General features: G+C 38.8%; 1 protein-coding gene across 1 annotated transcript; it reads right to left on the reverse strand.

Annotated features, from left to right (window-relative positions):
* Nucleotides 1-5794: 5794 nt before the first annotated feature.
* kitlg (KIT ligand) lies at nucleotides 5795-79078 on the reverse strand. The gene is made up of 10 exons (XM_008110890.3): nucleotides 78760-79078; nucleotides 35405-35518; nucleotides 26967-27029; nucleotides 22185-22364; nucleotides 20911-21073; nucleotides 18958-19047; nucleotides 12929-13038; nucleotides 11782-11858; nucleotides 11113-11197; nucleotides 5795-10179 (listed from the first exon to the last, which is right to left on the reverse strand). The coding sequence occupies exons 1-9, from the start codon at nucleotides 78772-78774 to the stop codon at nucleotides 11158-11160; spliced, it is 852 nt and encodes a 283-aa protein (XP_008109097.1). The 5' UTR covers nucleotides 78775-79078; the 3' UTR covers nucleotides 5795-10179; nucleotides 11113-11157.
* Between the last annotated feature and the right edge of the window lie 65101 nt (nucleotides 79079-144179).

The following is a 144179-nucleotide window of genomic DNA, read 5'->3' on the forward strand; positions in this document are numbered from 1 at the left end:
CGTCGCCATCCCCAGCTCCTTCAAGGTCAAGCCAGTCACTTCAAGGATACCATCCATTTTGCCCTTGGTCGGCCCCTCTTCCTTTTTCTTTCAATTTTCCCCAATATCATTATCTTCTCCAAGCTTTCCCGTCTTCTCATTATGTGGCCAAAGTACTTCATCTTTGACTCTAATATCCTTCCCTCTGGTGAGTGTATGTTATAATATTTTATTAATTTGTACGTGTGCTTCTCTGCACCAGCTAGCTTGCTTGTGTGTGGTTCAGGAGTTTGCAATGCACACACACAAGCCATAAAAACAGCAAGGAAAGTAGATCACAATGAACACGGTCACAGAACAAGACATGGTGGGCAGGGGAGGGGGGAGAGAATAGGCAGGCACACAACAACACACACTAAGCTCATAACAGAAGGATTTGAGAGGAAGGTAGGTAGGTAAGGGCTGGAGAGGAATTAGCTAGTTAGCTAGTAGCTATGGGAATTTGAAAAATATAAGTTTGGGGATGGGGTTTGGATAATTTCAAGAGAGGGCGATAGACATACTTCTTGAATAACAGGTGAATGGACTCTTATTGATCTGATAAGTGAGGTTTGGCAGATTTTCACAACCCCTAAACTAGAGGCTACATAAAGATTCAGAGTATACAGTTATATACTTAGGTTAATATCTTCCTGTCTTGAGAAATGTGAAATATAGTTTGAACTCTCAAGCAGGGTAATCAGATTATGAAGGCCAAAACTGAACAATAACCTATCCCTCCCACACACACCACACACATACAGCAAACAGAGAATCAAAGAAGAAGGAGGAGGAGGAGGAGGAGGAGGAGGAGGAGGAGGAGGAGGAGAAGAAGAAGAAGAAGAAGAAGAAGAAGAAGAAGAAGAAGAAGAAAGGAAATAACTATAGCCTTCCTTGTAAAATATATTTCAAATATGTACCACTTACAACAAAATTTTGTAAGATTTTGTTACATTTTTCCCCACTTACATACATGATTTAATGGCAGAGACAGAAGAAATAAATGGTTTCACCTTGGAATGATGTGGAAAAAGAGAATGAAAGTCATCAAAATATCTACACTTCTTACATTTCTATAAAGTAACATGGAAACCAGCAGTTTTTAAGTATAAACATGTAAATGTTGTTAACCACCATTCTCATCTGTATAGTTGAATTTAGTAAAATACTTAATCCAAGGAGAACTGTGAGTAAATTTGTACTATAGAATGAATGCAGTTTGACACCACTTTAACTGCCATAGTTCAATGATATGGATTCTTGAGAGTCACAGTTTTCTTAGGTTTTTAACTTTTTCTGTCAAAGAGTGTTCATGTCTCACCACCCGATAACTCTTACTAATTTATTTTATAGTATGGATGTACCCCGTGTTTGCATCTCCACTGAGAAAGCTCATGGTCTGATCCTGGGCAAATCATTTCCTCATTTTATCTGGCTAATAGGGTTGCTGTGAGAAGAAAAGGAGAAACCATGAGTCCAGGGATTCTTAAAAGAACAATATAAAATATATTTCAAAATATATTTTGTAAATAGTCCATTTCATTGATGAAATTCAGTTTTATCATTAGCAAAGGTAAAGATGATGTTTTTCTTCCTGAGTTTGAAGTCCTGGTATTTGATTGAAATAATACATGTTAAAAGTCATTGGGTGTATAGGCAAGGTTGATTAATAAAGTGATGGAATAATCAATAAGGTATGAATGAGAACAAAGACTTTCTAACATGCAGGCTGACTTCTATGTATTGTGGTGGGCATTTAAAACTGACACAAACCATACATTCTGTCTTTTGGCTTCTTTAATTGAGCCTGTTTCACTATTCAGCATTGCACAATATACTGGAAAAACAAAGAGACACTTGTAGTCTTCAAACTTTTTTTTCATTGGGTCAAAAAAATGCAGCATTTTGCCAGAAAAAAAAGACAAAAATTGCTTCTGTGTTTTGGCTTGGCTTTGGGCCCAAGGTCTCACATATGTCTGGAAAAATGTAATCTGTAGCTGTAGTTTCTATTCTCTTTCCGCATAATTTACTAGAAGATGCTGGAAGTCAAGAGAGCAATATATGCATATAGAGTTGATCCTGTGTTGTCTCCTAGTTGTCAAAGATAAACTAAACACACAATTCTAAACAGAATGGCACCTTAGAGAGGAGCTAACTTTATCAAAGATAAAACATACTTCTTATCAATCAATGCCAATATTTGTTGCACCTCGAAGGTCAACAGCATAGCAATCATACAACTTTTTTGTTTCTTCTGTGACAACCTAAGGCATACTCCAAATAGACGGCTTTCTTTCTTTGGCTTCCAAAACCATTTTATTGTTTCCTCTTCATAGTCTCAGAGACACCTATGTGTTTTGTGCAAATGCAGTGAAGAAATTGGATTCTATGTTTGGAATAATTAGAAAAAGAATCAAAAACAAAATTCCCAATATCACAATCTATATTTTTGACTACCCTTGAAATAATATTACAATTGTGATCAAGGTGGGTGCAAAAGGTCCAGAAAGTCAACCAAGATAACCAAGGGGATAAAACTGAGAAAGCAAAGAAACAAAAGGCTGCTTACAAGTGCGTAAGTGACTTCCCCCAACCCTATCTATTGCACCTTTGGATAATCTCAGGTCATGTCTGACTATACCTGTTTGTCTCTGGCACAAATGTACTAGGATTGCATGCAGATATTTCCTATGCACAGATATACACTAGTGTTGTGCTTTTGTATGGAATTGCTGTTCGTTTTGTGTAGTTTCAATCGTTTGGTCTCATTTTTGTATTTGTTCCCACTAACGAAAATGGGGTGCCTATATGAACAGAATTTTCATCTGGCTTACAAAAAACCCGAAAATGTTCAGACCATTAGCTGCAATGGGAGGGCTTCTGAGCCCCCCCCCCCCCCCCCCGCACTCAGGTTTTGGGCTAGAAGGGTGAAAATTGCCGCACACAGAGGGTATTTCGAACCCTTTTAGCCCACTAATATTTAAAACATTTGGGTCTTCCCCAGAGTGTTGTTGTTGTTGTTGTTGTTGTTGTTAGCACCCATTGGCACACATTGAATGTAATGGAGAGGCACTCCCCCCTCAGCCTCAGCTTAGGGTCCCAGGAAAACTATCGTTATTAATATTCATATTAGTATTATCATTAATATTGAGAAACAAGACAAGCTGAGTGAAGTACTGCAAGCTATAGAATAGAAGGTGAGTGGCCTGTTCCCAGCAATGGCTTCATTATCAGTGGAGTGCGTTTTGTATGGCATTCATAAACGATGGGTTTTCCTGTTATTTGCTTTCCATGGTGGTATGTAGCCTCCCATCTGCCTGCCTGATTATTTATATATTATTATGCAAGTAACTTCACACTCTTCAGTGTCACTAATTTCTTACTAATGGCACTGGAAGTGGAATTTAATTCATAAAGGCTGGTGCCATTAAAACAAATAATTGGTTAATTTTAGAGATGATGTAGGGTTTTTCTCATCTCACACCAATGGTGAAGTTTTTGAGGCAAATCATAAGATTAATAGATATGGCAAATGTTTGAACCTCCTCATTTTACTGGCTCATTCCCAAGCACACAGTACTAAATCCAGTTGTTCGTCTCAAGCAGAACAGACCCAAAACTTATATTAATCCAATAAGTCTTCTCCAATGGTGACTATAATTGCATTTAAGCTTTAAGAATTAGCCTGATCCTTTTCTAATCTTATTTCTAAAAGATGCCCAGGATTTGACAAGTGTTTATAAAATTGAATTGTATAAAGGTTTGGCCGGTACCAAAAATTATTCTGTACCTTAGGAGTGAGCAATTGAACGTATCCTTAGTACTACAGCTTCCATGATCTCTCACTATTGACTAGACCGGCAAAGACTAGTAAGTGTCAGGCCTACATCTGGAAAACCACAAGACATCCATCCCAGCTCTGATTATTTTTATAAATTTTTGCAGTGTAGATTTTTTTGAGCAAAAATAAATATTTATACAAAAATGTTATAGGGATGCAGAAAATAGTGCAAATTATTTTTTTTAACCTTAAAAGTCTGGAAATGCAAGACATCTCATGTGATTTACCTTATTGGTGTACATTGTGGATGACATAAATTGTGAACATTCTTTGCATTCCTGCCTTTAAACCACAAAGCCCTTTTGGCACAATTAAGCCATAATTGTCCAGAACTGGTAACAATTGAGACACTTGTCTCTCATTCCTAAGGATGGTTGGAAATTTAAACTCATTGTCATTTCAAATCAAAAATCGAATATACAGTAGAGTCTCACTTATCCAAGCTAAACGGGCCGGCAGAAGCTTGGATAAGCAAATATCTTGGATAATAAGGAGGGATTAAGGAAAAGCCTATTAAACATCAAATTAGGTTATGATTTTACAAATTAAGCACCAAAAAATCATGTTATACAACAAATTTGACAGAAAAAGTAGTTCAATACACAGTAATATTATGTTGTAATTACTGTATTTATGAATTTAGCACCAAAATATCATGATATATTGAAAACATTGACTACAAAAATGGCTTGGACAATCCAGAGGCTTGGATAAGTGAGACTCTACTGTATACTTAAATAATATAAACATTTTAGTATTTGAAACTTCACTGGGTGCAGTAAGAGTTCCCCCTTTTCTAAAGATCTGGAACACTTTGGAAATCTTGAAAGAATCTAAGGGTCCTTCTACACCTACCTAAAACTCTCAATTTTCAATCCCCGCACCCTCCCACAATCCCGGGCTTTCCCTCAGGGGGTGGCTAGATGCCACCCTGGTTCAACCACCTCCCTTTCCCCCCAAAAAAACTTACCAGAGGAGACTATTGGCAGCGCAGGGGGGAGGAGGGAAATCCCTCTTCCCTCTACCTCCTGATACATAATTTTCAAGCATCTGGAGGACTCTATGGTAGGGGAGGAAATGGGATCTGGGGCAGGGTAGGAGGTGGAAGAATCGGGATGGCTATGTGGATTGATCCCCAGGGATCATGGAATGTGATCCAGCACCTCAACAGTAAGGTTTCAGATTTAAGCAATATTTTAAAAGCTGATGATACACATCTGTTTTTAAGAGTACAGTACATGTAAGATTCAGGCCCTTCCTTTTCAAGAAAGGAAGGGCCCAAGGTTGTTAGGAATTATGGGAGTTGAAGTCCAAAACACCCAGAGGGCTGAAGTTTGCCAATGTCTGCTGTACAGTCTTATGTGGTTAACTGCAGTGAAGCTGCATTATACAAGTCTACACTGACCATATAATGCAGTTTAAAACTGTATTATATGATAGTGTAGATAGAGCCCAAGATTATATGTAGAGAGAGTTCTCCATTCTTCCTATTCCAGAACAATAGCCATATAATCCTCTCTCTGCCCCATAACAACATCTGTCTGCAGAGCCTATCAAGAATCAGATGTCCAAAGGAATAATGTTATTTTATTATGAAATTAGAGTTGTGCAATTTGGCCAAAAGGTATGCTGTTCTGGAGTCCATTTTCAGCTAAACTTTCATTCTGTTTATCGGGAAGTTACTCAAATTGGGGGGAGTGTTGCCATTTTAATTTGGAAAAGATTCGGCCCATTGGCTACAATAGGAAACTTTAAAGGCTCAGTACTCAGTCATCTGCATGAAACCTACCTCAGTTTTAGACCCCTTTACAATCACAATCAATTCAACATCAGTTCAATTCTAAGTGCTGTGTTGTTTTTACATTAAAATACTCTGAACCCATGAACGAGTCAGCACATGCTTCTCTGTTTAAATAAGAATGAGGAGCCCAAATGTTTGGATTTTCAAGAACTTAAATATATTTATTATTTATACATTGCTTCTTTTAAAAATACAGTTGAATGAAATGACTAGTGATGCAGGGGGAACTATGACATAAATCTCATTCCAAGTAGCTGAAATAATACAAAAGTAGCTCTTTTGATTCAACAGTTGTATAGTATATAGTTTTTAGAGTCTCAACAGATTCAGAGGGAAAATATTTAGAAATTGCATGTTTGTATTGAGCATAGATCTAAACCAAATTTGCAGTGAAATGAGTACCATTACGTTATTCAAGTAAACTCCAGTGGAAAATAGTATGTTTTTTGTCTATAGCTGCTACTTTTCTGTTTTTGAAAAGATGTTAATAACACAAAAAGCTAAAGGACTTCATTATATACAGTTCATAAATACTGCAAGGAATTAAGAAAATTGAGTTTTAATTAATGTATAAATGAAAAAAATCCTTCTGACATTGAAGACATATATTATTAACTCTTTCCAAAACATAAAACAAAGCTGAACACAGAAATATTTTATGTTTCCCAAAACGAAATTGTAGGATTCCAAAATAAATAATTTATGTCAAAAACATTTGTGGAAGATCTAGTGGAAAACGTTGCACACCAAAAAAGCAATGTAAACATGTGCCTCGAGGTGTACAAGTCATATAATAGATTGTACTGTGTCTTGTGTTAAATAGAGGCACATGGCTGGATTTCAGTTCTCTTTTCTTATGCCAGAATCTTGTCTTTTCTGGGTAACAGATTATTTTTGGATTTTGTTAAGCAATCCAAAGAACTGTGCCTAGAGGCATATCTCTTCGTTATGCTTTCATGATGACTACCTCAGATGAGCATCCTTATTCATGTTTTCAGTATGTATTGGAAGGAAGATCCAGAATGTTTAAAGGATGGGGCTGAAAAGAATATCTTTAAATATTCAAAAATGGTTGAAAAATTCTTTTCCTGCGTGTTGAGTGAATTGAACAGAATCCTGAGTGTTCAGGCTTTATTCCACACAGAAAGAATAACATTTTTCTATGCAGCAATATTGGTTTCTATGTAGAAAATGCTATTTCTTCAAGAAAAATGATGTTTCTATACACACAGCTTATAAGCAGAAAAGGTCTCTAATTGCAGTTTCCAAAGGTTGTGAGAATTAGTGATTACTTCCTTTGAGAAGAAAATCAGTGAAGGCTTACTTCCCTATTAAATTATTTTAAGTGGTATCTAATTTTATCAATCTTTTTTATGTGTCAACATTAACTTCCTTATTGAAGGCAGTTTGACCTTTCTCCATCTTGGTCACAATCTCACCCTAAATAAACATTTGGGAACTATATCACAAAGTTTAGCACAGTTGAAGATAAAGCAGATGCCTTATAAAGCTTATATAGCTCTGCCAACAAGGCTATGAAGAACTACTAACTCGGGGATAGACAATTTACAGCCTGCAGGCCAGATGTAAGCTCCCAACACCCTTCCTGCCAAATTTTGACAATGTAGAAGCAAAAAAAGTCTAATATATTATTTGCTGCAGCAAATTCCCCTCACTTAATGTATGAACAAGGAAATCAGGGAAGGTGTATCTTGATTCAAAGCATCGTGTCATCTTTCAGAAGCTTCTGGAATTGTTTTCGTTTTAGAGAAAAAATGTGTGTGTTGGGGGGTCTACATTGTCTACATATACCCATATTTCTTCGATTCTAAGATGCCATCGATTATAAGACACACACTAATTTTGATACCACAAGCAGAAAAAAAGATATCCATCCATCCATCCATCCTATGATTCTAAGATGGTACCTCATTTTCAGAAATGTTTATATGGGGTAAAAAATGTCTTAGCCCATATAATTAGCCCATTAGAATCGAGGAAACACAGTATATTTTCTGTGATAGGGAAAATATAACATAATATTGTGATATTGGGTTAGTTCCCAACCATGACTTAAGGATGCCAGCTTTATCTTTGGAGTAGGGTTAAGGACTGTTAAGAAGTTACCTTTGCTATGCTAGAATTCCAAATCTACCCATGGGTCACTTTGAACCAAAAGAAAATGGAGAATAGCTAGCTATGCAGAACCAAAATCTGGCATCAAATAACTACGCCAGAGGGACCCCGTCTCTGATGGAGAAGACTCTTTAGACATGACTGCTTTGCAAATTAGTTGATCTTACAAATGATGACTGTAAGCAGTGAAATTTCATCCTTGTGACATTTAACTGAGAAGGCTTCACTCAGTCAAATCTCTTAAGCAGAAAATGCCAAGGAAATGCAAAGAGCTGTCAGAATGATTATTCAGCTTTGCTTTTGACGGGATGCTGTTTCACTTTGTGCTAATGGATGTTATTTACATTTTAAAAATGGGAACGACGATAGTTATGCAAGCATGGTAATGCCAGTAGGATTATACTTGGAATTTTCAGTTGGCCCTGTAAGTGCCTCTTGACCTTCAATTTGTCTTATTTTAAGGGTAAAGAGAATGTGGCATTATTATAAACTTTCCAGTATAAAGTAAGCTTTGCACGACATGTACTATAAATTCCAACCAGTTTGCAATATTACCTTCAAGGTCATATTTATCTAATACCTTTGTTCTTTGTTCCTTTTTGAATAATTGTTCCAAATACGTTCCAGATATTGCACACATAATCTATAGAACACTTGCTGGAATGTAAAATGTGAATGAAGTTTATGAGGCCTTTAGCCTTTAGTGATTTATTGGGTCATGTTGACTGTTGATTGCAGCTCTGGTTTCACCTAGTCAGGACCTGTGTCGTGGCATCATTCAAGCAAGTCTTTCTATATAACTGAGATTGTACAGAGATGTCAACCTCTCTCTAAAATGACTCAGAAAGTCATAGTTTTAGGCCTCAATCCAGCTGTATTTATGAGCAACAAGTGACAAATGGGACAGGGTGGCTCTGAAATTTCTCTAGCTGAAAAGGTCAGCTTTGTGATTTGGATTGCTATGCAGCTCTTTGCCACGAACTGTGAAGATCACTAGTCTCACTTCTTCATAGTACATGTTGCATGGTACTCCTAATGCCATTAGCTTCTTCTCTAGCTAAAAACTATTAGATAGGGATTAAGTAATATCTGATTTATGCAATTTCAATCAACCCTAAATATCTTCTACAGCTTTCCATATATTATTTCTAATAGTCTGTGACAGATATGAAAAATAAATAAATCTGTGAAAATCTTTCAGTTTAAATTAAGTATTCCTTAAGCATAGATAGCTTTATCAATGCATGGTAAATGAAAATATTAAACATAGTTTAATTAAACTTATAATAGCTTTCACCTTATGATTGGATTAAGAGTTTGGAATATGGAATAACTCAACTACTTCAGAGAACACACAATCCTATTTGCTGTAGAAAAAAATTAAATACATTTTAATGTCCCTTTTAACATTTGTGAATAACAGGCGATTGGATTTTCTGTCCACAGTTTTGTTACAAGTAATATCAAGAAGCTGATAATTATGAAGAAGAGAGTTTTCCATTTTATTTCAGATGATCTAAGAATAATCATAATAATAATAATAGATGGAGAATGCTAAGTGATGGCAGGTGTATTACTGTTAAAATTCATTTGAAATAAATGACATACAGTAAAAGCTAAACTAAACCTTGGTATTTTCAAGAAGATCTTAATTTTTTTGTAAATATCAAGAAAGGAGGATATTTATAAGCATTTTAAATAGGATTCCAGATGTTGTCTGCATTTTCCATTTTCTTAAAAGGTCACTACATCCAGCAATCAATATTCCATCCTAGAATACTTGCCCTGTTTTCATGTTCCAATGTTTATATCTCCTGAAGTATATGCTGCATTTCTCTCGTATGGAGTTCAATGTCACCTATAGATGCCCAGTCTTATTTCATATGTGACCTTCCCATATTATATTTCAGTTCCACCGGTGAAAACAAGCAAGCACATTAGTCCATTGCATAACCTTATTTGCAAGTCTTATATACAGTGCTGAAGATTATTCTCATCCATTTCTCTCCTAGTCAGTCTCCATATTCACATAAAATGCAAATTTCCTTGTGACTTTGGGCTTGATTCACATCAATCCATAACAATTTGTTCATGCACTTACTGCATTGGTCAAAATCTGCTGCAAACCTCAAGATGCAAAGAAACACATTTGTCTGCATATGTTGGAAAAAAGCCCCAGTTCCTTTCGGCGCAGACTCTTCTTTGATGATATTTAATCCAACGTTGATTTCACAGTAGCACACTCTTTGTCCACAGCTCTCTATTCTCAATATGGAGTCTCGGGCAACAACAACAGATGCAGACTCAGTCTGTCACTCCAAAAGGAATACAAATATGCTTAAAGCTGCTTCATTTATGAAGCAAACATGGAACTGTTAGCTGCCTGGTAAAAGAGATAGAGGGGGAAAAGTGAATAGTTTTTACGAGCTATTATGATGAACATTTGTCAGTTTTACAAATAGGGAAAAGGCATTTTGAAATAACAGTAACTAGTAAATTTCCTCTCTTGAAGTAACACATTTTAGCACATTTTGTATTATGTTTGGCAGGTTGAATCTTTGAAAAGAGAAGCCAGAAAGAGAAACAATGCCTTGTCTATGAGAAAGGAGGAAGCAATATTGGCAAGAAAGAAAAGGAAGAACAATCCTAAGTAATCTGCTTCAGAGCTACCCTTGATAGACCTAGGAGTGCTCCAAAGTTGTTTTACAGTCCAGACGGTCCTGTTCTCTTGGAGTTGCTGCCACCACTATTTGCTCCAACCAGAAACAGTTTCTTGGCAGAGCCTTCTTGATGGCATAGCTTCTGTTGAGATCACAACAGGTGATCTCAGCTATTTGATCACCAGGACCAATGTCACCAGTGAGGTTCTGCTTGGGAGCTGCCCATGAAACAGCAATGGATCCTTTTGTCATGTGAACACCGGATCTAGCCTGTTCTGCTGGTCCACACACCATAAACACTGGGGGTCACTCTGGAGTTTAATGGAAGCTCCAGAGTAACTTGTCCTTCTTGTGAGTGATTAAAGGCTGGATGAAGTGCTTCTGTTGTGGAACAGGTAGTATGTCATGTCGCCTGAAATGCTTGCAGTAGGTTTGAGTAAGCTTCAGGTATCTAATCTAATTAGATACTATCATCTGGCTGAAATAATTATTCAAATGATCTCTTGCTATAGACCATGCATCGTCTGGACAAAGTGACCACATTAATGTCCTGTGGGCCTAAAGGTTTATAAAAGAAACAGTGACAAAGTATTTTAGCAGGCCAATTCTTAGAACATGCTAGTGGGCAGTGTCAAATGTTATTTCTCAAAACTTACCCAGATGTGAAACAGTAACAGTGTATATATATTTAAAAGCAACAGCTACACTTGTAGAAGGGATTTGTCTTTTTGCTGCAGCATACTGAAAGACAAACAAAAAAAGCACATACTGTCAGTTTATATTAATTTTTTTACATACTCAAAAGATTTCTTTTAGAAGAGAACGATAATAGGGGATGTACTGGTTTATTTTGCAGCATAACATGGAGGATTTTCTGGGCATTAGAGAGTAAAACAGGAGTGCATGTTTACAGTAAAAAAAAATAATTTTGTTGCAGTGGTAAGCATGAACAGAAACCTAAATTCAAGCTAAGCATAAACAGGATATAACAATCCTAAAGCCTAGTGTTAATCTAAACTAGAGAAAACCTATTAAATTAACTGAATTTACACAAATGTTGACTTGTCAAGCTCTTGATACAACTGGGCTATTTTACTAGGAATGAGGAAAGGTTGTAAACTCATTAGATGGGCCCACACATCCGAATACATGCCTTCATCATGGCATATGGAGCAAAACATAACATTATCTCAAAGATATTCCCTGCACATCTTTCTTGACCACAACTGTGAAGGTGTACTATTTAGATTCAAGAAACATGAGATAAGAAATCAAAAGATACAATTGGTTTACATTCATAGCAGTCTGTTAACATAATAAAATACCTTATTTCATTATCCTCTTGGCAGATGTTAGCTTGTGTAGTTGGGTTACTTTCTAGTATATGTTTCCGGGCTGTTTTCTACGAACAATAAATAGTGTTAGATACCTTATAACATTCATTCAGAAAACGTTAAAAGATAAATGATCATTTTTCATTGACCTACTTATTTCTAGCATTATCTCATTGCTTTTAAGCTTAAAATGGTTGAAATGAGATTCAGTGTGGCATCACAGTATATATTATATATATAATATGACCCCCCCTTCCCCATCTACATGGGATAAATTACAAGCTGCTTGTGGATAACTGAAATCATGGATGATAGAGAACCTTATATTTTGATTGTACTTGGAAGCATATAATAGAATTGCACTGGAAGATCTAGAGAGGCCCAGAAACACTTCTAGGAAAGACAGTAGCTTTTCCCTATCAATAGCAATGATTATGACTTTTTTTCTTGATGGCTCTGTGAACTACAGCCTTTCTCTTCTAATCACTACAGTGCTAGTGCCTCTTGCACAAGCCCAGTTACACTGGTGTAATGTGCCAACACAAGCCCAGTTGTGATATTATATATAGAGAGAATCAGAACAAAAACAATTCCAAAATGTCCTACTATAACCCTAAGACAAACCCTAACAATGAAATTTCCTCCTGAAAGGAGTCAGACTAGCTCCATCTCTTCCCACTTTCTTGCAGATAGCTAATGCCCATAAAATCATATAAATATGGGGTTGAAAGAGACCTTAGTGACAGTTCAATCTAGCCACTGCCATACAGGAAGACACTGCTGAAGCACTCCAGAAAGATGATTATCCCATTTCTTTCAAATCACTGCAAAGAAATAGACTTCACCACCCCCTGAGGAGGTCGAAATTTGTGTTATTCCTATGGGTCTTCAGTCCTTAAAATTAGGGTTGGATGCTCTGGGTGTTTTTAACTGTTTTCGTTGTTGTGGTTGTGGTACTATTTTAAAGGAAATACTTTCTTTTGTTCACTTATTTACTATTTTTAATCACTGGATTCTCTACAACTGCACACAGACCCTGATGGACTTGCCTGTCCTACATTAAAAACCGGCCTGTCCTATATTTAAAAGATAAATGCAGTGCCCTACTCAATGATAATTATTTGTGAATATTTCTCACCTTCCAGCATACAGCACCCAAAATAAAGCCAATAAAAAGAGTCACCAGTGACGTTAGCGCTATGCTCAGTCCTTGCATGCCAGGGCTACCAAGGAAACCCAATGCTGCTTCTGTAATTACAAACATTTTCAATTAGTAAAGACTTTGTTTATTTAATCTCTGGGGTAGAATTGCTAATTCAGTGCATTTCTTTTGGTAATACCTTTGTAGATTATGTACAATCCACGTTCTTTCAAGTGGTTTGTTTGTATTAAGAAGTGTTTGGCTAATATTCACAGCTTTATTTGCACATACTCAAGAAAGACAAACATCCTTGGCAACTCTGTAATTAGAGTTTTGCCATCTGCAGTGCTAGGTTAAAAAGACCCCCCTCCCTCCCCTTTTCTTTCAACTGTGGCTCTATCCCTCCCCAGTCATATCCCAAGGCAGTTTTGCAGACTAGAACAGATTACCCAGCAGGAAAATGCTTGGTTATGACAGAATTACTGCTTAGTCCTGACTTTTATGGTAGGGCTTTCCTAGATATTCATATATCTACTTGAAGAATGGCCATGTTGTCTGAAGAATTCTGGAAGTTTTTGTCCAAAACGTAACCTTTTCAAGGTCTGCTTCTGATTCATTTTACATGGCCATTTACCATGCTGGCTGGATTCAAACTCTGGTATAGTTTCATCATGGAAGCGAAAGTTCATGCAATTCTGGTTTTTGCCTGCATAATGCCTCCAAGGAGTGTGGATGGCATTTCCAGCACAATCAGGGGGTGGGGTGCACTTCTCAATATGAAACTTTTTCAAAAAAGGTTGTACTCAAATGCCCTCTAAGGAGTGAGGAAGAGGCATCCACCATGTTGCTGAGCCATTATAAGGAGAGTAGAGGACTTTATTTTAAAAAGGCAGTGAATGAGAAGTAAATTCAGTTTATGTTCCAGTTGTTAAAATGCTTCTCTTGAGCTTAAAATGGCCATCTTCTAGATGATATTTGGGCTGATTAGAGCCATCCAAATAAAGGTTTTTTTTGTGAGAGCAAGTGCAAGGTGTATTCAGCTCTCCAAAGTTTCCTGGGGGCTAATTTGATCCTTTAGCCTTCTGTAGTTGCCCAACCAAGTCCAGGTTGTACCTGTCTATTGCTGTCAAAGTTCAGGTGACACACAAAACTCTTTTAACCTCCAATTACAAGTACAGTAAAGTCTCACTTATCCAACCTTCGCTTATCCAACATTCTGTATTATCCAACACAGCTTGCCTTTTAGTAGTCAATGTTTGTGTAGTCAATTTTTCAATACGTTGCAGAGTTTTGGTGCTACATTTGTAAATACAGTAATTACTACATAGTACTTACTGTGTATTGAACTGCATTTTTTGTCCATTTGTTGTAAAGCATGGTGTTTTGGTGCTTAATTTAAAAAATCATAACGTAATTTGATGTTTTATAGGCTTTTCCTTAATCCATCCTTATTATCCAACATTTTCACTTATCCAATGTTATGCTGGCCCGTTTATGTTGGATAAGTAAGACTCTACTGTACAAGCAGCATTTGAACATACCGCTTTCAAGAAATCATACTAAAGCCACTAAGAAACAAGATAAGCAATTGCTGAGGATCAATATAATGTTCTATCAGATCGATGTAGTTACTTCTGTTCCTTATTGCAGACTTGCTATTCATTAGGAACCACTTCTGATGTCTTTGACGTTCTATTTCTTACTTTACCTCTGCCACAAATATCCTGCCTGCTCCAGTTCAAACCACCTCTCAAGCGTCACAGCATAAAGAGTCTGACAATGCATGGCTTATAAAGCTGTCATAAATTCTGAAGCTTGCTTTTTTAAAAAATCAGATTTCTAGCCAACATTTCTTGAACTCTCTTTAGACCCTACAGTTGTGCCAACTCTAGAAGGAAATCTTAGTCAAGCAGAACAGATACTTGAAGCTTGCATAACTGCATAATTGGAAGGTGGCTATTTTACACCATGCAAGTTTACCACAGTAGACAAAAGGTGAAGTACTATTCTTTTTTTAAAAGTTGCTACCTTATTAAAAATATAGGAAACTGCCTTTGTACTAAGGAAAAACTCTTGTTCATCCACTCAATTTTGGCCTACACCAGGGCTCTGTAATCTTTCTTATGCGCACCTTGTGTAAAATAACTGGAACTTGCAAAAGTTACTTTCTCGGACTACTGCTCTTATGCCAGTTGGAGATTAATGAAGCTATATTCCAAAAAGTAATGTTTGCAAGCTCTGGCTGAGGACTTGTACTTCCTCAGAACTATGGCAATGCTGGGTGATATTCAGATGTGCAGTGGATGGGTCCAGAATCTAAAACAAAGGAATACCACACAATTTTTCCCCTCTGTTTCTCCCCTTCTTTGTTTACCTCTCTCTCAATCTCCAGTGTTTCTTCACTATTTCTCTCTTTCTCTGTAGCCCTAGCACTTTCTAGTTGACACAAAAGGTTGTAAAAGGCTAGCAAATCAAGGCTTTGTAATCATAATACTTTTTCAGCAGGATTTATTTTATTGTATGTCTTGCAGACCCCACTCATCTATAAACGCACAGAATGGCTTAAGCCAGTCACTCTGTCTCATTCTGATCCAATGTTATCAGTTAGTTTCAATGATACAAGAGGAGACTGGGATTATGTACATAATCTTAAATCCATTTCTGCAATACAATTTAAATAAGGAAGGAGGAAAATCTATTTGAAAAAAATGTTTTCCTTTGTGAGAGTATGGAAAAGTTATTTTTTTAGACTACAATTCCCAGAATCTCCAGTCCACAAAAGTGGGATTTTAAAGCTCTTGAGTAGAGGAGAAATCACATGCAATTGAGCACCACATGTTGTTTTTCTTTTTTGTAGGTAAAGAAACTATCATTGTTAATGCTTCTGTCATAAAAATGATAAACTTTATGAATGTAACACATTCCCCATCTGGTACAAGGCAAGAGGGTTAGGTTAGGTACCATATATTTATCACCCAGGGAGTTGTCCCAAATCAATTAAAACAAGATTATCTATATTACTCTAGTGCATCTCTCATCAGCAGATTAACTTGGTCATGCAGTGTAAAAAACTGGCACGACAAATATGCAATACTGATTCAAAATACTGAAAAAAAAGATTTGGGGATCTTAATTTACAGTTACAGGGATTATCAAATATCTATTTGAAACCATTAGGCTGCAGAGTTCATAAGGCTGGTTTCTGAAGTGAAAAACCAATGCCAAGCAGCTGCCAAAATGTCCGAGGGTGGCAGTTCATTTTAACAATCAGTGGAACTCTTTGTGAAATGCAGTCACTGGTGTACACACAAATCAAAGACTAATACAAGAGGAAAATTTAATAGAAGTTCTCAATTAAAAAAAGCAGGCGTAGAAAAAAAATCCTCCTTTGACTGGATATTAACAAACCCCAAATGATAATCATGCTGCTCACTCATAGAGTGATGCATGTGGCTAGTGACTTGATCCTTTTGATGCACAGTTCAAACATGCAAAGCTCTTGTCTGTGTGAAGTTCATCTTGGATTGGCACTGCAGGCAGATTGCTAAACAGGTTCCTTGAATGGTATCTTTGGGTGCATCAACATTGTAGAATTTATGCACTCTGACACTAGTTCAATTGCCATGGCTCAATGCAATGGGATCCTGGGATTTGTGGTTTGATGAGGCACACGCACTTTGTCAGAGAAGGCTAAAGGCCAAAGCATTGAGCTATGACAGTTAAACTAGTGTCAAAGTGAATTAATTCTGTGGTATGGATTCACCCTTAGTTGCCCTCTTTTCTGGAACCACATTCTGGCTCTTATGTAAGACATCATACTGTAATCTCTGGAAATGATGTCTCACAAGCAGTGGTGTGTGTGTGTGTGTGTGTGTGCTGAATCCTATACCAGAGGAGTTCTGGGTTTTAGTCCCATCTTTGAAGGAGCTATCAAAGAAGCCAAACCCGGATCTGGTTCAAAGCTAAAAACCCAGAATTCTCACCGGAAGTAGCCATGCATCTTCACGACACATAGCTACTTCCAGTGGTTATATTCTGTCATTTTAGCTTTGAACTAGCATTGTCCTAATTTGTCCAAAATCAGATGTCATGTCTGAATAGTTTGCTAGAAACCTCAGAGTATCAAGCAGTTTTGAGTCATCTGGTCAGCTGGATCAAGTCCAATTTGACCTGGTTCACTGTTCATACAGAACATTGGTGCCATCACCTTTTCTCTGTGAAAAAGCAGATGGATCATGACCTTCACCCCTCCTAGTTGGCCAAAGAGTTCTGTGAGAGCTCCTGGCTGATGAATCCTGGACTCTGGTGTTAAATAAACCTTTCCTAAGATTAAAATGGCATTGGTGCCTAAAATCATGGCACAATGCCTCTAGAAAAGGACTGGGGGCATTTTTTTTGGGGGGGGGGGGGCTTTTTGCGGAAATATGTGGATATGATCTCTTGGAGGGCTAATGTAGTCCCTAGCCTCCCACAGTAGTCCACACTTGAAGTCAAATATGAAGACATTGACATTAGGTCACATTGGGTTTTCTGAGTATCAGAAAAAACTAACAATGGAAATCCTGAACTGGTGAGAATCATCACAGTTCAGGGCATATTATGTGCAAAAAAACACATTTTAGTTCATTTGCACAGAAAACAGCTATATTAGAATAGGAAATAATATTGGAAGTGGAAGTGTAAACTGGCATGCTTCCTGGAGTATTGGATAAAACCCAAAGAATTAATGCCTAGAGGCTAGGGCTTGTCACCACTTCAACTGCTGTCCTATGCCATTTTATTAATGGGAACACATCCGTGTTTTGCTATCTATGTGGGAACCTACAACCAAACCTCCTAGATACCCAGGGCCCTCTTCACTACACTATTTCATCTTTATTTCTAGTCTTAACATTCTGCCTAATACAGAGCTCTAAGTCAGCCATTGGGGACGTACCTAAAGTGGATTTGGAATAATTTAACTTGGTGAAAATATGACCACAAGGGCGTATTTTCTTTAGAAGTGTTCTAACAATCCAAAAGACTGGGTTGCTGTGAATTTTCTGGGCTGTATGGCCATGTTCCAGAAACATTCCCTCCTGACATTTCGCCCATATCTATGGCAGGCCTCCTCAGAGTTTGTGAGGTCTGTTGGAAATTAGGCAAGTGGGGTTTATAAATCTGTGGAATGTTCAGGGTGGGAAAAAGAACTCTTGTCTGCCTGAGGCAAGTGTGAATGTTGCAACTGGCCAGCTTGATTAGCGTTGAATAGCCTTTCAGCTTCAAAGCCTGGCTGCTTCCTGCCCGGGGGAATCCTTTGTTGAGAGGTGTTGGCTGGCCCTGATTGTTTCTTGTCTGGAATTTCCCTGATTTTAGAGTTTTTAAATAGTGGTAGACATATTTTGTTCATTTTCATGGTTTCCTCCTTTTCTCCTGATGTTTCACCTATCATACATGTGGGCGAAACTTCAGGGGAGATTGCCTCTGGAACATGGCCATACAGCCTGGAAAACTCACAGCAACCCAGTGATTCTGGCCATGAAAGCCTTCAACAACAAATCCAAAAACATATTCCTCCATATGACCATATAACCACAAATTAACTGCGTGATAAAAATCATTTTGGTGTCTGTTTTTTCCATAGATCATGGGTATGTAAATTAAGAAAAAGGAAGATGATTGTTGAGTCAAAAAAAGCAGTGAATCTGTATCCACAGAAAGCATTCTGTGACATTTTTCATATCCTATGATATAAAGAAACTATCATCCATAGGGTATCCTCCAAATGTTTATAATTCACACACACATCTGTAATTCCAGCTTAGAGGCTTTGAAAATTTTATAGTCTTCCATCTTCCACTGTATCCTGAACACTACTTTTAAAACACAATATTAATTATATTTCTAACTAGTAACAAACAAAATGTGCTTGCAACTCCTGTGTTAGTATTGATGCTACCAATGACAATGTATATCCAGTCTGCTGATACTGTTTGTCCCTAAGTTTTCTTTCTTGCATAAATGTTACTCTTGTCATTTATGCTTACCGTTATTGTGATTGCCACTGCTGTCATTCTTTAGATGGCTGGCAGCAAAAGGATATGACAAAAATGACTTTGTAACACTGAGCCTGGAATCTATGATAGAAGGAATAAATTTGTGAGCTGGAAATATGGCAGATAGTTTTGCTGCCATTGTGGCAGTTCAATTAAAGCATTTAAGAGGAGTTAGAAGTAACACTGAATGATTAAATCATTTATACACACATATATAATTATTTTTACATCTGATCTATCTATCACTATTAAATCATACACACATCTTTCTCTCTGTCTGTCAAACTATATGAGATTGCACATTTCAGTGGACTTGACACACACAGAGAGACATATTTTAAAACTCCAACTTTGTTCATTGTTGTTGTGTGCTTTCACATTGTTTCTGACTTTGGGCACTCCTTAGATAGACCTATCATGGGGTTTTCTTGGCAAGATTTGTCTATAAAGAGCTTGTCTATATACAGAGACAGACAGACAGAATATAATAATAATAATAATAATAATAATAATAATAATAATAATAATAATAATAATAATAATAATAATAATTGTATCCTGCCTCCATCTCCCCAAAGGGACTCGGGTGGCTCACATGGGGACAAGCCCAACAACATAAGTTAAAACACAGAACTATCAATAAGAAACATAACTACATAAAACAATAAAACACATCAACAGAATTAAAACCAGGACAATAATAATAACTAAACATTCAGAGGGTAAAATTGTGTAGAACTCTGAATACCCTAGGGGGTATAAGGGAAATAAAAAATAGGGGCGGAGGAGCAATCTCAGTAAACACTAAAACTATAAAGGGTAAGGTACAGTGATAAAGTGCAATAACTGATAATGAGTTGTAAGTGGACTGAGTATCTGGTGGGACTGCTTACTCAAAAGCGCACCAGAACCTCCACGTCTTTAGGTCTTTGAGAAAGGTCGACAGGGTAGGCACCAGTCTGATCTCCAGAGCCGAGGGGCCACCACCGAGAAGGCCCTCTCCCTCGTCCCCAGCAGTCACGCTTGAAACAAAGGCGGAAGCGAGAGAAGGGCCTCCCCGGCAGATTTTAAGGCCCACGTGGGAGGAGGTGATCGCAAAGATAAACAGGCACTGAATATATATAGATATATATTCAATCAAATCCCAAGTGTGCTAGGTTATGTCCCTGGGATATGCAATAGTTATTAAGAATTTTCTAGAGGTAGCTCCTGGATATCCAAACTAAACCCAACAACATACATACCATAAGCAATTGTGTCAACAGTTTGTGATGAATACATAGCAGGCAATGGCAAAGGATAATGAAGCTCCCCCCGCCCTCACTGCCTTTCTCAAATGGGGACCTCCTCCCTCATGTCTGCTATTTGCATGCAGAGAAAAAGTTCCCATTGGCAACATACCCCGTCACATTTATTTTGGCTCAAAGGTGACCTTAACTGCTAGTGAGGTCTATGCCTACAGTCAATGGTACATGTAATGATATGGCACAAACAGAATTGAGAAAGAATTCATTAAAATTAATTTGTTGCCTCTTACTTGTTAAACAATGTGTTATTTTTATCAACAAATGCCAACATTTTTCTGGAGGGACAATTTCATGATTCTCATTACTGTAATTTGTGAGTGGCCTTTAATTTTGAACAATATTTTTTTAATCTAACACTTTTACAAATTAATGAACAGAGCATTGTCACAAGGAGAGCTGGGTAATATATAAATAAATGATGATGACTGTCATCAGTGTTTGTGACACTTTAATACTAATACATTAAATTTCTTTAATAATGTACAGTTAGTGTATTGGTGCTAAGATCACTGTTTCCAAGCTCTGAATGCGACAGTATACATTTAAAAGATCATACAAAATTACTACAACACTATTACAGATATTTAGAAACCTCTGCAGCATTTGACAGTAGTTGTTAATAAAAAGAAACTCTTACCATTTGGAGGAGTCTCTGTTGTTGATGGCAAAACACAGTCGCTTTGTACTGGTGTTTTTGCCAATATTTTGTAACTTTCAACAGTGTTACTAAAGTGCTTAAAGAATTCTTCTGGAATAAATCTACCTTCTTCATAAAGGTGGTCATGATGTTGTCTAAAATTCTAGTAAAAGAAATTGCAAAAGCCCATCTTTAAAGGATTCACAGGGAACTAAAGGCTATCACAATATAGTATGAATAATAAGGACTAGGATATGGAATATGAAATCACAAGGGGGTTGCATTGTTAACAGCTGACATGCATTCAAGGTTAAAGCTGTAAATCACAATGGTCAGACTCTATTACAGAAAAATCCAAAATCCTTGAAACTGTAATTAGTTCCTTTCATTTTGAAAAATTGAAGCATTAATTTCAAAATGGAATCCAAATCATATTGTTTTCTTATGTTTGTTTTTTTAAAACTTCAGAGCCATTTGGAATTGATTTTTGCTTCCTTCTTTCTTCGAAGGCAAGACAGTTTAAAAACAATATAATGGAGGTCTCTGAAGCTTCATTCTTCTCTCAATTCTCCTTCTTCTGAGGCAGTTTAAAAAACCTGAAATGGAGGTCTCTGGAACTCGCCTCTTCCTTCCTCTTTTCTCCAAAGAACTCCTGGAATGCCTTGGAAGGAGGGAGGAGAGAAAAGTGGAACTTCAGAGACTTCCATTTTGTAGTTTTAAACTGCCTTGTTTTTGGAGAAAAGGACTGCTGGAGCAGCTTAATGGCGGCTCAGTTGGTTTTAAAAAACTTTTAAGGGTTGTTTTGGGGGATTTTGGAGTAGAAAGCCTGGGTTTTGGGGGTGTGAGTTGGGACTTAAAAGTGCACCGAAGAAGGTTTTTAAAACCCACTTCTGCTTGTGTTTAAGTTATATCTGGAAGCACCCTAAGATGTTGTCAGTATGTTTGCAGCACTGGATATAAGTGAACCCAGGTTTTTAAAGTAATATTTTAGACAAAAAATTATAAACTAATAGTCGAATATTTATTGTACACATGCAGAAAATTAAACTTTAAATATATAGTATATTAAACCTATAATAAGGAGAAATTAATTATATGTTTCCAAACTGTGAGCAACTTAAATATAGGGACAAGAACTACTACGAAAGGAACCTGACATGATTATAATGTCAAGAAAATGTTTGTGCAACACATTTCTTTGTGGCATATTATGTGCCCATACTTAACATTATATTCTTAAAAATAGAAAGGAAGGGCCAATATGAGATCCTTACCCTATATTTCGTAGATGACAGGCATTCCATTAGATCATTGATGATCCTTCGAAGATTATTGATAATTGAATAATTACTCAAGACATCTGGCATATCTGAAAACTCTGTAAATTTGTTGAGAAGATTACTCAGACTCTTTGACAGCTCAGGTACCATCAGATGCAACCAACAATGATTAGGCTGTCAAGGATGATAAAAAGGAGAAAAAGATAAATTACACTTTGCATACAACAACTGTTAAAGTAATTTAAAATGTGTAAAAGTAGATTAACATGTCCTCTCCAATTGGTATTAGCCTGCACTTTGTTAAATTGAAATTCAACTGCCATTAGATTGCCTGCTGTTTTCTTGCTTTCTTTTTTGGAATTCCTGACAGCCCTCCTTAACATAACTAGGTCAGCTGTGACAGTCAGTAGATCTTGCCAGTTCTGCTTTATCTGTGTCTACCAGCTTCAAAGTTGTCAAAACAAAAACACAATATCCACAGAACTGCTAGCATTTAACCTCTGTTTTACTTAAGTAAGATGGAATCTAAAATACAATCTGTCTCTTTTGTACATAATGTCTAGTAGCATAGTGCTTCTACTTTTTATCGTTGTGATCTGTTGACACTATAAAAAGATATGTATCATCACATCAATATTTCAAAAAGGCAAATTGTACAAAGCTTTCTGAGATATTGTTTCTTCCTTTATGGACTGAATGGGTTGATCTTAGTGATGCTAACATTCTAACTATAGAACCAAACTTTAATTAATGGAAAACTCTTTGATTCCGTGGTCATTTCCATCAGTAAGATGAGGACAAAGGCAGTTTCCTATTATTCTCTTTCCTTCATCTGCCCCAGATGGTAAAGAGATGCCCAAAATGGCTGGGCAGATGACAAAAGAAGGAATCCTGAAGAGAAGGAAGGAAGCAATTATTTTCTCTCCTACTCTGTTCTGCTGATAGAAGATTCCACTTTATCAAAATGCTTTCCATGAGAGGATACTCACTAAATATATATGTCTGATGGTCAGAAATCAGATCAAAACTAGATCTTTAAATCATTTCCCTGTTATGCTGTATTATTAGCAATGCAACATCTTGATCAGTTGATATTCATTAGGTTGGCCATATATGCAAGGCTTTGTGAGTTCCATCTTCATTGAATGCCTTAATAATAATTGTGATGGAACATGTTGATCTTGAAAATGAAACAAACAACAGCAAACAGTTGTCTTGATGCAGTGGAGCTATATCAGAGAATGGAAGGACGGTGTTGTGATAAGGGCAGTTGGCGACAAAATTGTATTGAGCACAAACTGAGAGCAAAATTCAAATTGCAATCATATAAAAAACTAGCAAAAATGCTGGAAACAATCAGGGCTTTACAAAAACCAATTATTAAGTATCACTTCTGGCTAAAACTGAGTAGCCAAAGTGGATGAATGAAGTAATTTGAGAGACAAAGGGAGCAGAAGGACCAACCTGAAAAGGCATGATTCTGCATTTGCCAGCTAAATGAACCCTAAATACAATTACGCCATCAACTATCTTTTTGATTGGTTCAGTGAACATTATGTGTATTTACTGGGCATTTGCATTTGAAATTCTTACACATGTACACCTGTTGTTAATGGTGTACCATTATATATTAGTCTTCTCCTTCCCTTTGAAATATCTGACTCTTTGTTGGAAGGGGAAGAAGGACAAAAAGTTTTTAAAATGGAAAGAAAAGTGGGAAAGGGGGGAAAGAACTGTTGAATTAATCCTTCACTTCAGTAAAGTGTAATGTGTCCCAGGTATAAGTGATGAAATGCCAATAATAGATGCTGAAGCTCAAATGCTAGGTTCCGGGAGGAGGTCTCTTAGCAGCAGGATCAACACCAGAGGTCATGACTGTTGGGCACCTGCTGCTTCCTGCACCCCAATCCATTGCCAGTTCTGGAACTTTCCAGACCTGTTATACCTCCTCCTGCTGCCATGTCTTGCTCAGCTACGCTCTTCTAACAAACTGAGTGGTATATAGTGCATGGAAGAAGGAACAATTCATTCTGCATATCATGTTCTTAAGGAGCCCTAATGGCGAAGTGCGTTAAAGCACTGAGCTGGAGACCGAAAGGTCCCAGGTTCAAACCCCGGGAGCGACGTGAGCGGCCACTGTTAGCTCCAGCTCCTGCCAACCTAGCAGTTCGAAAACATGCCAATGTGAGTAGATCAATAGGTACCGCTCCAGCAGGAAGGTAACGGCGCTCCATGAAGTCATGCCGGCCACATGACCTTGGAGGTGTCTACGGACAACACCGGCTCTTCGGCTTAGAAATGGAGATGAGCACCAACCCCTAGAGTCAGACATGACTGGACTTAAAGTCAGGGGAAGCCTTTACCTTTACCTATCATGTTCTTACTCTGTTTCTAATAGGAAGTATCAACTGATACCAGATGAAAAGATAGTGAGAGAGTGTCAATGGGAAGGGGTACAACCCAATGAAACATTTTGTGCAGGTTCCCCATAAAGTCTAGAACTGACAGTGCTTACAAGAATCTTTTAAACACCTACACAACTTTGGCACAATGTATCCACCCTATTCTTCTCATCACTTGCTTGTGAAAATATACCTATCTCCATTGTGCTGTCTGGCTGTTTCTGTCTCTCATTCACTCAACTAACCATTCACATACACAGAACCATTTTTATTACTCTTCCATCCAGCAAATGGATTTCATTAGGCAATTAATTAGGTTTCAAAAACATTTCCAGAGTCTGCATATATGTTTTTAATTAAAAAAACAAAACAAGAAATACTGGGTGCTCTGGCCAATAGAAATGTGTGAGATACTATACTTTATAGTTTTACTGGCTGTATATTAAAAATCTGTATTGCGACCATGTTTTTATTTTGAATATTTTTGTGATATCAAGTGTAAAAGCTATGTATTTGTTAGACTCATTGAAAGCTATGTTATTGCTCATGTTCCACTTCCCTCTTTCTAAATGTATTGATTTCCGCTAAATAGGTAGGAATTCAAGTGGAGTTTCAATGGAGAATACTGTCAGAATACTGGTAATGCAGTTTTTATTTTCTTATTCATTAAAACAAATGTAGAACTGTGCAGTCAGGTTGGTATGAAAGTGACAAGTGCATTCATGGAATTTATGAGAGACTATTTCTATTAATAGGCATTCTGACTAATGTTATTAATGGTCCAAATAAAGCAGTCTAGTCCCAACATTCTTCCTTTATGATTAATATAATATCAGTGTAAGAAAACTCTTCTGCAGGTACAAAAACACACAATTTCTTTTTTTAATTATGAAGGCATGATAATAATCAGATAATTATATGGAGAAAGGCAAAACATGATAGATTTATAGCCTCCTAAATACCTGAAGACACCAGATTCCATTTGATCTTGGAAGCTGGGTCCAGGCAGACCTGGTTAGTATTGCTTAAGAAGATCCTATGAAATTCATGGGGTCACCATAAGTTGACAGACAACAAGAAGATCTGAAAGCTCTTGAATATGAATTTAAGAATAAATCTATAAGTTATGCTGGCTGGGAAATTTTAATTTCTCTAAGACCTGTCAATAATCCAACAAACTAAATCAATTTAATCAATTAGTATTATTGAAATGATCACAAATAAATAAAGGTCAGAAAGAAAATATATGCACCTTCCAAAAGTTCTTAAAAGCAGGCAAGTTGATCCCTTAACATTGGGGTGGATGGGTGGGTGAGAGGGAATTATGGCATTTTCAAGAAGGTCTTCTCTCTCAGATGTTAGCATGGGGGCAGGGATACATCATTAGAGAGGCAATATTTGCAGCTAGACATCAAACCACATACTATAGGTCTTTAAAGTTAAAATTAGTACCTTAACAGAAGACTGGAACAAAACAACTAGCAACCATTGATGGGCTGAAATACATATCTGATTGTTCTCATTATGTGAATGTGGAACCCAAGACAGGGATAGGGCTGTCATAGATTAACACAGAAAAATATGCTTTCAATTTAATCCAAGTTTTTTGTATTATAAAGTTGGTTAGGGGATTGCTTTAATACTGGTGAGCAAAAACCTTGCAGCCAAGGTTTCTTTAAGCACACAGCTCTAAACAGGACAGGCAGAATTGCATTTTAGTCCAAAGTTGTAAACATGTATTCTTTAGAACATAAAATACAGTTCCAGAAAGAAGATGAATTGTTATCTTGCAGTTGAAGAACTACAAATATATGCAAGAAAACAATAAAGCAAGCAATATGTGTCAGAGAAATAAAATTTACTTTTGATTACTGTGTGCTTTCATTAAGGTGATAATAGTAATAATTATTGCAATTAAAACTGCTGTTCGCCTCTTTATGTCTGGCAATGTCCTACATGGAACTGATAATTATACACTTGCTTTTCCACTCCTATGCCAAAGTCATTGTATAATATGATCTAGGATAAATCATTTATACAGTAAAAATCTATATTGTTCTCTGTGTTTCTATTCTAAGCATAATTTATTGCATTTTACAATTAAAGAAAAAATATTGGGTACAATCAAACCAAAATTTATTCTGTTGAATTTTAACAAGAAAGATTTATGGTTAAATCAAATGAAAATAATAGAGAAGGTTTTAACAGTGCTCAACTCTGGTTGGTTTGTACCTTTTGTAAAGAGGTTTTGAAAGACCTCTTTTTATTAATTTTTTTTAAAAAGGAGGTTTGCATTTCATAAAATCAGTATGCAAGAATTGTTTGTGTGTCCCTTGATTAGGTTATGAAGAATAGATCAAGTAGCTGTACTTACCAACGTATCCATCTTCCGGACATATTTAAGGGCTATCATATAATCATTTGGAAGATTTCCAACCTACAGACAGCAAAGGACGTTAAAAGTTATTTTGTTATTCTCTTTTAAATAAAGCCGTAATTTAATCACATGATACGGGACAGTGTCATTCAATACTTGTCTAAAAAGAGAGCTAACAGGATTGTAATATGCCAATCTGCCATTCCGTTTGCCTTTTAATTTCTAATGTGCAAGAACATTTGGAACTGGCATTTATTTATTTATACTGTTCTATTTATTTAGATGAGATTTAATTTGATCTACTCTTTCAGACTCTCATATGATTGCCGTAAATACAATTTGCCATTTTCATATGCAAACAGTAAGGTATGTTTGTTCCAAAACAAATGCATTTGCATCCAATGCACTCTCCTTTTCAATGAAGTGAGTGAATATATATTAACACCTGTTGCATCTGACGTCTCAGTTGTGTTTTGCTTTTAAGGAAGGTCATCAATACCTCACCTTGATCTCTCTTTAAGGACCATTCTTATATAGACCATTCTTAAGAGAATGGTCTTTTTAAGGACCATTCAGTTTATCCATGCCTCATAACCTCTGAGGATGCCTGCCATAGATGTGGGCAAAACGGCAGGAGAGAATACTTCTGGAACATGGCCACACAGCCCAAAACACATACAACAACCCTGTGATCCCGGCCATGAAAGCATTCTTATATCCATTCCACTGTGTTGGAGAACCTTCAGCCCTTCAGATTTTTTGGATTTCAGTTCTCATGATCAGTGATAAGGGATCATGAGGACTGTAGTACAAAACATTGAAGATTCAAAATTTCTCCAACCCTAACATACTGAGTTCAGTGAGATCACTATACTCTAGTCTAGATTTTCAGAAACAAGATGAATATTACTACTTATGGATGTATCATTTGCAAATGGAAGCAAGATTATCAAAAATAAAAGTATCTTTACCCATATCAACATTTGGGATGGAAAGAGTGTTTCAAAATATTTATGTTTCTTGAGTGCCAAGAAACCCTGCCAAGAAAAATACTGGGCTGATGAGAATCTTACTTGGACCTTATTCTGTGCTGAATTCCCACCTGGTTGTTTTGCACAAAAAGACCATGTTTCTTTGTCCTGGAAAAGTTGTAATTGAAGACTTACTTGATACAAAATTTGAACATAATTGTTTGCACAGCAAATTGCAATTTCTGTTATGGAAACATCATTTTCTTTTTCAGAAATAATGTCTTGTGCAGAAAATGTTTCATTTTCCATATAAAATGATATTTCCCTCTGTAAAACAACCAAATGCAAGATTTGTGCAGAGTAAATTGTAAATTTCAATTATTTTTTGAAGATTTTTTTGCAGCAATAAAATGATTAATTGCTTCTTTTGAGAAGAAAATAGTAAGTAATTATATCCCTAATTTATGAACTCATTTTAAAAAGTTTTCTATTTGCCAGAGTTGGATTCAAAAACTCAGATCTCATATAGATACAAGGATCACTTTCTTTAGAAAGATAATATTTTTCTTTTTTTCAGGGTTTCAAAAGCCCTTTTCTAAGGAAGCATTTTTTTCTTGATAGATGTCCAGTTTCAGGAATACTAATCAAATTATGAGAAGCTAATTTAGACCCTCTACTGCTAACAAGATTCCTACAGACAGGTGGACAGTGGGACCTTCCAAGCTGTAAGATCCTTAATACAGTAATGGATATAAAACCCCCACTGACTTAGTTTCTTTATAGGATTAAAACATCTCTAACAAGTAAGTGGTCCATTAAGTTAAATACAGGACAAAGAGTCTAGAAAGAAATGTTCACCTATATTTGTGAAACTTCTGAGCAGCACAAGGAAAGTTTTTACAATATTTTAGAAATATGTGTTTTCTAAAATGGTCACTAAACCATGAAACTTTTATAAAATGTGTTAGCCACTTCTTAAACGTTGATTTCTAAATAAAAAATATGTGGTGATTTTAAAAGTTTTTTCTTGATTTTTATTTAAGTTTTAGAAAGAGATAGTTTTTATTTATCCATAAACAAATCTGGAATCTGCATGTAACCAATTTAAACTTAAGCAGAAGGTTGATCCCAGCTTAGTCATGCCCAGAATACATTCTCTGAAATCAATGATATAAGTTTATCTCTATTAACTCAAATTTTATTCATTTCATCATGTCTACTCTAAGCATGATTAAGTATCTAGAGCCAACCCATTACCCCAACAGCCCCATCAGGGCCGGCCGGAGAAAATTTAAAATATTAAGTGGGGGTGGGGAAAAGTGCGCCCCCCCCCCGCCGGCACCGTGGGAGGCGTGGCCATGTGTCGCGTGAGGCACATGGCCACGCCTCCCACGGTGCCGGCGGGCCCTGCCTCCCACGCCCTGGCCCCGCCTCCTGCCCAGCGTCTCCTGGCCCCGCCTCCCATGCAGCATGGGAGGCGGGGCCAGGGCACGCTGGGCGGGAGGCGGGTGTGATGCCTCATGGGCCTTGTAGTCCTGTTTCTAGTGCCATCGTGGCAGATGAAGACGAAAACATGGGGTTTTCGCCGGTTCAACAAGAGCCGGAATCTTTTCACCTGCTGGATGTTGATGTTTGTACCCAAGAACTCAGTAAAACAGACCTTGGGCATTCCTCTCCTCCGTTCCATAGGAGAGAGTCCTATGCTGCAGACAGAGGAGTGAGGGAACAAAATCGCAGGAGTTTACGAATCACTGCCAAACAACAGGCTGATTAGACCTGCTTCCCTTGGGAAATTCTAAGGAGTCTTGCATCTGGACAAAGTTGGGTTTCGCTTCCTGTTCTCTAGGGAAAGAGGTTGTTGGCGGGAAAACGAGACCCCAATATAGGTGCCTGACACGGGAGAATCTTTGCGGAGTCACCAGAGCAGCTTCAGGAGTGAGATCGTGTGTGGACTTCGCAACCCCAGTTCCTTGCTTCCCGGATCAAGTATTCAAGATTTGCCTTGCCTTGTTTTTAACCACGGATCTCGTTCCAAGAATCACTGGTTGCCTTGTTCCTAGTCACGGACCTTGTTAAAGAATCAAGATTGTATCCAGCCTTGTTGTCAAGCTACCTTGGACTCCTAAGACTCTGGCATTTCCCCACACTATTGCTTGGCAATAGTGTGTGTTTCGGTTTTGGATTAAAACTTTGAACTCTAATATCATTTATTGGACAATACATTTTTGGACTATATTTGACCTTATTTGAAAGGTCTGCCTCTGAACTATATTCTTCACTTGTTTTTATTGCTTTTATATATTTACTTAATAAAGATATTAGATAGAGATTGGCCTCCGTGTATGGTTCTTGGTGCCCCGCTGCCTCGGGTCTGACAGCGGGGCACCGCCCTGATGGTGCCCAGCCTCCCGCCCAGTGCTCCCTGGTCTAGCTGCCCTAAGTTGCTGGACGCAGGCGCAGATCGCCCAGCCGATCTGCGGCTGCATCCAGCAACTTCAGCGCTTTGCTGTTTGGCGAGGCGTGGCGGCAGTGGCAGCGCTACGGGGCGCTGTCGAGGCGTCGACAGCGCCCCCTAGCGGCGTGCGGCCGAGGCCGCAGCTTAACCGGCCTCATAGGATAAACCAGCCCTGAGCCCCATCTATACAAGCCTTATAATCCACAATGAAGTGAATTATAAGGAGGGGGTGTCAAATGACACAAGCCCATTATCAGGGCAGAACCACATTAAACAGGGAAAGCCTATGTTTAAAAAGGTCCAAAGAAAGCACAGTTTTGGTGGGGAAATGCACTGTGACGGAGCCCATTATATCCCAGGCACACGGAAACATAAGACTTTGCTAGATTTCCATGCGGTGTGCTGGTGTGGACGGCACCAGTGTATAACAGCATTTTAAAACTTAAAACATTTTTAAAATCCTTGCACTCTGCATATGTGCTGCAGTGCATCCCCACACCTATGTAGGGAAGGTGCAGTAGAAAACTTCCAGAGGATGTCCCACCAATCGGAGAGCTCTGGATTAATAAATGGGCCGAAACTCACAAAATGAAGTTCAACAGGGATAAATGCAAGATACTTTATTTCAGCAGAAAAAATGGAATGCAAAGATACAGAATGGGGGACGCCTGGCTAGACAGCAGTACATGTGAAAAAGATCTTGGAGTCTTTGTGGACAACAAGTTAAACATGAGCCAGCAATGTGATGCGGCTGCTAAGAAAGCCAATGGGATTCTGGCCTGCATCAATAGGGGTATAGCATCTAGATCCAGGGAAGTCATGCTACCCCTCTATTCTGCCTTGGTCAGACCACACCTGGAATACTGCGTCCAATTCTGGGCACCACAGTTGAAGGGAGATGTTGACAAGCTGGAATGTGTCCAGAGGAGGGCAACTAAAATGATCAAAGGTCTGGAGAACAAGCCCTATGAGGAGAGGCTTAAAGAACTGGGCATGTTTAGCCTGCAGAAGAGAAGGCTGAGAGGAGACATGATAGCCATGTACAAATATGTGAGGGGAAGTCATAGGGAGGAAGGAGCAAGCTTGTTTTCTGCTGCCCTGCAGACTAGGACGTGGAACAATGGCTTCAAACTACAGGAAAGGAGATTCCACCTGAACATCAGGAACAACATCCTCACTGTGAGGGCTGTTCGGCAGTGGAACTCTCTCCCCCGGGCTGTGGTGGAGGCTCCTTCTTTGGAAGCTTTTAAGCAGAGGCTGGATGGCCATCTGTCGGGGGTGCTTTGAATGCGATTTCCTGCTTCTTGGCAGGGGGTTGGACTGGATGGCCCATGAGGTCTCTTTCAACTCTACTATTCTATGATTCTATGATTCTAATGTGGATGCCCTGGAAGGATTGTTTTGGGGTTTTAAAACCCCTACTTACACTCTGGATTACTACGTACAAGTGCCCTATATATTTTCTTACCACAATAGAAGTCTGGAAAAGGAAAAGTGAAAGATATTGCCGACTTTCTATTGTAAGATTGAAATAAAGCCATCATGAGTTGAATAGTTGGTGTCATTTTCAAAGCTATGTTAATATATTCACAATTACTTCCTTCTGTAAATGCACTATCAGTATATTGTATTGACACACACACAGATCTCATATCTTTGTAATTCTTTGGTTGAACACACAACCTCTTTGTGAAAGTCATCAAACAAACCTCATTGATAGATTCTCATTTTGTTTACACTGAAAAAATCAAGGATTAGAGTGTTGGAACAATTTTAAAACCATGGTTTAATATTCTGGCTTACTGTGAAGCTATTTACTGTATTTTCAGGTTTGGTCAAAATGGGAAACAATAATGAAAAACATTTTGCTTTGCTAGTTTGCATGGAGGGAAGAACAAAGATATTAAGTGTGTGGCAAAAAGACTCATTCATAACTCATACTGTAAAGTGTGGCAAAAAGACTCATTCATAACTTATACTGTATAATAATCTAAATGCATTGATTTTGGAACTGAACCATGCAACAAACAAAAGTGAAGGTACTGCTTTTCATATTCTGTATGCTAGGCGGGCGTGACTTGATACTTAGCAATGTCAGCAACTGTATATTCCTTTAAGAAAGGTCACTGCAAGATTAAATTTGTTCCAGATCAAGGAGCACTACAAGAATTGGCATGCATTATGTATACAATCTACTCTACTGGCTTCAAAGCCTGTCAAGCACTTTTCACGCACAGTTAAAAAAACATAAGTGGCCAAGACTATAGATTCAAGGAGTAAGAATGTTTCAATAACTTCTGAACAGAAAACAACTCAATGTTAGACATCTTGTGCATGGTAGCCAATACTTAGTTGTCATCTACATCCATTTCATCTGAAGTCCGCCATGCTCATGTACCTACATCTTAAAGAAAAACTGTGAAGATCATAACAGACATCCCATCAGGGAGCTGTGATGTCATTGTTAAACACATATATTCGTAACTGGTTCATAGAAACATCTGCAATTGTGATAACTCTGGCATGACCAGAAGTCTCACTGAAACAATTATTAAAAGTCAATCCGCCATGCCAAGCAATGGAGCTCTGAGATGGAAGTGAGCAGGACTCTACAGAATAACATGAAAAGCCCTCTCCCACTAGTTAGAGATAGTGCAAGGAGCAGAAACAGGTACTCCTGTGGGTGTCCTATTACAACTCAACAGATGGGAGTGTGGTAGTCATATCATCCTGAGTACTCCACTTTCCAGCACTACAGAACTCCATTGCTTGGGCCAATGTTCTTACAAATATTCTTTGTAATTCAAAAAAAAAAATCACACATGGATCAATGCTTTATCATGTGTAGATCTGTCGTCCACACTATGAAGGACAACTTACTTTATAAACTTCCTAGTCTATGAATTTTCACAAGAGAAAAAAATTCAAAAGTATATAGGTTGTCAGATCAGGAGCATCCCAGCCATGACATTTCACACTGCAAATTTCACACCCAAATTTTACTGAAACATAAAGATGATGTCACAAGGCTCGGGGCTCAGAAAATGTTATTCTATTTTAAAAAGAACAAGTTTAAAGAGTGGGATAAAATAAGACAGGGAAGAGAGATCTCTGGAGTCTACAGCAGCCAGTTTGATGCAGCATGGAGCAACGGAAGCCAGGAGAACTTTGTTGTTTTTTGAAAAAAAATAATTTTCAGGGCAGTTCTTTTGCCCTAAGATTTCTCCTCTTGACTTGAGGACCTGAGAAATTAGCTCAGATCACAAGAAGATGAGATCTATTAACAAAGTGAAAGGTAAGTGCAACAATGACAATCTAGCTATCTACTTGGTGAAAACATATTTGAGTACTACACCTCTTAACAGAGTCAGATTTGAGGAAGACCGAAGTCTGATAGAAGAGCTACTCAACTGTGCACTTCCAAGGTCATTACTGTGATGGCTGGATCTAGACTTGTCAGCTCCTCAGTATTCCCTGACAGCTGACAAAGACATGAGTCCTATATCAGCTAAGATATGTGCAAGGAATAGTTAGCAGGGTCAGCCTTAGTGAACTTTTTGATGTGAGGCTGCATCATAAAAAAGTCTAGTTAATTTGGTACACAAATATAGAAAACTTTGCTCAATAAGGGCATAGGGTAACTTCTATAGCGCAGTTTGTTGACAAAATTGCATTTCCATAAGAGTGCAGAAAATATGTTTATGTGTAGTCTGTACTTTAGGCTACATGATAACTGTCTACTTCTTTCCATTCTGTCAACAAAAATACAGTTAACTCTACATATTTTGAGTTTAACTTTTGCAAATTTGATGATTTATGGACTTGTAGACTTGACTAGTATGTTTTCTCTAATAATCTCTAAGATCTCCAGGCTGAATATGTGGCCAACCTCTGTACCCACAATTCTCGGCAGCAATGCAATGCAATTCTTGGCAGCAATGCAATTTCCTCTTTTGTTATGCAACTGAGCCCTTCAACTCCCATCCCACGACATACAGCTAATTCTGGCAGGGCTCAGTCAAAAAACTAAACAAGAACTGGTGTATGCTGCCATGGTGGCAATATGGGAGGCTTCCCGTGTTACACTGGAATCTACGGGGGAAGCCGGGCAATGCGGGGCAATGGGTTTTCCACACCCGCTTCCGGGCACCACCAGATTCGCCACAATGTGTGGTGATGCTGGTGGCTCAAAATGAAGTCTTTAATCTCTACTTGAGGATATAACATGCAACTTGAGGATATTATAACATAGGGCTAGTCAACAGAAATAGCTTTCTGATATTCTGCTATTTTGTTTTGATAAGATGGATAAATTAGACATATGCACATTCCCTTGAAACTCACTGTGTATAAAAGGCAAACAGGAAAGGACACTATCCATTTTAAAGTGAAACATAGTTTTCCTTCTCTAATATGTGAAACCACAGCCAGGTTATTTTCTGATCAATAATTCCCAATATATATGCAATAAAATACATTACAGTGTATTTGCATGAGTTTCAAGAGAATGAGCTAAAGTAAAAGTCAGTTTAGTGTAATGCTTTGAGTGCTGGACTAGGGTTCTTAGAAATAAGCCATGGAAATTTGGTAGATATGGACAAGTCACACTCTCTAAGAGAAAGGCAAAGGAAACTCTTATCTAAATAAATCTTGCTAAGAGAAACCTTAGAATTGTGTCACCATATGTCAGAGTTGACAAGTCTACCATGTGTTTGAGAGCAAAGCTAAAAGTAGCACTTATGTGAATTCACAGATAAGCATAATAGCTGTCTAAAGAAAATACACCAAGGACATTTGAGATTATTTGCTGTTGAAATAAACCTTGAGCTGAACAGGAAGTACTAAAGTACTGTCCTGCATGCTGTATAACATTACAAATTTTGTGAATGCATCACCAATCTATGTAAGTCAAGAAGAACATCAGTGATTGTATTTCCCCAGAATGTCTCTTCCCCTCCATCTACCACTGTTTTGTATTTGGAGAGGAAATTAAAAGAAAAGCCACTTACCAGTTTTGCAATGTCATTCACATCATCCGTCACAGGATTCCCACAGGGACTTTGGGTCTTGACAAGAGGATGAAGCAGGAGCAGTTGAAGATAAAAGCAAGTGATAATCCAAGTCTGTAAAACAGAGAGAATATTTGTTCGATAAGGACTAAATGAGCATCATACTTCACAGTGAGGCCTTTCTGGCTACTAAAATTAAGCAAGGATGTGAGAGGCTACTCTTAGAAGATGAAAACATAAAATGGTTTTCAATCAGCAAGGAGGTCAGGCAGTATTGTATTTTATCAACCTATCTGTTTGACTTATATGCTGAATGTATTACACATAAAATATGATTAGACTCCAAAGAAAGAGGCATAAAATTGGAAGAAGGGACATCAACAATTCAAAATATGCAGATGACACCACAATACGGGCAGTAAATAGTAAAGACTTGGAATGATTACTGAGAAAGTCAAGGAAAAAGTGCAAAGGCAAGTATACAACTAAACATTAAGGAAAACAAAAATAATGATGTCTCACTAGAAAATATACTAATGCTTTGTAAGTAGATGGCAGGAGGAAAAAAAGAAGACCACACTGAGATGGATAGGTTCAATCAAAGGAACCACAGCTCTGAGGCCCCTTCTACACTGCCATATAAAATCCAGATTATCTACTTTGAACTGCATTATGTGGCAGTGTAGACTCATGTGGATTATCTGCTTTGATAATCTGGATTATATAGCAGTGTAGAAGGGGCCTATGTCTGCAAGATCTGAGCAGGGCGGTTGGTGACAGGGTGACCTGGACATCTCTCATTCATGAGGTCACCATTAATCAAAGTTGTTAAAAACAACACAATTAGATTATTTTAAAGAAGCAGTCCAAAGGTGCTTATGGAATTAAGACATGTAGGATGACATATTTTCCCTAACAATCTTTTCAAAATCAGATTTGTACTTCCAAGGCAATTATAACATGATTTGCACAGAAGCTGATACAAGGTAATGGAATGTATGGCTGCAACAACTAAAGCCAAATAAAATCAAATTTATGAATTCCTGTATTTCTAAACACTTTGTTGTCATTTTGCAAAATAAAATATTTTTAAATATAGCAAACTTTAATCACTTCTCTTGACTCTATACTCAGAAAAAGGCAAAATACAACAGAAATTTCACAACCGATATAGATCAAATCAGAACATGGGGAATTTCAGGAGCTGCAGAAGAAGAAAATGGGGGGCTGGGCTTCTACTCCATCAGGCTCCAGGAACCTGAAGAACTGGATTGTTGTGGGGACTGACCCACAGGCCCCACACCTGGAAAGATCCAGAGCTTAATTTAAGGTCAATATCTTTCCAGTTTTCTCCAGATTAATTAGCTTTTACTTGAGGCATCATTTGGTAAAAGTGAGACAGGTCCCACATTTTGGGCCTGTCTTTAAGGATCCTGGGGCTCATGGTTCTCTCATACTATGGGAACTGTGGTTTGGTGAAAACTAAGGCAGGACTTAGCATCTGTCAATAATTGTGATGCCTAATGGTTTGTTGAAACTTGCAGCTAATGGTGTCCTCATCATGACTACAAAACAGGTGAGGGAGGGAGGAAAACATAAACCCACAGCTCACCACAATTTGTTCAATTAATGAGAATTCAAGCTTCCTCAGGACACTTCATTTGACCTATCTCTCAATTTTGGCTCACTCTAGTGTTATTATCATGTTAGCTATAACTAAGTTGGTGCAGTGCTACAAAATGTGTGGAATGAGATTTGGAGATCCAGGCACATTTTCTCTGTCCCAGCCTGTCCTATCCTACATCATCACTGCAAGAATAAAGCAGAGAGAAGTTCTATATACATTCTCTAAACTCATTTAAGTAAAGTCAAAATGAAAATGTAACAATTAATAAATGAGCAATTAAATTATAACTGGTTTTAAAGCTTACAGCAAGAACTACTGAGATAAGATATGCAATTACATACTATGAATTTTCAATATATATGCCTAAGTATTATTATTATTATTATTATTATTATTATTATTATTATTATTATTATTATTATTATTTGAAACTAGAATAGCAAGAATGAACCAACAACCACTAAAACTGTTCCAGAGTAATTGATTAACTTGACATCAACTAGTTTTATTTTTAGAATTATGATTCTTGGTCTGTCTATACTTGTATGGTGAATTCTGACAGATAAGATTCTCTCTTAGTTGTGCCTGGCATATTCCTGCTAGTCTTCCATCCAAATACTAACCAGCCAACCCAACGAAGTTTCCCAAATTTGAGTAGATTTTGTATATTCAGAATAGTATGGTGATTATAGATCGTTGTATGGCTCTTTTAATCATGGCTATAGCCATAATTTACTAACCCTATTAAATAGAGGTTGCTTTCGTTAATTTTATATGTTTGGTTTTATGTAATGTGTTATTGATGTTTTTGTTTTGTGTTTGTTTTATTTTATTTTAATATTTATTTATTTATTGAAGTGTGTTATTGATTTTATATGTTGTTGCATTGCATTTTATGTGTTCTATGGCATCACTGTGTGTTACCTTGTGTGTTATTTTCGCCCTGTGTTCCTATGGGAGATGATGGAGGGGCATAAATAAAGATGACGATGATGATGACGATGACGATGATGATGATGATTATTATTATTCTACCCATCCTAATAGTTGAAGAATGCTTAGTAAGAATGATAATGCAAAAGTACAAAACTTCAATAAAAATGGTAAAACCTCAATCTTAAAACATTTAATCAAAGTACAATTTGCATCCAATAAAATTACAAGTACAACTCAAGATGTAGACTAATATTAAAATCCTACCCACAGTTTTTGTGGAATATGCCACTGTAAAATAATGGCAATTACAAATGAATAAAATGCATTGTCTGTGTATTAAGCAAGCTGATTAAGTACATAATTATTGACTGCACATCATGACAGATATTTGGGCTACTGACACCAAGCACTGGAAAGTTGTCCTACAATTTAAGCTGTAAATTTTGCCATAACATTTGTAACTTGTCAATGAAAAGTATTTTTCCATAACTCATTTCCTGTCAGAAAATACATGATAAAGTGCTAGACTATCACAGCTGGTAATAATACTCAGGAAGGGAACAAATCCCACAATTTCAGCCTTCATACAGATGGACATTCATGCAGAAGTCCTGAGCCACAGAAATATATCAGGATGATGGAGAGTGAGGGTTGGGGCAAATCTTTGCCATGTCAAATTTGGGTTGACATAAAAACTGGGACAGACTTAAGAGGATGCAAGTTTGGTTGTGAGAACATCATCACAGTCTTCCACTATGAAAGTGTAACCTTCAGAGAATGGGATAAGCAGCAGCCAGAATTCTGGAGCTACAGGATAAAGCTATACAACTGACATGATTGTAAATCAGAAGCCAGGAGGCAGAGACATGGCAGCAGTCTGAATCACAGAGCAATCGAAGAGGCAGGATCCAAAAGCAAGCTAGAAACTGGGTCTGAAGAAAATAGAGGAATATAGAAACAGGCCCAAGAAAACTTGAATTATAGTCAGACATGCCAAAGAGGTAATGATGAGGTTGTGTTAGCCCTACACAAGGAGAATAACACTGTGAAGTGGAGATCGTCAGCTATATGTGGGAAACTCTACGTGGTTCTCAATCTGTGGGTCCACAGATGTTTTGGCCTTCAACTCCCAGAAATCTTTACAGCTGGTAAACTGATTGGGATTTCTGGGAGTTGTAGGCCAAAACACCTGGGGACCCACAGGTTGAGAACCACTGTGTTAGGAAATCCTGAAAAAAAAATCAAAGCACTTGATCACTTTCAGAAGTTCCACATGAAGGAAGGATACTATGTTTGGAGTTACTGTGGATATCTAAAGACTAAGAGCAGAAAATAACAAGATGAATGGTCTTCCTCTTCAAGAAGACCCAAAAACCCAAACCTAGTGGAGTGAGTTAGAACAGGGCTCGGCGATATTAAGTAGCAAGGGCACATGTCAAAGACATATTTCTATGACCCACAAGCAGAAGCTGCACACAAACTCACAGGCTCCCAGTTTCAGCCATGACAGAACTTGACACTTGAGCTGATGGTGTTTATGCAACCAAGTAGACTATGCTATCATATGTGTGCCTATTCAAGGTGTTAAGTCCTACAAGTTTACTCCTATGTACGTGTGTCAGTGTACACACAAACAAACAAACAAAAAAGACAATGCATTTATCTGAATATCTTATATCCTTTTTCAAGCATCCTCTTGCACATGTCTTGCCTAACACTGAAAAAGTAGACCTGGCTAACATGACAAACAACTTGGACAACATAAATCATAAAATCATTTTTTCTTCAAATATTATTCATATTACTGACATATCGTTTTGATTTTCTGTTCAACACATTGCAGTTGTCTTCTTTAGTATTGCCAAGTTATTACAAAACCTCAACATTATGATGCACATCTGGCTTTAATTTCTGAATTGGAAGACTGCATTGCTGTTTTCTTTGCATTCTGGCCATTCTTTTCTTACAGGTGAAGCCAGAGCCTGAATAAAACTTTTCTGGATGCATGCATAGGCAGATTAGGGGATTCTGGAACTTGCAATCTGAAAAGGTAATGTTTCCACACTCTGCACAAAGCCCGTATTTAAGGTAAAAGTGCCTTATATTATGTACAATTAGAAGTGGACCTTTCAATACCAGTCATAACAATTTGTGTAGTTATATCATAATCAAATAAGACACACAAATTGCGAACAGAATTCTGTTGAGGAAAAGCAGTGGGTATTAAATCTATTGTGTAGCCAAAAATTCACACCTAATTGAAAGTTGTAAAGGCCCTACAATGTATTATAATGTATTTTTAATCCAAAACATTCCAAGTATTTCTGCCAATGCTAATTCAGACCAAAACTAACATTATTATTCCATTATTCCATAACTAATTACAATAATCCTTCTACAGCTCAATAATCACTCTACAGTGTTTGATATATATCAAAGGTTTAAAAGAAAAACTCTAGGAAGAATATATATATATATATATATATATATATATATATATATATGTGTGTGTGTGTGTGTGTGTGTGTGTGTGTGTGTGTGTGTGTGTGTGTGTCAGGATTTTACTGTATTTCTACATTTTAAAAAATCCTGTTAAATTCTTGACATTGTACATCTGGATGGGCCAAAGGATATTATATTTTCGAGCTAGCAAATTGCTTCAGAGGGATATCAAAATGCACTTGCGTGTAGAATAATCTGACTTTATGAATTGGTCCTTTGTATGAAACAAAAAGACCAAAGATAACCAAAGAAACAATTATTGGATGCAACTCCATAAAGCTAAATATTACAGTCATCCTGGATATGCCAGATAAAGTCTATGAGGTGGAATGCGATAGGGGAAAGAAAGAGGTACAATTACATGGTAAAACAGAAAAGAAAGCATATGAAGCCTTCCAAAGATCTACCAAACTCTGTTTGGGGCTTCTTCACTTCCACTATTATAAATGTTTCTACTAAGTTCAACACATGGCTTCAGATCATATTACATATGTAAAACCAAGAATAATATCTTGTTTTTACTCTGGTCTATATCATTCAGCTCAATAGCTGGAATGGAACACATAAATTCTAAAGCAGCAACTGTTTCATTTAATTTACCATCATCTTAATTTTGGCTGAATACACTGATATATTGAAATAGTACAGATATTGTAATCATATTTGTCAGTGACAATAAACGTTCATGAATGATATGGCCTCTCTTTTTTGGTACTACTAAATCAAGTATCCCAAAGAAAAATTGTGGTCATGGAGTTTATGAAAAGTCAGAGACTGCTCCTGGAGCATCCAAGCCATTAGAGTGAGTAAAACTGCTTTCCCACAGTAGCCAGACCATTAGTCACAAGAATGTCATTTTTCTCCAGCTCTGTATGGAGAAAAAGGTCAAAGAACATTATGCTTTATTACAATAGCACATGTGAGCAGAGCACCTCAGAATTTGTCTCAGGGTCTTTTGAAAGGATGTAATGAAAACACATTGCTAGAGATGGTTGAAGCACAACTTGTATTGCGGCCATTCATTTATATCCTTTTGATACTTTTTGAATAAGTCGATGCATTAGTAGGCAGTAGGCAAGGCATGGGCAAACTTTGAGCTTCCAAGTGTTTTGGACTTCAATTCCCACAATTCCTAACAAGCTGTTAGGAATTGTGGGAGTTGAAGTCCAAAACACCTGTAGGCCCAAAGTTTTCCCATGCCTGCTCTACGCTGTGGTGTACGTTTATGCTATACTAAAAATGTATAGGATCATAGACTGAATGTTATATTTTTATCCCACATTTCCTCCAAGATGACTTTTTCCATTCCCTATTACAGGAAGCTAATTGGAGAGGTAGTAACTAGTCCAAAGATCACTCAGTAACCGTTAGAAATGAATTTTAAGCAGCAGTGTTCATGAAGGATGGCCTTCTTTTTCATTTTGAGACTTGCCTGGTTGTGAAGAAATGTCCTACAAGACATAGCAAACTGGAGGGACAGAGGCAGCCATTTTGGTCCACCCTTAGAGCATCTCCATTATCCTAATTCAACACCCTAATCAACAAAGCCTATCTACTAGAACCATTGGGGGAAGGTGAAGTTGATAAGATTGGACTTCAGCTTACATCAGATTTAATCAGTATGACGGATGACAAGGGATAAGGAGAGATATAGTCGAACAACAGGTTTCACAGCCCTGCATTAAATGGTACTGACTCTGGACCTCAACAGATGGAGGTCCAGAAGCCAGGGACAGTAGGGGAAACAGTGGAGCAGGACCCAGCTTCAGCCCATTACCATGGTTGGTCGTGGGCTGCCATCCGGATGTTCCCGACTTCCTTCCAGGCTGTCCCCGGCTTCTTCAATGAAGATACAGGTAGTCACTCATATCCTCAGGGCTTGCACTGTCGGGATGAAGCCCTGCCGGAGGTAGCCCCGCATCACATGATGGGTTCAGCCTGACTATCTGATGAGGTCGTAAGTGAGGCATCATTAGTAGGCAACTTGTGTTGCTCTAAGTATTTCTGGATGTCAGTCTGCATCAGGCACAGGCAAACTTCAGCCCTCCAGGTGTTTTTGGATTTCAACTCCCAGAAATCCTAGCCAACTTACCGGCTGTTAGGAATTGTGGAAGCTGAAGTCCCAAACACTTGGAAGGCCAAAGTCTGCCCATGTCTACGTCATGTCCAATGAGGATAGGCATGATATAAGTTGCAAGTTAATTTGTTCTGGAATGCCCCACCATCTACATCCTTGTAATCATAAAGTTGGAAGGGGTTTCAGATGCTGTTGAACCTCCCCTTGCCCCAGTTCAGGATCTCCAGCTATAGCAGCTGTCCAGCTTCTTTTTGAAGAGGTCTAGAGTAGAATACCCCACTTTTTGAAGAGGTCTAGAGTAGAATAGACCGGTGTTTCTCAAACTGTGCTCCTCCAGATGTTTTGGGCTTCAGCTCGCACAATTCCTAACAGCTGGTAAGCTGGCTGGGATTTCTGGGAATTGAAATTCAAAACACCTTGAGAAGCAGAGTTTGAGAAACACTGCTCTGGACAATTGGTGCCATTATTGCGCCATTCTTGCTGTCAGGAAGTTCCTTCTAATTCCTAATCAAAATCTGCCCTTCCATAACTTAAAATCATCTGGTGTTAAACAGATGATGTTCAGATGTACTTTACTTACTGAAACAGAAAAGGGAAAATATAACCTGATTTACACCCAGTGGAAATTGACAAACAAGTTAGGATATGAAAGTAGATATATATCAAGATATAAATTTATAAAATTATTAAACAACTTAAAATATACAAAAATATTCTACATATAAATAAATATACCATATACAATTGGAAATACAAATCATATTCTTTAAGAGTGACAATCATACTGAAGTCCTTGAAAGGAGGAAAGACCAAACTTTAAAAGAATAAACCAATTCTCAAGAAACCAGGACTAATATCTCTCCTTTCCCAGGGCAATGTTTACTCTTTCAAGCTGTTTCATGGTTGAGGGAGACAATGGAGAACTTGGACATATACTTGCCCACTGATTAAAAATATATGTTGAAATGCATCTGGCTTTATAACAGACGAAAGACTGAAATATAACTGAAGTCATCACTTGGGTCAACTGAACAGAATGGGACTAACAAAACATTAAAAGGAAGTAGGGTTTTTTTTTGTTTTTTTTAAAGAAAGAACTCTTTGGAAGAATACCAAGTAAGAGTTGTTTTTAAAGTTTTTCCTTCTCTCCCAAACTCAGAACAGGGCTTGGTGTGAAAATCTCATCCTTTATTTATCTAGATTTATTTAGATGTAATGTAAGTTCAAAAATAAAACTGTTTGTACTTCATACGTGAAAATGAAAATGGCAAAATCTGAAGTGCAGACATCATGTTCATTTTGCAATCTGCTCTTCCAGTCTTTCTATCTTTTCTGTGCCTCGTCTCTCCATTGTTATTGTAAAAAAGCCTGATGGAAACAAACTTATTTTATTTTATTTTTGGTCTCAGGAAAATTCTTGCCCAACTTTGAATAAGAAGTCACTCTCTTCCAAGGCTCCAAGCCAGTCAGTTCAAAAGAAAAGAGAGGGAGTATTTATTTGAGGGTTCCCAAGGGAGGGGGGACTTCAGAGAGGAGTCTGTGGGAACTGCAACAAATCACTGCACCACTCTGACACAATATTATGCACTTCCTTCTGTTTATCTATGTAAGGAACATTGAGAGATGCCTTTCAGCCAACCAAGCCATTGGCCTTTCAAGGTCTAACATTGTCCACATTGACAGATTATGGCTCTCCAAAGTTTAAGGGAAGAGTTTTTCCAAGTCTTATCTGAAGATGCCAGAGACGGAACTTAGGACCAAAATCATGATCCATACTGCTGAGGAATATTTTTAAAATATTTAAATGGTTACACCAACTTGAATTTCAAACAGAAATGCTGCAGGTATCAGACACAGACCATGTTGTGAAATCATAGCTTGTAAATGTTATTTTGAGGGAGAAAACTCAATTTTTCATAATCACTTATCCAGTATGGCATATGGCCATACTGGTTGTAGGATTCTTGGAAGATTTAATTCAAAAAGTATCTGAAACTAAAGATACATCACTGAAATCAATACAGAACATCAAGCCATGTTCCCCAAATATGTCAGTAGTTCAATCAACTGAGGCCCCATCTACACTGCCATATAATCCAATTTCTGAATCCAGATTATTTCTTTGAACTGGATTATATGGCAGATTAGATCCAGCCTCAGAATGATTTGAAATTCATTCAGTATTTCATGGAGTAGTCCTAGAAATATACATCTTCATTGCTTATTCATGTATGCCACACTTGTCATAATGGTGGTTGCAAGACAAACACAGCAGGCTCAATATTCATTAACGCTTTGAAGTTCTGAGCTCTGAACCAATGTTTTACCCAAAGAATTGTTGAGGGGAAGCATAGACAGGTGACAATTATTTTGTGAAAATATGATGCACAAAATAATTGCACAATGTAAATTCAATTCCCTTGGTCCCCGATCTCTTTTACCACTCTGCAACAAATTTCACCTCACATTGCATGTCTTTTGATGATATAGTAATAATTATCTCTACCAAGACGATAAAGATAAAGGGAACATGCTTCAGGCTTCATAAGTGTTAGCTCCTTTCACCATTCACTTGCACCAAATAATAATAATAATAATAATAATAATAATACTTTATTTATACCGCGCCACCATCTCCCCAACGGGGACTTTGGCCATGCCCAAAAGAATACAATATAAACAGCATATAAAAGAACAGCACATCACAATACAATAAGCAATACAATAAATAATAATATCCATTACAAAATAAAACAAGGAGACAATGAAAAACAAGGACAAAAGCTATGGCAAAGGGTAAACTCACCCCAGGGATATGTCTGCCTTAAGAAAAAGAGGACAGGGCTCCTATGCTTTTATTAACTGACAATCAAGTTACACCTACTGACATTATCTAAACAACTATTAAAGTTACAACAGCTCCTGTTGTCTTTTTTATGTGACCACCTTAGATTACTTCCAGTGCCAACAAGCACACAGGACAAGGCAAAAGAACATCTTTCAGACAAAGGGACAACTTCAATTTCGGGTTACATTCTAATATTCCAATAGTGTCATAGATATGTAGGCAAAAAACAAAACAAAACAAAAGCCAAAACACCCAAATACTTTAACATAACTATCATATTCATTTCGCTACTTTCCTTTACCACAGAACCCAGCCTAACACAGAGAACTAAGGTCGAACTTACAGGGCATTTCCTGTTCAGTAAGGAATACTTATCTTTAGTGACACACTGATGGAAACATTGTAATCCAGAGAGACCAAAAAGCTAACTTGCCTGGAAGTGGATAAATAAGTAATTGAGACTAATCTTATTAAGCATGGGTAATCTTCCCATCTTCAACAGAATTGTGAGAGGAGTAATAAGCTCTTTATCTAAGATACCTAGAGCTGGTAATGAATTACCTAAATCCTTATGGAGTGTTAAGCATTACGAAATGTGACACAGCTACTGGAGGACCTCATGGCCAAAGTCTGGACCCCCAAAAAATCACAGAGGAGCAAGTGTTGAAAGTAGCACTGTGGGATTGATGTTACTTGCCTCTTACTTACTTTCTGTCTATTGTCCTACCTTCCTTTTTTGTTTTATTGCCTCTGATTTTTTAAAAGCGATTTTATACTCCAGGGATAGTAGGACAGACATATATATGCTTATTGATGCTCTATTTACTAGTGACACTTGAAAATATATATCATCCTTTCCTACAACAAATTGGAATTTATTCCCATGTATAAGAATATGGCAGAAGATTCCCTGAGAGCTTGCAGGGAGGGAAACCTAACTATATGTTTCCATTAAAGTTCTTGTAAATATATTTCCTTCATTTTATCTGGTTTGATGATTATTTGCAGCTTTGGCTAATATGCTCTCTCTAGGAATTATTATTCCAGGTCAAATTTTTCAATGAATGTTGTGATCATATAGTTGCCTTGAGGACTTAAGAGATTCCTCGACAGATTATTTCTCAGGTCCTCCAGTACTATGCTCAACTTCCTCTGGAGGACTCCTAGAGAGGTGTTCTCTCAAGTAAAAAAGCGATTTTTTATTTGAAGTTTTCACTTTCACTAGAGTTCTGTATCCATAACTCCTGAAAAGTGGTGAGCTTACTCTATGGTAGCGATTCTCAACCTTTGGTCTTCTAGTTGTTTGGGACTTCAATTCCCAAAATCCCATCCAGCTTACCAGCTGTTAGGAATTGTGAAAGCTGAAGTCCAAAACACCAGGAGGACCAAAGGTTGGGAACTACTGCTCAATGGCACAGAATGATGGTACAATGGAGAAAAATATCTGTTGTGTGCTTTATAATATGGCATTCTAGACCTATTTCACCAATCAAACATTTTTCATCTATGCGATTGAACTGATAATTTTTTCACGCTTCTCTTTTGATGTCACCTAAGTTTTTAAAATAAAAGCACAAAATATATGTAATCCTGGTTATTGCAAAAAGAAGGTAGCAACATGTCTGTGTTATCTTGTATAGGCTGTGCTATTTTATATTTTGAAACAGCAGTCACTCAACTGGCTAGCTGTGGAGTTCTTCCAGCAGCTTTGGCTAAAAGCAGGATATAATAATAATAATAATAATAATAATAATAATAATAATAATAATAATACATTTTATGTATTACCCATATCTCCTGATGGCTCAAGACGTGGTACAACAAACTTCATTAAACAGGATAAGGACAAAGTTCCTCTTTCCAGGACAAAGGTTTTGCCTTCTACTCAAGTGTCACCTTCCTTTTAGGAACTGACCAATCAGGAGCAAACATCTTAAAACTGGGAACATACCCAGATTTTAAAAAATCCGTGATTTCTGATTGCAGGGACATACAGACATGCGAAGATCTGTGTCTGGATGGGCCCTGAAAGTCTCTGTATACCAGGGAGCCTGGTTAGTAACATCAATATGAGAGGATGGTTAGGAGGGATTGTGTCAATAGCCCTGGTTAGATTTTGATTCTATTTATTGACCAGGGTTTCAACAGGATTGTCAGTGATACCAGCCATAGAACACTCTAAGGCCTCCTGGAATCTCAAAGGATCCATTAACCTTTGAGGGCAGGCTATTTTAGTAGGTCTTCCACTCCTGCAGGGTAGGTTGTAGTTGATACTAGGCCTGACCAGAAAGTGACCTTTGATACTAGGCCTGACCAGAAAGTGAACTCAGATGTATTGGTTCCTCATCCCACAGATCCGTATGTTCCGAGCTGAAAATCATATCGACCAATTGGAATAGGCCCATGTTTGTCATAGATACCATGAACTCCTGAGCTACACCAGACAAATGGCCTCCAGTGGTATGTTGAAGTCACCCAGAAGCAAAAGTCTGGAGAACTCCAACTACTCTGAGACCAGTTCCATGGGGCCTGCCAGGGAGTCTGTTAGGCAGTGAAATGGACAATCCCTAGTCTATCCCTGGTTTTCAGATTCAGGTACATACACTCAATATGATTCAGCTCCCTAGTAGATAATCTGGTCAGGTTTAGATTGTCTTTATAGACCATAGATACCCCCCCCCCCTCACCACCCACTTTCCCTCACTTGCTCAATGACACAGTATCCAGCTGGGAGGGCCTGGGTTCAAGTTGGAGCACTATCATTTCCCAGTCAAATTTCAGTGATGCATCTGTCAGGGATATTTTGATTGTGCTGTTACTGCATGGAACAGGGTTGGACTAGATGGCCCGTGTGGTCTCTTCCAACTCTATGATTCTATGCTAGGTCAGCTCCCTCATCTTTGATGAGATCATAGATGGTATGTGTCTTATTTTTCACTGACTGGGCATTACTTAAGAGCAAAGTGAAGTTTCATGGGTGGCTCACTCTCCAAGTTTCCCAGGCTGGCAGGATGACTAGAAGGTGAGATAGGTATTAAATGTCTTTCTCTCCCTCTTTTATGATGGCACGGGATCCTGCCATCACCATATCCCCCTCTACCCTGTATGACTTGTATTGCTGTCCCAGTTTCCATTTGCATTCTATTTATTTTAAACAAACCAAGATCAAAAACCCAAAACAAACAACCAAAATATGCATGTTACTAGACCAGACATATGCATCTAATAAACATTTACATTTGAATGATGTATTTGTGCATATCTACTGTGGGAGATCGAAGTAACAAATAATTTTCTCTTTCTTTCTTTCTTTCTTTCTTTCTTTCTTTCTTTCTTTCTTTCTTTCTTTCTTTCTTTCTTTTTTCTTTCTTTCTGGAAAGAATACTGTTTAATTGATACAGAATGCTATGCTCAAAATAGAAAGAGGAAATGGATGGGAGGAGGAGAAATCCTCTAACATGAAAAGCTACTTATAATATTATTTCATTAGAGACACATGTCACACTATCCTATATCCTCTAACATTTATTTCTCTAAAGAGAAGAGACATTTAACAGTTTTAAAATGGCTACTACTGTCCGCATTTAACGAGTTCCATACTAAAACATAATTTTGGCACACACTATCAAAAATGTATCCAAACAACTGACTTATAGTACATTTTCTAAATTGTGAGGTCCGTAATTCATCTCTCTCATCTTCATTCCTGTGACGCTAAGACAAAGACTTTGTATAGCACAGCCCTTATGAAAATGATTTTGAAATATGATAAATTCTGTGTTCCCCCACTTGCTGCTTGAGCATCTTAGGCTCTTGAAGAAGCCCCCATGCCAATCATAAATGGATAGTATCTATCAAATTTCCCCTATGAATATTCAGACCTAAATCCACCTGCAATTCCCATTTAAAATAGACCCATACACTCAAGTAATAAACGATAAGACAAAAATTGAATAAATCCTGCTAATTCATTCAGTCCACTGAAGCTGGCACAAGAAATTGGATGGATTCACCCATCCACTGAAGATTCTCTATGATTTCTCGCCATTGTCCAGACTTGAATCTCTAACAGAAGAAAAATAAATTAATCCTGAGGCAAACTGGAAAAGATTTCCTTTTTACAACACATTCACAACATCAGAATATTCTTCTTCGTTATACAAAAAACAGACATTTTAGGCCCTATTTATTACTGCCATATAATCCAGTTTCTGAATTCAGATTATATAATTCAGAACTGGATTATATGTTAGTGTAGACAAGGCAGCAACACAAGGCTGGATTTACACTGTCATATAATGATTGCATGGGCAAACTTCAGCTCTCCAAGTGCTTTGGACCTCCACTCCCACGATTCCTAACATTTGGTAAAATGGCTGGGATTTCTGGGAGTTGAAGTCCAAAATACCTGGAGGGCTGAAGTTTGTCTATGCCTGGTATAGATCCGGCCTTGGTTACTGACTTGTGGAACTGCAATTAAACTGTAGACTCATATAATATAGTTAACTGCATTGAACCACATTATATGGATTTACACTGACCATATAATGCAGTCCCTAGCTAAATCCAGCCAGATTATTTCCTTGCAACTTCCTACCTCCCTTCCATCTTCGCTTCTTGTCATGATTGACATTCCAATCATTGCACAGAATTAAATAAAGGCAGCAACGGGAAGAGAGGAAGTAACAAACCGTTAATTCTACCTTCCACATCATTCTTCAAAACTCTGTAAAAATTACATGAACATTCATTTGGAAGAAAACCACCTGATGATATGGTTTATATATACTGTATTACATAATTAAGCATAGTATTAACACACTGATCCAGTTGCTGTGAATAACACCTTTCCAAGTTTGATACATACCCTGCCATTTCCCCTTCTCTTGAAATTGTGGACCATGTGCTGGTTAACTGGTATTTCTTATGTAATTTAACAAGCATAATCATGCAATATAGAGGAGGAATAAAGTGATCAGCAATGTTTTTTCTCCCACCATGATTAAGAAGCCAACATAGCTGGGAAAGTCACAGAAAACATAGTCATGCACTGGAAAGCAACTAGCAGTCCTCTCTGGTCTGCAGGAACACAGCTGGTCATATGGAATTTAACAAACTAGTCTAACCACAGAAGAAAGGGAAGCCATTATCTCAGTAATCATATGTCCACTTAAGGGTAGAGGGAAGCATTATTCCAACAATGTGACTCAAGGCAACTAACAGCATTTTGTAAACAGGTCAAGACACAAAAGAGGTAGCAACTCTTTCCTTCAACTATTCAGAAACATCTTTTGTGATTCAAATAAATTGCATGGCAATATTTCCATATCTCTTTTTGATAATGACAAATATTAATTTGATAAAATTTGTTGTACCACCTATAGATTTCAAGAACAACTAAATGTAAGGAAACTGCTCTGTCACCAGTAATAGATTGTTACATATACTGGGAACATGGAAGAGGACCTTCTAAAGCAATGGTTTTCAACTTGTGGGTCCCCAGGTGTTTTGGCCTACAACTCCCAGAAATCGCAGCCAGTTTACCAGCTATTAGGATTTCTGGGAGTCGAAGGCCAAAACATCTGGGGACCCACAGGTTGAGAACCACTGCTCTAAAGCTGACACCCAAGCTTTAGAACTTCCTCCACAGGATGGCCAGGATAGCTTTCCCATGATTGCTCTTTCCATTGAGAAGAGAATACTTTTCTGTTTATATTTTCTGTTTAGATTTTTAGGAATTAACAGGCATAATATTTAATAGCATGCTTTTTTGGTTTTAACATTCTGTTTTAATAGGTGTGTTTTAAGATATGATTTTAATTCTATTGGTAACTTAACTGCATTTTAATAAAAAAAACATTTTACATGTATTAATTTATGATCTGTATTTGTCTTAGATTTTGAAATCTACTTTCAATCCCAGTATTGGAAAAAGCAAGATATGTAGGAATATAAATGAAAAAAAACAGTAACAACACACCATACACTGTACAGCCAGTCCCCAAGTTACAAACATCTGACTTACAAACAACTCATAGTTAAGAATAAGGTGAAACAACAGGAAGTGAGAGAAATCTACCCCCAGGAAGACTAATTCACTCCACTGAAGCTTTATCACCAATCCTTGTTTCCGCAACAAGGCAAAATTGTCAAAATCCAATGATCAAAGAGACAGAAAGTGAGATGTAATTTTCTGAACAGGGGCACAGGCAGCAAAATAAATACCACATTTGTGTTAACCCTTCACTATGTTATCTATCTATCTGGATGGCTGGAGTTATTCTTAAAAACATACCTGTTCCAACTTACAAACAAATCCAACTTACAAACAAATCTACAGAACCTATCTTGTTTTTAACATGGGGACTACCGGTATACCGAAAGGACTTTCATACTGTTTCTAGTAGGTGAAGTTCATCCTGCACTCATGACCATTAAAAGCATTTGTTTAAGCAGGCTTTAATGTACAATTGCTCATAGGGAGGTTATTTATTTAGGAGTCATTTATGTTTTAACTTTTGTCTGCCTGTTAAAATATTTTATACGATTCTAATGTGATGATTTTTAATTGTTTTTAAAATTTTATTGTTCAATTTTTAATTGATTCTTTTTGTGATTTGTCTTGGTTCTCAATCCAGAAGGAATATGACATGGTAAGTAAGTACTGTACATATTGAGATCACTCAAAATTTAGGTGTACACAACATCTCAAGATTAAGGTTTATATCAAAGATCCTATTAACATGGTTAAAACTAATTTCCAAACATAGAGATGCTAAAAGTATCTCCCTTTCTTCCTTTTTTCGTTACAATAAGTGTAAAAAGAGTTTTTTACAATATATTTTAATATGAACATACAGGCTTCATAAAATCCATCTGGAAATAATTGTTGACATTCATATGTGGTTAGAGGAAGATTTAGATGTGGTTTAAATAAAATTGGAAAACTCAACAGGCTTAGGAAAAAGGAAGAGATTAGGCAAGAAGAGTTTCTGGAGAAGGTTACAGTTCAGCCGAAGGATTTGTAAACTGAGTCTCATAACAAGCCGCCTTAATAGTCTCTGACCATAATTTTTAGGACAAATTTTAAAGGATGGCATTAGGACAGGGATAACAACTTAACACCATTCTTTAAATAACTACATGAAAAGTTATTTTCTATGGCAATTTTATTTTATAACTGCACAAAATGTCCCAAGGTCCACAGTAAAATAATGTCTGATACATTGTCGTTTTGTCAAATTCTTATTCATAACTCAACAAAATAGTGGTCTATCACATTAATAATGGAGGTGATTTATGTCTGTGAGATATCGAACAGACTCATAAAATTACTCATTTATGAAATATGATGAGATAAAAAAAAATCTATGACCAAAACTGCTCTTGTTATTTTATTTATTTATTCGATCTGTATGCCACCTTCCTCCCAGAGTGGGACCTAAACCCACTGCAACGGACAGTCAGTTGACAAACCCTGTACAACAACATGTAAAAAGAATTAAAATCAACACATGAAACAATATAAAATAACTCTAAATATTTTGAATCCTATACCATGCCACTATATACACTTTAACATGTTATAGATTCATGTTTGTATTTTGTGTGTTTCTAAGGTAACATCTTTCATTATTATAAAATAATTTGATATGCTTTTATAAAGCATGCAATGTTCCATGAAGTAGTTAATAAGACTGCCAAATTTATATCCTCTCTTCTAGGATGACAGTTTGATTACCTTGTTCTATCTTTCTGCCAGTCTCCAAGAGCCCTTTTGGATCCAAATTACTTCAGATGCCTCAAGTGTGCAGTTTCTCCATTTGTAAATCATGTTTGGAATGTGCATAGACAATGGAGGCATTCACGCAAACATTGCCCTCAGTATGAAATAATCCTCACAACAGTCCCATGTTCCCTTTACACATCCCAATGGGCCCAGCTTCCCTCTCTAGCAATAGTTCTAAGGCCACTGGTGGAATGATCATGGCACCACTGACAGGAAACCCAAGTTCAGGTCAGCAATCACAGAATAAATTGTGGGCATAATACAACAGCAGAGGAATGCTTGCAACTCAACCTTCTGTGAAAGCATACATAACACGAATGGGCTTTCTGGTTTCTTCATCATATCCCCACTATGGCTCCAAGTTTTCTTGGCTGACAAATTCACAGGAAATTAAGTGATTGTCTTTACTAGTAAAAAAAACATACCCCAAATACAGTATACCAGTCTTTCAAATAGAGAAGTACAGCAATTTCCCATAAGTATCTAGAGCATTTATCCTTTAATCTACCACCTGACTTTGCTCCACATCAAAGTTGGGAAATACTTCAGAGGCTCTGTCTACACTGCCGCATAATGCAGTTTCAATAGAAATGTGGATTGGGCCAGAGTTTACTGGAAACTCTGGAGTATTTGTGAGCTTTGCATAGTCTGGACTGTGGGGACGCATCTATTTGAATCCGATCCACTGTCCAAACACACACGAATCAGGGAATGGCATGGATCGACCCCAAATCACCATGTCATTTCTCATTGGTCACAAAGATCCCTGCAAGTACCTGGCCATCAGGGATTCAAGGACTTCATTCCTTTCAGAGGAAACTGTTATAAGCCACATGTTAAAAGTTATTAGGACTAAAGAAATGAGCAGAATCATAGTCAATGTAGACGAAAGCATTCCTGATTTTATTACTTATCTGGACCCATCACACTATAAAATTATAGCACTATGATTCCACTTTAATTTCCCTGCTTCAGGAATGGAATCCTGAATCTGACAAAAAGGAAGGGGTGATATTCAGAAATCTCATCCAATGTACTTCAAGGCATCACAACACTACAAACTTCCAAGATTTGTGAGATGGAACCGTAACAGTTAAAGTGGAATAATAGCACTATAATTATGTAAGGTGAATGGGCTTTCTGTCTCTCTACCACCATGACTCCAAGCTTAATTAGTTCTTAGGTAGATTACTGAACACGCTTGCAGTGGACTGCAATGATCACTTACACAGGGATTTTGAAGTTTAACCACGAGCGAAAGGTTGCAACCAGTGCTAAATCTATAGACTGCCCACCCTTTTAAAAAAAGAACTTACAAAATATCTTGGGGGCCTCTCACATTACATACCATAGCACTATAATTCTACTTTGCCTGTACTGGTTCTATGTTATTGGATCCTGTGATATAGGGATATTTAGAAATCTCAACTGGAGAGTTAGAATCATAGAATTATGAAATAGAATCATAGAATTGGAAGACACCACATGGGCCATCAAGTCCAACCCACTGCTATGCATGAAAAGCTCAATCAAAGGACCCCCAACATATGGCCATCCAGCCTCTGTTTATAAGCCTCCAAAGGAGCTTCTGCCAGCCCTTACAGGAGGGTCTTCCTAAAGTTCTGGTGGAATCTTCTTTCCTGACATTTTAGGTCATCAGTCTTCAGGACCACAGAAAACAAGCCTCCACTTTCTTCCTTATGACATCCTTTCAGATATTTAAACATGGCAATCACGTCTCCTCTCAACCTCATCTTCTGCAGACTAAACATACATAGGCTTTAGGCTACTCTTCATAGGGCATGGTTTCTAGACCTTTGATCGTTTTAGTCACCTTCTGGACATGTTCCAGCTTTTCAATATCCCTCTTGAATGGTGGTGCCCAGAATTAGATACAGTATTCCAGGTGAGGTCTGACAAAAAGCAAAATAGAGGTGCACCATTACTTTCCTCAATCTTGACACTATACTTCTTTTAATGCAGCCCAAAATTCCATTGGCTTTTTTTTAGCTGCTGCATCACATTGTTAGATTGTGTTCAATGTTGTCTACTAAGTTTTAGAGTTTCATCTGAGGAAAAATTCTAGGATTCCATAGAATGTACCCATGGCAGTTGAAGTGAAATCACAGTGCTATTATTACATAGTGTGAAAGGGCTCCTGATGAGGAAACAGGGTGTGCAACCTTATAATAATCCTTCATTTTCTAACCCATGCCCAAAACATCACTTTTCTGTACCACAGCTCCAAAAATGGCAAAGCTGACTGTCGGTTTCTGGGAACTATGGTCCAAAAGAATGTAGTATTTCCAGATTGCATGTCTGGGGACAGATTATCTTTGTGCAGGATGGCTAACATATCTAATATGGCTTTCAGTTTTATCTGCACTAGCTATCCTACAAAATATATAATAATCTACTCCCCATTGAAATCCTAGACTATATAATCTAGAGTGCCAAATTCTGTAAATTGAACAGGAACTGTCTAAATTGGGATAATCACACTAAATGTAGCAATGTAATGGAAACCAATTAAAGTGAAATGTAATGAAAATGGAATGGAATGAAAACAAATGTGCCAAGAGAGTGCTCTTTCGACTAGTGGCAATAAGCCAACATAGAAAAAAAATGCTGCTTGCTGAGGCTACCACATGAAAGATCTGTCTCTATCTATCACCTTGGGGAAAGAGCAACTAGCAGTGTTTCTAATACTATCACATATTGATGCTGCATGTAATTGTATGGAAAAAACTGAGATTATCTTTGTGTTACAGGTGACCTATTACTCATTCCTAGCCCCACCATTCTCATGACTCAACTGTAAATGTCTTCTTTTTAAAAGAAAGCTTCCAAAAACATGCAGTTTCCCTGGCTCCCATGAATAAGAGTAAAGTGTGTAGGAATATAAAAGGCTATTGCAACCCCACTGTGATGTGCTGAATACACAGATGTAATGAATACTTTGGCTATATGCTTTAATAATACAAAGCACTTTTTTGGCAAAATACTTAAAAAATTCTTTCTGTTAGTAAAAGGTTTTTAGTGATACATTTCTTAGCAAAATCACCTTTCTTGGGGCAAAGAGGATTAAGCACAAGAAACTACAGCTAAAGATGCCCTATGTGCCAAGTCTTGTTAACGACACAGTAGTGTAGCTGTGAAACTTCACAGTTTGACAATCACATTTAGTACCATGACTTAAGGAAATGTACTGAAGTGTAAATTGCTTACTCTCACTTGATGGTGCCACACTGGGCAAGGAGAGTTTAACTCCTGCAATCACAGAAATGAAGTGGTAAGTACAACTTGGATTAAATGTACTTGTGATCTGAAATGTTTAAAAATACATCCAATGTCTTGGAAGATTTTAGAAATATTCACAGAAAGCAATAATCGTTGCTTGCCAGTTTCGTAATTGGGATGACTATTCAAAAAACAAAACAAGGAAGAGGAACATCAAGGAACCAATAATAAATAGAGGTAGTCATAGTTCTTATAACTTTGATTCTTATTGAAATTACGCAATGGGGTTCAAAAGTACAGTGAAGATGGAGTAAAAAGGTAGAGTGAAAGCAGGTGAAAGACACAAAAAAGCAGAAGAAAGAAAGTTTCTAATTGTTCAGTGTGCTGTCTAAGGCTTTGTGATTGTTATAAGTTTTCAAGTCAATTGCAACATATGGGGATCCTGTTAAAGGGATTTCTTGCCAAGATTTCTTTAGAGAAGTTTTGGTAGTGTCTTCTCCTTAAACAGAGAGTGTGACCTATTCATGGTTATCTAATGGTTTTCTGTGGTTAAGCAGGGATTTGTTAATTGCAGTTTAAGCTATCTTAATAACCAGAGTTTTAACATGAGTATACAACAAAAACATAGCATTTGGACAAAATAGAATAACAAATAAGAGTACATAAAGCAAAAATAAAACCACCAGCAAAGAAATGTTATAACCAAAAATGTACTAGCATATAAACCCAAGTATGAATGAAACAAAGGCTAGGTATGAAAGGTACATGTGAAATAGGGTTTCAGAGTTGCTCAGGCATCTCAGGGCGTTTCCAGACAGCCCCTTTAATGCGGAACTTCCTGCAATAAAAAGTGGGCTGTCTAGATGATGTCTGTGAAAAACACAAATTAATTAGCCACAAAACAGGAAAACCCTAGTCTGTGATGAATTAATTTGATAGCGGATTTATTCCATACCTTCTTGGAAGGTGCAGGATAAATCCACTACTTCCACTGTCTGGACTGCAGTCCAGACAGCAATCCTGCGATTTTCTGGGCTAAATTAGCCCGGAAAACTGCAAGGACAACAATCCTCTCCCAAAAAAGCCCCCAAACCGCTTTTAAAAGTAAAATAACTCATGGGGCCTCCATTAGAGTGGTCCTGCAGCTCTCCTACCGTGTAGGAATGATGCACCAAGAGAGCAGGGGGAGTGACTTTCCTCCTCTCCCCCCTTGCCCTTTTTAAAGGGCTTTTGGGGGCTTTTGGGGAGGGGGTTACAGTGTCCGGGTGTTTTCCCAGAAAGTTCTGGGAAAACATCTGGACACCCACCCCAGAAAGCACGTGTCTTATGGGGTGTGTGTGGATGTGCACCTGGGAACATTCACATTTTTTAAACGCAAATGTTCCTGGGATAAATGCCTGTTTGGAAGTGCCCTAAGAATCAGAGTACAACTGATTTACAAATATGTTACAATAAAAAGTGCCATGCAAGTTATCTTTTACATTCAGTTCTAAAATATTCATGTCCTAAGTCTTACAGTCGATTTTATGTTCTCATTGTGCGCTCTCTGGATTATGGAGACCCTAAGGATCAACCTACTGTGGGGATTTCTGTGGCTAAATGTGTGAAATGCATCCAAGCATTTCCATGCTAGAGCAAAAAATTGAACCCTGGTCTGCAGAGTTATATTGCAATGCTCAAACCACTGCACTATGCTGCCTCCTGCAATTTTATAATTATACTATATACTCATATATAAGATGTCCTATGTAAAAGTCAAATGTAGGTTTTGGAGTCAAGACCAACTTTTGAGCAAACAAGTCATTCCACAGAGAGGGGGAAGCTCTAATACCACCTCAGGAGGACAGCCTCTCCTAACCACTATCACCCCACCCAAGTATTTAAAAAAATCATGTAGAGAGTAGAAGAGAACAATGCTTCTTTAGGTTCTCCTGAGATGGACTGTTCTTGCCTTTTGCCACTCTACTCAGGGATGGTTGGTTCCTATTTTAATAATGGAGAAAGTACAATACAGTGACCCATTGTTAAGTTGACCCAAGTTTTTGGAGTTTACTATTTGACCAAAATGTCTATATGTCTACATGAGTATGATATATCAGGGAATGAATATTTTGAAAACATACGTAGGGAGGTTCCAGTAAGTGAAATTCATAACAATCACCTTTTCAACTTCTATTAGCAGGTCCCAATTCTTTGAATAGGATCTCTGGCCATGTGATGAAATGATTCTTACACTTGTCATAAATTCCTCAAACACCTTCCACAGCCCCATTTCAGTGAATAACAGCAAACTGACACAGTCTAAAGGGACAATTGGCATGGATGACTGCATACAAGAAAGGTATCTGATCACAGATAGTTTGGACTTGGACAGGAGTATCTTGGCATTACAAAAATATGAGGGATGAATAGTCATAGAAGAGCACAAAAGATGTCTTTGCTCACTGAGCTGAGTTGCAAGACATTTCCAAAACAGGAGACAGTGGAATGGTCGCATCTATGCTGAAGTGCTTGGAAATAAAAGACACCATCTGAAAAAGACAGACAGACAATCATCCTGGAAACGCCAAAAGGAGAAGAAAAATCTACCTGTATATTAGCAATGTTCCAGCAGACACTCAAAGGCTGGAGATATTGAGCTTGGAAAAAATGTACTCCATGTACTTACTGAATAGTAAGGCAGAGTGTGCACGAAAATAAATTTCCATGTTGGCTGGAGAGTTGTTGTTCACCACATCTGTGGAGAAGCAGGCTGGGAAAGGTTGAGCTAGAAGCAGTCTTCTCTTTGCCATATGGACAGCACAATGTTTACAGAAATGAAGATTGAATCAGAACAAGCTGATTGTGATGGACAATTTTGTTGCCAGAAAATTCTTACAAAACAGGGAAAAAATAACTATTTAAAACAGATATCAGTTTTAAATGTTCAAAAGAGCTATTCAAGAAGAAATTCTTTGTATTAAGGAATCTTAATTTGTGCACATGCGGTTAAAAAAAATGAGAGAGAGAGGGAGAGTATGCCAAGAGGAATTATACTTCTAAATTAAGCTGGCAGTCTATTGTTCACCCTCCCACATATGACTCAAAGCAGTTTTCTCCTCAAGATTCAATTCGAATGAGATTTGACATCCAAATCTGCAACAGTTTTAAAAGGAGTTGCCATGCAGTTATCACATTAGAAATTGGCAAAACAGAATTCATTATACAAGCCCACATGGATACAGCATTGGCAGAAATCAGGCTTTATGCAAATTAAATATTGCTTCACTTTAAAGATACTGAAGCATAAGTTTTGCATACAGCAGAATGAAACAATAACATTTGGGGATTATTGTGTAGAAATGAAATCCTTTTAAGAGACTATGTAGACTGCTGTTTTGCAAGACAAAACAAAAAACGCAAAAAGCTGACAGTAATTAAGAAGCAGAAATTAAAAATGAATCCCATTTTACAGTAAATCCAGGGTATTTGCTGCTATGCTAGGTTTCTATCTGCCAGTTGTATATGTGTGTTTATTTGAGACATTTCCAACATTATTCCCATTTTATTTTATTGTTGATTTAGACCTGAAATTTTTGAGTGTGTGTGTGTGTGTTTAGGAATCATAAATCCGGCATTTCCGGCAAATATTTGGAACAATCTATTGCAAAACACTTTAATTTCTAAAGGAGGCAGCCTTTCCAACCTGAGTATTTCCAGCCAAGAGGGCTTGTGATTCAAGCATGCCTGAGACAAAACTTCTGGCTCCACAGACCTGACACCTTAATGCCATATGGCCTTGATTTAATAATGCTCTGGCCTCCAGCGTCATCCTCTGAATTCCATGCTTCGGAATTGTATAACTAAAATTCTACAACTGCTACTGAACATTTTTATCATTCCCATTTTAACAGACATCACTGAGGAAAGTTGAGAGATCTGTCATTTTTAATAACCACCAATCTTTCATTGAAGCTTCTTTGCCTTATAGTGTTTTTTGAGATCTAGATTCCGCCTGAAAACAGTTCTGTACAATTGTTTTTGTCTCCCAATTATTAAACACACACATACCTTTAGGTGTCTAACAAAAACACATAACATGATTTCTCATCATTAAAACAATGTTTAGAAAATGCCCAAATCTGATTCTGCACCAGTGTTAGTATTTTTGTCTGTGCTGGTATGGGCGAAAGATGAATTGAATGTGAATTGCTCCCTGCAAAGGATAGACACAGTATAAAGTCAGTACTGCTACAGCAGTTAAGCAACAAAACATACTTTCAGTATGCAAAAGATAAAAATGGAAAATCCTCCTGTATAAACCTGGAGAATAACTTATTATTATCAGTAAGCATAATAGGGTCGAGCTGGACTGTAAAATCTTGGGGGGGGGGGGGGGCTAAGAAATTGGATTTGGAGGCCACACAATCTCCAAACGCTGCCTTTTGGGCATCCGAGGCATCAATGACACATGTGCCACCTTCAACTATGGGTGGCTATTTTAGGAGGAACTCTTTCTATATGAAGAAACCCCAAAAACTCACAAGCCTTATGTATCCTACATGTCTTTTATTCCATATTCGAATAGACACCTGAAGTTATTTGGGAAATCTCCACTTATTCTCATAATTAATGAGCAATCCCAGCACAAGTAAAGGCTGGATAGCAAGCACCTAAGAACAGAGGAGGATTTGTTACTTGGTCTTGACCTTCACTCAAAAGATACGGAGCCCTAATGGCAGACTCCTTGATTAAGAGCTTGGAAGACATCCCACTTCTGTAAGGTATTAATGTTGTCTTATGAGGCTTCTGTTTGTCTCAAGCACAGAGACAAGTACAGGAAGCTGGCAATGCAAGAAAAGGCACATGGAAAGAACCCAGATTGTCAGATGATCCTCCTCAAATGCTCAATTCATAGGTAACGGATGTCAGATATGCATGCCAGGAGAAGCACCATAACTGAACTATCTACATTGCTCATTGTATGAGGACAAGTCATGTAATAAGCTTCACCATACCTGATCAAGTTTCACCCCCACCCCACTCACACTCAAAGTGTACTACAAATGGAAGGCATTGTTTCTACTGAGAGATTTACCCTGCTATGAAGCTATTATTTACACTAGCCTAAGCGTTCTCCTTTGTATTGACTGTGCGTGTTTCTTTACTGTATCTGCTTGAATCTAAAATACTATAAAAATCCCATGGCTGCAACACTCTGGAAAAAATCTTGCCTGTCATTTTGACATGAAATTCAGAACTTTACTAGAAAGCCACAACAATTCTCCTTAGAACTTTCAGCTCTGGCCATCTGTGTCCCATTTCTGCCAAAGAAAGAAGCCTGGATATACAGTCAAGATGCAACTGGTGGGTTTGATTAAAATGCTCTTTCTAGGAATCTCTGTATCATCCAACATAAACCTATGATCAATATTCAGCATAGAGTTACATTTAAGGACCTTGGGATTCCTAGAGAGGACACTGTTCTAGGCATTTGTAGAAGAACTAGCATGATTTTATGGTAAACCTCAGCCAGAAGTTGCATTGCAAGATCTAGACATTCCTGGAGTGATGTTTTCTTAGGTAACGAAAAAATAGTCCTTTTTATTTGCATTTTCCTCATTTTTGGGGAGTCTGTATCACTAATTCCAGTGAATGTGGAGTGTTGAGTGTAAAGTTTTTCACGACTCCTTTCTCTGGAGCATTGGGAAAATCTCCTCCACCAGATCCCAGCTTCAGGGAAGGTCCATTGGGATCTCTAGAAAATCTTTAAGTACGCTGGCCTGATTATGTGGTGGTCTTTTCTTACAGACTATCCCTTTTACCAACTTTCCTACTGCATCATTTTCAAAAATGTAGCAGTGTCAGTCTCTTGATGAATAAAAAAAGGAAGTGGGGGGGGGCAAGAAAGGTGGCAGGACCTTTTAGCTGCTATAGCAACATCCTATGGCAGTGGTTTTCAACCTGTGAGTCCCCAGGTGTTTTGGTCTACAACTCCCAGAAATCTCAGCCAGTTTACCAGCTGTTAGGATTAACTGGCTTTTATTTTCACATGGCCATTTTTCAGAGGCAGAACCTGTATAAGTTTGTAGTCATTCAAATTCTCAGTCTTCCTTTTTTTGCAATTGTGACTCAGCCCAAAGGCTAGCCATTATGTGTCATCACTGAGACTTCTGGAATTTTTCACACTAGACCATTATAACATTGCAGCTGTGTATTAACAGACATGGTGACATCCTATGGAATCCTGGCATATGTCATACAGCGAGACACTAGAGCTCTGTAGCTGATCATTCTAAATCAACTGCAAACTGCAAAGATTCCATAGGACAGTGGTTCTCAAACTGCGAGTTCCCAGATGTTTTGTTCTTTAAGTCCCATAAATCCTAACTAGTAAACTGGCTGAGATTTCTGGGAGTTGTAGACCAAAACACCTGGGGACCCACAGATTGAGAACCACTGCCATAGGATGTTAGTAGCTAAAAGTGGAGTCATACCATTATAACTGTGTAGTGAAAGGGCCCCTGAACTCTTGTCTTACTCTCATAATAATTTGTCCTACTTTCCCCCCTTGTTTCTACCAGAAGCCTTGAGAGCTAGTGTGGTGTAGTAATTGGACCATTAGACTATGACTAGGGAGACTATGGACTACAATTCCCACTCAGACATGGAAACCCATTGGCTGATCTTGGGTAAATCATTCTCTCTCAGTACCAGGGAAAGACAGAGCAACCTCCTCTGAACAAATCTTGTCAAAACACCCTTAGTGTTGCCATAGTAAATAATTTGATGGCATACAACAACAAACCAAAAGCCTTAGACCAGAGGCATGTAACATCTAGATGTCAACAATCCCCACACCTTACACAGGTTGTCAGTAAAACTGCCCATGTCACATCTCCCATACCTCCTTTTAAGCTCAATCTGGCTATTCACATGCATTCCTAAGAGGATCCAGGGATGCACCCATTTGGGGCAATTGGGTCTGGTTTTCATTTCAGAGTTAGAAAGCTTTTTCAAAAATTACTATTTCTGATACAGCCCTGGAGGCCACATATGTCCTGTGATTTGCTCATCCATATCTTAAACTATCTATTTCCTTATCCTTAATCTAGTAACTTCCCAGATGTAATACAGATCCTCTGGAAATGTTCAAGCTATGCATGCTTAGCCCAGCAAGTGGGCTACTAAAACTTGCCACGCCATATACTAGCATGGATTTCTAGTTAATTCATTTAGCATTTTTTGTCTTCCTTGTTTGATATATATAACAGATAGTTCATTACTTTTGTTCTAATTAGTGCCATTTCAGAGTCCTTATAAAGCTATCTGTAACTTCTTCAGATCAATGAAATAACATACAGTTCCTTTTAAAATTTTCCTGTGATTTCTTTTTAAAAGAAACTTGAAAAACAGAACCTGCATGCATAGAAGTTAATGGGATAAATCTGCTGCAACATGCCAAGATTAGAAGATCCCTTACACATGTTCAAGCCTGTTCTTGTGTCTCAAGAGGACAACTCACTAACCCCCCACTCAGCGAAACATCAACTGCTCACAGCAGGTCTCTTTTTGATCAGAACAAGTAGAAATTGTATCACGTCAAAACTTATTAGAACAAGAAGAAATAACACCAGGCCAAAATTTATTATCAGCATTTTCTACCCTCTCCTTCCTCTTCCAATCTTTCTTTTTGACTGATATTCCTCTGTGGCATGCTTGCAAGTGTACTCACTATCTTTATGCAAGTAAGGTTTATATTTAAATTGAAGTCTTAGAAATAAAATGACTAAAAGCAAGGCATAGAATACCAGCACCATCAAACTGTGGGAAAAAGAACTAAACCTTTCCACTTTGTTATGTTATGACAATTCTGATACAACTAACTGATTTTTAGTTAGTTTGCTAGATGATTTTTTTTGTCTGTGCTTTTACTTCAGAGGGATGCATGTGGGTGCGAAAAGATTTCCACATTAGCTTTGCTTACTAAACCCATATGGCTTTGCCTCCTGATAGTAAAAGAATCTGGCACATCTTTTGCAAGTATATGACTGTGAGAATGGGTTTAATAATACTTGCCGTACTGCTTTTTACTGAATCCAACTTTGTGGTCAAAGAACAGAAGATGAAAAGCGCAATTTTGGAATTTTAACAGCTTTCCTCTGCATAGTCCAAAAGTTATAAGACATGCTTACATATGCAGCTTGCATAACAGACACAAATCACAGGAGGACTTAAAAGCAACCAATCGCTTTGCCTTGCAGCTTCTGTTTGAGGCTGTAAGACTGTAACTTTTACACGCCAGCAAATGTATCAGTTCTTGCTCATAAATGAAGGCTGCCTGCAGTAAGTTTGCTTTACTTTCCATTTTCAAGCTGATAAAACATGTTTTGTTTCAAATCTCTGTAGCGTTTTAGCATAAAACATGGGCAAACTTGGGTGCTATGGTTAGAGCCACAGCATTCAACAAGTAATCAAACCAACGAATATTGCTGCATTTGTTAACACAAAACCTCACCATTGCAGCATCCGGTCAATGAGAAGTGAGCAAATTATTAAGGGAAACTTGACTTCCAAAAGGAGGGTTTGCAATGTATGTCTGACCAGCTCTCTACTTAGTAGTATCACTGCATTAGTTAGGGGTGCAGTATCCCTGTGAAACTGAGAACGATTTTGAAGCTAAAAATCAGAGCATTAATAGTATCCCATGGTAATTACCCCTGAGAAAACATCTATAGGCCCTCCAGCAAAATTCTATGTTCGCCTTCCACTGAATTGTTTTGGAGGATCTAAATAGAATTGTGCTGGGAGACCTAGAATGTCTAAAGAAACATTTTTCTGGTTATGTGGAGGGCAGCAGAAACAGTGACAATACAGTCATCCATAAATATCTACATAATCCACAAATGCTTAACCTGCAAAGGTGGGATGGCAAGTTACTATGTTAACACCATACATTATTAGACTATTTGTTGGGGACTCTGACTTGTTCCCCTATGGACACAGAACATATGTAGAATACTGCTTAGATTTGTGATGGTGATCATTCCAAAACTGGAGTGAAGGCCCTTCCAGACAAGCCCTATAAGCCCATGATCCGATCCCAGGTTTTCTGTTTATCCCAGATTATCTGGCAGCGCAGACTCATATAATCCAGTTCAAAGCAGAAAACCTGGGATCAGATCCTGGGATATAGGGCCTGTCTGGAAGGGCCCTGTGAAGCATAAGCACAATACAATATCCCTAGCAGCAAATCAATTAGAATCACAACCTGCAGTATTTCAGATCCAGAGATGTGGCACCAAGTAGATGCAAACCACAAAAGGCAGAGTAGCCAAAAATTAGGTCATTAAGATGAAAAACCTTTACTCCTTTCACATTCCAGACCTTCCCAAAGCAACAGTGATCACAGGATACTATGAACTCTCTCATTTTTAGTCTCAGAAATAGCTCTGTCCTACTCTTGTGACCAAAATTGGCATCCATTGATTGAGCCAGGGAAGGTAATAGCCTACTGTGTTTAAGACTGTATTATGATTTGATAAATGAGTGAAAATCACTTCAGACCATAACTATGAAAAGTATCTTTTTGGACTATAAGTCCCAAAATTCTCCAGTCAACCTGGCCACTTGGAGTGGGATGGTCAAAAGGTTCAGACACAGTCGCTCTCGATTTCAGATAGTTAAGGCCATACAATCCTAGTAATATGCTCTCTCCACAGGATTAAAAGTGAGATGAGAGTGGGATATGCTAGGGAATTCCTCTCATTCTGGGACATTACTGGGCCCATTTTTGTCCTAGCTTACTCCACTCATTAAAGAGCAAATATATCTAGTAGGAATTCTTTTGTTGTGTTGTTTCTGAAATGTTAACATGGAGGGTAGTAAGGCTGGGCATGGAAAAGTGGCAGAGAGGACAGAATTAGCATCCCATGTCTCCCACTTACCATATAAAGGGGACATAGTATAGGGCTACAAGATGGAATTTACTCAGATTTGTTTGCTTCAAGGGAGAGAACAAAAGAAAAAGAAAGCCATGATAGTTTCCACATAACAAAACTGGAATACAGTTTTGGCATGTCCAGTGAGACAACAATGCCCACAAGAATTGTTGTGAGGAGACTTGTGGTATGGGATTCAATATTCCTTCAAGGACAAATAGGATGCAAATGTAATGAACACATACAGATGACTGCAGATACGTTCCAGATGCCAGAGTGGAAAATATAAAAATCAACAGCACTTAAAGATGTCGGCTATCCTAAAGGTAAAGCAAAGCAAGCCCTCACACTTTCCTTATTTATAGCTTTAGAATTCTTTGTCTCTGATCCATTTAAAAAATGTTTTACAATTATCCTTATGTCAGCTTTATTTACCTATTGCATTTTATTTAAAGCTGTCACAATCTGTTTGATAAACGAACATCTGTTTACCAAGGCACCCTGGGTTCTCTTCCATTAAGTTTCAAAAGCAATCCTTCACACCATAAGAAATTGCTGTTTTCACACAATGTCATTCAATTTACAATTCCTAATACATTTTAGGTGCAAGCTGAAAAAGAAGGTCTAGGGATTTTTAAAAGTATAAACAAGGTCAGAAGGAACATCCCTGAGGAGATAGGATTTCGAGATGCATTAGTGTGAGTCTCCTTTGCGGGGGAAACAGCACAGCAGGTAAAAATGTGAGGAAGGGTTTGAAGAAACAAAATAGCAGTGGAGAAAACAGCCAGGCTTAGCAGGAGAGTTTACAAAAATCTGAGTTGTTTAATAGCAGTCACAAAGAGCAGCCATTCATCAGCTTAGCATTTCATTACTATTAATATTACCAATGTGGTAAATAAAACACATGATTGAAATTCGTGTGCATTTGGGGAACATTTAACTAGCTCTTTATCTACAAGAAAATATCCTTTAATCATTACCAACTGCAGATTGCTTGGACTGATTCACTATTTAATACTCTGCATTTAGGAATGACAAAGAAGAAAAGCAATTTCAAGATTACAAATCTATTACATATCTACTTAAAAGTCAGCAGGGCTTATTTGACTACATATAGAAGTTTGGAAATTTACTTTTTGAACTATAAGTCACAAAATCCTCTGGCCAGCATGTCCACTGCTCTGTTTTTCAAACTCTGGTACATATATGTAAACATGTGCAAATTTTGTACACAAATGTAGCACACAAAGACAGATGACTTACAAAACACAGAAGCGAGGCAAAGAGTAGAACTGACTGTTGAAAATGTAGAACTGACTGCTGTTAGCTTATTAGGTGATCGTTATTTTGGATTTTTGATCTGTTTTCAAACCATTTCGTTTTTATTTAACAATGCATTTATCTTCATCTTAAAATAAATATTGTGGGACAGGGGGACTCAGACGACAGTTTCTGAACAAGTAGCTCACAACTATATCACGGCTCCCATATCTCTGGAGAATATATTCCTGAATTCACCATAGAAACAAAACTGTGGATAACTATGAACCCTATTGAAATGAATGATCCTTGCCAGAAGTTACCAGAATCACCCTGAAGAACTCAGAATACTCCTAGGGAGGTATTCTCTCTAGAAATTTGCTAGATCCTCAAGCAGAAGTATGCCATAGTGTCATCTGGAGGACCTAGAAAATTTCTAGAGAGAATATATTTTATTGGATGTGGGTAAATGAAAGTGCAGTTATTAGTCCCAATGTGCCATACTGTATATAGAACCTTAAGTCTTCCACTGGCCATCCAGTAAGCATCTCTATACCAGGAATACCCATTGACATGAGATGCAGTTCTAAAACATGGGGAAATATATTCATCTTACTTGTGTTAAACCTTTCTTAGAAGGATTCTTGAATGGAAGTATTTGGGGAGGGGATCTTATTTTCACATAAACTACATGCACTTCAAAGACAATTAAGCAGAGATGGTGGATACTAGATGTGTCCAGATATACTCCTCACCTTGATTCAACCCAAAGTGAATACATTAAAAGTGTACCAGATTGTGTTCAAGGAACTATGCAGGTGATTAGGAAATCCTGAAAATGACCTGAGTATGAGTGCACATACCCACATTTCAAGATGCAATTATCAGTCAGCTTTTCCCAGAAGTTAAAGAACTGTTATAGGCTGAGAGTAATGGATGCTGACAATATAAGGTTGTTTTTCAGTTCTTTCATTCATTTACCCATTCATTCATCCAAATCTCTTTGTGTCAATATGCACAAAACAAAACACAATACAATAAATAATAATCAATCCAGGACAGTTCAAACTAAAAGTCACACTGAAACACAGGAGCGGAATGTATATATCAAAGGCAAGAGTTCTAAACCAGAACTTTAAAATATGACTAACAGGAAAACATAGATAATTAAAACATTTATTGGTTGCATTGTAAAAGATCACAAAGGCTAAAAATGTGCCACAAAGTGAGTTGTCCTCTCCTTTCAATCTTTGTCAATAAAATAGTTTGAGGCTGTAATTCACAGAACCATTGCTTCCTCTTCTAATTTAGTGGTTTCAAAGAAATACTAACTGCATCATGTGTTGTCTGTATCTCCCAGTTTAGTCAAGTCAGCGAAATATAAACCTATCCTTCCACATATCAAAAGACTACCCTGACAATAAGGTTGTTTAGAACACAGTTCATTATTTCAGAATTGCTGTCTGATGAGGCTGAAGAATAAATCCAAATATTTAATGTTTAACTACTGTCATGAATATACTATTCAGATTTGTTTAAGCTTGCCTTTGCCATCTTTTTATATATGTTTATCTAATGGCACTTTTGCACTACAGAATTCCAGCACTACAACTCTACTTTGACAGCCATGGTTCAACCACATGGGATTTTAAATTTAAGAACAAGTACTTAGAATCCCAAGCAGAGAGTTTCAGTATTCATCAAAATATACATCCCAGGATTCCATTAGATATAGCCATTGTAGTTAAAATGGAGTCATGTTGCTGTGATTGTGTGGTGTGAATAGGACCTAACATCCATCTGAAACTTGTGCTTGCATACCTCAAATCCAGCTCACGCCACTCCTAGCCTTATCCTTTGTGATAAATTTATCCATGCTGTTTTGAAATCATCTCAGTTGGTAGCCATCACCACATCTTGTGGAAGCAAACTGATAATTGCATATAGGATCAAGAAGGGGCATTGTCATCAAATAGTCATTGAGAACATTGTGTCTCATGTATTTCTCTAAACATTTATTTAAAACTCTCCCAGTGGCTCTACATCTTGTCAAACTGAATTCCATAATTTTAGTGTGCACTATATCAAAAAGTACTTCCTTTTGCATTCCCTGTAACTATCATTAGTCAGCCTCACTGGAATGACCCCAAGTTCTAGTATTCTGAGAAAGAGAAGAAAATACATCTCCATCATTTTCATGACATCACACATAATTTCATAAACCTTTGTTATGTTTCTCCAATCCATTATCTGCCTTTTCTCCCCTAAAACGCTATCGTTCTTCCATTGTCATTTGCTTCCAGTTAGTGTGGATTTGCAGTAATCCAAGTTATAACCTGTTAATCACTTTTAGATGTAAGTAGAGCAGATGATTATCTTTGGATTCTTTTATCTAGTCTCCTATTATCAGATATATTCTGATGATTTTCTTGTCCTGTATAATTTTATGATCTCCACATGCTGACTGTTTTTCATAATGCTTTAGCCTATCACCCAGACTTAAAGAGGACAAGCTAATCACCTTAATAAAAATTCAGCATGTGCATCCGAAACTGGGTTGGTGGGAGAGAGAAGCAGCCGACAGGAGTGCTGATTACATGACAAGATAACATAGAGCAAAGTGAGTTGTAATTATTGCAAAAAACCCAAAGCACAGGAGCAATTATCAAGCCAGCAGTAGTCCAGGAAATGCATTTACAGTAGAAAAAAAAAAGTAGCTATAGGAGTCAAATCACTTACAAATTACATTTTGAAACTGTAGTACTTTCCTGTCAATATTAAACTATTATTTCAGGTCATTTTATATTTACATTACATACTTTGCAGCTAATCCAAATAGCCAGGAATTCATTTTAGCCACTGTAATTTAGATTTGAAGAAACCCAGACTTCAGATCACCAACCAATTTCTTAGAAGCAGACTGGGTGACCTTGGTGGATCTATGCTAGAAAGATTAGACTGAATGTTTCAACTTGCCATTCCACGATCAATTTTTTTTCTGTCTCCCATCCTCTGACTAGTTCCAGCACTTCTGGGTTTAGATTTCAATTTTGATTATTGATTACTGAAGCAATAAACATACTCATGTTCATCTTGAACAATATTTGGACAAGACAGTCTCTGGAGCAAAATTCGATTTTAGCTCATTGTTAGATACACCCATAACATTTTATTAGCTTAATTAAAATGACACTCATTCTATAAAAATCATGGGGAGCATGAGGAAGAAAAGTGTGGGAAAGGAACACTCCTTCAATATAACCTTTGTTTAATCTTTTCTTTCCTTCCACCTATCTAGTCTGTTTGTTAATCTGGCATTTGGCAAACCCAAGAACACCCACTGGCAACATGTTCAGTACCATTAATGGAGCCTCCCAAAGCTTCTGAAAGGAAACCATGCCAAGGGAATCTATGGCCTTGCTTGAAATTGATGCCAATTTCTCACTGCAGCTCAGCAGCATATATTTATCCTATGGTGTCCAATCTCCCTAGCTGACTTAGAATGAAATACCAGTTTCCTGTATGTACACAGTGGGAAGCCGACACAAGCCATGTCAAGGAGTAAAGTAGAGGAGAGGAGACACTCTTTTATATAACATAACTACTCTCGGTAAATGAAACATTGCATAAGGCATTTTAATATTATTTCAAAAATATTATGATTGCTATGCCCATGCCCAACATAAATTACCAAGTTTGATTGGAGATACAGGTAGACCCCAAGTTGTAAATAAGACAGGTTCTGTAGGTTGTTCTTAAGTTGAATTTGTATGTAAGTTGGAACAGGTATATTTTTTAAGTGTCACTCCAGTGCATGCTTTGGATAACATAGGGAAGGGTAACACCCCTGTGATGTTTGTTTTGCTGCCTGTGCCCCTGTTTGGGAAATTTGACCTCACTTTTTGTTTCTGTGACCATTGGTTTTTGAAAAAAATGGCTTGTTGTGGAAACAAGGATTGGTGAGACAACTTCAGTAGAGACACCTTTTCCCCATGATAACACTTCCAAGAATGAATTTCCCTTCCTAGGGGTAGATTTCTTTCACTTGCTGTTGTCTCACCCTCTTTCTTAATTATGAGTAATTTGCAAATTAGATGTTTGTAACTCAGGGACTGTCTGTACATGTTCCATGCAATTCATTAGACCTTTGAAAGGTTGCCTCTTTGACTACAATTCCCAGAATCCCTGAGCCAGCATGGGCAAACTGGCTTGAAATTCTATCTATTTTACATGAAAGAAGTCATGTTTCCAGGGTCTACCGAGGTTCTGAGCAGATAAATGGTACCTCAGAAAGGAGCAGAGTCCCATCCATTCCACCATCTGCTCTGAGTCTCTTTTCTTATCCCAATGGTTAAGAAGCTCTTTTGTGATCAATCATTTCTGAGGAAACTTCAGACAATTAAAACAGGATTATTTGTGGTCGGATGGTAATACCTTACTCACTGGTGTTTCTTAATAAAATGGTTTTAATGAGGATGACTGAAGCTGAAAATTAGTAGCAGGAGTAATAGTAGTGTTTGTCTGACGATGCCCACAAGCACAAATTATCTCACTCTGGTTCATATGGGAACTGCAATCAAAACCAAAGTTTACTTCCAGTTGAGCTTCTGCAGACCTCTAATCTTTGCTGGTCCTTTAATATATTTCCCTTTTTTCCTGAACCGCATAGGACAAGCTTGATTATTGACCTGCCAGCAAATACGTCCCACAATTATATTACAAGGTATTTTTTAACAGCACATTTAAAGTTTGTACTCAGAAATATGTGTCATGAAGTTCAAAAGAGATTACTCCCATATACCTTATATAATCATATACATCTAGAAATTTAAGCCAAAAAAATCAACCCCAAAAACCTGGGTCCATGGGTCAATGGAAGTGCTATCCTTTAACTCTTATAGAATAAAAAGGAATCACCCCCTCTCTGCGTAGAACAGCAAAAAAACAAGAGCTTCGACTATCTTGGGAGAACCTAAAAGAAGCATTGATCTCCTCTACTCTCTCTGCCATGGTGCTACTTCTGGCTTTTTTGAATGTATGGGTGGAGAAATGGCGGTGGCCGCCAGGGGCGGCTGGACTCTTGGCGTGACATTGTTGTTATCTGCTCTCCATGAAATAACTCTCAACTTATTCATGGGTCATATCAAAATGCATAATTTTGGTTCCCAAACCTGTCCTTGGTGTATACACAAGGTCAACGTACACACAAATATATATGATAGGTTTGGAGAGTCTTTTAAAAGTGTTCCAGGGTTGAAGGAAAAAAAATCCTCTCCCCTTCTTGTTGAATTTCCTCAGGATTTTGTCTTGCACAATTTGTACTGCCTCCTTCTATCCCAAGACCCTTTTCCAGCAGCAAGAATGCTGTACTACCAGGACTGTCCTCAAAGAGAAGCCCTGAAGGTCATATAACTGCTGGGCATGAATGTACCCATTTAACAAAAGAAAGCTGTATTCATTCTGCCTCTAGCTCTTTTCCACTACTAAGGTCTCCTAAAGTTTGCATGTATAGCCGGCAGGTCAAATTTCTGACTGTCGTTGCCGCAGTTACCACCAAAATTGTCACAAATGGCTATATTTCAAGTTTCTGCATCTGGCACCTTTTTCAAATAAGTTTTCTTAACAGAATATGTCACATAGAATCGCTATTCATAACCAGATGCAAACCAGATTTTTCATCTGCCTTTTGAAGCTTTCATTTATAATGATTACTGTTAATTTTGTTGTCTGTTTGTTTTGAATGTCAAGATGAAAATAACATAGATAGGCTTTTCCTTCCACTATTTATTTACTATAATGCACATGATCTCATAAATCACCAGCGTAATCCTTCAATGGGATTACATCACTGTGATTACTCTGAATGAAAATGTGTCTGGGTAAATCTTAAATGGGTAATTTGAAAGGCATTACTACAGTGTTTGTTTTCCTTTCCTCAGCTTTGAAAACTGTTTACACATATTATAAATAAGTATCAGTGTTGTCCCTTGCATCAAGATTTGTGAGGCTATAAATTATATGAAATCAACACTTATCTGTTACATCAAACCCTACAACTGTAAACCATTTTCTTCACTTCTCTGTGTTTATATTTCATACAGCTAGGTCCCTCCACTGTAGTGAGAGAGTTACAGGACACGAGATATTTTACACAAACTTATTAGGGTCATATCTAGTTTATGTTCAGTAGTTATACAATTGCTTTAAAATTATTTAAGCAAAGTGGTCCCTGGTCAAAAAAAGGTTGGGAACCACTGAGTTACACCCAGGAATTTCATATCTTCTGTCAAATCTACACTGGTTTGTTCAAAGGATTTGCAACTCACTGTGAATGTTTCAGCTCTACTGAGACTTATACCCTATTTAGCAGACTTTGAGTTATGGCCTTCAATTGCAACACTAAACATGCTCACCAGGAAGTATGTGCTATGCCAGCAGGTGGACTGACTTTCAAATAAACATGGGTAGGATCAGTCTGAAAAAAACTGACTCAAATTTCGAAGGAAAACTTGGAATGCAAAAACCCTACCGTAGAATCAGATTCCTTATTGTTTTCTTTTTCCCATCACTATTCTTAAATAGGGCACAGAAGCAAAAATTACACTAGCAACAGGATATATTTGAAGCAGTATGCAAGGTGTGAGACAATGGATGATATGCTATGTTATAGTGATTGATGAGATCATACTTTGAAAGAGCCTGCAGGTCCTTTGATAATACTTACCCAGACATGAGCCTAAAGGTACAACACAATGAAATCTTATTTTTGGGTCAAAACGGCTGAGCTGATGAACTTGCTGACCGAAAGGTCAGTGGTTCGAATCTGGGGAGCGGAGTGAGCTCCCGCTGTTAGCCCCAGCTTCTGTCAATCTAGCAGTTCGAGAACATGCAAATGTGAGTAGATCAATAGGTACTGCTCTGGCAGGAAGGTAACGGCACTCCATGCAGTCATGCCAGCCACATGATCTTGGAGGTGTCTACAGACAATGCTGGCTCTTCGGCTTAGAAATGGAAATAAGCACCAACCCCAGAGTTGGACACGACTAGACTTAATGTCAGGGGAAAACATTTACCTTTACCTAAGGCTGGATCAAGAATGCCATATAATGCTGTTTGAGCCTACACTGACCAAATAATGAAGTTCAAACTGAATTATATGGCAATACAGATCCAGTCTGCATCAAAAGCAGAGTACATGCATGTAATCTGACTACCAACAGGATTACTTTCCACTTGCCTTGAGTGTATACTAATACAATTTGTACAGTAAAGTGTTGGAAGCCTTTTCCCCAGATTAGAAAATTCACTGCCACGGGGATTCAAAGTAACTTTTCCAAGCTCTCCTTTTGTTTGAATATCTCCATGCAGGTTTAGACATTGTTTTGCCTTTCTCAGTCTCTTAGGTAAGAGTAGCATCAAATACTGTCCGGTAAAATGATATTTTTCTGCATGTGTATTTTCTCCCTGTCAACCATCCAGTGAGCAAAACTACACACAGACAGGCTAACCATATGTCAGGAACTGAAATTAACTAGAAGCTTAAGCAATGAATGGTTGGTGAAATGTTTTCACACATGAAACAAAAATCCACAGAAATGTACTCTAGAATGGAGTTTTATGGTCCAGGAAAACCAATCAAGGCTGTCATCAGCCTAATAGGATGGGATCTACCATGTCAGCACCACTCATCTGGAATGTAACATTCAGTCTAAAGGAAAACTGCTAATTTCTAAAAAGACTCCAAGCCATTGAGGGTGGAATGAAATGGGTTGCAGCTTGCTTTTATGCATAGTTTGGAGTCTTTCTTTTTAAGTGCATTGCCTGCCGTCTTGCACAGAAACTAAGCTTTGGAACAGCCACAGCTCTTTTAATAGTTGGCATATTCAGACGCATCATGTTCAGATTCCCAGGAAAAATCCCAGAGCTTGAAAATGTCTTTTTTTATACTACAACTTCCTGAATGCTCACCTCGTCAACAAGGCCCCACTGGGGGATTCTGGAAGGTGTAGTACAATCGGTGACTCTTCCCAGCTGTTTTGGCACATTGTCATGCACAGTCAACCGAGGGCATGGTGGCTTCCCCATGCACACTGCATAGTTTAAAATGTAGCTAGGCAGTAATCAATCTTGGATAGATGTCTCTGCCAAAGGTTATGACATTGATCTTAATTGCTTGCTTTTAATTATTTTGACAGCTTAATTGTACAATTTGCTTTTGAATGATATGGACTTCTAGCTGTATCTTTTCACTTTATGAAAGCCACCTTCAGTGCCAGGGGTTGGGAAAATACAGTGCATTAATTAATTAATCAATTAGTAAATAAGTAATTGGTTGAGGTGGGGAACCTTTGGTACTCCCCAATATTTTGACATTCAGCTTCCAGAAGCCCACCCAGCATGATCACTGGTAAGGAATTATGGCAAGTGTAGATTAAAACATCTGGCTCAAACTTCCCCAGCCCTGCCATAGAATGTCCTGAAGAATTTGATTCCCCATTATCATGGGAAGACAATTAGAGATCAACCCAGCAGGCATTAACACGTATTAAAAGGAAAATATTGATATTGCAACATTTCAAACCAGGAGAGATATATGCCAAGTGACTTATATCCCCCAGATTCCTAGGAGTTACTATTTCACAAATGGGTGGCTTTTAAAAAAATTGAAATCACCAAAACAAATATTTTGTTTTCTGACCCCAGCCTAGATTTCTTTCTCTCCTTTCTTCCTTATATTGCAGGCTTTTTTTCTGTGTCTAAAATGATAAATGGCAAGTGCCTCAGAGAAAAGAAAAGTATAAACCTTTGAGAAAAGTCAGTGAGGGAGGGAAAGCATTGGCTCTGTCACTCAATGAGACAATTGCAGATCAAATACGTTGCAGGAGATGGGCTGGTTACAGTATCTGTATTTAATGGCCTGGCTTGTTAACTAATTAGGTAAAGGTAAAGGTTTCCCCCTGACATTAAGTCCAGTCGTGACTGACTCTGGGGTGGTGCTCATCTCCATTTCTAAGCCGAAGAGCTGGCGTTGTCCGTAGACACCTCCAAGGTCATGTGGCTGGCATGACTGCATGGAGCACCGTTACCTTCCTGCTGGTGATCTACTCACATTGGCATGTTTTCGAACTGCTAGGTTGGAAGAAGCTGGAGCTAACTGCGGGCGCTCACTCTGCTCCCGGGATTTGAACCTGTGACCTTTTGGTCTGCAAGTTCAGCAGCTCAGTGCTTTAACACACTTCACCAACAGGGCTCCTTGTTAACTAATTATATATAAATAAAAACAGAGTTTTATTTTCCAGTCCCTTTTCTTCCTGAAGATGCCTCTTGCCCAGCTCTATCCATCTATTGGAGACCCCGGTGACACAATGGGTTAAACTGTTCTGCTGGCAGTACTGCTGACTGAAAGGTAAGCAGTTTGAATCCAGGGAGCGGGGTGAGCTCTTGTCTGTCAGCTCTAGCTCCCCATGTGGGGACATGAGCGAAGCCTCCCACAGGATGGTAAAACATCAAACATCCAGGCGTCCCCCTGGGCAACGTCCTTGCAGCTGGCCAATTCTCTCACACCAGAAGTTACTTGCAGTTTCTCAAGTCACTCCTGACTTGAAAAAAAATCCATCTAATTACAGGAGTTATATCCTTTGCCACCTTGTGGGGAGGGAATGGAATCGGTGCCAATAAATCTACAGAGAGTGATGCCAAACGAGAAATACTGTAGAGTCTCGCTTATCCAACCTTCACTTATCTAATGTTCTGGATTATCCAACGCAGTCTGCCTCCCACTTGGATCCACAGCCATTTCTCTAGGAAGCAAGACTGAACTTTTTATGGATTTAACTTCCAACAGTGTTGTTACTATAAGCTCATTTTGTGCAATTCTATAGTTATTTGTAGTCAATTATTAGTGGTCAATGTTTTTGTAATCAATGTTTTTAAAACATTGTAATGTTTTGGTGCTAAATTCATAAATACAGTAATCACTACATAATGTTACTGTGTATTGCATGGCTTTTTCAATCCATTTGTTATAAAGCATTATGTTTTGGTGCTTAATTTGTAAAATCATAATGTAATTTGACGTTTAATAGGCTTTTACTTAATCCCTCCTTATTAGCCAACATTTTTGCTTACCCAATGTTCTGCCGGCCCATTTATGTTGGATAAGTGAGACTCTACTGTGCATAGAAGTGGCAAGGGCAGGGGAAGATAGCACTGAGCAATGCCCAAAGCAGGCCCATCACATGCTTTTCTGTGGCAGCATCTCCGCCTTCCAGTTCTGTTGCATGGGGCAGGTTGAAGGCGACCACAGTGCCAACCTACTTGTCCATGGATCCTGTATCTATGGATTCAGCCATCCACGATTTGAAAAAAAAAAATTGGAAGAAATCCAAAAAGCATACCTTGATTTTGCCACTTTTCTGTGTGTGTCAGGAGCAACCAGAGTTGCTTCTGGAGTGAGAGAATTGGCCGTCTGCAAGGACGTTGTCCAGGGGACTCCCGGATGTTTTGATGTTTTTACCATCCTTGTGGGAGGCTTCTCTCATGTCCCTGCATGGAGCTGGAGCTGAAAGAGGGAGCTCATCCTTGCTCTCCCTGGGTGGGATTTGAACCTGGCAGCTTTCAGGTCAGCAACCCAACCTTTAAGTCAGGAGGCTTTTATCCCCTAGGCCATCGGAGGCTCCGGTGGAGTGAAGATTTTGCCACTGTATACATGGAACACCATTGAACTACAACACCATTGTAGATAACGGGACTTGGATGTTGGTGTCCACGGGAGTCTTGGAACCAAACCCTAGTAGATACCAAGTCTGTGCATTATTCGCACCCTGCTCATAAATTAACTATTTATAGCGCCCTGGTCCTATCAGGGAGAGGCAGGAACTTCTGGAGCTCATCCTGTACAAAGGACAAGGCAGATAAGAAGCAAGGCAGAGAGGCGCCCGGGCAGCGCTTCTACCAGGAAGGCACCTTGGCATGGCCAGTGAAGACTGGGAGTGGGGAGCAAAGGGTCAGTATTCAGACCCACGGAAGAAGGCAGCCCTCAACCCACGCCAGCCTTCGGCAAACCAATGCCAGGCTGCCCTCGAGAGGCGAAGTGCGACCACCCTCCTCCTCCTCCTCCTCCCGGGCACCCGGGTTTGGATGACTTGGCTACTCACTTGTGCCGTCTTCATAAGGAAAGAGAGCGCTGCAATCCCGCCTCAGCAGTTGTGTGCAAAGTCCTGTTAGCACCGGCTCTGTCTAAGCTCCAGCATGTTGCGAAGGCGGCTAGTCCGTGCATTGGGCTCGCCCGCGGCGCCCTCGCTGCCTTTGCGACCCTCCTCGCCCCTCTTGGTGGACCCACCGCCCACGCCTTTGCCTTGCCTTGCCTTGCCTTGCCTTGCCTTGGCAAAAAAGCGAGGACTGTGCGAAGCAGCCGCCGCCGTCGGAGCCTTTCTTTTATAGCTGCAAGCTGCCTCCTTCCACGGCTCGGGCTTGAAAGCGGAGGACACGCCTTTCCTGGCGTCCTCCTTGCCAAGGAGGGAAGGGGCGGGAAGGGGGGGGGGAGAGAGAGAGAGAGCCCTGGGGAACTTCAGCGAGATGGAGCGCAGGAGGACAACCTCAGCCAGAGAGAAAAAGGCGGGTTGACAGCACTTGAATGGCCATGGGTCCACGCTGTGGGATCTTGGAAGCTGTCTCTTGGTGAGGCACCCACACTCTTTAGCCAAGGAGACTGTAAAATTCAGGTTTCCTTAGCCAGTTAAAGTGATGTCCAACTGGCTTAATACATACACCCCCAAAAGTATCTTTGCCTAGGTGCCTCCATCAAAAGCTTGGAGGAGGGGATGCATCTCTGAATGCAGTTTGACATCGTTTTTACCGACTATAGAATCTTGAGAGTTTGGCCTTTTTGGTTACTTTACTTATTTAGGTTGCTGTGAGTCTCTCTCCTGACGTTTCGCCCACAATTGTGACAGGCGTCCTCAGAGGTTGTGAGGTATACCAGTGATTCCCGTCATGAAGGCGATCCCTCATTGTCCAAGTATGATGGCCTTCCAAGTGCAAGGTCTTGGCAGTGAGTCCGTAGGTGTCTGTAGAGCCCTATTCTTGATCCGCATGTTCTACCACAGTGAGGACATCAGTTCCCAGGTGGAAGGCAGTCCTGGTCAGGGTTGGCTTGGCACGCCGTCATCTTGGCACCTTTCTCCTTTTCACTTTCCATTTGTGCCTCTTCAAATTCCACAACACTGCTGGTCACAATTGACCTCCAGCTAGAGTGCTCAAGGGCCAGGGCTTCCCAGTTCTTGGTGTCTATACCACAGTTTTTTAAGGTTAGCTTTAAGCCCATCTTTAAATTTCTTTTCCTGTCGAACAACATTCCATTTTCTGTTCTTGAGTTGGGAGTATAGTAACTGCTTTGGGAGATGGCGATTGGGCATTCGGACAATGTGACCAGTCCAGCAGAGTTGATGGCATAGAAGCATCACTTCAATGATAGCGATCTTTGCTTCTTCCAGCACGCTGACATTTGTCTGCCTCTCTTGTCAAGAGGTTTGCAGGATTTTTTGGAGGCAACGCTGATGGAATTGTTCCAGGAGTTGTGTGTGATGTCTGTAGACTGTCCACATTTCACAGGCATATAACAGGGTTGGGAGGACAATAGTTTTATAAACAAGTGCCTTGTTATCCCTATGAATGTCCCAGTCCTCAAACACTCTCTGCTTCATTCAGAAAAATGTTGCACTTGCAGAGCTCAGGCGGTGTTGTATTTCAATGTCAAATGTTGCCTTTTGTGGAGAGGTCACTGCCAAGGTAGCAGAAATTGTCAACATTTTCTAACATTACACCATTAAGCTGTAATTATATATATGCTTTTAAGTTTGATAATGGATTTTAATAGTATTATTAATTGATTTCTATATATTGTTTGATTTTAATGACTGTGTTTTGGGCATTAAATTTTGCCAATCTCTGTAAGCCACCCTGAGTCCTCTCGGGTGAGAAGGGCGGGGGATAAATGCTGTAAATAAAATAAATAAAATATTTCTGTATAAGCTGTATAGCATAGACCCATGGCAATTCAAATGCTGTCAAACTGCATTCATTCTGCAGTGGGGATGCCCTCCATGCCCTTGGGTTATAGCTTCCAGAAACCCTGGCTGAGAAATTATGGCACAAAGGGAAACTTTCCCCACTACTGGCAACCTTCCCCCAAATAAGCCCTGGCCACTCATGGATATGTTTTCAGGTGTATGGGCTTCTTTTTGCTAGGGATTTTTTTCCAAGCATCTTTCTGCATAGAAAAGTCTCTCCTTTAAAAAGTATACATTGGATTCCTGTACAGTCATTCACTAAGATTAGGTGTGCAGGAGCCTCATGAAAGTGGAAAAAATGATAAAAATGTGATTATTTTTTTTACCTGAGAGATCATCTCTCTAGGTTCTCCATCATGACCATTGTCAACTTTCAATAGAATCATTCTGGAGAAGTGAGTTCCACTCCCCCTGCCCCACCCAAGGAATTTGTAGTCCTCCAGCACAACTCTGTACTTAACTTCAAACTTTCATGGCTGAGCAATGATCCCACATTCAAACCACTATTCCATGCCTCTTTTCTTTTCTAACTCATCTGAACTACATTTTAAGATGTGAGACTTGAGATATGACTATAAAGTATGCATTGATCATAAATACAACTTGAAAGGATACTTGCAGTTTTCTTTCCCAGCCAGAATATTAGTTCCATCAGAGCAGTGTTGAGAACACTTGGGAAACCCTACGTATAGAGTCTTCTGAACTATGTATACTCTGGTGTAATGGGCTCCCTGGGCTTATCTCCTTTCTTCAGTAGAAAAGAGGACCCCCATCTACCCCGAAAGAGATCTAGCTGCCATTACCTACTAATTTAAGCAATGTGACTCAGTAACTTAGAAGTTACAGAGGGTTTCATTTGCACTTTTCCACCTTTGCCTTTGAAGAGGCTTCCCCTTTCATCCCAGGGGGAGATGAGAATCCTCTACATGTATATGTGAACACACTGAGTAAAGGCATGTGGTGAGAGCATGGATAGAAGAGATCTTTGAAGAAAAGTTTTTATTCTAAACAAGCAATGGTGACATTTCTAAAGAAAAATTTACAAGGTCTTTGGAAGCATGCTGAAGCTTCCACACTTCTCCCCAAATTAGTATCTTCACTGGGTAGTTTTCTTGCTTGTTCTCTGATGCTCCTCCTTGATGCTGCCTCCCAATAAATATATTGCAAACCAACACATGCTTAACCCTTTGTTTATCTGAGAGAAAAACTATGCCCAGATAATGTGAAAAATCAAAGTCAGATGTGAAATCAGGATCTTAATTAACATCCAAGCTTTCTCCCAGCATGGGATTCAAGATGCCTTGCAACCAGTATCATTATTAAACTATTCATATACTAGTCACAGTACAATTTGACCAGACTTCTATTTAAAATACAAGTTAAAACAATTTTAAATACACATTTAAAACATAATAAATTGGAATAACAACACACAGATACCATTTGCTTACAAACCAAATATCTCACTAAATTTACACGTCTACAGGTGGTAACAGAAAACAGCAAGGTCAGGGACAACTGAATCTTCTGAGGAAGGGATTTCTATGACTTGGAAGAAGCCACTGAAAAGATTCCCTTGTGTGTTTTCACCAAATGAGTCTATGAGGGTGGTAGGACAAAGGGAAAGCTCTCGCCTACTGATCCTAAAGCTTGGCCTGGCTGGTATTAGTTCATTTCTAGTCTTTCAGAAACTCTGGACCCAAACCATAATATTGCTCAGGCCTTGTAACCTGGTGAGCAGGAAGCAAGGATAGAGAGGCTCCAGGAACAAGGAAGGAAATGTAGAAGCTATTTCATTTCCAGAACTGTGTGTGCTAATTTTATAAATACACATGCAAACTCAAAAATTATTGTACACATGACCAAGGAAGGCAATTAACTTTCCATTGAAATCACTGCAAATAAAATATAAAGTCCAATTCATTTGTGGCTCATCCCTCTCTTGATCATCTCAAGTCAGTTGTTTTCTCCAATTATAATTAATTTGCAATAGCTATGAACTAGTATGAAAAACAGCCAACTAAGGGTGACTCATGGGGTTACCCCCAATTAATTTGCCAATTTCCAGCCAAACACATTTCAATCAGTTCTCTTTCTATTAATTTCCTCCATTCATCAAGCACCCTCACGTCTGCAATTAAATTCAAAATAAATGAAATAGAGCATAATTCCATTTGGGAAAGGAATTTTAAAGTTGGTTTGTTGGTAATAGCAAGGATGGCAGTGGTTGTGGGTAGAAGAGAAAAGTAAAAAATTAGGAAGGAGGGGAAAAAGCAGATTTTACACACAAATTTGGAAACAGAGAAAGGAAGGAGTAGGAAAAATGGAGAAAGAAAGCAAAGAGCATGGCAGAAACAGAAGTCTCCCAGAATGATAAAAAGGAAATTGAAGGTAAAGGGTGGCAAGGACATCACTCTTTTTTCTCTGCTTTGTAGTTCCTGGGATTGTCTTATATATTGGGATTTGTGTGTTTTCTCTTACTCCATAACACATATAGTAGAACCTGGAGGGGGAAAAACCTTGATTTTGTGGCAAAACTCTGGTTCTACAAACACAGACATGGATTTCTGGAAGTAGTGTTTTCAGGCTACCCCTCCCGCCCTTTCTCTTTTTTTGCACAAAAAACAGTCATCCCAGAAACCTCCGTGGATGTTTTCCTCTTCCTTTGTTTCTGTCTCATTTAGCAAAAAGCAGCAACCTTACAGAAAAAAAATACATGAATACAGTGGGCACTTTGTATCTACTGAGGTTTAGTTCCAAGAATTCTGTGCTCAGGTCCTGGAGTTGCATCTCTTACATAAATTTTTAAGATTTTTTTTTTTAAATCATTTTCAAGTTGTGGATGGTTGAATCCCTGGATGTAAAATTTGTGAATATGGAGAGCCAACAGTATATGAAAAGACTGCAGAGGGTGCAAATATGTGGGTGTTTTGCACACAAAATATCATTTCCATGCATATTTCCTTGTGTTTATTTCTGCAGACAGTAATTAACCGAAACATATGTGTGTTGTAATGTATGAATACATCATTTCTATGCTATTTTTCTCCTCCAGATTTCCCAAGTGTTCAGAAACCCAGTTTTTGCTCAGCTAATGAATAACAGCAAATATTCTTTTCATGCTCTTTCTCTCTCACACACACATACTAAAAGACTCAATCTGTCTCACATCCATCCATTCCAAAACTATGCAGTTTTGAATCTTCTGAGTTTCTAGATGGGGCCTGCCCAGAGGCTCTCTTTTTGCAGCTTTGAACTTCCAAGAAAAAATTCAGTATATAAATGTAGTAGAACAAAATCTTGATCAATCCTAACAGAAAGTTTGAGCATGCTATCAAAAATGTTGCTAGAATTCTCATAGAAGTTCAGACTGCAACCTATTCTTACATATAAGGCACAATACTTTAATAAAATGGTGTCCAGTAGTTCCATATGTACCTTTAAAAATCACATCATAATACAGTTAAGCACCTTAAAAATTCAGTCTTCTGTGTATATCTATTGAGAAGTAAGTTATTTTGCGTCTAACAGGAATTACCTCCAGAGAAGTAGAAATGACATCAGAACTCATCTTTGTGCATCTACCTAGAAATGTTATGCTAGCTCAACAGTAGAAATAAGCAAGTTAATATTCTTGCCACTTATTTTCTTACTTAAATTTCAATTTCCTTCATACATCAGACATGTAAGAGAAGACATAAAAAACCAACCATAGAGGTTTCACGTTCCAATAGAAAAGGACCCAACCCATTTATGCTGGAAGGAAAATAAATGCCTTAAGTGATAAAAATATAACGTTGCTACAATGTTTACCCAGCCATTCTGTATTTTTCAACCAATATTTGAAGGTCACATTTCTCAAATGGTCATCATTACATTGTCAGTGCTAAACCTATACAGTAGCATCGTATTCTTCTGCATACAAACGAAGTTCTTTCATGGAGAAAAACTAGAAAGATTGGGAAAGAAAAAAGGTTTTGGCAAGTACAAAAGAAAATAGTCCAAAAATTGGGGAAAACTATTTTCTGTTACTGGGCTGAACATATGGATTACGGCTAGCTTTCTTCCCTCACAAAGAAAGAAAATAACATTATTTCCCAGTGTTTTCAAAGAAGGAATTAACTGACACCACATAAAATGAACCAAGCATTCAGCCCTAACCAGCAGAGACACCATGGAAACTGGTATATTGCAACACACATCCATTGAACCAAAACCCCATTTGCACTACTGTACAGAAGAGAATTTGCATATACAGTATTTCAGAATTCAGCTGTAGAAGTTTGTGACTGAACAATTTCAGACCAAATGATATCACCATATCTGGTTGTTATGAAATGCCAAATGTCAGCACAATTATTGCATTTAAAATAACATCTTTTCTCTCTTAGATATGAACACGCACACATCACACACATACACATAGCTTTTATCCTGCAAATCTTTGTGAGGAAATTTATAGCTGAGGATTTAGCCTCTTCTCTCTCATTCCAGGATCAAAGCTAGGTTTGACAGGCAGGTTTTGGCTGCCAATGGAAAGGGAGCTCTGGTTGGTACTTTGGTATGTAGCACAGAGAGCCAAAGAATGGGCCATGGATTTCTGACAGCAGAAAAAAGGACATCAGACACTGTTCCCACAAGGTTTTCTTCCACCTTCCACCTTCCATACAAAATTTGCTTGGAGGCCCTCTTAACAATTCAGCATCCCTGGCAAGATGAGGCGTTTACTTCCCCCATCCACCCCGGACTCTACAATCTGCAAAATTTGGTGAATAGGGAAGTTTTGATATTAGGAATGTGAAATATATTTGTTACTAATTTAATCCTTAATTAGAAAACAAGATCTTAACATTTGGGACATCCTGCTAAGGAAAAGAACAGCCACAATACCTTACATTTTAGGACTGTTGGGGAATTGTTTCTCAAAAGTTCATGTTTTGCTGCACAGATGATTGGCAGAATGTCCCAACCCTGGACACACCTGGCCTTTCCTGTGTTGCATTTGTTTTTAAGGCATTTTATTCATTTGTATTTTATAGTTTTAGCTTATCAGTACACTGCTCATTTATTGTATGTCTTTAAAAAGCAATAATTAAATCAAGGATTTAAAAAAAGGGAATTAGAAATTAGAAATATAAATGCCAAAAATGATCAAAGGGAAACTATAAGTCTCCTTCCACTTCTGAAATAGAGTAGGGGTTTTTTTTGGTGTAGGGGCCCCTGATGGCACAGTGTGTTAAAGCGGTGAGCTGCTGAACTTGCGGGCCAAAAGGTCCCGGGTTCAAATCCCGGGAGCGGAATGAGCGCCCGCTGTTAGCTCCAGCTCCTGCCAACTTAGCAGTTCGAAAACATGCAAATGTCAATGGGTACCACGCCGGCGGGAAGGTAACAGCGCTCCATGCAGTCATGCCGGCCACATGACCTTGGAGGTGTCTACGGACAACGCCGGCTCTTCAGCTTAGAAATGGAGATGAGCACCAACCCCCAGAGTCGGTCATGACTGGACTTAACATCAGGGAAAAACCTTTACCTACCTTTTTTGGTATAGTGTGGATAAATGTCATACTCTTCAACTACCCTGTTTTGGCAGAGACAGTCTTGATTCTCTGCCATCCGACTTTTTCAGTGGTTTTTTAATGTTCCTCTTCTTCTCTCCTCCCATTTCCCCCCTTTATTCTCTGCTTACTTCCATTGGTGCAAAATAAGGATGCAGCCAGACTGATTGAAAAGATGAGGAAATCCCATACTTTGTTCCTATTCTGTTCTCTTTTTGGAGATCCATACAAGCAGGCATGTAGCTGGGGGGGGGGGGGCTTGAGGGTTTGCTAGGGTAGATCCTCTCTCACTCAGACTTAGCCCCCCCCCCCCCCGAATCAAAATCCCACCCCACCCCCTGCCTGCATACAAGTTTTGCTTATCCAGAATATTGTCTGGCAACTCCTGTTACAATCATAATCTTTTTATATCTACTCCCCAGCTTGGTTTATTTTGAACTAGTATATAATCAAAACAAAATCTGGGACTTATCAGTCTGGATGTGCCCCAAGTTCAAAGTACAAAAGTAAATTGCATTAGTTAACTCAGAAGGGGAGAGAGGAGAGTAGGAAGCATAGTCTTACCCTTACCAGTAGGCTCAGGCAAATGCAACTGCTGTGGTCAATCCTAGCTTGTCTGCTCTTCGTCATTAATAATATTTGCCACCTTGTCCTCACCTAACTTCCAATGGTGCAAATTGTGTTCAAAATGCAAAAGTAGTTTGTATTCAGTTAATTCAGTTGGGAGAATAGCTGAGGAGGCAGCAGGGCTGTAGCCGGGGGGGGGGGGGGGGGGATTAAGGGTTCAAACCCACCCGATAGAGTTCAACCTCCCCCCCCCTTGAAACTTGGTTTACTGGTAAACCAGTTTTTTTAACCTGACACATTTTGGGGGAGGGGTTGAACCTTTAACCCCACCCCCTGGCTACAGCCCTGGGTGATGGCAGACTCTTGTCCTTCTGAGTAAGCTAAGGTAAAAGCAAATTGCTGTAGCTTCTCATAGTCTCTGTGTTCTTCCTCACCTATATTAGCCACACTGTAATGTTGCTTGGCTACTTATGTCCTGGTTTTCATTGCTGAAATGCTGGAGGATAGGCTAATAAAGCCAATGGTCATTAATGAATGTTGGTGCCACAATTTTCATAGCCGGAGACCAAGGTGTTTTGCCCAAATTAGCAGAGGAGTAGGTCTTGGTTGGCCACTACCTCAGCTTATTCCACACCAAGTTCAGACCCTTTAGAAATGTTTTGCATCTCACAAAAAGTTAAATAGGTAACATTAATAAAAGTTGCCCATAGTTAATCCCATATTGTTGTGTTGTCTCATTACTTCGGGGGTTGGATGGCAACTCTCTATTGATGATGTGACCAGATCTTTCCCACCAGAGGACAACACTGTAAGGAGCAGAAGCATCTTAATTGCAGTTTCATCCTCTGATGGGATCAGTCTGGCCATATCTTCCTGCACACATTTCCATAACTAGTATGGCTTGCTGGCTTTTAAGATGGGCTTTAGGGCCATTTGCAGTCATTATAATAGTACCACAATCACGAATAAGAAGATGAAGCAATGATGATGTCCTTAGTCCAGCTTTGTCCAGTTTTAGGGCATTGTAACTAACAGGATACCAGCCATAATTTCTAACAATTTCTAACTATATATCACTAATAAAAAGTTTTAAAGTGTTATTAATGCAATATAGAAACAACACAGACAGATTTTCTTTGATTCTGCAACAATTGGATTTTATTGGTCTTCTGCCCACATGAAAACGTGCCTCCAACCTGGCTGCAAATAAAACAAAACCCAGAATTGACTTCTGATCACTTCCACATCATCTGGAACAATTTCATAAAGTCTGCCCCTCTTCCCACAGCATAATCACCCACTACTACAGGCTTACAGGCTTTCTTTGCATTTCCTGAGCATCTTATCTGATGAGAATATAGTTTGTTGGGTACTTGATGGCAATTTTTGATTAATCTTGTGCTAAGTCAGTATTGACTTTTCTAAGTGCTTTATTTCAAATGTTTATTTATTTATTTATTTACAGTATTTATATTCCGTCCTTCTCACCCTGAAGGGGACTCAGAGCGGATCACAATGTACATGTACATGGCAAACATTCAATGCCATATGAACATAGAGACAGAGACACAGATGCAATTTAACCTTCTCCAGCTTCCAGCTTCCTGAGGGTATGCTCGATTCCGGCCACAGGAGGAGCAACTGCTTCATCATCTACTGTGACGCCAAGTCTTTGGATACTTCCTCATTCCAAACTCTGCTGGATGATTTTTATGGTGTCGTAAATTAGTTAAATTAGCCTCCCCACATAAGTGGTACCTAAATTTCCTACTTGATAGATGCAACTATCTTTCGGGTTGCTTTCGGTTTAATTTCAGAGACAAAGTAAACTCATCTTCTGTAGATTGCGATGCTAAAACTGGGTAGTTAAACATCATACGATTTTTGTGTAGGTCTTGGCCACAATGTTTTGCTCAGGGATCAGAGAGGAAATCAAGCTAGACGTCACCCTGTTAATAGGTAAGGTCTTGTCTTCCTCACTTTGTCTGAAGTACCAACAATTTGAAACTACTTAGCATATTTCCAGAGAGTTTCTCAAAATCCAATCAGTGCTATGAACTGCTAAAGAAGACAAGCTTGACATGTCTCACTTTGTAGTTGCACAGCTTTGGTTGTGCAATTCCCTTTCATAATTGCTTGTCTTCGAAGAAAATATTGAATAACGTAGTAGCAGTGCTCATCAAAGTGAGCTGAGTTATGTCAATAACTGTAAAGGTGTACAGAAGATGAGTTTAACACTCTGTAGAATATATTTAAGATAGGAAACAAGCCTGAGCCTGTAAGAATTGCATCACTGAAACTCTATATACATTAACAGCTTAGTCGATATAATGAAGCAGGTATTCACTCTACTCCCAGAGGCATACTAATAGATTCTGAACCTCAACATTTCTAGCATTCATACTATCAGAAAATAATTTTGGTATATACTTTACTATTAGCATGTTACATTTACTGTAATGATGGTATACAACAGCTAAGCTTTCCCCCACTAAGTTATAGTAATACCATAGTAAACAATGAATTTAGGTAAATATGTTTATCTACAGCAAAACATCAGGACTAGGGTTAGTGGAATGAATGGAATGAGAGATTAACAACCCACATACTATAAACCCAATGGTGTCAATATCAGCTTCAGAGGAAGATACTGACTGGGAATGAAGGATGGAGGGAAGTTTTTAAAATATCACAGGGTTGCTATTTAAATAACAAAAAATTAAAACAAATAAGACTTTGCAAGTATATACATGTACAATTATTATCTAGTTAGGTCCTGACGCATGTGAAATTGACAGCCCCTCTGTGTGGGAATGAGTTAACTCTTTGCTTCGTGCATAATATTACATTTTCTCATTGTATTTGGCCCTTTATTCTGCTTTGCTTTTGTGTATCCAAGTATACATGCTGACCATTTCAAAATATGTCTGTTGCTCACATATTGCTCTTAACTAGCCCTCACAAAAATGATCTCCTGGGTTTTTATTAATTTCAGAATTGTGTTTACTAAGAACCAGCATGCTGTAGTGGTTTGACCATTGAACTGGGACTCTGAGAGACTATAGTCTTACCTAAAGACTGGGTGGTCTGAGATACACTCTCTCAGACTCAAGGAAGGCAAAAGCAAACCGCTTCTGAACAAACCTTGCCCAGAAACTAGGCTTGTGCATTTGCATAGAATTGCTATCAATTTCTTTTTGTTTCATTCGTAAGACCCCCATTTTGGTTTTCAAACACCTTCTGGAAATGAGCACCTTTTCAAATGAGTGTTTTCATTCCACATCTGGAAATGCGAAAATTTTGGTGCTTTTGTGGCAATGGGTGGGCTTCCCTAGGCTCCCCTTCCCCTCAGTTTTAGAGCTAGAGGGATGAAAATCTCCACACATGAACGGCACATCCACCACTCTTAACCTTGGGTCCTTGCTGCCTGGCTTGGTGTCTTCCTCTCCTTCTCCTCCTCTATCTCTCATGCAAGAAGGGTGCCTCCAGCCCCCCTCCTCTTCTATCTTAACACCTCTTACTCTAGAGCAAGAGATGCGAAGGAGGAAAAGGAGGGGAGCTGAAGGTACCTTCCTTGCATGAGCGACAGAGAGAGGAAGGCACCCAGCCAGGCAGCAGCAGCAAGAATGACCCAAGGCAGCAGCTCCAAGAGCTGAGGACGAGGGAGGACGAGGGAGCCTTGGTTGCCACACACTCTCCAAGGCATTCTAAGGAGGCTTCCCACTTCCAGATAAGGAAGAGTGATGACCTCCTGGAAGAGGAGAGTAAATGAGGGTTTACTCTTTGCTTGCTGGGGAATTAATAAAAAAGATTAAACTGTGCTCATGAAAAGCAGGCAAGGAAATGGTACCCGCTCCCACTTTCTTTCGCTTCTAGCCAATTTTAGTTCAATAGGGGGTATTCCCGTATCGTGCTCCCACCTGAAACAAAAGAACCAATAAAATGGGAGAAACGGGTACCACACACACCTCTACCAGAAACCCCATGATAAGTTCACTTCATGTATGCCATAAGTCAGAAATGACTTGAGGGTACACAATAACTACTACTTGGTTTGCCTATTTTATCTATAGCATGTTTGTTTGAAACTTTGTTGAAGAAGTATGCCTTATTTGTATGGGATGTCTTTATAACTGTATTTCAAATCAGTCAGCAGTCTTGATTTTAGCATGGCATCCTCATCTATCATGTATTTTCCATTCTGTTAATTTTTTACATTCACATTGAGACTAGTACTCAATGGACAGTATTCTTCTAAAATGTTGTCACCTTGTATTAGAAATCTTTTTTAAAAAATTCAGCAGACTCCCTTCATTTATTTTATTGGACTCTTCCAGATACCAAATCTGTGTGATTGTTTCTGGAATCCTGTAGGTTAGTCCCAACTAGAAAAGACCTGTTTAAACAATTGTTGTGTCATGAATCAAAATGTAGGTAAATCCAATGGCTCTATTTGAGTTGTGACTAACAATAGGATTTAGGTCCCCATGTTTATCTCATCCATAAATGTTCAAATGACGCATGCAGCACGGTAGAACAATGACTGGACAAACCAGGTGTATTCAGTGCACAGTATAGGCACTTTGCCATTCTACCAGTCACATTATTTTTGGTCAATGAAGTACAAAGTTCTCTCACATCAGAGGTGGAGTAGCAGTGATGCAAGCAGTGCATTAAATCTATTGAGATTAGGGCAATCACAGTTGGTTGAAACAGTCTCCTGGAACTACATGTTGTTTCACAAATAGAAATCTTTGCCCTTATGATTTCTGAGCATCTGTTTGAATCTATGCCAGCTTTAAACCAGTAACAGTGGCTTAAAAAACAACAACACATGGTTTTACTTTTGAAATGAAGCTGTTGTCATGTTAACAACGTAAAATACTTAATTCTCACAAACTCAGTGTAGCAAGATCTATGAAACATAACAATTCTTAAAAATCACATGTAAAAAACAATAAAAAGAGTTCTGGTTTTCTCATTATCTCATAAAAGCATCTCGTAGAATCCCACATAATTCAATCACAAAGTTTGAAACATTAAAAACAAATTAGTTACACCAGATCTGTTTATTAATTAGTCCACCAACCATATCAACAATAAAAGACAAAAAACAAAAATACACAGAAAAATAGACACATATTCAGGTATATTTCCATAACAGTTTATCCTGCCTAATAGTTATGGTTTTTGAAGCAACTGTTCACTTTTACATTTCTCAGAATAGAGTAAAATAGTTACCTTTAAAAATGATCTAAATACTCATGCTGTCAGCCTTTTCAATAAAACAATAAAAGAGCAGCAATGTTTAAATTAGTACCCGATTTGTGATGTAGAAATCTGGTAGTTTTGCTTCCTCTCATATCCAGATTTTTTTTAAAAAAAATCTCAACTTTTTTCTATGCTGAATAGGAAGAAATGTGCAAAATTCTGGTATTCTCCATCTGCACCTGGTAAAATCAATAAATTCTACTATCACCACAATGAAGCAAATTATAATGTAGCTGGTCATCAATTTTAGTGTCCATAATGAAGGCATTCCTAGTTTTTTTTAAAAATGAGGTGGCAAATACAAGCTGAATTAATACACAGATTCAGTGCAAAAATTTCTGTATATACTCACATATACTTCAAGAAATTATAGTAAAAAATCAACCCAAAGTCCCAGGTCAATGGATCCATATATCAGTGTAAGTACTGTGTATTAACTTACCGGAAAAAAAAATCCCTTCTCTGAATTCAGTGGTGAAAGGCAAGAGCTTAATCTGTCCCTAGAGAAGAACCTAAGAAAAGCATGGACATTGTTGCACTCCAAGGCAGCATGAGTACTCGAAAACCAGACAAGAGCTAATATAATACACTATATCTTTATTAAAGCAATTATAAATCCAAAGGAAGTTAGGTATAGAGTCTGAGTAAGGAATAGTTCTTTTTAGAAAGTCAATGATGGTTCCAAATGGGTAAAGGGAAAGGTCCGATATTATAATCCACAATGAGAACTTGATAGCTCTCCAAAGAAATCAAAGTGTCCATGAGTTGAAACAGAGGAACAAAGCTGGCAGAACAGAGTTCAATCCACTGGAAATACTTCGTAGCAATCAAGGCAGCAAGATTGTCAAGGCTGAGGCAAAACTTGAAACAGGAACAAGGAATAACAACTGAAGTAAAGTCAAGGTCTACTCAAGAGTCGCGGCATGGCACAGCCCGACTGGAACTGGAAAACTTGGCTTGGAAACAAACAGGAGCTGGAGACGGAGAAAACCTCTCTCCAAGAAAGCAACGTTGACACCACAAGAAAATCTACTAAGCAGAACACTTTTAACAGATTCCGGACTGTTCAGAATTTAGGGAGTGAAAACTCCCAAAACTTCCCCATGAGAACATTAACCATTATCCCATCTATTTGCCAGTCTCTGGCTCCAGCGAACCCCTTGTTTTGCACTTCTGTCCCTGGTTACAAAATCTCTACGATTAAAAACCCCGTTCCCAGTCGTCTCAGCAACATCTGGCTCTATCTGCAAGGGAGGAATTGAAGAATCTTCCCCAGTTAGTAAGTCTCCAGAGCCAATATCTTCGGGCACCTGCAGCTGCAAAGGCCCCTCCGTGGAGGGTGAAATGTCAGTATAATCCTCAGCATTATCTGTGTCAAAGTGCAAGTCCTGAAACACTGCAGGCCTTGGTGCCCTGGCTCTCTGGGATCTAACAGACATCTTCTACTCTCTCCGCCATGGCTCTGTTGGATGCCTGGGCAGGAGAATACTGGTGGCCGAGGCAAATGGTCCTGGAGCCTCTCCACAGAACAGATCAATGTTTTCTTAGCCCTGTCTGTGCCTGGTTGCATCCTCCTACATGTTGCACAGCCACAATTTACCATGGTTCTCCCGCCAGCCAGCCAGCCTTTACGTCAGTGGTTCTCAACCTGGGGTCCCTACAACTCCCAGAAATCTCAACCAGTTTACCAGCTGTTAGGATTTCTGGGAGTTGAAGGCCAAAAACATCTGAGAACCACTGCTTTAGGGTGAGCAGAAATGGTAATGCCTGCCAAAATTTTCGAAGTTCTTTATTATCATTTCCCTTTGCTTCTGCTTTTACATTCTTTGTGCCATGCCCTTATGTTTTGCCCTCAACTTATCCATGGATGATATCAACATCTATACTTTTGTCTCCAAACCTGGCCTTGACTGATACATGAGGTCAACTTATATATGAGTACATATGGCAAGTGAAACTATAGTTCTAGGACCTCATCACACTAGAGTTTGGATCCACTTTAAATCCACTTTAGGGAGGGGCCTTTAAACAGCTCAGCCAGGTTAATCCTGGTCCTCACCAAACTACAAACCCCAGAATTCTGCAGGAGGCAGAAACCAGATTTAAAGTGGATCCATGCTCTGTTGTGATGAGATAGTTTAACAAATATACAACTTTTTGTTGTTATTACATTCTTTTCTAGCCCTCAAAAATCTCAAATGCTTTCCATCCGATTTTTGTAGGAATTTAGATGTGCGGATAAATTTTTATACATACCAAGCTGAAGCAAAATTCTCACCAATCCATTTGAGCTTTGTAATTAAGCACAATTTGAACTCATACATGCTTGCTTGCTTATTTCATGTTTTCTCTGCTGATTCATGCAAACCCATGCCCTTTGTAGTGTCTCAGTTTTATTTTTAGCATTTCTGTGGCTCCTTTAGAAGGTGAACTTGTTTTAGTATGAAAAGCACAGAAAAACAGCCTCTAGCTAGATTTGTTTTCTTTTCCCATGTTGAGATATGGCACCCAGTTCAGTACAAGCACATAAACTGATGCTTCAAGGAGAAAGGAAAATGTATTTTTAGAAGCAGGTGTCACTGCTAGCTAATAGAAATGAACAGCTGACTTTTTTAAAAAAAGTAATTTACAAAAGCAACACCTACAAATGTAATAGAGTGCAAAGACATACAATAGAAATGGAAAACATAGAGCCTGGGGTTTCATGACAGGCATGGTTTAAATAGAGGGACCTGGATAGAAAGAGAAAGATTAGAAGAAAGAAGAGGTGCGTAACTAAAATGTAAGTAATGCACAATGCTTGGCATTTTTTTCTTGACTACAGTGGCTATGGTGACTTATGGCTATGGAATTCTGGAAATTATAGTCCACAATGATGCCCTCAAGCTCTTGGATGAATTATTGAAATAGAGAAAAACAAAATGTTATCCATTTTTGGTATATAGCTCTCCCATCTTCAGTTCCAGTTCTGCTCATGGCCAGCATGGAGGTCAGAACAGATGACCCACAGGGCATTCCAGACCTTAACTGGAATAAAACCTTTCTCCTCCATCATTAAAATACATTGTGAATATTGGCTGGAGCACAATATCCACTCAGTATTGTATGAATATCCACATCCAGAAATATACTATGCCACCAATACAGAGACACCTATAATAGCATCATTCTGCAAAATACTACAACAGCTGGGTTTTCTGATGTGCAGGGGGCAATGGACAATATTTTGGGTGCAACTGCTCTTCTGCTGTCCCTTGTGCCATGGCAAATACTTTGTGTTGCTTGTGACAGGATGTATGTATACGTACATCACTAACAGCATAGCAGCCATTGTATCTTTCGGGCTATATCCATTGGTTAATTTCAATTATACTAGACCCAGAGAATTTAAAAAGTGCCGATTTACTCAAATCCTCTTGATTCTGGGACTCTACTGCCAATTAGACTAACATTTCCATTTTGCTTTGGAATTCTGTTCCCCAATAAGTATCCGGGCAAAAATGCTGATGTTGGAAAGGTTACTTTCCAAATATTCTGTTTGAGCAATCTGGGGAATTTCTAATCTGGGAAATTATAGTTGCCAAACTAGAAACTAGGCAAATTGGCTGTTAGAAACCAGGAAACCTCTAACCTGATGCTCCTGAAACTGGGAAACAGCTGCAAATCCTTTGATGGGAGAAAAATATTGGATGAGTATCTAAATAGCATGCATAAATAAGAACTCGCACAGATGTATCAGCAGCATTAATTACTGTTCCTTGCTTATATATTGCTATTTGCCTTGTAAAAATCCCTTGTAAGCCCAAGGCCAGTTTTCAAGGCAATGGTGGTGGTGTTTTTGATCCATCCATCACCATCTTATTATTGTTGAATTATATAATGCCAGCAATGTTTATGTGCTTGACATGTAAAGCAACCCAAAACAATAGATCCTGCCAACAGCATACTATCTAAAGTGTATGTATATGCTCATACAAAGGCATAGAGAGAAATATTAAATATAAATCTTTCAATACAAATTATCCTAACATTCACTATAATGTAAAGCAAACTGACAAATACATGTAATTATTTTATATAAGACTATAAAGCAATATTAAGTTAATATTTCAAAAGCTTTGGAAAACAGAACAGTTTTAAACTGAATTTGAAAAATAGTAACAAAAGGAGTAGTCTGCAAATGTTCAGAAAGGCAGTTCCAAGAGTATAGAACTGCAAGTTAAAACGATAAAGTCAAGGCAAGAAAATAGAAACCGGGGTTGTTGTGAATTTTCCAGGCTGTATGGCCATGTTCCAGAAGCATTATCTCCTAACCTTTCACCTGCATCTGTGACCGGCATCTTCAGAGACTCAGTGAAGCAAGTGGAGTGTATATATATATATACCTGTGGAATTTCCAGGGTGGGAGAAAGTGTGTCTGTTTAAAAAAAGTGTGAATGTTGCAATTAGCAAGCTTGAATTAGCGTTTGAGTAGCATGAAGTTTGCAAAGTCAATCAGTGAAGGTATCTGCATACAGGTGGCAATCCACTTGCTTTACTGCCAACAGAACCTCTGAAGATGCTGGCCACAGATGCAGGTGAAACATTAGAAGTTAATGCTTCTGGAACATGGCCATACAGCCTGGAAAATTCACAACAACCCAGTGATTCTGGCCATGAAAGCCTTTGACAACAAAATAGAAACCCTTAGTTGGGTGAGAAATCGGGAATTGCTAAAACGCAAATTTAGAGCAAACTAAAGGCTGAAAGATGGAGAGAGCTAGCTTGTTTAGGGGGTTGAACATTAAAAAGAAGCTAGTATTGAATCCTAGAAGGAATGGAAAACCAAAGAAAATGTATCAAAAGTGGGCAACATAATCAAAACGATAGGACAAAAAAAATCTTAGCGGCAGAATGTTAAAAAAAAAAACAGAGGATTAAGGCGAGATAATGGAAGATGAACTAGAAAGAGACTGCATTGATCTAGGCAGGAAATGATGAGGGCATGAACTCAGGTCTTAGTAGAGGACGCAGAAAGAAAAGGTGTGTTATTTGCATTGTTGTAAAGATAAAACCAGTATGATTTTGCTATAGCTTCAACATGATCAACAAAAGACAAAGAAGAAGAACAAAATTAAAGCTAAGACTACACATATTGTTGTGAATGCGCCTTCAGAGACTGTGGATGATAGTGGTGGGATCAGGAGAGGAAGGAAAAACCTTCACGAGGAGGGCTCATTGGAGGATTTGTTAAGGAAGAGGGTCAGGGAGACTGATGGGGAGTCTTCTGAGGAGGATTCAGATGGGGATCTGGAAGAGGAAATGGATGCTGGGGAACAGGTATTAACAGAGGAACTGGGCACGGACTGGGCACAGGCACCGGAGATGCTTGGGGAAGAATCGGGGCCCATGGATGCTGCTGATGCTGGGGAAGCTTGGGTGTCTTCAGAAGCGGATCCCATTTGGTCTGCTTGGAGGAGTGAGAGGGGGTCCACAGGTGTGGATAGAGTTGGGCATGGGCAGGATGATTGGGACTCTGATGAGGAATTCAGAACACCTGACCCAAGGGCATTGGCTGTGTGGAGTTCTGATTCAGATTAAGAAGTTGAGACACCTGCTCTTTGGGCATGGATAGTTTGGAAGCCCAGGGAGACCTGGATATATTGGGGTTGTTTGGCCATTATACCTTGTGTGTGGCAAGGTGTTGCTGGGCGCCATTGGGTTTCCTGTGTGTGTTACTGAAGATTTTGGGACTTTGCAACGGATGTAAGTTTAATCTGGGTTATTCTGCAATGGAGGACTGGAATTGTGTGGGTTTTCCTGGACTGCACTGTTATTACTATTTTGTATTAGCTGCTGTTCGCCCTCGTTGCTTTGGCTCTCTGTGCCATTCCGTGTTGTGACCTTCTTGGATGACTTCAACCTCTCGGACCTTGGACTGGAACTTGACTCGGCTTTGCTCTTCACTCTCAAATCGTGGTTTGGCATCATTCTCTACTCGGTGGCTGCCTGACTGCTCATCCTGACTCCGGACCGGCTTGACAATGCTTTCTTGCTCTGCCCCTTTAACTCCTGGCTTGGCGTTTGCTTCTACAATGGCTTGGTGCTGCTGGCTTATTGCGACTCTGGACCGGCTCGACGACGCTTTCCTGCTCCGCTCCTTTAACTCCTGGTTTGGCGTGTGTTCCTGCAGCGGTTGCTGTGGGCTTGCCAGTGTCTCGCTGTTCCGCTGGCTTGTTTGCTCTTAACTGAGAGTCCTTTAGCCCTTTTGAACGTTTAAGTTTTGGGAAGGGTTTGTGGGCCTCAATACTGCTTGTCTTAGTTTTTGCCCTCGTTTTTCAGCCCATTGTGAACTCTTGAGTCAAGTTCTAGGACTATAAATTTAATCCAGATTATATCTCTGGTTAATCCGGATTATTTGCCAGTCTTTGTTTTTGGGGGTTTTTCTCGCTCAATCTGCTTAATAACACTGAAAGTTAAGTGTTTTAAGCCTTTTTGTGTTTGTTGAGCTATTTTTGGACATTTGCTTTAATAAACTCTGTTTTGCTCTCTTATTGGCGTCTGACTTTTGACACATATGCTATGGTTGCATATGTAAAACTTGGCCTCCCATAGATACATCACTGGCATACAATACAGTTATTATAGTTACTATTCTGCATTTACCAAGTAGTATAGGGCAAGTGCATATTGAAAAGAAACCATTCCTGACCCCAGAGGATTTTCAGTCTAAGGGTGCAGCCACTCTGTAGAATTGATGCAATTTGACACCTCTCTAATTGCCACAGCTCAAGATTATGGATTACTGGGATTTGTAATGCTGGTGCTATGCAGAGAAGGTTACAAAACGTATACAACTGCAACTTTAATAATGCATAGCACTAAGCCATAGCAGGCAAAGCAATACCAAATAGAATTAATTCTAAAGTGTAGATGCATCCTAAGAATACAAAGATTAATGAAAGATAGAGGGGAAAGGGCCAATGCTTTATTGATTTTTATTGATATTTGAAATGTTCTGCTTTCCCAGTCCTCTCTTCTACTACCCTCCCTTCCTTTCTGCAAAATCCATTGCGTGGAAAGAGGTATGGTAGTCTTCAAGACCACCAGTCATTGACAGGCAGAATCTATGTTTTGGAGGAGAGTGTGTCTTCAAGCTCAATTAAATCGTGAAAGAAAAGAAACCTGGAAATGATTGGGTAAATGAAGCTGGCTTTGAGAATCAGAAAATGCCTGGCATAGGCAGTCTAGTTTGGACTAAGAACAGAATTCAAATCTATGTCTTTATTATAGAGTGCAATCCCTTACCTCAGGGATCAGTACTAGTGATTACAGTTTGCTGAAAGTCATGCATTTTTAATTGGGTTTGCTATTATCCATTGCTTCCTGTTTCCACAGAAGGTCTAAGTAAAATATGTGTGTCATGCTATAATTAGTGATGTTTTCTAGTTACTTTTAAAGATATTTTAAAGAATTTCCTCAACAGATTCATCTCATTCTTTTATCAGTATTAAGTTTTCTTTAAAAGGAAATAGAAAAACAAAATAGCAAGTAACACAACAAACAAGCCAGCATGCTATCAGATTTTCTTTTTGTGACATTAACTGTAACAAATAATTGGGAGGTATTTTGTAGTATATAATTAACAAAATAGTTTTTAAAAGTAACTTTCCTGAATACTAACAGGAAAATCTAGAAGCAAAGAAATGATGAAACCCAAAAGAAGAAATAAATACCCAACGTTTCTCAACCTGAGCATCAGGACCCCTGAGAGGGTTGTGAGGGGGGTGTCAGAGGGATTGCCAAAGACCAGTATTTTCTATTGATCATGGGGTTCTGTTTGGGAAGTTTGGCCCAATTCTATTGTTGGTGAGGTTCAAGGGGCTCTTTGATTGTAGGTGAACTATAAATCCCAGCAACTACAACTCTCAAATGTCAAGGTCTATTTTCCCCAAACTCCACCAGTGTTCAAATTTGGGCATATTGAGTATTTGTGCCAAGTTTGGTCCAAATCCATCATTGTTTGAGTTCACAGTGCTCTCTGGATGTAAGTGAACTACAACTCCAAAACTCATGGTCAATGCCCACAAACCCTTCCAATATTTTCTGTTGGTCATGGGAGTTCTGTGTGCCAAGTTTGGTTCAGTTCCATCGTTGGTGGAGTCCAGAATGCTCTTTGATTGCAGGTAAACTATAAATCCCAGCAACTGCAACTCCCAAATGACAAAATCACCCCCCCCCCCACACACACACAGTATTCAAATTTGGGTGTATCAGGTATTTGTGCCAAATTTGGTCCAGTGAATGAAAATACATCCTGCATCTCAGATATATACATTATGCTTAATAACAGTAGCAAAATTACAATTATGAAGTAGCAACAAAAATAATGTTATGGTTGGGGTTCACCACAACATGACGAACTATATTACAGGGTCGAGACATTAGCAAGGTTGAGAACCACTGCCTTAGAAGAAGAAGATTAGCAATATGATAGGGAAAAGATAGCAAAGCCAAGCAAATTTGTGCTTCATATAGATTTGTCTCCTGCAATAGGAAATCCCTTTAACATAATTAAAAAGAGTACGTAGGTCAAAATTCCAAGTAATACTATTACTTTTGATCAGATTTTTTCATGTGGTGAAAACTTCAGTAGAATTGGAAGAAATCCCTCTTTGTATTCAATTTGTTCAGGTTTGTTCTGCCGGATATTTACCCTACAGTGAAACACAAGCAAATCATGACATTTCATGCAATATTTTCATTGGATAAAAATAGTATTTAAACTGAGTATTCTAAATTTAAATTTCATATGACATGAGTGTAGAAGTAATTGTACATGAATTGTAACTGCGTTTGTTGGCATACCATAATTCTGCTCAGAAGTGAGCTTCAAGGGACAACAAATTCTGTCCCCAGTGATATTTTTCTTCAAATTTCTAGGATTGCAGTAACATTTCCATTGCTCATTTAGAAATACAAACATGGATTCTAAATATAAGAGTTCTAAATGTGAATAGTAGGAGCCCCGGTGGCGAAGTGTGTTAAAGCACTGAGCTGCTGAACTTGCAGACCGAAAGATCGCAGGTTCAAATCCCGGGAGCGGAGTAAGCGCCCGCTATTAGCTCCAGCTTCTGCCAACCTAGCAGTTCGAAAACATACCAATATGAGTAGATCAATAGGTACCGCTCCAGCGGGAAGGTAACGGCGCTCCATGCAGTCATGCCAGCCACGTGACCTTAGAGGTGTCTACGGACAATGCCGGCTCCAGCTTAGAAATGGAGATGAGCACCAACCCCCAGAGTCAGACATGACTGGACTTAACGTCAAGGGAAACCTTTACCTTCACCTAAATGTGAATAATTCTCACTTCTTACCTATCTGCAATTCTAGAGATTTAAGGATCAAAATAAAATTTAAAAGGGGGCAGAATTTTATTGAAAAACTTCTAGAAAAGGAGATTGCACCACAATGTGCAGAATTGTATTCCACAGGCAAACAGCTCATCCACTTAAAACTAATGTTTAGGTGGAATCTTTTTTCCTGTAGTCTGAATTCATTGCTCCACATTCTAGACATGCTAGAACAGCAGAAAACAAGTTTGCTCCATCTTCCATCTGTCATCCTTTCAAATATTTTTGTGTGGCTATCGTGTCCCCTCTCAATTTTCCCTTCTTCAGACTAAAAATACTCAGTTCTCTAAACCAATCCTCATAATGCATGGTGTCCCAACCTATTACCATTTTGGTTAACTCCCTTTTCCTGTTCCAGCTTGTCAGTATCCTCCTTGAATGGTGGTGCCCAAAACTGGACGATACTACAAGTAAGATCTGACCAAAGCAGAATAGTGTGGTACTATTACTTCCCCTAGTCTAGACATTATGCCATATTGATGCAGCATTGAATTTATTTATTTACCCTATTTATACCTTGCCTTTCTCTACCCCAAAGGGGACTACAAGCGGCTTTACATATAGACAACTATTTGATGCCTTAAATCCAAAACATTTGGATGTTTAAGTTGCTGCAGCATACTGTTGACTCATGTTCAGTTTATAGTCTACTAAGACTTTTAGATCCCTTACATGTGCACTGTTATCAAGTCAGGTGCTCCTCATCCATCTGTGCATTACATCATTTATAATTAAGTGTTGCACTTTGCATTTTTCCCCTTGTCGAAATTAATATTGTTAGTTTTGGCCCGGCTCTCTAATCTGTTAATGTCATTTTAAATCCTGATCCTGTTTTCAGGTGTATTAGCTAGCTACCCTTCCTAATTTGGTATCACCTGCAAATTTGATAAGTATGCACTCTTTTCTATCAACAAAATAATTGATAAGGTTGTTGAATAGCACTGGGCCCAGGACATAAAGCTGTGGCATCCAAGTACTCTCTTCTCCCCAGGTTGAAGATGAGCCATTTGTGAGCAGCTTTTGGGTTCAGAAGATCAACCAATTACAAATATACCTAAATATAGCTTGCCTAATTCATATTTTACTAGTTTGTTTGTAAGAATATTTTGGAGAAACTTATCAAAGGCCTTACTGAAATCAAGATATGCTACAATCGCATTCTACTCATCTACCAATAATCATGTATCTCGAGAGAGAGAAAGAGCGAGAGCGAGCGAGCGAGCGAGAGAGAGAGAGAGAGAGAGAGAGAGAGAGAGAGAGAGAGATTAGGCTGTTCTTGAAAAACCATGTTGACTTTTAGAGATCACAGGATTCCTCAATGCCTATAGACTGCTAAATGATACATTTTAGAATCTCTCCTGATATTGATGCCAGGTTGACTGGACAGCAATTACTTGGATCTTTCCCCCTCCTTTTTGAAGATGGGAACAACCTTTTCCATTCTCTATTTTGTTGGGATGTTATGTTATATTCAAGCAAGGAACTTGAAGATTTTTTTTTTCATGTCAGGAGTGACTTGAGAAACTGCAAGTCACTTCTGGTGTGAGAGAATTGGCAGTCTGCAAGGATGTTGCCCAGGGAGCACCCAGAGGTTTTGATGTGTTTACCATCCTTGTGGGAGGCTTCTCTCATGTCCCCGCATGGAGCTGGAGCTGATAGAGGGCGCTCATTCACAATCTCCCCGGGCTAGATTCAAACTGGCAACCTTCAGGTCAGCAACCCAACCTTTAAGTCATCAGTCCTGCCAGCAGAATAGTTTAACCCACTACACCACTGGGGGCCCTAACTTAAAGATAGTGGCTTACCAAAGTGTTGACTCAGTATTTGAGTTGGGATCATAAAATACCTAATTTGGTGTGCATGCTGCTGTTGAAATAGTTTCCCAGATATCAGAATTACATATAATGTTGTGCAACAATCTGAATTCAGAAAGGGGTGAAATATTAGCCACCCAATTAATTATGTAATTATCACATGGCTTATACATAAGAGCCAGCTGGGCGAGGTTTCCGACTCCCTTTGATGTTGCATACTGTTAGGTAAAGCATTGACAAATGCAATGTATGTGTACTCAAGGAGTACCTTAAGAAGCCACCTGCCAGAATCTTCTGAATTTCTGCCCATAGTCCAAACTGCAGAAATACAATAAGCCTGGAAAAATGGAGGTAATTTTATTATTGTAATGACTGAGGCGAATGTCCAAGTGAGCTAGCTGAATTAACCTTTTCCTGATGTAAGACCTAAGTGGAAATAAAGTAATGCTAGGGAATTCCTATTAATTCCATGCTCTGTAATGTCCCTTCCATGCTTTTACCCTTATATATTAAACCTCCAGAAGAAATAACTCTAGGTTTAGAGGGCAAATGACAAGAGATCAAGGGACTGCAGTCCACCAACCCCAACATGAGATGCCTGTCCACCAAGTATGTTCCACTCTGACTTAAGTCTAAGGAGGCAGCTATTGAAGTTAGTACTAGTTTGGATGAAGGTGAGCAAAATAGAAATAAATGCAGACAAGACAAAAATGTTCCAATCCTGTAACAGGCAGATTAGTTTCTCACAAACAGATCTCAGTCTGTCCACCTGCCTTATCGTATGTGAGCAACAGCAGAAGTAAAAATTCCAGTTTTGGACCTACAGCTCCCAAATTCTGAAAGAGTCTGAGTGTTACCATCAAGAAAAGTAACTTTACCACACTCTGGATAACAGTCAGTGTTCATCTTTCTTTCACAGGTATCAGGCATCTTGAAGCAGGGCTTAGTACTATGCCAATTTTACAGCCAAATTCATATATGCAGGAAACAGAAAGCCCCTTCATATGTTTTCCGTGAATATTAAAATCTCCTTAAGATTGAAGCGGGAAGCTGTCCCAGTCCTAATAGCATTTCAAATTTTTTATCAGTGCCTTCCTAAACACAGTGTATTGTGTGAAGGTTTGAAGAGAGAGCCATCTGTACCCACTGAGATTTGTCTGGCTGTTATTCAATATGTGAAGGTTGAAGGCAGTATCTAGTGGATGGATATGATGAGATATTGTAATTAGCATACTGAGATTAATTATGCTAATATAGTGCATTTGTTGCAAAATACCTGTTTTCCTCACTAACATTTTAGGTAATAACATTTTGGGGAAATAATCCTAAGGACATTTTCATTTGTTATGTTTTGCTGCCCTATCTGCTGTTTTCTTCAGAGCTTTTCACTTCCTGGTATGAGATTGTTGAGATGGCAAGTGGCATAAAGTGTTTTATCTCTCTGGGATCATCTACAGTGGTTGCTGATTGTGGGACCAGTATGGGACAGAAATGCTCTGGACTTGTTCCAGTGTCCTCAGAGGCAGACACACACTCTGTCCCCAATCTGCGGTGATGGTGGTGGGATGGAGTCTACATGGTCGAGCTGGGACAAGATCATTTTAGCCCGGCTGAACCATCAACTTATTACCCCAGTCACAAATGCATAGCTTCTGGCCAGCATCAACATGTGACCAGGGAGAATTAGAGGGCAATGAATCTCTTCTTCATTGATGAGCACAGAGAAAAGGGGGTGTTGGTGGCAGCCCATGTGGACAGTGAATCAGTCCATGTTGAACCCAGTTGTGTTGTCCACACTGTGCCCAAATAGTGGGCTATTTGACCTGTGTAAATAAGTCCTCTGGCATGATGTTGGGAGCAGTCCTACTCTCGTTTAATTGTGTGTAGCTCCTTCATGAAAGTAGCAAATGAAAAGGGCTCTATGTTTTTTGTTTAACTAGCCCAGTGATTCTCAACCTGGGTTCCCCAGATATTTTTGGCCTTCAACTCCCAGAAATCCTAACAGCTGGTAAACTGACTGGGATTTCTGGGAATTGTAGACCAAAAACATCTGGGGACCCCAGGTTGAGAACCACTGAACTAGTCATGGGTTTCCAGTCTCCCATTTGATGGAGGGAGAGTAGCAAATTCAATATTACTTTGTAAAGTTAGACAGAAAGTGAAGAAAGTATGTTAAACTAAGTTTTTCTTCTGTTTTCCTCATACTGCTAGAATCCATCACAATCACTGAAGCTGGATGGTGAAGCATTCTTTCAGAAAATGGCCACGGCTTAAAAAGAATATTTGACAAATCCATGGAGGAAAAAACTGCTTATCAGGATGAGCCATAGTTAGTACAATATTAAGAATACTGCCAATGAATACTAGATGCTGTAAGCTATATTTCTGAGGAAGAAGCTGAAATAAATACTTCTGAGTATTCTTTACCTAAGAAAACTGTATGAATTTAATGAGGTTGGCATAAATCAACAGGTGACTTGAAGGCATATGCACACACTAGTCATCATTGGTAAGTTCTATCCACTGGGTCAAAACAGTATGCTTCCTAATACTAGTGCTGGCAGAATTCTGTCATTTCTAAATCATTGTCCATCCAACTCCTCATGAGATTTTCCACCCAGCATTACAGTAGTTTCACTGGGATCTCTGAAGCTGTGATGTTATAAAATACTTTACAGATCAGAACACATGAGTCATACTTAACCAAGCAATTGGATTATTATTAACATACTTGTATAACATAGCATTGTAATAGTTGTAATGATAGATTCCAATAAATTGCAACTAATTGGCTCTGGATTCTAAACCTATTCTGTTTGATACACTAGAAATAAAAAATCTCTTTAAATATGTAAGCAATCAGCAGTCTTCCAACAGTTCATGGCTTCACTGGAATCTTCTTCCAAGTCAGTATGTTAAAAATATAGTGTTAGTGTCTAGTCCTGGGTATGCAGTTATTACCTTAACAATCAGACTGATTCATGATACATTTGATCAGTAAATGTATTCTGTTCTGGTTAAAGTTTTCCGGCAGTCCCTCTCTGAAATTGCCATTTTCAATAGTCCACATGGGACAAAGAAATGGAATATCTCATGTCTGAGTGACACACAGTATATTTAAACAATCACTGTAATCAGATACTGAACTTCATGAATACCAAAAATGCTGAGGTGTACACAGCTGTCATAGAACAGAGATTTGCTTAGCTTGCTCATCAATTTACAATGGACCTTCAATTGCATTTATCCCGAGGGATAGCTTCAGGTGAATTTCCCTAATTTCACCCTTATTTACAAGAAACTGAAATGAATAATTATCATGTAGAAGACATTTAGTTAAATAATATTTCAGAAGTTAAAAGAAACCTATCCAACCTGTTCTGTTCCTTGTAAAACATTCAAAGGCTGAGTCACACTGAAAGATTTTACAGAGTCCAAGTGTTTTCATCCTAACCATCTGCTGCATTTTAGTGAAAGATGGTCTTCATAGCTTGAGAAACTATTTTATATTTGGCATGCAGAATAGGAGAGGGTAAGATTCTGCTCACATATGATTTTGAATTACCTTATTTATAATTAATTCATATTTGAACAGTCCTAGACAACGAGCTTTGTCTTATGTGTAGCACATCCTCATTGCATTTTGTTGCCTCAGAGAGGATTTTCTTAGCAAATAATAAACTACATAGAACAGAATAAACATGATTTTTGGTCATTGTAGTAGGATCTCATTTTACATCCCTGTGTAAATCCTAGATAAGGTCACAAAACATATTAATTACAAAGGCCTGAATGCAATTGCTAGACTGGTTAGAGTCACTACTGCTGAATGGTAAATAAACACTTGTGTAAATACCATTGTTTTAGTACTGGGATTAGCAAATAGAATTATCCTTAATGAACAGATATAGCAAAGCTCCTATTTATTTTATACTAGCTTGGGTAGCCGGCATGCCCGGGTTATTTGAAAAAATCAATTTTTAATTGTACAAAATGCATAAGGTTGTGGATTAATTACAACTGATATCATGCCAGGTTAACCCCAAAAAGCTTCATCAGAATTTAGAGTTTGTTATGCTGGGCAAGTTTGCTCTAGATGCGTCATGGGTGGGGTTCAGTGTGCTCTTTGTCTGTAGGGTAAATGACAACTCCCATTATGGTGAGTTAGTCCCCTCAAACCCCTCCAGTACGTTGAGTTAGTCATGGGGTTTCTGTGTGCCAAGTTTGGTCCAGGTCCATCATCGGTGGAGGTCACAGTTTCCCTGGTTGTAGGTGAACTATAACTTCCAGAAAGGAAGGTCAGTTCCCCCCAAACCCCTCCGGTAATCATATTTTGGCATATCAGGTATGTGTGCCAAGTTGGGTCTAGATCCATAGGTGTTTGGGTTCACAGTGCTCTCTGGATGTATTTATTTGCTTGTTTGTCTATTCACATCATTTATATACCACCTTCCTCCCCCTAGGGAACCCAAAGCGGTTTACAACGTAATATACAAACAATGAACATAATGTTAAAATGGTCAAACCCATGGCATTTAAAAACTCCCAAGTAAAAACAGATTAAAACATCACAAGTAAAAAAGTTAAAATCATACAACCAGAAAACATGAATCCAAGGCCAGTCCAATGTCAATTCTTCATTGCACATATGGTTCAATGTCTCTTATTGCTGTTGAGTAAAGGCTTGGTCCCACAACCAGGTTTTTAGTTTCTTCCTAAAGACCATGAGGGAGGGTGCAGATCTGATATCACTGGGGAGGGAGTTCCACAGCCTGGGAGCCACCACTGAGAAGGCCCTGTCTCTCATCGCCGCCAATCGCACCTGCAAAGGAGGCGGGGTTGAAAGCAGGGCCTCCCCAGATGATCTTAGATTACAAGTGGGCTCATAGGGGGAGATACGTTCAGACAGATAAGATGGGCCCGAACTATTTAGGGCTTTATAGGCCAAGGCCAGCACTTTGAATTGTGCCCAGAAGCAGACTGGCAGCCAGTGGAACTGGTGTAACAGAGGAGTTGTATGCTCCCTGTACCTTGCTCCAGTTAACAATCATTTGTTGGGCAGTCATTTGTTGGGCTAGTTGAAACTTCTGAGCAGTCTTCAGAGGCAACCCCATGTAGAGAGCATTGCAGTAATCTATCCGGGATGTAACCAGAGCATGGGCTACCGTGGCTAAGTCAGACTTCCCAAGTTATAGGCGCAGCTGGCGCACAAGCTTTAGTTGTGCAAAAGCTCCCCTGGGCACCACTGAAACTTGGGGCTCCAGACTCAGTGATGAGTCCAGGATCATGTCCAGACTGTGAACTTTTTTTCTTTTCTTTGTTTTCTTTCTGCGAATGTGAGCACAAGTACAAGGGAAACAAACCAATAAAGAAAATAACCTTTCTTATCCTGTATGCAATAGGAACCCCGGTGGCGAAGTGTGTTAAAGCGTTGAACTGCTGAACTTGCAGACCGAAAGGTCCCAAGTTCAAATCCCGGGAGCGGAGTGAGCACCTGCTGTTAGCTCCAGCTTCTGCCAACCTAGCAGTTCGAAAACATGCCAATGTGAGTAGATCAATAGGTACCGCTCTGGCGTGAAGGTAACGGCGCTTCATGCACTCATGCCGGCCACATGATCTCGGAGGTGTCTATGGACAACACCGGCTCTTCGGCTTAGAAATGGAGATGAGCACCAACCCCCAGAGTCAGACATGACTGGACTTAACATCGGGGAAAACCTTTACCTTTACCTTTTTTTCTCCTGCATGCAGCCAATACAAGATCCACCCTCTCCCTTTTCCTTTATTTCCACCTATGAACCTGTCCTAAAACATCACATAAACTCTATTTTTAATCATTTTATTGCTTTATTTTACTGACCTATATGAAACAGAAGGCATATCAGAATGAACTCTGATAACGTCTTGTGCAATCACAGCCATTCCAGGAATTCTTTCCATACCCTGTGCGGAAGGCATGGTCAGGACCATTATCTGTTGGACAAAGGGCTTTCCTTACAACCAGGCATGTAGCCGGCAAAGGGGGGGGGGGAGAGAAGGAGAAGGAGGCGCCGGGGGCTCGACTGCACCACAGGCAAATGCCCCCTCCCCGGGCTGTTGGACCGCCTCTGCATGCAAACATAGGAAATGACCCAACATTTTAATATCTCAATTGGGAAGCCAATTTACCAAATGAAACATACTGAGCTTTTGATTCCCTGCCCCACAAAATAGGTTTCTTAATCTATTTCTGCCACAAAAAAGTTTTAATCATTGTTTCTTTTTCATTTTCGAGAGAAATTCAAAGAACTATTAGAAAATGAACCACTGAATGTAGCCTCCATGCGAACAATTTCTCAAGCTCACTTTGTAAAATATTTATTTCCCCATCTTATTTTTGTAGGCATAAAATATTAACTTGACCTTTAAAAGCCCCAGCTGAATGCACACTAGAAAAGAATGCTATTTCTAGCATTTCTCTAACTTACTGCATCTTCAGATACATGTAGTAAAATAAATGCAATGCTTGTAAGATATCATCTATATTTTCCCACAAATTGAGATATATATATATATATATATATATATATATATATATATGCATTAGCAAGCACATGCTTTTGTCTCACATGATCTGATGTTCTTTGCCTAACTTAATAGAAAAGCAATTGGTTGACCACATAGCTTATGGTCTAATTTAACACTTCCTGTAAGAGTAACACATGCGTTAAGGTTTCACAGTCTACTGAATATATTTTATAGTCTTCTGACAGTTCTTCAGTTCTGATAGTAACAGTTCTTCAAGCTCATTCCTCATTCATGAGGTTTTATTTTCTATTTGTAGTCACTTACAGTGGTTCTCTCAAGTGGGACAGAAGTTCAAAACCTCACTCAGCAAGAGGAGCAAAAGTTTTTCAAAAGAACTAGGATTATACACAGGGCTTGAAATAAATTAAATAAGATACATTGCCATCTAAAGCAGGGGTTCCCCACAAGACCACTGAGCAGAGTCCAGAAATTATCTAACCGCATTACAGCTAATAAACTACTTTTTGAACTCAGCTAAATGGTGCATGATATTATCTTTATTTTAATTGATAGAAAAATATCGTGATACAGCAGTGATAAATATGTATGTTTTATATGTTTCACATGTTTTGATATGGTCAAAATTGACTAATCAATAAAGAGTTGTTGTTGATCAGCTTAATTAGTTCCTAAATCAGATGTTTCCAAGAGTTATCTATATCTTTCATTTCAGCTGACAAATACTTTTTCATCAACCTCAATTCTTTCAATATATTGTGTTAATCCAATTGGCTTTGAATAAACCACCAGTATTCCATCACTTCTATCAGTTTGTTTTCCTTGGAATCACTAGGGTTGCCAGTTGATCTGAACGATCAATAATTTTCTTACATTGATTTTGCTTAAACAAATAATGCTTGCAGTACAAATTTGTTTTAATTCCATTTTGATTCAAGTATTTCCTTCTTGTTAATTCCATCATAAGAAGATTTGTTACTGTGGCTGAAGACACAGTAACAGTAGTATACTTTTTTTCAGTTGTTTATAAATTACTACTTCCTAAGTTACCAAGTTGTTAGGTTACCTGATGAGGGGAGGGGTTGTGCTTCCAGGAGTTCAAATATTTATTATTTGTTTGTCTTCATCCTAGGAAATTTACTTTCTTTTGTTTTTTATATTAACATAATATAAGCCAAACCTTGTATTGATCGTTTAAGCTGTTACAATTGGTACCAGCTCACAAGGTTTATTAGCTTTTAATCACATTTCTAAAAGTGTAAAGTACTGCTGTTTGAACAGCTCTGTAGAGAAGCTTCCTTTTTATGGTTGTTGTCCATAGTTACTGCTCGTTGCATTCCATTTAGCTCCACTCAATAAATTTAATTTATGCACATCCTTGATACATAGAAGAAGATCCAAATGGAAGACTAATGTCAGAAGTGAATTTCATCAGAAAAAAAATATTATCTCTGTTGAAGACTTTCATGGCCTGAATCTCTGGGTTGCTGTAAGTCCTGGTTGCATGGCCATGCTCCAGTAGCATTCTCTCCTGGCATTTTGCCTGCTTCTGTGGCTGGCATCATCAGAGGTCTGTGGAGATGCCAGCCACATATGCTGGTGAAACATTGGGAGAGAATGCTACTGGAACATGGCCATACAGCCTGGAAAACTCACAGCAACCCAATATTGTCTTTTTGTTAAAATCAGCAATTGGCACTGTTTTTCTGTGAGTTTCACAGCAACAAAACTGGGATGGTTCTTCTTTCTTGGCTTCTAATTAACCTCCTTGCCACCAAGGCATATGTCAAAACTAATGTCTTAGCAAAGTATCAGAAACAGAAACAGAACCTTGTGAAAGGCACTGCCCCCTCCTAGCCAGGGTGATTGTTATTCATCCAAAGCTATCCACAGGGCTGGTAATATTCCATCAGTAGTGGCTTATCCCCATAGAATTTATGGAAGGATAAGGTGGCAAGCCACCATCTTGCTTGGCTCTTCATGATATGGATACTCTGAAGCCCAAGTATGCATGCCATGCTGTTGTGGACAATATTACTTCGACTTGCCTTTTCGAAGCAAAAGGAAGCCACCAGAAGCTCTTGTCCTCTTACCACTTACCACTCAAAATCATCCCAGCCAATTTTCCTAAATGCCTGGATCTTTTCTGCCATGAGAGAAACAAACTGCTAGGGGCAAGAATCTGAATTTTGAAAGGAAACAAAATAGCACAAGGCAAAAGACAATGTGTTTCCTTTCTTCCTGAAAAACAGTCATTTCCCATGGCTGGTTTTCAGTTTAGAATGTGTTGGGACTAAAATTTAATTTATTTGAGCATGTTGAGAACTTGGATCTTAAGGTATGCACTAGAGCTGAAAGCATTTTGTTGCTTTACATCTTGAATAAAAACTTCAGTTACCATTTCCGGGAATAATTTGAATAATTTCATTTGGAATTCCATGACCTAGATAATGGTAACTGGGTTTGGTATATTTTATTCTAGGACAGTTACAGAAATCTCTAATTATATATTCATCCATCTTGTTGCCGCTGACACTTCAATGAAATCAAAGTACAAGTACTCCATGTCTTTACATTTAATTTAAAATTAATTTAATGAATTCTTAATTAAAGCCTTATTTGCACTGTTGAAAGTATTACATTCTTGATTTAAGATCAGTCCAAAACAGTTATATTCTTCCAGCAATAACACAGGATATGAAGCAAACACCAACATCCAGTTTTAATTACAGAATTATTTTGGCATTCCAATCCTATAATTAATTGGTGACCTGAAAGTGACAAGATGAAAGTGAAAATAATAGGATTATGTATACGTTCACCAAAATTCATCCATTCATAAATACAGAGAAACAATTGTAATTCTGCACACACACTGCAACATTCAACAAACTCTAGATTTGGATAATGACATCGCTATTTGAGCGAAGCACATCAAACTAGGTTAAATGTGGCATATTAAAATGTGGAAATACACATAATGTCTTTATTTCATTTAATATTTTTGGATAGTAGCTTATATAGCTTGAACTTTGTCAGAAAATGATTCATTGAATAATAGGCTACAATCTTATACCCACTCACTTTAACATAAATTCAGTGACCCTTACTTCTTACCGTGTTTCCCCGAAAATAAGACAGTGTCTTATATTAATTTTTGCTACCAAAGATGTGCTAGGTCTTATTTTCAGGGGATGTCTTATTTTTCCATGAAGAAGAATTCACATTTTTTGTTGAACAAAAAATGAACATTATATATTGTACAGTAGTTTCATCACAAACCAGCATAACCAAACTGTGAATCCTATCAAGAATTTCTTGTTATTACCATTATTTCCATATACAAGACTCTATGATATGTACATTTACCAATCCTGCATGCTCTTGTGTTCTGTTGGGCGGGCATGCTTCCAAACAAAGACTTTGCTAGGTCTTACTTTCGGGGGAGGTCTTATATTTAGCAATTCAGCAAAACCTCTACTAGGTCTTATTTTCCGGGGATGTCTTATTTTCGGGAAAACAGGGTAGTAGATTTGAATAGCACCACATGGTAAACAGCTTCCTTTTAATTGGTTTTTAATGGAAAGGTGTTTTGCGTAAATGGCCACTTCCATTCAAGTTATCATTTCCAACAGCTTTCTTTATCTCTCCAGAACTCTGCTTGCCATTTTTGTAAGGCTCTCTGTCTCTGAAAATGTCTTATTTCAGATTGCCTTCATACAGAGATGTTGCAAAAAGAAATCAAGTAAACAAAATAATAATTACTGCAGAGGCCAAAGGTGATATGTCAAAGCAAATAATGATTGAATAAGCCACTATCTGGGATATATGACTGTGGCAGCTACTTAGTTAAGTAAACCTCAAGTATACTGAACTAATAAAGTTAATTTCTCCTGATCTTATCTTTCTCCCCTACACTATGGCCTAAAGTCCACATATTTGGGGAGATACAATTTTCAGATGCCACAAAAAACCCCCACAAATTAAATCATTTAGTTTGCACAGATCCAGATCTCCACCCTCACCCTCTTGTGAAGTGATATCATAACACTTTGGATGGATCCAAATGTGCTGGTGCAGCCTGTACAGGAAGATGAAAATTCCTTCCTATCTCCCATGTCACTACCCATCTCTCTCCTTTAGTAAGGCCATGTGTCCTATATTTAGAGGCAACCTTTTCTTTAAAATGATCCCCTCTTTCAGTGGATCTGAAGATTTATAATATGCCTTTAGAAACTTCGGGCAGTTGCATGGATTGCTAGAAGTATCTGCCCATTTTTTAAAAACAAAAAATAATGGAGGCAATTTTTGCTTCTAGAAGAAAGTATTTTTTTCTTCATTTTAAATGGTGTGTGGAGATCCTGTAAATTATTACTATAGAAAAGAATTTCCATGAGTGCAATTACTTGTGAAGAAAAAAAGCTTTGCCCCCTCAAAAAAGACTTCTGCCCCCAAATGAAATTTCTCTTCAGTTCTCAAATTTCTAGTATAGGATGCTGCTATGGCAGTTCAGTAGAATCATTCTGCCATAATTTGTACTAAAATGAAATGGCCTCAGATCACACATCATAGTCCTCCCTTATGCAATGAGACAAATGGTGTTTCCTAGTTAAATATAGTCATTTCCCATTTAGTATTTTAAGAATTTATCCAGAAACTATGTATCCAGAGGGGAAAGTCCCATTTTAGATATAAAGTGGAGTCTTTGTATCCATTTTAATGTGGTTCCAAATCCCCTGTGGGTACCAAAATCTGTGAAACCTCAAGTCCAATTAAATTTTGTCTCTTATATAAAATAGCATAATGTTGTGCTTTCTCTTCTCCGTGGTTATTTGCTAAAGTTGGAGTGGAGTTTATCCTTCCCCAGTAGTGCCTCCAGATAGGCTGGGAATGACTTCTGTTATCCTCAGGCATGTGGCACCTCACCACTGAAAAGGGAAAGATGTTTCTTTCTCCCCAGGACTGTCATCACTTTCCCAGCCAAGCAGCTCTTAGCAGAGCACGGCCAGCAAACCACTTGTTCTGAGGCCAGAACAATGCACCTGGGCATGCAATTAATGGTAAGGAGGTCACCTCATTGTATATTACATGGCTGAATGTTTCATTCTGATCTCAGAACAAGTGATTTTGTATATAGGAGATGCCTAGCTGATAAAGCAGTGGGAAGACAAGACACAATGCAGGAGCAAAGGGTGGCTGCCCAACAGAGGCTGGTTTTCTTCTCCCTGTGCAGTGGGAGGAAGGTATGAAGAAGCCACTTTGTCTGAAGTCAAGGAGAAGAGGAGGGATTCTCTCCTCTGCTTTTTCTTGTCTTTCATTCTTCATCTTTTTTTTTTTCTTTCCTCCATCCTCCCTCTCTGAGATCCTCTATTCATGCACCTGGTCACAATATCCTCCAATGGAAATTGATCTATTGGGCAAAGTACAGAGTGTCAATAATAAGAACTGGTACAGTAGTCAAAGGTTTCTGATGAAATAAGTGGTGCTGTTCTCAATTTGAGTAGGGAAAATGTGTAGCTATCCATAGAATTTCAGTATGGTATATTATGGGTAGATGTGGTGGTAATGGGGTGAATCCAGAGCTGCTTCAGGGCACAACTGAAGCTGGATTATTTTACTGGGATAACCTCTAAGTATTAAGATACTCAAGAAAGGGCTTTCACACAGTTGCATCACCATCAGAGAACACAAGAGAGAACCTTTCTGGTGGCTGGTTCCAGACTGTGGAATTTCCTCCTGTAAGAGCTGGGTTGATCCCTCTCTTTCGCCTTTTTCAACTCATTATTATAGGCCAGGGGTTCTCAAATATTTTCAGTTACATAGCCCTTTTTGAAGCAAAAGCTTCTCATGGGGCCCTCCAAAATGGTTATGTGAGATATATATATATATATATATATATATATATATATATATATATATACACACACATACATACACACGCACACACACACACACACACACACACACACACACACACACACACACACACAGTAGAGTCTCACTTATCCAAGCTAAACGGGCCAGCAGAAGCTTGGATAAGCGAATATCTTGGATAATAAGGAGGGATTAAGGTAAAGCCTATTAAACATCAAATTAGGTTATGATTTTACAAATTAAGCACCAAAACATCATTTTAGACAACAAATTTGACAGAAAAAGTAGTTCAATACGCAGTAATGTTATGTTGTAATTACTGTATTTACAAATTTAGCACCAAAATATCACAATATATTGAAAACATTGACTACAAAAATGGCTTGGATAATCCAGAGGCTTGGATAAGCGAGGCTTGGATAAGTGAGACTCTACTGTATATATATATATAAAACTAAATGTTTCTATATTATTATAATTGAGAATTGTTTATGTAGTGTATTCTGTTATATATTAGCTTGGGTACCTGGTGATGCCCATGTTATTTGAAAAAGGCATGCTTTGTTTTTGGATATTATGAGTGGACGCATTAGAAATTGCTGCAGATCCATGGCTGGTGGCTGGTGAAAGTACTACAAATTCCATCGTCCATGGTCCACCCTCTCCCAAACCTCACTGGGATGTAAAGTAAGGTCTGAGTCTCAAGTTTGGTCCAGGTCCATCATTCGTGGAGGTTGCAGTGGCCTGTGGAAATGGGTGAAGGTACTGCAAATCCCATTGTTCATGGTCCATCCTGCCCCAAACTGGTGTAAAGTTCATCATGCAAGGTCTCTGTGATAAGTATGATCCAGGTCCATCATTTGTGGGAGTCACAGTGGTCCATGGAATTGGGAGCCAAAGCAGGTGAAGATACTGCAAATCTCATCATCCATGGACCATTCTCTCCCAAATTGTGTACTCCATTATCTAATGTATCTTTGCAATATGATTCCTCATGCCACTTCCTGGACCCAGCTTGAACATCTGGCATATTTTATTCCATATTTCATAAAAGTCTTCATTGTAGGATTTTAAGTACAGTAGAGTCTCACTTATCCAACACTCATTTAGCCAACGTTCTGGATTATCCAACGCTTTTTTGTAGTCAATGTTCTCAAAACATCGTGATATTTTGGTGCTAAATTCGTAAATACAGTAATTACTACATAGCATTACTGCGTATTGAACTACTTTTTCTGTCAAATTTGTTGTATAACATGATGTTTTGGTGCTTAATTTGTAAAATCATAACCTAATTTGATTTTTAATAGGCTTTTCCTTAATTCCTCCTTATTATCCAACATATTCACTTATCCAACGTTCTGCTGGCCTGTTTATGTTGGATAAGTGAGACTCTACTGTATTCCTTTGCTTGCATAGTAATTAATGGAATGATCCTGTGGTTATTGCAATCCTTGGTGTCCCTTTTCTTGGGAATTACCCTAGCTCAGATACAGATAAGAAAGTGTATGTGTGTATTAGTATTAAAAAGGAAGCAATTGCCTTTCTTTACTTCATGAGATTAACTCAAATGAGTAATTAGTAATGCATCTAAACTTGATCTTTCCAAAAGGAGTTCCAAAGAAGCAATTTCATTTATAAATGAACAAGCTTTATGAAAGCTAATTCATTATCAAATGTATAGGATCAGACAACGTATGCTGCTGATCTTAGTAATGGGTTGGGAGGAGGGGCAAGTAATTCTTTTGAGGAGTTCTAGGTATACTGGATTCAAGAAGTGGTTTGGCTTAACCCTCATATATACAATTTTTTCATTTTGCTTCTTCAAGCCAGGCACAAAGTACTGCATGGATGTAATTTAGAAAATGCTATTTTCTTAAAAGGTTATACAAAGTTGCAAGTATAAATTGTTTAAAAGCAAAATAGTGAATGATCCAAAATATAAGAAAGAAAAGAAGCAAAGTAACCATAGTATGAGATTATATATTAGCATGGTATAGTGCAAATTTCCACATATGGAGTTAAGCATCGATTCTGTAATATGGGACATCAGACGCAGTCTTCTCTGCAACTTCTTTCCATTTGCCCTCCAACCCCCCGAAATAACGAGACAAGACAAGTAAGCTTGGGTTTAAAACTGGGCAACTTTATTGATAGTTACCTATTTAACTTTTAATTTGGAACTAGGGCCAAAAATCCTTAGCCATCTAAGAATTTGGTAAGGCATAAGCCAATATCAGTGGTCATACCCGACCATCCATTAAGACTGAATTTAGGGCGAAACACCAGGTCCCAAGCATATCTAAACCTGGATGACCTGAAGGGGAATGTGGTGGAGAGTTTTGCCTCCGAAACAAATGAGGTCAAAGTCTCCCATTCCAAGGCCATCATCGTTCACCCTCGCCGGGGCTGTACAAACCCTAAGCGAGGATTCACGCCTCTGGCCAACACCAAAACAGAGGTGCCTTGTGGTGCACACCAAAATAAGAGATTCCCCTAAGCATTCCGCTGACCACCTAATTAAATGACCACACCTCCCAATTTACCACTCCATACAGTATAGGGTAGGTGAAAAACCCTCCCAGAACATGGGAGGGAAAAAATTCCTACCTGGCCCATCTAAACGACCACACTACTGCTATACTGTTAGCGGCGGGCGGGTGGATCGAAGCTCCAAAAGTGAGTGAACCAAGAGGCGGGCAGCTTCCTAGAAGCCCCGCCCCCTTCAAGAACTCCCTCTTTCGTTGGGAGGGGCCAAAGCCACTTCCCTCCCCCAGCTGCGGGGGGGGGGGAGTTTATTCTCTACACTGCTGAAACAGAGTCCCATGGAATCCATCGTGAGATGCAGGGCAACTTTTGGCATAATTCCGTGGGGCTCCGTTATAGCAGCCTGGAGAAATGGGGTCCTGAGTGCCTTTGGAAGAGTCGGGTGTTACCCAGCTCCTAATGGCAGAAAGCAGACAACGGCAAGGGAAAGACAGGCCTGAAGGGGGAAAGGATGTGGAATGGCAACAGACCGACCTGGTCAGGAGAGAACAGAGTAAGACCATTCCCTCCGTTGTCCCATGCTTTCCCTCTGCTTGTCTGGTGAGGTCTAGTCTTTCCATTTTACAGAGACTAATTCATCCTCAAATGTGCAACCAAATACTCAACTTCCACAACTTTGAACTAGATGAAGGCAATATCATTCCATAGGGGATTTACACATTCACAAGATATCAACATAGAGTTGCCATAAGGTTGGAAGAATCATGGTCATTAAGCCATTTTTTAAAAACCTCCAGCAAAGGAGAGCCCATAGCTTTTGATAGGGTTTATTGAATTGTTGTACATCTCTTATCTTTTAATATTTAGTTGGAACTTCTTTTTTGTGATTTCAAAACTTTCTTTGGGCCCTACATTTAGAAAACAAGCTTGCTCCATCAGCAAATACCTTTTGCATATTTAAAGATAGGTATCATATCACCTCTGCATTATTGTATATGGGTCTACACTAGCCATAAAATGTGGTTCCAAACTGCATTATATAGCAGTATAGATCCGGCTGTAGTCATTTTTTCTCCCTGAGTTCTTTCACACAGGTCTTGATTTCCAAATTTTTAACTATCCTCGTCACAAGCCTCTATGTACATCCCAGCTTGTCAACCATCTTTGCTCAGAACTCAACATGGCATTGCAGATCAAGTCAAACAAAAGCAAGCAGCAGAAATTCAGTAGGCTACCCTAAATGTAGTTCTTTCAAGGAATTTTAGTTACCAGGAGTGAAATAAGTGTTCATTATGCATGTCAATGATGTGAATTACAATAACTGAATGGAAGTCAATTGGCAGACACATCTTCACATCTAAGACAGGCAAGGAAAGAACGAGCAATGTTATCTGTTTAGGAGGATCTTCTACTGCCTAATTCCCTGTATAAAGAGGAAGGTAGGTTTTTGAGTCAGTAATGGGCAATCTTCATAAATGTTTCTAGCTGAGTCCCACCTTTTCCCAAGGTCAGAACTTACAACACATTTTAAATTATGTCATTCAAAAATCAGCAAGATGCAAAAGTTAGAATGAGATTAAGCAATCAAACAATAACATCTAATGAAAACATATATTGGTAAAAAAAAAACACGCATGCACACCAGGACAAATATTAGATCTAGCACATTATTTTGGTGTGATGAGTCTTATGTAATTAATCATCAAGTGCCAATCCAAATAGAAAGGTCTTTATTTGCCTACAATATAAAGTAGGAATTATGTTAGTACACATTTTTAGAAAGGGAGTTCCAGGGTCTATGAGCAGTTACTGAGAAGGTTCTCAGCAGATGTACTTATGAAGATGTACTTATGGTGGGACAAAAAGAAAGGTCTCTTAATGTGTGAGTTGATTTCTAAGAGAACTTAAGCTTTTTATATAACCTGAACCTAAATATATAGGGCTTTATAGGTCAAAGCCAGCACTTGAATAGTATTGGAAACAGACTGGCAGCCACTGAAGCTGATGCAACAAGGGAGTTGTGTATTCCCTGTAGCTAATCTCAGTTGGCAATCTGGGTAAGGCTCTTTGAACAAATTGAAATTTCCAAACATTATTCAAAGATCACATTACAGTAATCCAACCAGGAGATAGGTGTGTGTCACTGTGGCCAAAATTCAAGGAATGAGTACAGCTGGCACTCAAGCTTTAAGTGTATAAATGCACTCCTAGTCACTGCTGAAACCAGAGTTCACGGGCTCAGTTTTGAATCTAGGAACACACCCAAGCTGCAGAACGATGTCTTCTTGAGGACCATAAACCCATCCAGCACAGACTGAATCACTATTCTCTGATTTGTCTTTCAACTGATCAGGAACACCTGGTCTGGATTATGTTTCAATTCATTTGCTCTTATTCATTCCATTACTGGTGATAAGCACCAGTTTAGACCTGTGGTGGGATGGAGTAAAAGACTTGGGTGTCACTTACATTCTCCAAAACCCAGGACAACTGTTCCCAGTGGCTTCACTCAGAATAGCTCCATTGGTCCATTCCTTGAAGATGTAACAGGGAAGACATTTAGCTTTGTTGCATGCATTGGCTCAGATCAGGCTTTCAAATAATAGTTACTCTGTGTTTGATCAGGTGCACTTTGAGGTTTTGGCCAATGTTGTACTAGGCACTTGTTCAACCAACACCTAACTCCCTGGATATCCAAAATACTAAACAAGCAAACAAACCAAAAACCAAATCCTAACAATTTTAATTGGCAGGTTCTCTGCATCTTAATATATAAAAATAGCAACAAAATAAGGAAGAATGGGCAAATTGCCAATCAGTGTAGAAAGCAAGGTGTCAAGAGAAATACCCCAAAAGAGAAGAAAGGTTGATCTAAGGAAATTAAACAGCTGATGAGATGACAGCTGTAAAGAACTGAAGATCTCTGGAAAATGTAATAGAATCAGCACAAGCATCAGTGGCCAAGGCCAACATTAGGCACCTACTGCAACCCACTTGGACAGTGTTCAAAACTAGGGACAAGATCTTTCTTGAAATTGTGTTGCTTCTTCATGATCTCACTATCTAGTTGGCTGCTGTTTCTGCAGTCAAATGAACATGAGGTCTGGTACATATTGTCTAGTACAGATTAGACCAAAAGACAGAAGGTGTGCAGGCAGTGTTTGGTGTTGGCCCAAGATGAAACAAAGCAGTGAATGATATTAACCAAGCCAAGATTCATATATAAAGGCAGGCAAATTGTTTTGGCCCATAATACATAGATAGGTACTTCTCTCCATACCCAGACAGATTTTTTTTAAAAAAAGAATAATATTCCATCTGCTGTCTAATATAAATGCTTACCCTTTGTCTAATGATAGAAATGACTTTGTATAGAAGAAATAGGAAGGAGGGAAGAAGCAAACATATTCACGAAGAGGGAGCACTGAAAGCATCTTGTTCAATGTCCCCTAGAACCAAAGTTTAACACCATAAAGAATCTTGGTAAGAGATTATGTGGAAGAGTTCAAATAAAGTTGGAGTATCTAATGCTGATGAACAAACCCACTAGTCAGGGATAGGAATTTTATGGTTTTCTGGATGTCTCAGAACCACATTTTCCAGTGTCTTTTATTTGTGAAACTTACTAGAACTAGGTGGAGTTAGAGTTCAAGAACATCTGTGAGAACATATGTTGCTCACTATTACAATAGTGAACATCATATGGTGCCTATGCTTCTCACTATTTCACAATGAGAAGCAGTGATTATTTTTAATTGTATACATTTGTGTCAACCTGGGAGTACAAGTTATGACACAGTGCAGAAGTCTGCAGAGTGTGGTTTTCCAAAGAATGATGAAACATATGAGAAATTTATATTACAAAATGCTTTCATAAGAAAGCAAATCAACATCTCAGGAATTTGTAACTGATGAGCTAGAGCTGTGAAAATATTCCAGTCAGCAGAATCTGAAATCAGGCTAGCATCTTAGATATATATGTCAAACAAATAAATATGTTAAATGGGAAACCTTTGGTTCCACAAGGTTTTGGTGCTAAGGCTACTGATAAAACCCTTTTCATCACAAGATGCATGTATTAGATTTTAATCAGATCCCACCAGATGAAAAAAATGTTCCTTTGGAACTTGCAGTATTTTTTGTTAGAATCCTACTGGTGTCATGCATATGCACGTTCTTTTAAACAACTATACTTTTGGGGTTGCCTTACTTTGAATGTATTCATTTCATTGTTATATAAATAGAGTTCCAAATGGAAGTGGAATTACACAAGTATAACCATTTCATATGGTCTTAAATTGCTAGTCCTAGCTAGAATATAGCCATTTGGTGAATTGGATTTGCCTATGAATTGGCTAACTTTTTAGGAATTGATTAAATGAGTATTTTTTTGTTCTGATTCACCAACAGGATTGATACCATTCTGTCATGTGTTCTTAAAAGGTGCATAGTCATTTTTCCAGTGCTTTTAGTGTATCACTTTATTGACAGGGACTGTAGTTACTGTGCACTCCCCATTTCACAATAGAAAAACAACAGCACATATTGACAAGTACATATTCCAATGTTAAAAGCTGGAATGTAGAAGATGGGTAGTATATTGTAACCATTGTGTAATTCCACGAGTATTTACACTGCACAGTGTATGATCTCAACAACTGGGTTTACAGATTCCATTAGAGATTTATATCACCTTTGAGTATCTGTCATTAGAAAGTGCAACATATGTTTTGTAGCTAGAGGTGCATGGCCAAAGGCAACTAAAGACTCTAGAAGGACCAGAGAAGCAAGTCTGCCAATGAATAATCAGAAATGCAAATTTAGATTCAAGGAAATTGCATATATAGTGAAAAGGCTATCTGAGAAGATGTAAAAGTAGATGCCAGAAGCATTTTAGTTATCCAAACTATGTTATGATCAAAAGATAAGCAGGTATTGCAATTGCTGATTGGGGTGGTAAGTGCTGTGATAAATTCAGAACTGGAAAGCAAATAATGCAAAAGGTTACCAGGGGTGGGGGTGGAATCAATATGATTACTTGAAAAATAAGTATCAAGTGGAAATTGGTTTATGTCTTAGCATCTTAAGTTACATTTGCTAGTTATTTTAAAAGTTACTCAGAAAGGGCATTAACAAGAAATTTGATAATTGTTTCCCTGTCAAAATACTTCCAAAATCTACTGATGTTGTCATTCTTCCATGCCAGATGGGTTGTGAATCCATTCTGGGCTTTAGTCTAAATTTTAGTGAAGTTATCCAAGGTACCACCTCAATTCCATCTATTTGTATGCATGCAAAACTAAATTAATTGCCCTTGACATTTTTGTGTCACACATGTAGAAGAGGCCCAGAGGCTGAAGAGGAAGCAAAAGGTGAGCTGTGCTTGGAAAAATCCTTAACTTTTGGAGTGTGTTAGAGAGTTGAGTGTTTGTTTAAAGGGTGGGTGCTTGTTTGTAAGGTGACATGTTTGTTTTAAGGCTCTGTGGTTGTTCTGGTGGCTAGTAGTGGTGTACAATTTGAGAAAAACCCCTGCCATTTTTGGTGTCTGGTTTTCGGCTGCCCCTGTTCCATTTTGGAAACTTTCCAAATTTGGGAGGAGGGAAATACCATTTCGCAATCTGTTAGCTGGAAATTTTGTTTTCGCTTTGGGAAGATACGGCCATTGGCGGTAATGTGGGAACTTCCGAGGCTCCCCTTTCTATAATTTCAAGGCTAACAGGACAAAAATGGCCACACTTGGAGGACATATTAATCACTGCAATCCCCCCAGGTTTCGGAAAATTTGGGTCATACACTGATTTTTAGGAAAATCTTAAATTTTCTAAAATATTCTTATTCTTATTATTATTAGCCTGAGTTCTGAGCTGTGCAGGAGGGGTCTTTTCCAAAGTTGTAGTAACATATTGTGAACCTGACAAAGGTCCTTTTCTTTTGCCGTGTCCTGTTTCTGGAATGCTTTCCGCCCTGGAGATCTAATCGGCATCATTTCTGGCTTCAGTCCAGCACCAAGTTAAAACATGGCTTTTTATTAAACCCTTTGGGCCCCAACGGATTTCTCTCAAATGTACGTTTGCATGGTTTTAAAACTATTTTTAGCTGTTTTAGTTGTCTTAACTTGTGGAATATGATTCTTTACATTACATTTTACAATGTTTACAATGTTTAAATTGTTAAATTGATTTTTCTTGTACATCATATAGGATGGGAGATAACCAATTTAATGAAGTAATAAATTACTAAACTGGTATTTTACAGTAAAGTAGTACGTAGCTTTGTTCATCAAAGAAGAAAGGAAATTAGTAAATAAAGACAACATAAAGTCAAAAGGAGAAGTAGAATGAGAGTAAGCAGAAGTCGGTGTTGGTAAGTAGCATTTGTAGTTCTCACCTAATGGCTATATCTATCTGGTTATCAATTTCTGTGTCAAATTTTGCTAGGCAAATTGCCTTTTTCATCTAGTTTTGTTTGTGTTTTGTTATCTGCCATATATTTTCCACTCCTATGTTGCAATGTACCCCATATTATGTGATATTTGTCTATAGTATATTTCAGTGACTAACGTTCTACTACAGATGGGCTGTTAGATTCCAAGGTCAAGATCAGTGAAAGTGATTCAATTAACTACTGATTATATATTCAATTTTTTTTTTTACTATGGAGCAGATCCATGAAGGATCATACCAAAGGTCCATTGAATTCAACATTTGTTCACAGCATGGATGTCCAGGAGCTTATAGGAAGCCCACAAGAGGGGCAAGTATATAACAGCACCTCCCACTCATGTTCTGTGAGCAACTGACATTTGAGACAGGCTAGAAAAAAATCAAATTTGCAAGTGCTCAATTTGTTGATAATATGTTCTCTCTCTGCATATTATATATGTTTTGAGGTGATGGTGTAACAACAACAACAACAACAACAACAACAACAACAACAACAACAACAACTTTATTTTTATATCCCGCCACCATCTCCCCAAGGGGACTTGAGATGGCATTTATGGAGCAAGGCCCGACAACACAATGAAAATAAAAATACATAAAAAGCAATTCACAATATAAAAATAGGATAAAAACAGCAATATTGTAACAATAAATAATAATATCAACCGGCAGCCAGACACAATTTCTGTCATCTTCATGTGTGGGTAAACTAAAAGCAGCAGTACAGAATAGGTTGATAACTAAAGTGCAAGATCATGTGATAAAAGATACGGACCGAATAAAGTGCAGGATAGATTATCGGTCCCATTTGGAGCTGGTTATCAAATGACTGTCTATTCAAAAGCAGACAGAACATGTAGGTCTTTAATCCTTTTCAGAAGGTGGATAAGGAGGGTGCAACCTAATCTCCCTGGGGAGGGAGTTCCAGAGTCGGAGGGCCATGACCGAGAAGGCCCTCTCTCTCGTCCCCATCAGCCATACCTGTGAGTATTAACTGAAGTTGCAAAGTTTGAAGGAACTTTGGTAGTTATTTAGTCCAACACCCCATTCAGTGTAGGATCTATGATGCATGATTCAACTACAGGATTCATTCTGAAAACTGATATCAACCTTTTGTTTACATACCCTACCATCTCTCAAGGCAGCATGGAGTGGCACTTTCTTTCACTGTTTGACTTTGCTCTGTTTTGCAAATAATAATAATAAAATAAAATAAAAAAATTCTCAATTACATCTCATAGTGTGTTGCTTTTCAGAAATCTCATTATCCTGTTTATCTTTCTCTAAACATATTCCAGTCTTCAAACAGAATGCTTCAGAATCTACATCTGGACTATTCCAGATTTGGAGAATGCTTGAGTTCTTGCTCTTATTTTGTGCTTGTGGCATCTTATAATATATTTTTTTCGTGTCAGGAGCAACTTGAGTTGCTTCTGGAGTGAGAGAATTGGCCGTCTGCAAGGACGTTGCCCAGGGGATGCCTGGATGTTTTTGATTTTTTTTTTTACCATCCTTGTGGGAGGCTGCTCTCATGTCCCCACATGGAGCTGGAGCTGATAGAGGGAGCTCATCCGCGCTCTCCCCGGGTGGGATTCGAACCTGGCAGCTTTCAGATCAGCAACCCAACCTTCAAGTCATGAGGCTTTAATCCACTACTCCACTGGGGGCTCCTTTATCTTATAAATATAGTTATATCTTATAATATAATTATTATCTTATAATAATTTGGATTGTTGTCAATCAAGAGGAATGGCTTCATATCATTTGTGAGAGTTATTCCACATATTATATGAATTTACCCAGTGCTATTTAGTTTCCAGAAAAGAATGGTGCGATTTTTTTCCTGCTTTCTTCTGAGCATATATCTGTTATGTCCTTTCAGAATGTAACGGCATACATCCTCTTATTAAGTTTTCTAATCAGAAAGCAAGTTTCCAGGATGCAAAATCTGCATTTCTTTGCACAATAATAATATTTTTGCCTTAAACACCAGTTGTATGCTCCCAAAATAGCATTTTTCATTCAAAATTTAATATTTCTGACAAAAAATGTTATTTCCTTGCAGCAAACTTCTTTCTGCACAACAAAAGAGTGCTTTATGAATAATAATAATAATAATAATAATAATAATAATAGCACATCCACTTCTGCTTAGAAAAAGTTTAAAATTGCATATAGTTTCAAATGATTTCCTCATATTAAGGAGCAAAATTGTGAAATTATTCATTCTTGCCCGTAAGAAAAAGAAATTATAAAGATCTGTATCCCTCATTTAAGGTTCTGGAAGCACATTTGGGTAAGCGATGAGCAATTGTGCATTCTGAAATAAATCCGCTTGTGTATTCAGTTGCACACCAGACTCTGCATTTGGCTGCATATTCTATTACATGAAATTATTATTATTCAAGTTCTGCAGCACAATCAATTTGCAGTATGCAGTCTTGAAGATGCTGTGACTTTGTTGTGTGTTTGTGTGGTTCAGGGACAGTTTTAGTAATGTAACTCTGCCTGCTTAAAGTAAAGCTAGAATATAATAATGTAACAAGCTTCTGCAGATTTCATATAAGAAAGCTGCCATTTTGATATTATTATTTTATAAGAATATACAAGTGGACAGGATTAATTGTACAATGTGAGCAGCTTTAATATCACTGAGTGCTTAACTTTCCCATCCAGAATTCTACAATGCTGAATGCTTTTCTCATAAAAGAAATCTTAAGACTATCAATAAATGCCAAATTCTTAGTCCACTTTACTCCCATCTAGGAAATGAAAAGTTCTTCCTTCCAAAAAAATGTCAGTTTCTCTGTATGAAATGTCAAACCAGTCTACTTTACATAATTCTGGAATCAGAAAATAACTCTCAAGTTATTGCATTGAATTGGAGATTGAAGAGATAATTGCCCAGAAGATCAAAGGGGATGTTCTTTTTAAAAAGAAAAGCAACAACAACGAGATGCTTCAAAGTAATACATGTTTGCTTCTCAAAGTTAATCTAGTTTTAAGACCATGTCTTTGCAATTTAATGGCTTACTAGCTTACTAGGTTAAGAAAACATGTGATTGTATCTTGTTGCATAAAACTAGATTTAATTAATAGCAAATATTGCAAGTATGTGCGTGTGGAAAAAAGGGAGAGAGATGCACTTTAGTGCTGAAAGAAATATTATAGGAAACCAGAAATTCTGTAATCCTTAGTTGTCGAAAAACAAATAGATGGGACTGCAACTTCAAAGCATAATATTTCCTAATGTGCAACAATTTTTTTGTGTCAGGAGTGACTTGAGAAACTGCAAGTTGCTTCTGGGGTGAGATAATTGGCCATCTGCAAGGATATTGCCCAGGGGAAGCCCGGATGTTTTTGATGTTTTTTACCATACTTGTGGGAGGCGTCTCTCATGTCCCCGCATGGAGCTGGAGCTGATAGAGGGACCTCATTTGCACTCTCCCTGGGTGGGATTCGAACCTGGCAGCTTGCAGATCAGCAGCCCAACCTTCAAGTCATAAGGCTTTAACCCACTACTCCACCGGGGGCTCCTAATGTGCAAATCAAAAGTAAACAGGATGGCAACTTTAACCTTAGCTGACCAAGTACGTATCTAAGATAAGTGTGGCATACTCATATAACTGCTCAAACCAATTCAGAGATCTCTCCACAACATTTTTAAAAAGAAAGTAGTATGGTGCTGAAGGACACAAAGATATATACAGGTGCCCCCGGTGGTGCCTCTGAGCTGCTGAACTTGCTGTTCGAATCCTGGGAGTGGGGTGAGCTCCTGCTGTTAGCCCTAGCTTCTGCCAACCTAGCAGTTCGAAAACATGCAAATGTGAGTAGATCAATAGGTACCGCTCTGGCAGGAGGGTAACAGCGCTCCATGCATCCATGCCGGCCACATGACCTTAGAGGCATCTACGGACAATGTTGGCTGTTTGGCTTAGAAATGGAGATGAGCACCAACCCCCCGAGTTGGACACGATTCGACTTGATGTCAGGGCAAAACCTTTACCTTTACCTAACCAGGACTAGGTGGTAGGAGGAATAGATAATCTAACCTTAGAATCTGGCATCTTTGCATTTCAAGGAGGAAATGACAGTCCTCTAAGAGAAAAAAGCAACTGCACTAATCCTAAGTACTACTGTTGGCTCAAAAGTCAGTGATTGGTATGACTGGGCATCTCTTAGGACCTCCGGTCCATAAGAACCTCATCACATTGTGGTCCAGAAGCTTGGGGACTACAGGGGAAACTGTGGGGCAGTATACTACTTCATGTCCTTAACATCATTGGACGTTTCTGTGCTGTCCCCAGCTTCTTCTTGAATCCTCTGTGGTTTCTTCTATTAGGAGTTAGGTGTACACCCAACTCCCCTGGGCTCCGCTTCTCGGTGCTGCCTGCACAGAGCTCAACGGAGCTCCACCGGAAGTAGCCCTGTGTCATTTAATGGGCTCCGTGGGACTCCATGCTGGCAGTGTGCTGGCAGCACAGAGAAGTGCAGAAAAGACTCCATGTGATAAGGCCATAAGAGATTCACTGTCAGCTTCAAGAGCTATTGACCCTGCTGTTCTTCTTCCTGGCAATTACTGCAAAGTATACTTGCCTTGGGTGAACAGGCAGTAACTGGAGAAAAAGAAAAGAATAGTTGGTTGCACCTTTTTTTGTCTTTGGGTAATGCTGTGGATTGGGCCCATTTACAGAAGGGCACCATTAACAGCAGTAAGGTTTAAGGAGACATAGTGAAACTATCTTCCTCATGGTCCCTGAACACAGATACAAAACAGTGTTGCACTATATTGCTCCAGGTGGAAGGAAAGGATAAACTGAGGATTTAATTTTTCAGTCCTCTTTAAGAGTTCAAAACACATCTGGAGTGAAGGGTTAGGAAATGGGAATTCCTAAAGATAACTCCCCAGAATTGTTTTCTATGGTGCTTAAGAAGAGAGAATGGTAATACTGTTACACTTAAGTGTGACACCAAATTGATACTATTAGCTTAATCATGTTGAGTGTTAAAAACCTGCTTCAGAGAGAGGAGTGAACTTATCACATACAGTAGAGTCTCGCTTATTCAAGCTAAATGACCCGGCAGAAGCTTAGATAAGCGAAAATCTTGGATAATAAGGAGGGATTAAGGAAAAGCCTGTCAAAGGAGCGAGTGAGCTCCCTCCCCGTTCACCCACTCACTGGCTCAGCTCTTTTGGCAGGCCGGGTGCCGGCAGCACCGGCGCCCAGCCTGCCGAAGAAGCCAGCGAGCGAGTGGGTGAACGGGGAGGGCCGCAAACATATTCCCTGCCTAAGAAAACTTGATAAATTTCACAAGGTGCCTTCAAATTGACAGGCAGCTTGAACATGCATGTGTGTCTGTGGACACACACAATGACTGACTTTCCAAATTCCCAGAAATTTATTTAATTTTTTAAGATAAGCGGGGAAAGATGAGAATGATGGCAGAGCCCTGCATTCTGTAATAACTTCATTTTGTAATTACTGTATATACTCATGTATATGTTGACCTTATATTTTAAGTCAAGGGCAAGTTTGATGGCCCACATTATGGATTTTGATCTGACCCATGGATAGGTTGTGAGTCATTCTATTGACAAACAAAACATAGCCATTGAGTCTCCTTTAGGAATGGAAAGTTGGACAACAGCAAAAATTGATGAGTGCTGCTTCAGGTCATTTGTCACTGCCACCATTCCCTAACCCAAGGCTTCAAAACGGCTATGGCAGAGAGAGTAGGTTGGTGCTTCTTTTAGGTTCTCCTGAAATTGAGTTCTTGCCTTTCATCACTCACTCTGCTTAGAAAAGGGGATGATTCCTGTTTTTTCTTTAAAGATAAGAGTTAAGGTGAAGTACACATATTAACCCAGGGATAAGCTGACAAACCTTTGCACAATGATGGTAACTTTAGGACCTTGAATAGATCTCATGCCAGATCAGGAAACAATGAGCTGAAAAGTCATCTCAAAACCACAGCTATGAATGCTCAGTATAATAGTTCTCAAATACAGAATGAACTAATAGACATTTGTGGCGATGAGATAGTAAAATAATTGTTGAAAGATGCACTGCATCACAGTGGTTTTTTGTTTTTGTTTTGGCAGATTAAACTTTGGATCAGAACAGTTATCACTCTCGGTAAAATATGTTGATGTTGAAGCTGCAGGAATAAGAGAAGACTTTATAGGCTTTGTGAAGATACAGTGTTCCCTTACTTATCACGAGGATTACGTTCCAGGACCAACCGCAATAAGTGAAAATTCACAAAGTAGGGACACAATTATTATTTTAATATTTAATATTTATTTACCCCATTTCTGCTTCTCCTCCTCAGGGCTGCCTCCTTGCTTAGTGCCTGACATGTTGCTCTGGCTGCCTCTGCTCCTGCAGCCAAGAAAGAAGGAACACTGCTCTGCCTGGTGAGTGAGCGAGTGAGGGAGAGTGGGTGAGAGAGTGAGGGTGGGCATTAGCGGCTGCAGCCAGGCTCCTGCTCCAGCAGGGCCATGCCGGAAATGTGGAGGACTCAGAAGAGGGGGTGGAGTCCTCCATGAGTCCCGCCACCTCTTCCGAGTCCTCCACATTTCCAGCATTGCCCAACTGGAACGGTGGCAGAAGCAGGAGCTTGGCCGCCACCACTGCCACCCGCCCTCACTCTTTCACCCACCCTCCCTCGCTTGCTTGCTCACTCAGTGGGCAGAGTGGTTTTCCTTCTTATCTGGCTGCAGGAGCAGAGGCAGCCAAAGCAACATGGCACGCACTAAGCAAGGAGGCAGCCTTGAGGAGGAGAAGCAGCAATTGGGGGGGGGGGGGGAAATAAATAAATAATAATTTTTTCCAAGAAAGAGTGAGTCCGCGAAAAGCGAACCGTGAAGTAGCGAGGGGACACTTTGAGTATTATGACAAGTGGAAGACTTGCAGGCATTTTAAAAACACTGGAAAATTGAGCTGAACTTGCAATATTTTTGTGGACAGGGTTATGATAGAGCTGCTAATATGAGTGGTCATATAAGTAGCACACAGGCAATTATATCACAGAAGTATCCAATGGCTGTCTACATCCATTGCAGTGCTCACTCATGAAATCTACCCTTAGGAAAGACTTGCAGCATCAGAAACTGCCAATAAACAATATCATCAGTGTGCAATTTCTTCAAAGAATCCATCAGACTGGAACTGTTGAAAAAAAATATGAAAGGCAGTTTCCCTCAATCATGAGCAAACAATCTGTTGCCGATTTGTGAAATCTGTTCGGTTGAGTGAGATGATGCAGTGTTATGTTTTGTTGAACTGTACCTTGTGGTTGTGAGAACACTTTGAAGAACTAAAAGAGAGTCCTCTATGCAACGGTGAGATTTCCTCCCAAGCTGTACACCTTCTTTTAGCTGTTCTGAATGCTGAATTCGTAGTAACCATACACATCCTTGTCAGTAAGCAAAATATCCTGGAGTGATCTTGCAAAGGTGTTTCTTAGGGCTACCAACCAAAAGGCAATGTGCCGCTGTTCAATCTACCCTGGGAAATGTTTATGGTAAATAACGACTGAAAAACTGAAAGTGGGAAAAATAGGTGGGTTACAAATAGAAAACAATGAATTAGAAACATGAATCTGTCAGGGTGATCACATTGTAAATACCTAATCTAGGAGCATCCTTCCAGTCTCCAATGTAGCTTTGTGATTCCTTTATCTTTCATACACTTTTCTTTTCTTTTATATCATTTAAACTGCAAATTTTATTACTATTTGGGAGAGCTGATTTTGAGAATACCTGCAGTTTACATTTGGAAGAGTGGTGGTTTGGTGAAATTATCAATGTGCCAATCCAAGGAATTACCTCAGTTCCTTCCTCATGCAAGGAAGGAAATAGTGAAAAGATAAACATAGGCTTCTGTTTCTAGATAAATGAAGCAGGATGTTAACACCCACAAGGCTAAAAACTAAGGTGGAACAAATGTCTTCTCTTTCTTATCCATGCTTTGGAGAAGCCTGCTGTTGATTTTAAAAAATGGGCCATTTTTGTGTTTCTTTGCTGTTATAAACACAATCTGATTAAATTGCACATCTAAATTACCAAGCTGTCTCTCAGTTTGTTTGTTGAGTCATGCTCTTTAAAACATGCCAATAAGAAAAGCACTGGTCTTAATCCAACCAAAATTAGTAATGACTAAATCACACTGAAGATAATCCATTAAAAATGGGATAAATAAGGTGCTACTTTTAAATTGCAGGTGACTTTATCTAGACCTGGACCCAACTATCAGTTAAAATATAGTTTTAGTGAATGCTTGGTACCTATAATGGTTATATCATGAAAGGGTTTCTATATCTTCAGAAAACATAGGATTTTGCAAAGTGACTTTACTGTGCAGCAATAACTGGTAGAATTTTCCTTGCTATGTTCTTATAGGAAGTATAAATGCATGCAGCTGACAGTCTTTCATTGGCAATGCAAATACTTTCAAACAGCCATTTCATTTGCTAGCTAAACCTAAGCATTTAGTCTCAAGCCCCAGCTATACATTGCCATAGAATCCAGTTTCTGAATGAAGATTAACTGCATTGAACTGGATTATATGACAGTGTGGACTCATCTGCATTCAGAATCTGGATTTTTATCTTTATAATCCATCTACGTTCAGAATCTGGATTATGTGGCAGTGTAGATCCAGTCTCAATGTTGTTCACAATTGTATGGTGTAGATGGGGCCTATGTTTATGTCGCATCTACATTGCCATATGATCCAGTTTCTAAATCCGGATTATCTGCTTTGAACTGGACTATATGGCAGTGTAGATCCAGCCTTACTTCTTTGGATTTTAGCTATTCTATTTCAGTCCTTACTCCCTTATTTTGTATTCATTCCCACCCACCAACTGGCTTTCCATGATTACTTCTGCTTCCTCCAGTGAGCCTTCTCCTCTACATCTCTATTCTCCCTCCCATGATTTCTTCTAATATAGATGGTCCTGCTATTTCTGATTTTTGTGTGTGTGCATGAGTTGCTGGTGGAGAGAGGTTTGAAGGAGAAGCATCCAGTTCTGCGCCCCCCCGCCCCCCCACACACACACACACACAAAAGCTGGAATGGTCATTATGGGATGGTCTGCACCAAATAAAAAGTTTGATTAGGATTGTAGGAGGAGTTTGATTGGGATTATATATGTTTTGCATGATGAAACTTTACAGAATCTCCACCTCATCCAAGATTTCCTAACTTTTAAAGCTGCAAGAGCCATATTCAATATTTGGTTTGGCCAATCAACATAGGACTCTTTCCCTACACAAGCAGGGTTGGGTGGTGGTAGTAATATTGTTTCAAATTGACTGGGGCCCCTTCTACACTGACAGATAATCTAAATTATCAAAGCAGAAAATCCACATTATTTGATATGAACTGGATTATCTTACTCTACACTGACATATAATCTAGTTCAAATCAAATAATCTGAATTTTATACAGCTGTGTAGAAGGGGCCTGAGATTTATGGGATTTATTTAGTAAAATGTAATCAGAGATGGCTTGCCATTACCTTCCACTAAAGTTGAAATACTTTGACTTGTCTTAAGGTCACTCAGTAGGTTTCCATAGTTGGGCTACAAATCCCAGAATTCCATAGCACTGAACCATGGCAGTTAAAGTGGTGTCAAACTGCATTACTTTTACAATGCAGGTGCACTTTTTGTGTACCAAAAGGTTCCCAGCCACAATGTGTTTTCAGTTTCCAAACTCTGGTCCTATTTAAAAGCAGCTGTTAGATTTGCAGCCAATCAAGAGGAACAATAACAAGAAAGGCATGAATTTTTAAAATTTCTCCCTGCTTTAAGAACATACGAGAAGAGTTCACATAGCATTGACCCCACCCACACATACACTCTCGCTTTATTGCATCTACTATGCCTACAAGTCTACTGAATACTATGCATGCAAGTCAGATGTTTTGAAAAACTGGACAAATATTTCAGTCTTAGTCAGAACGCATGACTAGCTGTAAAATACTTTCTTACATACAACGGGCCTAGGGGAATGCCAGAGAATAATATCCCCTGTGTCAGATACAAGCTGAGCTTAAGGGCCCTTCCAAACAGGCGCAAATCATCAAAGGAATCAGAATTTAAAGTCCTGATTCCTTTTGTAATATACAACCTCATCAGATGGGTGGTTTTCCTCCTCTCTGTGTGCTGTCAACACATGGCCAGGATGGAGTCTGCCAAAGCCCATCAAATGATGCAGGCTACTTCCGGCATGGCCCATGCTGACAGCACTCCAGCAGAGTGACTTCCCAATTCCTCACAGATCAAACTGGAGACAGCACAGAAGGAAGCTGGGGACAGTGAGGAAACGTCATGGGACGGCAGCCCATGACCCAGGACAGTAAGGGGACGAAAATGAATGCTGCCTCATGATTTCCCCTAATTTTCACCACTGTCCCCCAGCTTCTGGACCTCCTTCTCCCCTCTCCAAAGCTCCTAACACGTAATTTTGACACATCTGAAACTTTTTCCGAGGAGTCTGAGGACACAGTCAGGCCATACACATACAGGAGAAATGGGGACTGGGAGGGTAGGGTGGGGTGTCATTCTGCTCTGGGATAGCAATGAGGATTGGCCTCCGGGATTGTGGTAGGCGGTCCCAAGAGTCAATTTGCACAGACCCAACACCTAGAAAGATCCAAATTTTGCAGTAAGGTCAGGATCTTTTCAAGTGTTTCTAAAATCCAGAATAAATCGGGATATCCTGGTTTACTCTGGATTAATCCGGATTAACCAGAGGCATCGTTTGGATGCTTCAGGTTAATCTGAAATCCATAATGGGTTTTGGGCATGAGTGGAAGGGCCCTAAATCTCATGTTTAAATTGGTGAGACAAATTAGCTACAGCTTTAATGAAGTCCATTGTTTGAAATGGTAACTAAATGCAACCAGCACTTTTGGATCTGAGCTCAAGAACAGAAAACAGAATGTTAGTAGACAGCAAAAGAGGTTTAAAAATGGGCTTAAAGTGAAACTTTAAAAGAGTGATTCCCAAAGTGGGCGCTACCACCTCCTGGTGGGCGCTGCAGCAATCCAGGGGGGCGGTGATGGCCACAGGTGCATTTGGGGGTGAAGCGGCATTCCGGAAAGGACTGAGTTCCCCTGTGGCCTCCTCCCCCACCCCTCAAGGGAGGCTGAAGGCTTCCGGAGACTGCTGAGCAGCATCTGAGCATGCAAAGGGATGCGTCGGCGTCGGGCCTGGTCATTTTTGGGCAGAAAGGAAGGAAGAAAGGGAGGAAAGTGAGAGGTAGGATGAGCCTCCAAAGGGGGCGAGGCTCCCGGGGGTCCCTTCCCCATGTTCCTTTGTTCCAGAAGCCCCACCCCCCACGCCCTCCCCTTTTGTGACCACAGCTGTCAATCAAGCCTCCCCTCCAGCCTCCTTTTCTCCATGTTCTCCTCTCTTTGAATCAACCCCTTCTGTTAAAATTTTAAAAAAAATAATTTCCAGGGGGCGCTGAGTAATATTTTTTCTGGAAAGGGGGTGGTAGGCCAAATAAGTCTGGGAACCACTGTATTAAAATGTGGCATAAACACTGAGAACTGACAAGCCCCTGGCCCTCAAGCATTCTTACTGAAGTCAGCTGTTACCATGGATTTTGAAGAGACGTGAATAGAGGGTGAAGGGGAGAAATGTGCCAACAGCCCGGGCTGTGGTGCAAGCTGGTGAGACCAATCACTCTGACCAAGAGGTCATGAGTTCGAGGCCAGCTCGGAGCCTGCGTTTGTCTTTGTCTTTGTTCTATGTTCTATGTCAAGGCATTGAATGTTTGCCTTATATGTGTAATGTGATCCGCCCTGAGTCCCCTTCAGGGTGAGAAGGGCGGAATATAAATACTGTAAATAAATAAATAAACAAACAGGAAGGTGCATCAAGCAAACCCTCATAGGGACCACCTTCCATTTGGAAATTGATGTCCTCATTATGATAGACCATGTGGATCCAGAATAGGATCCAGAATTATAAGGGCAATCAATTGATATACAGACAGGTTTCAAATGATTTAATCAGAGGCCATCAAAGAAACATCTTAATTGTCCTCTGAAAAGCTGACAAATCAAATGGACAGGTGAGCCTAACTGTGGAGAGAATTCTTTAGTGTGTTGGGAAATCAATTTAAAAAACCCTCTCTACTGTCATCAAGTCTTTGAGATGCTCTTGGAAAAGTAACTACAATAGTATGACACAGCATAAAAAGGAAAAGAGAAGGTGTGAAAGACAAATCTAACAACATCTTTAAGACTGGTTTATTCTAGTAAGAGCTTTTGTGGGTATCAATCACTTGTTTATATTCACGGATGGAACAAGTGCACCTAAAGAAATTTCTTGGTACCTACTAGGGATGAGCAGTAAGCCGTATCAGCATTGTATGTTGGATCTATTTTATAAGATTCATACAGACGACTCAATATTAAGAAATGCAGGCAGTGCCCAACCCTTACCCAGTACCTTTCTGTAAGTTGCATAAGCATCATAACCCTATAAGTTGCATAAGCATTTCCAGAGCAAGTAAACTGTACTGGGGGCGGAGGGGCGGTTAAGACACAGCCATTCCCCTTTAAATTAAGGAGTGCCATGAGGCTGCCTGTATTGAGAACTGGGAGAGGAGAGTGAGTGAGAGAGCAAAGCAGCAGGCTAGGCTAAGGTTAGGCATGCAGTAGGCTACATTGAGAGATGCTAAGAGGGCTAAGTGACTGACTGCTATTAGTAGGAATTCAGACTGCTGGGTGTTTTTATTATAGATTCTGCTAAGGAATGACTGCTGGAAGCAAAAGGTCCCCCCCCCCCACTCCAAAACCTTTCTGTGGGTGGGAAACTCTTCTCAGTTATTGCATCTGTTACTGCATCTGCTGGGGTGACTGGGGAAACAGTCCCAACACTTTAATAGTTTTCCAAAACCATTATGTGTTTGGGAAACCTAGTTCAATTAAATTTACAGCACTTTAAAAAAATCTTCTCAGTTATTGTATCTGATACTGCATCTGCTGGGGTGAGTGAAGAAAGAGTCTCAAAGCTTTAGTAGTTTTCCAAAATCATTCTGTGTTTACGTGAATTGCACACCCCTAGTGGCTACCTCTTTTGAGGGTGGTGTGGTCACTAGCCAACCACTCAATCCCATCCCACTTTACTCCAGCCAGCCCTAGCAGCTAAGATACATCATAGGGAAATTTAAGGGGATAGCTGTTGTGGCTTTTTTGTTTTAAGACATTTGAAAAAAAAAATTCCCCAAAATCAGTACATAAGTGAATCTTTCTGAAACTTGGAGGGAATGATTCCCTGGTTATGTTGTGTCATTGTAGAAAAAATCAAGGAGATAGCTCTTGCAGGTTTTTTTTTTTTTAAAATGTTGCTTGTAAAAACTTTAAACATTCAAAAATCAGTGGATGAGTGAAACATTTTGAAACTTGGATGGGGAGGGTAACAGTGGTAAATGTGTTGTACATTTGTAGCAAGTTTCATCCCAATAGCTCTAAAATGAGGGAGAAAGGAGCCCTGGAAGCCTCCCCACTTGCATAATTACATAAAGAAGTAATAACAAAAATTTAGTTACTTGGTAATAGTTATGATACAGACCCATTACGTTATTTTAGAAACACTTTAGAAATGAATCACCACAAAAAAAAATCAATGAAACATTTTTTCATTGATCACATACCCCTAATACCTACAAAAGCTCATGTTGCAATAAATTAGCTAAGATGCAGCTAGATTCCTTTTTTCTCACTCCTTTTCTGTTTTTTTTTTAATCTCTTAGAAACAATACGCAGAAAAAGTCCTCACAACCAGGTTTATGACAGGAAATATGTCCCATAAAGATTACCCAAGATTTCTATAAATTAAACCAGATTCAGTTTGGCACAGAATTAGCCTATACAGGGGTACAGAACAGATATGATCAGATAATTTGTCAACCATGATCAATCTGGCTACCACATGTTGGACTAGCAATGTTTTCCAAACTATCTTCACAGCTAGCTACATAGTAGTAATCTAATATGGAGGTTATTAAAGTACTGATGATTGAAAATAGCCTATTTCTGTCCAAAAAAGGATGACGCTAGATCTGCAACCGAAACTGGTTAAAACATTCCATAACACTGAGTCCATCTAGGCCTCAATGGTAATGGCTCCAGGAAAACACTAAGGTGTGGATCATGTTCTTCAGAAAGAAAACAACCTCTTTTAGATCAAGCATCATTTATTCTGTAAGAAAGTTATGTAATAATGGTGCCTCAGCTGTAGCTTAATTTACAGTGTTTGTGTGTTTTATGTAATCTCTCTCTCTCTCAGTCGCATAGTCGTTTTCATCTCTTCGTGACCTCATGGACCAGTCCACGCCAGAGCTCCCTGTCGGCCGTCGCCACCCCCAGTTCCTTCAAGGTCAAGCCAGTCACTTCAAGGATACCGTCCATCCATTTCACCTTTGGTCGGCCTCTCTTCCTTTTTCCTTCCATTTTCCCCAGCATCATGAGCTTTTCCAAGCTTTCCTGTCTTCTCTTATGTAATACAGTAAACTAATTTATTACATGAGATCATTGAACACAGTTCCAGTTATATGTGGAGAGCTTTGAATTCCACTGAATAGTATAGAAGGATCTAGCAAAGTTTAGGGAAGTATTCTTTCAAGTTCTGCAGTGCATTCTGTAGTCGGCTTCTGCCAGAGTTTCTGCCAAAAGTTCTTCTGGAGGTTGACTTTCTCTAGTTAATGCTACTTGATTCTATAGTATGTTTTGGCCAGATGGCCAAGACATTTTTCATTTCAGATAAAAGAACTGATAGCTGAGAAGCCCTGGCCCTCAAGCATTCTACGTAACTGGAGGTCAGCTGCTTTGGGCAGACCAAGACATAGTTCATTTCAGGTAAAAAAAAAAGTTACAGATTAAACAAAAAAAAGCATTACACAAAGAGTCCCTTGTACACCATAATGGTTTTGATTTTTGTCTTTTGTATATATTTTCATTATAAGATATTTTCAGGTGAGAAATAGCTAAATTTTTAACAACAGCATCAGCAAATTAGGTTGCAATCCTTGAACTCTTCAGGCTTGATGTCTAGTAGATATATATAGGACAGCATTATTATTTCCAATTCAGTTCAGTTATTTAGTATCTAGAAATTATTATACTTGTAATATGCAGCAGCAGTGCTGGTTATTTTATTTTTAAAAAAAATTATCATGCATATTAACTTCAAAATAAATTTAACTGAGTTCAGTGTAGCTTAGTTTCTTCTCAAGATGGCAGTCATGTTTCTCTTCTTAATAAACCATGACATAGTTTATACAAGGTCAATATCAAAAGAAGGTTGTGCAGATACCTTGAAGTTGACTCACTATTACATATCTAGTTATATCTCACTGCGAAGCACTCTCTATTAAATGCCTGACTGCACGGTATCTTACTTCTGATGTTCATTGCAGCATATGGCTATGTTATGAGCAAATACATCTCTTTACTCACTAGAGGATTTAACAGAGCCAAAAGACTACAGGGGAGAGCATAACAGTACTCAGAAATAATTAATTGTCAATGATATGGAAGAAATGATCAGAGACTAAGCATGGTGGAATGAAGCCTCGGGAGTTTTGAATTTTTTTCCTTAGTTGATTTTTCTATTTTGTTATAGTATTATTGTATACAATAATAACAATGCAAGTATATTACATCCTCATTCAAAATACAAATATATAACCAATATATAACAAATGACCTATTTATGTATGTTGCCTATACTTAATATTCCTCACTAAAAAAAAAATGAGTGGAAGAAAGGTTTTTTCCCCTGTGTAAACAAATAAAAATGTACAATAAAAATAAAAGGACAAAACTTGACTTCCTATCTACCAACATAATGACATTTCTATAAAAAAGCATTAGTCATATTCTCATTGTAGTAAAGTATTTATAGTTTCTTCCATCATGTAACCACATAATGATCATCAAATCCCACAAGTATATATATGTATGTGTGTGTGTGTGTGTGTGTGTGTATGTATATATATGATAAAGTTCCCCAGTCTTTTGTAAAACTTATTTCTTATTGTAACCTTACAACACAGGAGATTATGCAATATTAAAAACATAAACTGTTGACTCCCCAATAGCCATGAATTTTTGAGCAACTTATTTTTTAAAAATGCCCAGAAAATTACAGTCAGTTCAACAGGACATTACTAAGTCAAACTCAAAGTAAACAAAATGTGGACACTAATTCTAAGAGTCTCCAACATTTCCATTAATTTTTATAAAGTATTCCCTTAAGAGCCAGTTGGACTGTGCAGAATTCTGTATATCTGCAATGAAGTCTTTGTCAGAGTTTGGAAAAGTTGCTGTTTTGGATTCCTACATTCAGACTCCATTTTGGCAGTTGAAAACACTGGAAAACAGGTCTTTTATTTCTATTACGATTTTTTTTTACCAAATAGATTTTGTGTTGCTGATCACACAAATTACTTCAAAATTGTCATATCACATAAGGTATTTGAGAAACTGGCAATTTCGTTTTACAATTATTGCGAAATTTTGAAACATTTTTTGCTTGACAATAACTTACATGATTTTTTTAGATGTCTCATATCTTTGACAGCCATAACCAACATTATGTAATATGTAACAGAGACTCGGTTTGTTAAAATACCACAAGAATAAATGTCTGATCGTGTAGAAACTTGCTTGGGTATGCCCAAGCAAGCCCAAACACGGCTGTAAAAATTTAGCTTGTTTCCATCACAACACAGCTTAATATAACTGGCATCAGCAAAGGGTAGCTGTGTAATGTGAATTAGAATTTCATATCTCTAAAACTGTTGAGTCTAAAGACAGTGGGTATATATTTTGCACCAATGTTGCAATAGTCATGATACATTTTGTTGCATATGTAGTGAGTTAACTCTGAAAACACAAAAAAGGAGAATTACTGCACTCATTGAAAAGGCATACAAGTTATACTTTGGGTGCAAAATTGGTGACTAGGACAAAGAATGGGCTCCTCATATATGTTGCACATCATGCGCCAGTAGTCTGCAAGCTTGGCTGAAAAGTGTCTATGCTATTTGTCATTCCATTGATATGGAGGGAGCAGAAAGATTATACGACTTGTTACTTCTACATGACAAATGTTTCAGGATATTAATCAAGCAGGAAGCTTATAGAGTACTCGAACCTTGCATGAGACCAGTGCCGCATGATGGCTGTCTTCCTGTTCCAATACACTCAACTTACACTAGAGGATGAGGAGGTAGGCAATGACGGCTATCAGATGCAGATGGAAGCTGACACTGATCCTGCCTTTGTACCCTCAACATCCAGAGATCCTCATTTATTATCTTAGGCAGAGCTGAATGAACAGGTAAGATAGTTAGGTCTACTGAAGAGTCAGACAGACCTGCTTGGATCAAGGCCTCAAGGATCGAATCTTTTGTCATCCAGTACAAAAATCTCAAAATTTCATCACCGTGATGAAGATTTGAAAAATATTTTAGCCAAGCGTTATTTATTTAGTGTCAAAAGCATTACATAATAAATAAATTTAAAAGTGATGAAATAAAGGAAATCACAAGCAGCTAAATAGTCTTAGACCAAAAGCGGGCAACAGCGACTGCATTGTCCGTAGCTTTAAACAACTCGTCCTCCGTACACGAGGCAGGACATTGTGGGCCAGCATACATATGCAGAGTTGTTTGTTCTGCTCCACAGTCACACAAGGTGGATGATTCCTCCAGGTAGTGCCACCTTGCCAAGTTGTCTTTTGATCCACTTCTGAGTCTGTTTAGGGACTTCCAAGTTGCCCGTTTTTGGTTTTCCCCTGGAGGAAGACCCTCATGGGGGTCCATCCAGTTAGAAGTGCCTGGTTTAGCTGCCCACTCTTGCTGTTGCTGGAGGAACATCAAGAAGAGTGGTGGTTCTCATGAAGCCCTTCCTTAATTTGAATCTGGTGGGAGGAGGCTGATAGTCATGCAGTGGGTGGCTTTCACAATGTTTGGCCTTAGTTCTCTCACAGTTAGCAGCAACTTCCTGTTGCACGTCAGGAGGGGCAATGCCAGCTAACTTGTAGAGTTTATCAACAGGTGTAGGTTTAAGGCATCCTGTGATTAGGGGTAGGAGGCAAGATGGCAACGCACTAGCAGCTTCTAAGATAAGCTCCTGGCTTTGCTCCTGGAAATAGCTGCTTTCTCCAAGATTTATAACCCAAAATGACAGCCAAGGGAAAGAAAAGATCCCGGACCAGTCCCAGCAAAGGAACAGGTTCCCATAAATCACTGAAAGCATGGAAACAGATGAGAATGGGTGCTTACCTTCCGAACCCCTCAGATATAGCAACAACTACAGGAAATGTGAGTAAAGGAGCACCAATAACACCTTTAACAAACTCACTTAATGAGGGTTCCCCTCTCTCTGACCAGGAGTTTAGCCCAAGACAAATGTCAGAGGGTGATGGACATAATGGTTATCTGGGCTCCCCAGGGTGCAGCCCTTCCCTAGACCATCCTATGCAGAAATATCAAGAGATATGTTTGTTGTCAGTGGAATCAATGATGCTAATTTTGAACAGACTGGGTCAAATTTCACACCAAATCCAAAGGCTAATTGAGTTGCACCCCCCCCCCCACACACACACACACACAGTGTTTCTAGGGAGTTGATAGTGCACACGTGGACACTCCTCCGACCACAGCAATTGTAAATCACAGTCTTAAACCAACAGCTGAACCTAACGCCTGTCTCTGTCTCGCTCTACAAAAAAACCAGATAGTGTTGCAGCTCAATCAAGATGCTTTGGGCTTGAGCCATAAACAACAAATTGTAAAATCACTGGCTTTCTTGCTCAGAACCCAGCCCAAACTTATCAACTTAAAAGATCACCATTTCTTTCCAACACAGAATGGTGTAAAACGAATCCTACTTACCTTCCATTCCTTGAAATGCCAGACCGCCTAGCACAAATTAAGGACATCTTATGGAGCAGGCCCCTGGTGGCACAGTGTGTTAAAGCACTGAGCTGCTGAACTTGCGGACCAAAAGGTGCCAGGTTCAGATCCTGGGAGTGGAATGAGCGCCCGCTATTAGCCCCAGCTCCTGCCAATCTAGCAGTTTGAAAACATGCAAATATGAGTAGATCAATAGGTACCGCTTCGGCGGGAAGGTAACGGCGCTCCATGCAGTCATGCTGGCCACATGACCTGGAGGTATCTATGGACAACGCCGGCTCTTCGGCTTAGAAATGGAGATCAGCACCAACCCCCAGAGTTGGTCACGACTGGACTTAACATCAGGGGGAACCTTTACCTTTACCTTTTTATGGAGCAGGCACAGTATAACTATCAGCAGGGTATTTAAGGATTTGACAGTCTATAACCTCTTTCCTCAAAATACATCAGACACACAAGGGCAGAGAAGAACTCCAACACAGACAACACAGATAACACAACTCCAAGACAGGAACTGTCAGCCTGCAGTTGCTTCCATTGATCTGGAACTCCAATCAGACCCCGATACAGATTCTTCCATGACTCCTGCCAAGATGAGCCCCTCCTCCAAGACTATTATCAAAGA

This window comes from Anolis carolinensis, chromosome 5, assembly GCF_035594765.1.
Source record: "Anolis carolinensis isolate JA03-04 chromosome 5, rAnoCar3.1.pri, whole genome shotgun sequence".
Classification (NCBI taxonomy): Eukaryota; Metazoa; Chordata; class Lepidosauria; order Squamata; family Dactyloidae; genus Anolis; species Anolis carolinensis.

Bases quoted from the DNA above. Each gene is read 5' to 3' on its own strand.
- kitlg (XM_008110890.3), bottom strand. The intron at 22,365-26,966 runs GTAAGTACAGCT...CATCCTTGACAG, and splicing joins TCCGGAAGATGGATACGTTG to CCTAATCATTGTTGGTTGCA. The intron at 13,039-18,957 runs GTAAGCATAAAT...TTGTAATTACAG, and splicing joins CAGTGGCAATCACAATAACG to AAGCAGCATTGGGTTTCCTT.